The sequence below is a fragment of the Hemitrygon akajei genome, chromosome 8 (genome assembly GCF_048418815.1).
Source record: "Hemitrygon akajei chromosome 8, sHemAka1.3, whole genome shotgun sequence".
Taxonomy (NCBI): domain Eukaryota; kingdom Metazoa; phylum Chordata; class Chondrichthyes; order Myliobatiformes; family Dasyatidae; genus Hemitrygon; species Hemitrygon akajei.
Genome location: NC_133131.1, coordinates 63563745 through 63707923, shown reverse-complemented (window position 1 = coordinate 63707923; position 144179 = coordinate 63563745).

Below are 144179 nucleotides of genomic sequence, written 5' to 3'. Positions count from 1 at the left end.
CTCCCCTCAGCCTGACCCTCCTCATACTGACCACCTCCCCTCAGCACTCTCCTCCTCATACTGGCCACCTCCCGTCAGCCTCTCTCCTCCTCATACTGGCCATCTCCCCTCAGCCTGACCCTCCTCATACTGACCACCTCCCCTCAGCCTCTCTCCTCCTCATACTGGCCATCTCCCCTCAGCCCTCTCCTCCTCATACTGGCCATCGTCTCTCAGCCCTCTCCTCTTCATATTGGCCACATCCCCTCAGCCTGACCCTCGTCATACTGGCCACCTCCCCTCAGCCTCACTCCTCCTCATACTGGCCACCTCCCCTCAGCCTGACCCTCCTCATACTGGCCACATCCCCTCAGCCCTCTACTCCTCATACTGGCTACGTCCCCTCAGCCTGACCCTACTGATACTGGCCACCTCCCCTCAGCCCTCTCCTCCTCATACTGGCTTCCAACCCTCAGCCCTCTCCTCCTCATACTGGCCACATCCCCTCAGCCTGACCCTCCTCATACTGGCCACCTCCCCTCAGCCTCTCTCCTCCTCATACTGGCCACCTCCCCTCAGCCTGACCCTCCTCATACTGTCCTCCTCACCTCAGCCCTCTCCTCCTCATACTGGCCACATCCCCTCAGCCTGACCCTCCTCATACTGGCCACCTCCCCTCAGCCTCTCTTCTCCTCATACTGGCCACCTCCCCTCAGCCTGACCCTCCTCATACTGGCCACCTCCCCTCAGCCCTCTCCTCCTCATACTGGCCACCTCCCCTCAGCCTGACCCTCCTCATACTGGCCACCTCCCCTCAGCCCACTCCTCCTCATACTGGCCATCGTCTCTCAGCACTCTCCTCTTCATATTGGCCACATCCCCTCAGCCTGACCCTCCTCATACTGGCCACCTCCCCTCAGCCTCTCTTCTCCTCATACTGACCATCTCCCCTCAGCCTGACCCTCCTCATACTGACCACCTCCCCTCAGCCCTATCCACATACTGGCCACCTCCCCTCGGTCCTTTCCTCCTCATACTAGCCAACTCCCCTCAGCCCTCTCCTCCTCATACTGGCCACCTCCCCTCAGTCCTCTCCTCCTCATACTGGCCACCTCCCCTCAGTCCTTTCCTCTTCATACTAGCCACCTCCCCTCAGTCTGACACTCCTCATACTGGCCATCTCCCCTCAGTCTGACCCTCCGCAACTGGCCACCTCCCCTCGTTCCTTTCCTCCTCATACTAGCCACCTCCGCTCAGCCCTCTCCTCCTCATACTGGCCACCGCCCCTCAGCCCTCTCCTCCTTATACTGGCCACCTACCCCCAGCCTGACCCTCCTCATACTGGCCACCTCCCCCCAGCCTGACCCTCCTCATACTGGCCACCTCCCCTCAGCGCTCTCCTCCTCATACTGGCTTCCAGCCCTCAGCCCTCTCCTCCTCATACTGGCCACATCCCCTCAGCCTGACCCTCCTCATACTGGCCACCTCCCCTCAGCCTGTCTCCTCCTCATACTGGCCACCTCCCCTCAGCCTGACCCTCCTCATACTGTCCACCTCACCTCAGCCCTCTTCTCCTCATACTGGCCACATCCCCTCAGCCTGACCCTCCTCATACTGGCCACCACCCCTCAGCCTCTCTCCTCCTCATACTGGCCACCTCCCCTCAGCCTGACCCTCCTCATACTGGCCACCTCCCCTCAGCCCTCTCCTCCTCATACTGGCCACCTCCCCTCAGCCTAACCCTCCTCATACTGGCCACCTCCCCTCAGCCCTCTCCTCCTCATACTGGCCACCTCCCCTCAGCCCTCTCCTCCTCATACTGGCCATCTCCCCTCAGCCCTCTCCTCCTCATACTGGCCATCGTCTCTCAGCCCTCTCCTCTTCATATTGGCCACATCCCCTCAGCCTGACCCTCGTCATACTGGCCACCTCCCCTCAGCCTCACTCCTCCTCATACTGGCCACCTCCCCTCAGCCTGACCCTCCTCATACTGGCCACATCCCCTCAGCCCTCTACTCCTCATACTGGCTTCCAGCCCTCAGCCCTCTCCTCCTCATACTGGCCACATCCCCTCAGCCTGACCCTCCTCATACTGGCCACCTCCCCTCAGCCTCTCTCCTCCTCATACTGGCCACCACCCCTCAGCCTGACCCTCCTCATACTGTCCACCTCACCTCAGCCCTCTCCTCCTCATACTGGCCACATCCCCTCAGCCCTCTCCTCCTCATACTGGCCACATCCCCTCAGCCCTCTCCTCCTCATACTGGCCACATCCCCTCAGCCTGACCCTCCTCATACTGGCCACCTCCCCTCAGCCTCTCTCCTCCTCATACTGGCCACCACCCCTCAGCCTGACCCTCCTCATACTGGCCATCGTCTCTCAGCCCTCTCCTCTTCATATTGGCCACATCCCCACAGCCTGACCCTCGTCATACTGGCCACCTCCCCTCAGCCTCACTCCTCCTCATACTGGCCACGACCCTCAGCCTGACCCTCCTCATACTGGCCACCACCCCTCAGCCTCTCTCCTCCTCATACTGGCCACCTCCCCTCAGCCTGACCCTCCTCATACTGGCCACCTCCCCTCAGCCCTCTCCTCCTCATACTGGCCACCTCCCCTCAGCCTAACCCTCCTCATACTGGCCACCTCCCCTCAGCCCTCTCCTCCTCATACTGGCCACCTCCCCTCAGCCCTCTCCTCCTCATACTGGCCATCTCCCCTCAGCCCTCTCCTCCTCATACTGGCCATCGTCTCTCAGCCCTCTCCTCTTCATATTGGCCACATCCCCTCAGCCTGACCCTCGTCATACTGGCCACCTCCCCTCAGCCTCACTCCTCCTCATACTGGCCACCTCCCCTCAGCCTGACCCTCCTCATACTGGCCACATCCCCTCAGCCCTCTACTCCTCATACTGGCTTCCAGCCCTCAGCCCTCTCCTCCTCATACTGGCCACATCCCCTCAGCCTGACCCTCCTCATACTGGCCACCTCCCCTCAGCCTCTCTCCTCCTCATACTGGCCACCACCCCTCAGCCTGACCCTCCTCATACTGTCCACCTCACCTCAGCCCTCTCCTCCTCATACTGGCCACATCCCCTCAGCCTGACCCTCCTCATACTGGCCACCTCCCCTCAGCCTCTCTTCTCCTCATACTGGCCACCTCCCCTCAGCCTGACCCTCCTCATACTGGCCACCTCCCCTCAGCCCTCTCCTCCTCATACTGGCCACCTCCCCTCAGCCTGACCCTCCTCATACTGTCCACCTCACCTCAGCCCTCTCCTCCTCATACTGGCCATCTCCCCTCAGCCCTCTCCTCCTCATACTGGCCATCGTCTCTCAGCCCTCTCCTCTTCATATTGGCCACATCCCCACAGCCTGACCCTCGTCATACTGGCCACCTCCCCTCAGCCTCACTCCTCCTCATACTGGCCACGACCCTCAGCCTGACCCTACTGATACTGGCCACCTCCCCTCAGCCCTCTCCTCCTCATACTGGCTTCCAGCCCTCAGCCCTCTCCTCCTCATACTGGCCACATCCCCTCAGCCTGACCCTCCTCATACTGGCCACCTCCCCTCAGCCTCTCTCCTCCTCATACTGGCCACCACCCCTCAGCCTGACCCTCCTCATACTGTCCACCTCACCTCAGCCCTCTCCTCCTCATACTGGCCACATCCCCTCAGCCTGACCCTCCTCATACTGGCCACCTCCCCTCAGCCTCTCTTCTCCTCATACTGGCAACCTCCCCTCAGCCTGACCCTCCTCATACTGGCCACCTCCCCTCAGCCCTCTCCTCCTCATACTGGCCACCTCCCCTCAGCCTGACCCTCCTCATACTGGCCACCTCCCCTCAGCCCACTCCTCCTCATACTGGCCATCGTCTCTCAGCACTCTCCTCTTCATATTGGCCACATCCCCTCAGCCTGACCCTCGTCATACTGGCCACCTCCCCTCAGCCTCACTCCACCTCATACTGGCCACCTCCCCACAGCCTGACCCTCCTCATACTGGCCACATCCCCTCAGCCCTCTACTCCTCATACTGGCTACCTCCCCTCAGCTTGACCCTCCTCATACTGGCCACCTCCCCTCAGCCCTCTCCTCCTCATACTGGCCTCCTCCCCTCAGCCTGACCCTCCTCATACTGACCACCTCCCCTCAGCACTCTCCTCCTCATACTGGCCACCTCCCGTCAGCCTCTCTCCTCCTCATACTGGCCATCTCCCCTCAGCCTGACCCTCCTCATACTGACCACCTCCCCTCAGCCTCTCTCCTCCTCATACTGGCCATCTCCCCTCAGCCTGACCCTCCTCATATTGACACCTCCCCTCAGCCTCTCTCCTCCTCATACTGGCCACCTCCCCTCAGCCTCACTCCTCCACATACTGGCCACATCCCCTCAGCCTGACCCTCCTCATACTGGCCACCTCCCCTCAGCCTGACCCTCCTCATACTGTCCACCTCACCTCAGCCCTCTCCTCCTCATACTGGCCACCTCCACTCAACCTCATACTGGCCACCTCCCCTCAGCCTGAGCCTCCTCATACTGGCCACATCCCCTCAGCCTGACCCTCCTCATACTGTCCACCTCACCTCAGACCTCTCCTCCTCATACTGACCATCTCCCCTCAGCCTGACACTCCTCATACTGACCAACTCCCATCAGCTCTCTCCTCCTCCTGCTGGACACCTCACCTCAGCCCTCTCATCCTCATACTGTCCACCTCCCCTCAGCCTGACCGTCCTCATACTGTCTACCTCCCCTCAGTCTGACCCTCCTCCTACTGTCCACCTCCCCTCAGCCTGACCCTCCTCATACTGGCCACCTCCCCTCAACCTCATACTGGCCACATCCCCTCAGCCTGACCCACCTCATACTGTCCACCTCACCTCAGCCCTCTCCTCCTCATACTGACCATCTCCCCTCAGCCTGACCCTCCTCATACTGGCCACCTCCCCTCAGCCTGACCCTCCTCCTACTGGCCACCTCCCCTCAGCACTCTCCTCCACATACTGGCCACCTCTCCTCAGCCCTCTCCTCCTCATACTGGCCACATCCCCTCAGCCCTCTACTCCTCATACTGGCTACCTCCCCTCAGCTTGACCCTCCTCATACTGGCCACCTCCCCTCAGCCCTCTCCTCCTCATACTGGCCTCCTCCCCTCAGCCTGACCCTCCTGATACTGGCCACCTCCCCTCAGCCCTCTCCTCCTCATACTGGCCACCTCCCCTCAGCCTCTCTCCTCCTCATACTGGCCATCTCCCCTCAGCCTGACCCTCCTCATACTGACCAACTCCCCTCAGCCTCTCTCCTCCTCATACTGGCCATCTCCCCTCAGCCTGACCCTCCTCATATTGACACCTCCCCTCAGCCTCTCTCCTCCTCATACTCGCCACCTCCCCTCAGCCTCTCTCCTCCACATACTGGCCACATCCCCTCAGCCTGACCCTCCTCATACTGGCCACCTCCCCTCAGCCTGACCATCCTCATACTGTCCACCTCACCTCAGCCCTCTCCTCCTCATACTTTCCACCTCCCCTCAGCCTGACCGTCCTCATATTGACAACTCCCCTCAGCCTCTCTCCTCCTCATACTGGCCACCACCCCTCAGCCTCTCTCCTCCACATACTGGCCACATCCCCTCAGCCTGACCCTCCTCATACTGGCCACCTCCCCTCAGCCTGACCCTCCTCATACTGTCCACCTCACCTCAGCCCTCTCCTCCTCATACTTTCCACCTCCCCTCAGCCTGACCGTCCTCATATTGACAACTCCCCTCAGCCTCTCTCCTCCTCATACTGGCCACCTCCCCTCAGCCTCTCTCCTCCACATACTGGCCACATCCCCTCAGCCTGACCCTCCTCATACTGGCCACCTCCCCTCAGCCTGACCCTCCTCATACTGTCCACCTCACCTCAGCCCTCTCCTCCTCATACTGTCCACCTCCCCTCAGCCTGACCCTCCTCATACTGTCCACCTCACCTCAGCCCTCTCCTCCTCATACTTTCCACCTCCCCTCAGCCTGACCCTCCTCATACTGGCCACCTCCCCTCAGCCTCTCTCCTCCTCATACTGGCCACCACCCCTCAGCCTGACCCTCCTCATACTGTCCACCTCACCTCAGCCCTCTCCTCCTCATACTGGCCACATCCCCTCAGCCTGACCCTCCCCATACTGGCCACCTCCCCTCAGCCTCTCTTCTCCTCATACTGGCCACCTCCCCTCAGCCCTCTCCTCCTCATACTGGCCACCTCCCCTCAGCCTGACCCTCCTCATACTGGCCACCTCCCCTCAGCCCACTCCTCCTCATACTGGCCATCGTCTCTCAGCACTCTCCTCTTCATATTGGCCACATCCCCTCAGCCTGACCCTCCTCATACTGGCCACCTCCCCTCAGCCTCTCTTCTCCTCATACTGACCATCTCCCCTCAGCCTGACCCTCCTCATACTGACCACCTCCCCTCAGCCCTATCCACATACTGGCCACCTCCCCTCGGTCCTTTCCTCCTCATACTAGCCAACTCCCCTCAGCCCTCTCCTCCTCATACTGGCCACCTCCCCTCAGTCCTCTCCTCCTCATACTGGCCACCTCCCCTCAGTCCTTTCCTCTTCATACTAGCCACCTCCCCTCAGTCTGACACTCCTCATACTGGCCATCTCCCCTCAGTCTGACCCTCCGCAACTGGCCACCTCCCCTCGTTCCTTTCCTCCTCATACTAGCCACCTCCGCTCAGCCCTCTCCTCCTCATACTGGCCACCGCCCCTCAGCCCTCTCCTCCTTATACTGGCCACCTACCCCCAGCCTGACCCTCCTCATACTGGCCACCTCCCCCCAGCCTGACCCTCCTCATACTGGCCACCTCCCCTCAGCGCTCTCCTCCTCATACTGGCTTCCAGCCCTCAGCCCTCTCCTCCTCATACTGGCCACATCCCCTCAGCCTGACCCTCCTCATACTGGCCACCTCCCCTCAGCCTGTCTCCTCCTCATACTGGCCACCTCCCCTCAGCCTGACCCTCCTCATACTGTCCACCTCACCTCAGCCCTCTCCTCCTCATACTGGCCACATCCCCTCAGCCTGACCCTCCTCATAATGGCCACCACCCCTCAGCCTCTCTCCTCCTCATACTGGCCACCTCCCCTCAGCCTGACCCTCCTCATACTGGCCACCTCCCCTCAGCCCTCTCCTCCTCATACTGGCCACCTCCCCTCAGCCTAACCCTCCTCATACTGGCCACCTCCCCTCAGCCCTCTCCTCCTCATACTGGCCACCTCCCCTCAGCCCTCTCCTCCTCATACTGGCCATCTCCCCTCAGCCCTCTCCTCCTCATACTGGCCATCGTCTCTCAGCCCTCTCCTCTTCATATTGGCCACATCCCCTCAGCCTGACCCTCGTCATACTGGCCACCTCCCCTCAGCCTCACTCCTCCTCATACTGGCCACCTCCCCTCAGCCTGACCCTCCTCATACTGGCCACATCCCCTCAGCCCTCTACTCCTCATACTGGCTACGTCCCCTCAGCCTGACCCTACTGATACTGGCCACCTCCCCTCAGCCCTCTCCTCCTCATACTGGCTTCCAGCCCTCAGCCCTCTCCTCCTCATACTGGCCACATCCCCTCAGCCTGACCCTCCTCATACTGGCCACCTCCCCTCAGCCTCTCTCCTCCTCATACTGGCCACCACCCCTCAGCCTGACCCTCCTCATACTGTCCACCTCACCTCAGCCCTCTCCTCCTCATACTGGCCACATCCCCTCAGCCTGACCCTCCTCATACTGGCCACCTCCCCTCAGCCTCTCTTCTCCTCATACTGGCCACCTCCCCTCAGCCTGACCCTCCTCATACTGGCCACCTCCCCTCAGCCCTCTCCTCCTCATACTGGCCACCTCCCCTCAGCCTGACCCTCCTCATACTGGCCACCTCCCCTCAGCCCACTCCTCCTCATACTGGCCATCGTCTCTCAGCACTCTCCTCTTCATATTGGCCACATCCCCTCAGCCTGACCCTCGTCATACTGGCCACCTCCCCTCAGCCTCACTCCACCTCATACTGGCCACCTCCCCACAGCCTGACCCTCCTCATACTGGCCACATCCCCTCAGCCCTCTACTCCTCATACTGGCTACCTCCCCTCAGCTTGACCCTCCTCATACTGGCCACCTCCCCTCAGCCCTCTCCTCCTCATACTGGCCTCCTCCCCTCAGCCTGACCCTCCTCATACTGACCACCTCCCCTCAGCACTCTCCTCCTCATACTGGCCACCTCCCGTCAGCCTCTCTCCTCCTCATACTGGCCATCTCCCCTCAGCCTGACCCTCCTCATACTGACCACCTCCCCTCAGCCTCTCTCCTCCTCATACTGGCCATCTCCCCTCAGCCTGACCCTCCTCATATTGACACCTCCCCTCAGCCTCTCTCCTCCTCATACTGGCCACCTCCCCTCAGCCTCACTCCTCCACATACTGGCCACATCCCCTCAGCCTGACCCTCCTCATACTGGCCACCTCCCCTCAGCCTGACCCTCCTCATACTGTCCACCTCACCTCAGCCCTCTCCTCCTCATACTGGCCACCTCCACTCAACCTCATACTGGCCACCTCCCCTCAGCCTGAGCCTCCTCATACTGGCCACATCCCCTCAGCCTGACCCTCCTCATACTGTCCACTTCACCTCAGACCTCTCCTCCTCATACTGACCATCTCCCCTCAGCCTGACACTCCTCATACTGACCACCTCCCATCAGCTCTCTCCTCCTCCTGCTGGACACCTCACCTCAGCCTCTCTCCTCCTCATACTGGCCACCTCCCCTCAGCCTGACCCACCTCATACTGGCCACCTCCCCTCAGCCGTCTCCTCCTCATACTGGCCACCTCCCCTCAGCTTGACCCTCCTGATACTGGCCACCTCCCCTCAGCCTGACCCTCCTCATACTGGCCAGCTCACCTCAGCCTCTCTCCTCCTCATACTGGCCACCTCCCCTCAGCCTGACCCTCCTCATACTGGCCACTGCCCCTCAGCCCTCTCCTCCTCATACTGGCCACCTCCCCTCAGCCTGACCCTCCTCATACTGGCCACCTCCCCTCAGGTTGACCCTCCTCATACTGGCCACTTCCCCTCAGCCCTCTCCTCCTCATACTGGCCACCTCCCCTCGGTCCTTTCCTCCTCATACTGGCCCCCTCCCCTCAGCCTGACCTCATACTGGCCACCTCCCCTCGATCCTTTCCTCCTCATACTGGCCACCTCCCCTCAGCCTCATCCTCCTCATACTGGCCACATCCCCTCAGCCCTCTCCTCCACATACTGGCCACCTCCCCTCTGCCCTCTCCTCCACATACTTTCCATCTCCCCTCAGCCTGACTCTCCTCATACTGGCCACCGCCCCTCAGCCTGACCCTCCTCATACTGGCCACCTCCCCTCAGCCTCTCTCCTCCTCATACTGTCCACCTCCCCTCAGCCCTCTCCTGCTCATACTGACCATCTCCCCTCAGCCTGACCCTCCTCATACTGACCATCTCCCCTCAGCCTGACCCTCCTCATACTGTCCACATCCCCTCAGCCCTCTCCTCCTCATACTGTCCACCTCCCCTCGGTCCTTTCCTCCTCATACTAGCCACCTCCCCTCAGCCTGACCCTCCTAATACTGGCCACCTCCCCACAGCCCTCTCCTCCTCATACTGACCTTCTCCCCTCAGCCTGACCCTCCTCATACTGACCATCTCCCCTCAGCCTGACCCTCCTCATACTGGCCACCTCCCCTCAGCTCTCTCCTCCACATACTGGCCACCTCCCCTCAGCCTGACCCTCCTCATACTGGCCACCTCCCCTCAGCCCTCTCCTCCACATACTGTCCACATCCCCTCAGCCTGACCCTCCTAATACTGGCCACCTCCCTTCAGCCCTCTCCTCCTCCTACTGACCTTCTCCCCTCAGCCTGACCCTCCTCATACTGTCTACCTCCCCTCAGCCTGACCCTCCTCATACTGGCCACCTCCCCTCGGTCCATTCCTCCTCATTCTAGCCACCTCCCTTCAGCCCTCTCCTCCTCATACTGACCATCTCCCCTCGGTCCTTTCCTCCTCATACTGGCCACTTCCCCTCAGCCTGACCCTCCTCATACTGGCCACCTCCCCTCAGCCTCTCTCCTCCTCATACTGTCCACCTCCCCTCAGCCCTCTCCTCCTCATACTGACCATCTCCCCTCAGCCTGACCCTCCTCATACTGTCCACCTCCCCTCAACCTGACCCTCCTCATACTGGCCACCTCCCCTCGGTCTTTTCCTCCTCATACTAGCCACCTCCCCTCAGCCCTCTCCTCCTCATACTGGCCACCTCCCCTCGGTCCTTTGCTCCTCATTCTAGCCACCTCCCCTCAGCCCTCTCCTCCACATACTGGCCACCTCCCCTCAGCCTGACCCTCCTCATACTGACCATCTCCCCTCAGCCCTCTCCTCCACATACTGGCCACCTCCCCTCTGCCCTCTCCTCCACATACTTTCCATCTCCCCTCAGCCTGACTCTCCTCATACTGGCCACCGCCCCTCAGCCTGACCCTCCTCATACTGGCCACCTCCCCTCAGCCTCTCTCCTCCTCATACTGTCCACCTCCCCTCAGCCCTCTCCTGCTCATACTGACCATCTCCCCTCAGCCTGACCCTCCTCATACTGACCATCTCCCCTCAGCCTGACCCTCCTCATACTGTCCACATCCCCTCAGCCCTCTCCTCCTCATACTGTCCACCTCCCCTCGGTCCTTTCCTCCTCATACTAGCCACCTCCCCTCAGCCTGACCCTCCTAATACTGGCCACCTCCCCACAGCCCTCTCCTCCTCATACTGACCTTCTCCCCTCAGCCTGACCCTCCTCATACTGACCATCTCCCCTCAGCCTGACCCTCCTCATACTGGCCACCTCCCCTCAGCTCTCTCCTCCACATACTGGCCACCTCCCCTCAGCCTGACCCTCCTCATACTGGCCACCTCCCCTCAGCCCTCTCCTCCACATACTGTCCACATCCCCTCAGCCTGACCCTCCTAATACTGGCCACCTCCCTTCAGCCCTCTCCTCCTCCTACTGACCTTCTCCCCTCAGCCTGACCCTCCTCATACTGTCTACCTCCCCTCAGCCTGACCCTCCTCATACTGGCCACCTCCCCTCGGTCCATTCCTCCTCATTCTAGCCACCTCCCTTCAGCCCTCTCCTCCTCATACTGACCATCTCCCCTCGGTCCTTTCCTCCTCATACTGGCCACTTCCCCTCAGCCTGACCCTCCTCATACTGGCCACCTCCCCTCAGCCTCTCTCCTCCTCATACTGTCCACCTCCCCTCAGCCCTCTCCTCCTCATACTGACCATCTCCCCTCAGCCTGACCCTCCTCATACTGTCCACCTCCCCTCAACCTGACCCTCCTCATACTGGCCACCTCCCCTCGGTCTTTTCCTCCTCATACTAGCCACCTCCCCTCAGCCCTCTCCTCCTCATACTGGCCACCTCCCCTCGGTCCTTTGCTCCTCATTCTAGCCACCTCCCCTCAGCCCTCTCCTCCACATACTGGCCACCTCCCCTCAGCCTGACCCTCCTCATACTGACCATCTCCCCTCAGCCCTCTCCTCCTCATACTGGCCACCGCCCCTCAGCCTGACCCTCCTCATATTGACACCTCCCCTCAGCCCTCTACTCCTCATACTGGCTACCTCCCCTCAGCCTGACCCTCCTCATACTGACCATCTCCCCTCAGCCTGACCCTCCTCATACTGACCACCTCCCCTCAGTCCTCTCCTCCTCATACTGGCCACCGCCCCTCAGCCTGACCCTCCTCAGACTGGCCACCTCCCCTCAGCCTGACCCTCCTCATACTGGCCACCTCCCCTCAGCCTGACCCTCCTCATACTGGCCACATCCCCTCAGCCCTCTCTGTCGACTTGAATTGCTGCAGCAGAAAATGCTGTGTTTATTTACTTCTACAGCAGATGCCTGGCCAGTCGAGTTCTTCCAGTAGTTTGTTTGTGGCTGCGGACTTGTTTGTCACCCAATTTTCCCTTTTGGTGATTCTGGTAAACGGTAGGGTGGGTGGGGGGGGCGGTAACCCTCAGGCCTCAACTGCACGAGGCAGAACTTCCCCTTACTTCTGTGCTGAGTCAGCAGATTGACCAACTCCCAGGCTGGCAGACCAGTCAGCCCACAAACCCGTCCAGGGATTGCTGAGCACGCAGACCAGATGCAGCCTCAAACTAAGGCAATCCAGATCGAGTTCTCAGGGAACAGCATCAGTTGGATCCGGGACAGCCCCAAGCCAGCAGGGATTCCAGCACACCGGCCGTGCCTCTGATCTCTCCCACACCACCTCCTCCCACACCACCTCCTCCCACACCACCCCCTCCCACACCACCTCCTCCCACACCACCTCCTCCCACACCACCTCCTCCCACACCACCCCCTCCCACACCACCTCCTCCCACACCACCCTCTCCCACACCACCCTCTCCCACACCACCTCCTCCCACACCACCCTCTCCCACACCACCCTCTCCCACACCACCTCCTCCCACACCACCTCCTCCCACACCACCCTCTCCCACACCACCTCCTCCCACACCACCTCCTCCCACACCACCCCCTCCCACACCACCTCCTCCCACACCACCCTCTCCCACACCGCCTCCTCGCACACCACCCCCTCCCACACCACGTCCTCCCACACCACCTCCTCCCACACCACCCCCTCCCACACCACCTCCTCCCACACCACCCCCTCCCACACCACCTCCTCCCACACCACCCCCTCCCACACCGCCTCCTCCCACACCACCTCCTCCCACACCACCTCCTCCCACACCACCCCCTCCCACACCGCCTCCTCCCACACCACCTCCTCCCACACCACCTCCTCCCACACCACCCTCTCCCACACCACCTCCTCCCACACCACCTCCTCCCACACCACCCGCTCCCACACCGCCTCCTCCCACACCACCCCCTCCCACACCACCTCCTCCCACACCACCCCCTCCCACACCGCCTCCTCCCACACCACCCCCTCCCACACCACCTCCTCCCACACCACCCTCTCCCACACCACCTCCTCCCACACCACCTCCTCCCACACCACCCCCTCCCACACCACCTCCTCCCACACCACCTCCTCCCACACCACCTCCTCCCACACCACCCTCTCCCACACCACCTCCTCCCACACCACCTCCTCCCACACCACCCTCTCCCACACCACCTCCTCCCACACCACCTCCTCCCACACCACCCTCTCCCACACCACCCCCTCCCACACCACCTCCTCCCACACCACCTCCTCCCACACCACCCTCTCCCACACCACCCCCTCCCACACCACCTCCTCCCACACCACCCTCTCCCACACCACCTCCTCCCACACCACCCTCTCCCACACCACCCCCTCCCACACCACCTCCTCCCACACCACCCTCTCCCACACCACCCCCTCCCACACCACCCTCTCCCACACCACCTCCTCCCACACCACCTCCTCCCACACCACCTCCTCCCACACCACCCTCTCCCACACCACCCTCTCCCACACCACCTCCTCCCACACCACCTCCTCCCACACCACCTCCTCCCACACCACCCTCTCCCACACCACCTCCTCCCACACCACCTCCTCCCACACCACCCTCTCCCACACCGACTCCTCCCACACCACCCCCTCCCACACCACCTCCTCCCACACCACCCCTTCCCACACCACCTCCTCCCACACCACCCTCTCCCACACCACCTCCTCCCGCACCATCCTCTCCCACACCACCTCCTCCCACACCACCCTCTCCCACACCACCTCCTCCCACACCACCTCCTCCCACACCACCTCCTCCCACACCACCCTCTCCCACACCACCCCCTCCCACACCACCCTCTCCCACACCACCCTCTCCCACACCACCTCCTCCCACACCACCCTCTCCCACACCACCCTCTCCCACACCGACTCCTCCCACACCACCCTCTCCCACACCGCCTCCTCCCACACCGCCTCCTCCCACACCACCCTCTCCCACACCGACTCCTCCCACACCACCCCCTCCCACACCACCCTCTCCCACACCACCTCCTCCCACACCACCCTCTCCCACACCACCCTCTCCCACACCACCTCCTCCCACACCACCTCCTCCCACACCACCCTCTCCCACACCACCTCCTCCCACACCACCTCCTCCCACACCACCCTCTCCCACACCACCTCCTCCCACACCACGTCCTCCCACACCACCCCCTCCCACACCACCTCCTCCCACACCACCCTCTCCCACACCACCCTCTCCCACACCACCTCCTCCCACACCACCCTCTCCCACACCACCCTCTCCCACACAACCCTCTCCCACACCACCCTCTCCCACACCACCTCCTCCCACACCACGTCCTCCCACACCACCCCCTCCCACACCACCTCCTCCCACACCACCCTCTCCCACACCACCTCCTCCCACACCACCCCCTCCCACACCACCTCCTCCCACACCACCCTCTCCCACACCACCTCCTCCCACACCACCTCCTCCCACACCACCCCCTCCCCACACCACCCTCTCCCACACCACCTCCTCCCACACCACCCTCTCCCACACCACGTCCTCCCACACCACCCCCTCCCACACCACCTCCTCCCACACCACCCTCTCCCACACCACCTCCTCCCACACCACCCTCTCCCACACCACCCTCTCCCACACCACCTCCTCCCACACCACCTCCTCCCACACCACCTCCTCCCACACCACCCTCTCCCACACCACCTCCTCCCACACCACCCTCTCCCACACCACCTCCTCCCACACCACCTCCTCCCACACCACCTCCTCCCACACCACCCTCTCCCACACCGCCTCCTCGCACACCACCCCCCTCCCACACCACCTCCTCCCACACCACCCGCTCCACACACCACCTCCTCCCACACCACCCCCTCCCACACCACCTCCTCCCACACCACCCCACCCTCACACACCACCTCCTCCCACACCACCCGCTCCCACACCACCCTCTCCCACACCACCTCCTCCCACACCACCCCTCCCACACCACCCTCCTCCCACACCACCCTCTCCCACACCACCTCCTCCCACACCACCTCCTCCCACACCACCCTCTCCCACACCACCCTCTCCCACACCACCTCCTCCCACACCACCCTCTCCCACACCACCCTCTCCCACACCACCCCCTCCCACACCACCCTCTCCCACACCACCTCCTCCCACACCACCTCCTCCCACACCACCTCCTCCCACACCACCTCTCCCACACCACCCTCTCCCACACCACCTCCTCCCACACCACGTCCTCCCACACCACCCCCTCCCACACCACCTCCTCCCACACCACCCTCTCCCACACCACCTCCTCCCACACCACCCCCTCCCACACCACCTCCTCCCCTCACCACCCTCTCCCACACCACCTCCTCCCACACCACCTCCTCCCACACCACCCCCTCCCACACCACCCTCTCCCACACCACCTCCTCCCACACCACCCTCTCCCACACCACGTCCTCCCACACCACCCCCTCCCACACCACCTCCTCCCACACCACCCTCTCCCACACCACCCTCCTCCCACACCACCCTCTCCCACACCACCCTCTCCCACACCACCTCCTCCCACACCACCTCCTCCCACACCACCCCCTCCCACACCACCCTCTCCCACACCACCTCTCCCACACCACCCTCTCCCACACCACCCTCCTCCCACACCACCTCCTCCCACACCACCTCCTCCCACACCACCTCTCCCACACCACCTCCTCCCACACCACCTCCTCCCACACCACCTCCTCCCACACCACCTCCTCCCACCCACCCCACCCCTCCCACACCACCCTCTCCCACACCACCTCCTCCCACACCACCCTCTCCCACACCACCCTCTCCCACACCACCCCCTCCCACACCACCCTCTCCCACACCACCTCCTCCCACACCACCTCCTCCCACACCACCTCTCCCACACCACCCTCTCCCACCCCCTCTCCCACACCACCTCTCCCACACCACCCTCTCCCACACCACCCTCTCCCACACCACCCCCTCCCACACCACCTCCTCCCACACCACCCTCTCCACACCACCTCCTCCCACACCACCTCCTCCCACACACCCTCTCCCACACCACCTCCTCCCACACCACCCTCTCCCACACCACCTCCTCCCACACCACCTCCTCCCACACCACCCCCTCCCACACCACCTCCTCCCACACCACCCTCTCCCACACCACCCTCTCCCACACCACCTCCTCCCACACCACCTCCTCCCACACCACCCTCTCCCACACCACCCTCTCCCACACCACCCCCTCCCACACCACCTCCTCCCACACCACCCTCTCCCACACCACCCTCCTCCCACACCACCCTCTCCCACACCACCGCTCCCACACCACCTCCTCCCTCCTCCCACACCACCTCCTCCCACACCACCCCCTCCCACACCACCCTCTCCCACACCACCCTCTCCCACACCACCTCCTCCCACACCACCTCCTCCCACACCACCCTCTCCCACACCACCCTCTCCCACACCACCTCCTCCCACACCACCTCCTCCCACACCACCCTCTCCCACACCACCCCCTCCCACACCACCCTCTCCCACACACCACCACCTCCTCCACACCACCCTCTCCACACCACCTCCTCCCACACCACCTCCTCCCACACCGCCTCCTCCCACACCACCCTCTCCCACACCACCTCCTCCCACACCACCCTCTCCACACCACCTCCTCCCACACCACCCTCTCCCACACCACCTCCTCCCACACCACCTCCTCCCACACCGCCTCCTCCCACACCACCCTCTCCCACACCACCTCCTCCCACACCACCCTCTCCCACACCACCTCCTCCCACACCACCCTCTCCCACACCACCCCCTCCCACACCACCCTCTCCCACACCACCTCCTCCCACACCACCCTCTCCCACACCACCTCCTCCCCACACCACCTCCTCCCACACCGCCTCCTCCCACACCACCCTCTCCCACACCACCTCCTCCCACACCACCTCCTCCCACACCACCCTCTCCCACACCACCTCCTCCCACACCACCCTCCTCCCCACACCACCCCCTCCCACACCACCTCCTCCCACACCACCTCCTCCCACACCACCCTCTCCCACACCACCCTCTCCCACACCACCCTCCTCCCACACAACCCTCTCCCACACCGCCCTCTCCCACACCGCCCCCTCCCACACCACCTCCTCCCACACCACCCCCTCCCACACCACCCTCTCCCACACCACCTCCTCCCACACCACCTCCTCCCACACCACCCTCTCCCACACCACCCTCTCCCACACCACCTCCTCCCACACAACCCTCTCCCACACCGCCCTCTCCCACACCGCCCCCTCCCACACCACCTCCTCCCACACCACCCCCTCCCACACCACCCTCTCCCACACCGCCCTCTCCCACACCACCTCCTCCCACACCACCCTCTCCCACACCACCTCCTCACACACCACCCTCTCCCACACCACCCCCCTCCCACACCACCCTCTCCCACACCACCTCCTCCCACACCACCCTCTCCCACACCACCTCCTCCCACACCACCTCCTCCCACACCACCCTCTCCCACACCACCCTCTCCCACACCACCTCCTCCCACACAACCCTCTCCCACACCACCCTCTCCCACACCACCCTCTCCCACACCGCCCCCTCCCACACCACCTCCTCCCACACCACCCTCTCCCACACCACCCTCTCCCACACCACCCCCTCCCACACCACCCTCTCCCACACCACCTCCTCCCACACCACCTCCTCCCACACCACCTCCTCCCACACCACCCTCTCCCACACCACCTCCTCCCACACCACCCTCTCCCACACCACCTTCTCCCACACCACCTCCTCCCACACCACCCCCTCCCATATATGGCTGAAACATGCTTTGTGCCAGTGACTTTTGATGGCTCTTTCCTTCATTTCTTTTCTCCACAGGCTCCTCATTGCTGACAGCTCTGTCTCCCCTCCTCCTGGTTCGGACACTGAGGCTTTCAAAGATTTCACTCTGCTGTTTCAATGGAGCAAATCGTGTCTGAAACTGGTCATGAATATTCCCAGCAAGCCTGCTAAATGGTGACTGACAAGCACACAAGGGTCCTTAAAGATTTGGGCACCTATCATTAAGGACCACCATCACCCACCACATAACCCACTTCTCATGGCTACCATTAGGGAGGAGGTACAGGAGCCTGAAGACACACACTCAACATTTCAGGAAAAGCTTCTTCCCCTCACCCATCAGATTTCTGCCATGGATTCTCAATCGCTCGTCTTCCCCCACCCCCCCCCACCCCACCCCCAGCTCTCTTTCTGCCTCCGTGTTTTGTTAATTAGTTAGTTAGAGCTTTACTGTCATTGCAGAGGCCAACGAGATTCGCAGTGGCTACATCATTCAGTGCAAAAAGAGCATATCAGCAATTCAGTTACTCAAAACAGTGACTACATTGAAAATAAAGGCTGAATTATTTAGAGTCACATCTCAGTTACAACTGAATCCAAAATAAACCACTGTCAAATTAAAAGAAACAGTGACTTTCCATTCAAGTGTTGCATTTGCTATCTTCTAAAATACAACGATTAGGTATAAAATAGCCTCAAGAATTATGCCCAGGTAGAGGTTGTCCTTAGTGCCTGTGGACTATGGGTGGGTGGGAGGGTGGGGAGGGGTCATTGTTCAGTTGCCCGACAGCCCTGGGCAAGAAGCTCTTTCTCATTCTGGATGTCCGTGCAGGCTTCCTGCCGGATGGCTGGGGATTGTACAGGTGATAACCAGGGTGGGGCGAAGTCCATCACAACTTTGTGAGCCTGCCGTGGACAGTGTGAGCTGTGGGTGGTTTCCATATCTGCTCGTTGTGTCCCAGTGATGTTCTGTGCAGTCCTGATTACTCGCTGAAATGCTTCTCAGTTGATCCTGCCACAGGGGTGAGTGTAGTCATGTTACCGCTGACTGCTTTGGGTCTGGTATGATGGTTGCTGTTTTGAATCATGCAAGGCCCACAACAAGGGACAGACAGAGGTTATAGATTTCAGTAAAAACCTGCCATCTGGTTGGCATAGACCCTGAGGACCTACCAAGGTAGTCTGTCTGGTCCAGCTGCTCCACGTGTATTGATAGTGTGGGGAGTATGTCTCATTCCTTGTGTGCTCTGTGTCAGCGCTGTGTCCTCTCCAGGTGTCAAGGCCCTTCATCTCTGGATCGTTGTTGTCCCTGTGACACCCATAACAGGACAATGTTCACCCTGTGACACCAACGTCAGGGCGCTGTTCACCCTGTGAAATCGTGTGATGCCTATGGCAGGATAATGTTTATTGACTATAGCTCAGTGTTCAACACCATCATTCCTACAGTCCTAATTGATAAGCTACAGAACATGGGCCTCTGTACCTCCCTCTGCAACTGGATCCCTGACTTCCTAACTCTATGTCTGTGTCAGCCTGTGTATGTGTATGTGTGTGTCTATCTATGTCTCTGTGTGTGTTTTGTAGTCTAGTGTCGTTCTTTTTCTGTGTTGTTTTTTATGTAGTTCAGTCTAGTTTTTGTACTGCTTCATGTAACACTATGGTCCTGAAAAATGTCTCGTTTTTACTGTGTACTGTACGAGCAGTTATGGTCGAAATGACAATAAAAAGTGACTTGACTTGACATGATTTGTGTGTGTGTGTGTGTGTGTGTGTGTGTGTGTGTGTGTGTGTGTGTGTGTGTGTGTGTGTGTGTGTCTGTGTGCCTGTCTTTCTGTCAACCTGTGTGTGTGTATGTGTGTGTCTGTCTGTTTGTCAGCCTGTATGCATGTGTGTCTCTCTGTCTGTCTGTCAGCCTCTGTGTGTGTGGTGTGTGTGTGTGTGTGTGTGTGTGTGTGTGTGTCTGTCTGTCTGTCAGCCTGTATGTTTGTGTGTCTGTCTGTCTGTCTGTGAGCCTGTATGTGTGTCTCTGTGTGTGTGTCTGTCTGTCAGCTGTATGTGTGTGTGTACACATATGGAGGGTGTGTTTTACTATGTGTCTGGGCATACATTTAATTTTGCATGCACAGAGGTGGAAGGTGTTTGCTTAATGTTCACCATCCATTTATTTATGTCTGCTTGTGTTGTGTTTGCTCAAGTGCATATATTTTTCATTCTGTCACTGTGTCTGAGTCTACATGCGAGAACACTCTGTGGCTGCTGCTGTAGCCCATCCACATCAGGTTTAACCGGTTTGTTCATTCAGAGATGCTCTCTGCACACCACTGTTATCTGAGTTCCTGTCAACCTGAACTAATCTGGCCATCCTCCTCGAACCTTTCTCATTAACGAGGCATTTTCACCCTCAGCACTGCTGCTCGCTGGATTTTTCATTGTTTTTTCCATCATTATCTTAAACTCCTGAGACTGTTGTGTGTGTGAAGATCTCAGGAGATCTGCAATTTCTGAGATACTCAAACCACCCTGTCTGGAACCTACAACCATTCCATAGTCAAGAATACATTTCTTCCCCATTCTGATGTTTGATTGGAACAACAACTGAACCTCTCAACCACATCTGCATACTTTTATGCATTGAGTTGCTGCCACGTGATTGGCTGATCAGATATTTACATTAAGCAGCAGGTGTACAGGTGCAAAGTACATCTATTACACAGTACGTCCACCAGAAACAACCTAGAGTTACATCTTCTGGCAGGCAGCTTCTAAACAAAGAAACCCAATAAAATTCAAGAAAAAAAACCTGCAATTGAGAAACATCCAATGTGTGGGGAAAAGAACAGATTGTGCAAACAATAAAAATGTGAAAACAAAATAGAACATGAATGGCAGAGTCACCGAGAGGCCACGGTCACAGATCGGGTCAACACTACACCCAGTCCAGGGGCCGGACGGTCACAGTCACAGATCGGTCAACACTACGCCCAGGTCCAGGGGCCCGATGGTCACAGTCACAGATCGGTCAACACTGCACCCAGTCCAGGGGCCCGATGGTCACAGTCACAGACCGGTCAACACGACACCCAGTCCAGGGGGCCGGACGGTCACAGTCACAGATCGGTCAACACTACACCCAGTCCAGGGGCCGGACGGTCACAGTCACAGATCGGTCAACACTACGCCCAGTCCAGGGGCCCGATGGTCACAGTCACAGATCGGTCAACACTGCACCCAGTCCAGGGGCCCGATGGTCACAGTCACAGACCGGTCAACACGACACCCAGTCCAGGGGCCGGACGGTCACAGTCACAGATCGGTCAACACTACACCCAGTCCAGGGGCCGGACGGTCACAGTCACAGATCGGTCAACACTACGCCCAGTCCAGGGGCCCGATGGTCACAGTCACAGATCGGTCAACACGACACCCAGTCCAGGGGCCCGATGGTCACAGTCATAGATCGGTCAACACTGCACCCAGTCCAGGGACCCGATAGTCACAGATCGAGTCAACACGACACCCAGTCCAGGGGCACCAATGGTCACAGATCGGGGTCAACACGACACCCAGTGCAGGGCCCGATGGTCACAGTCACAGATCGGTCAACACTACACTCAGTCCAGGGGCCCGATGGTCACAGTCACAGATCGGTCAACACTACACCCAGTCCAGGGGCCCGATGGTCACAGTCACAGATCGGTCAACACTACACCCAGTCCAGGGGCCCCGATGGTCACAGTCGCAGACCGGGTCAACACTACACCCAGTCCAGGGGCCCGATGGTCACAGTCACAGATCGGTCAACACTACACCCAGTCCAGGGGCCGGATGGTCACAGTCACAGACTGGGTCAACACTACACGCAGTCCAGGGGCCTAATGGTCATAGTCACAGACCGGGGTCAACACTTCACCCAGTCCAGGGGCCCGATAGTCACAGATCGAGTCAACACTACACTCAGTCCAGGGGCCCGATGGTCACAGTCACAGATCGGTCAACACTACACCCAGTCCAGGGGCCCGATGGTCACAGTCGCAGACCGGGTCAACACTACACCCAGTCCAGGGGCCCGATGGTCACAGTCACAGATCGGTCAACACTACACCCAGTCCAGGGGCCGGATGGTCACAGTCACAGACTGGGTCAACACTACACGCAGTCCAGGGGCCTAATGGTCATAGTCACAGACCGGGTCAACACTACACGCAGTCCAGGGGCCCAATGGTCACAGTCCGGGTCAACACTACACCCAGTCCAGGGGCCCAACGGTCACAGACACTACACCCAGTCCAGGGGCCCGATGGTCACGGTCACAGACCCATCAACACTACACCCAGTCCAGGGGCCGGATGGTCAGTCTCAGATCCATCAACACTACACCCAGTCCAGGGGCCCGATGGTCACAGATCGGTCAACACTACACCCAGTCCAGGGGCCCGATGGTCACAGATCGGTCAACACTACACCCAGTCCAGGGGCCGGATGGTCACAGTCACAGATCGGTCAACACTACACCCAGTCCAGGGGCCCGATGGTCACAGTCACAGACCCATCAACACTACAGCCAGTCCAGGGGCCGGATGGTCACAGTCACAGATCCGTCAACACTTCACCCAGTCCAGGGGCCCAATGGTCACGGTCACAGACTGGGTCAACACTACAACCCAGTCCAGGGGCCGGATGGTCACAGTCACAGATCGGTCAACACTACACCCAGTCCAGGGGCCGGACGGTCACAGTCATAGATCGGTCAACACTACACCCAGTCCAGGGGCCGGACGGTCACAGTCACAGATCGGTCAACACTACACCCAGTCCAGGGGCCCGATGGTCACGGTCACAGACCCATCAACACTACAGCCAGTCCAGGGGCCGGATGGTCCACAGTCACAGATCCGTCAACACTTCACCCAGTCCAGGGGCCCCGATGATCACAGTCACAGACCGGTCAACACTACACCCAGTCAGGGGCCCGATGGTCACAGTCACAGATCCGTCAACACAACACCCAGTCCAGGGGTCCTACGGTCACGGTCACAGATCGGTCAACACTACACCCAGTCCAGGGGCCTGATGGTCACAGTCACAGACTGGGTCAACACTACACCCAGTCCAGGGGCCCGATGGTCACAGATTGGTCAACACTACACCCAGCCCAGGGCCCTCCCCATCTGGGAAATCCCGTGCAGGGGTGCAGGGGATTTCCCAGATGGGGAGGGGTGTAAGGGTGCAGGGGATTTCCCAGATGGGGAGGCGTGTAGGGGTGCAGGGGATTCCGCAGATGGGGAGGGGTGTAGGGGTGCAGGGGATTTCCCAGATGGGGAGGCGTGTAGGGGCTGGTGGTGATTTCCCAGATGGGGAGGGGTGTAGGGGCTGGTGGTGATTTCCCAGATGGGGAGGGGTGTAGGGGTGCAGGGGATTTGCCAGATGGGGAGGCGTGTAGGGGTGCAGGGGATTTGCCAGATGGGGAGGCGTGTAGGGGTGCAGGGTATTTTCCAGATGGGGTGGGGTGTAGGGGTGCAGGGGATTTCCCAGATGGGGAGGGGTGTAGGGGTGCAGGGGATTTCCCAGATGGGAGGGGTGTAGGGGTGCAGGGTATTTTCCAGATGGGGTGGAGTGTAGGGGTGCAGGGGATTTCCCAGATGGGGAGGGGTGTAGGGGCTGGTGCTGATTTCCCAGATGGGGAGGCGTGTAGGGGTGCAGGGGATTTCCCAGATGGGGAGGGGTGTAGGGGTGCAGGGGATTTCCCAGATGGGGAGGGGTGTTGGGTGCAGTGAATTCCCCAGATGGGGAGGGGTGTAGGGGTGCAGGGGATTTCCCAGATGGGGAGGCATGTAGGGGCTGGTGGTGATTTCCCAGATGGGGAGGGCTGTAGGGGCTGGTGGTGATTTCCCAGATGGGGAGGCGTGTAGGGGCTGGTGGTGATTTCCCAGATGGGGAGGGGTGTAGGGGCTGGTGGTGATTTCCCAGATGGGGAGGGGGTGTAGGGGTGCAGGGGATTTCCCAGATGGGGAAAGGTGTAGGGGCTGGTGGTGATTTCCCAGATGGGGAGGGGGTGTAGGGGTGCAGGGGATTTTCCAGATGGGAGGGGTGTAGGGGTGCAGGGGATTTCCCAGATGGGGAGGCATGTAGGGGTGCAGGGTATTTTCCAGATGGGGAGGGTTGTAGGGGTGCAGGTGAGTTCCCAGATGGGGAGGGGTGTAGGGGCTGGTGCTGATTTCCCAGATGGGGAGGCGTGTAGGGGCTGGTGGTGATTTCCCAGATGGGGCGGGGTGTAGGGGTGCAGGGGTTTTCCCAGATGGGGAGGCGTGTAGGGGCTGGTGGTGATTTCCCAGATGGGGAGGGCTGTAGGGGCTGGTGGGTGATTTCCCAGATGGGGAGGCGTGTAGGGGCTGGTGGTGATTTCCCAGATGGGGAGGGGTGTAGGGGCTGGTGGTGATTTCTCAGATGGGGAGGGGTGTAGGGGCTGGTGGTGATTCCCCAGATGGGGAGGGGTGTAGGGGTGCAGGGGTTTTCCCAGATGGGGAGGCGTGTAGGGGCTGGTGGTGATTTCCCAGATGGGGAGTGGTGTAGGGGCTGGTGGTGATTTCCCAGATGGGGTGGCGTGTAGGGGCTGGTGGTGATTTCCCAGATGGGGAGGCGTGTAGGGGCTGGTGGTGATTTCCCAGATGGGGAGGGGTGTAGGGGCTGGTGGTGATTTCCCAGATGGGGAGTGGTGTAGGGGCTGGTGGTGATTTCCCAGATGGGGGTGGCGTGTAGAGCTGGTGGTGATTTCCCAGATGGGGAGGGGTGTTGGGTGCAGTGAATTCCCCAGATGGGGAGGGGTGTAGGGGTGCAGGGGATTTCCCAGATGGGGAGGCATGTAGGGGCTGGTGGTGATTTCCCAGATGGGGAGGGCTGTAGGGGCTGGTGGTGATTTCCCAGATGGGGAGGCGTGTAGGGGCTGGTGGTGATTTCCCAGATGGGGAGGGGTGTAGGGGCTGGTGGTGATTTCTCAGATCGGGAGGGGTGTAGGGGCTGGTGGTGATTTCCCAGATGGGGAGGGGTGTAGGGGTGCAGGGGATTTCCCAGATGGGGAAAGGTGTAGGGGGCTGGTGGTGATTTCCCAGATGGGGAGGGGTGTTGGGGTGCAGGGGATTTCCCAGATGGGGAGGGGTATAGGGGTGCAGGGGATTTTCCAGATGGGAGGGGTGTAGGGGTGCAGGGGATTTTCCAGATGGGGAAGGGTATAGGGGTGCAGGGGATTTCCCAGATGGGGAGGGGTGTAGGGGTGCAGGGGATTTCCCAGATGGGGAGGTGTGTAGGGGCTGGTGATGATTTCCCACATGGGGAGGGGTGTAGGGGGTGCAGGGTATTTCCCAGATGGGGAGGGTGTAGGGGTGCAGGGGATTCCCCAGATGGGGAGGGGTGTAGGGTAGCAGGGGATTTCCCAGATGGGGAGGCGTGTAGGGGCTGGTGGTGATTTCCCAGATGGGGAGGGGTGTAGGGATGCAGCGTATTTCCCAGATGGGGAGGGGTGTAGGGGTGCAGGGGATTTCCCAGATGGGGAGGCGTGTAGGGGCTGGTGGTGATTTCCCAGATGGGGAGGCGTGTAGGGGCTGGGAGTGATTTCCCAGATGGGGAGGGGTGTAGGGGCTGGTGGTGATTTCTCAGATGGGGAGGGGTGTAGGCGCTGGTGGTGATTTCCCAGATGGGGAGGGGTGTAGGGGTGCAGGGGATTTCCCAGATGGGGAGGGGTGTAGGGGCTGCTGGTGATTTCCCAGATGGGGAGGGGTGTAGGGGTGCAGGGGATTCCCCAGATGGGGAGGGGTATAGGGGTGCAGGGGATTTCCCAGATGGGGAGGGGTGTAGGGGCTGATGGTGATTTCCCAGATGGGGAGGCGTGTAGGGGTGCAGGGGATTCCCCAGATGGGGAGGGGTGTAGGGGTGCAGGGGATTTCCCAGATGGGGAGGCGTGTAGGGGCTGGTGGTGATTTCCCAGATGGGGAGGGGTGTAGGGGCTGGTGGTGATTTCCCAGATGGGGAGGTGTGTAGGGGCTGGTGGTGATTTCCCAGATGGGGAGGGGTGTAGGGGCTGGTGGTGATTTCCCAGATGGGGAGGGGTGTAGGGACTGGTGGTGATTTCCCAGATGGGGAGAGGTTTAGGGGTGCAGGGGATTTCCCTGATGGGGAAGGGTGTAGGGGCTGGTGGTGATTTTCCAGATGGGGAGGTGTGTAGGGGCTGGTGGTGATTTCCCAGATGGGGAGGGGTGTAGGGGTGCAGGGGATTTCCCAGATGGGGAGGGGTATAGGGGTGCAGGGGATTTCCCAGATGGGGAGGGGTATAGGGGTGCAGGGGATTTTCCAGATGGGAGGGGTTTAGGGGCTGGTGGTGATTTCCCAGATGGGGAGTGGTGTAGGGGTGCAGGGGATTTCCCAGATGGGGAGGGCTGTGTGCTGCAAGGTGTTATAGGGAAACGAGAGATTACTGCAAGGGAGGGTTCTCAGAGAAAATGTGCTGTGTTTTTTGTTATAAAATGTTCTGAGTTAAAATGGGTTTGTATCTATTAATATTACTTAAGTGATTCAGCCTGTCAGTGAGCTGGGAATGCGATGATTTGGACATTAGGAGCTTGAGGTTGGGATCATATTGATAACGTTGTGATTGAACACTCTGTTGGATATTGGTAATGTAGAATACTGCAAGCATGCTGCCTGGTCTCCGGGGCCCTCATGCTGTTAGTTTGCCTGTTGCAGCCATCCAGAGAGGGAGATGCACTAACCGGTCTAGCACAGCATCTCTGCTGTACTGGAAACTGGCCCTTCCTCCCGGCGCTGCTCTCCAGTGTTTGCTCAGTGGAAGCCAAGCTGGATTGCGAGTGTGTGTGTTTCTGTTCATCTCTGCACAGCTGAGGAGTGTTTGGTCTTTCTGACCACACCCGTGCGCCATCGATTTACAGGACATGCCTTTCGGGGGCTTGGGCCAGATGTATATTGTTTATTGTGTGACTGCATGTTTACTGGAGGTACTCTCTGTTGCACGTTGGCCACAGTGGACTGCGGTTTCATTTGGCTGTATTTATGGTGTTCACGTGTGGTTGAATGAAAATTAATCTTGCACAATCTCAGAACTTGCTGCCTCAGTGGAAATTTCTTTCTGAGCTTGTCTCCAAAACTATTTACAGGAACAAAATGAGGAAGTTGTAACTTGTTCGTGTTTATTCTAAAAATAATTGGAACTAGCCACCGCAAGCAACAGAGACCTGGCCAGCAAAACAGCTCAGTTACAGCTGGGCCAGCGTCACGACCTGCACGTCTTACAGGCAGTCATGTTCCCATTAACAGGTCTATAGCAGAAAATCTCACATAAAACGCTGGGGCAACTCCGCATCTATGCAAATGAATACCACCGAGACACTTCATCAGGATTGGAAAGGAAGGGGGAAGAAGCCAGAATAGGAAAGAGGGGGGAGTGGAAGTAAGAGAAACTAGATGGGTTCAGGAGGTGGGAAGATGAAGTTAGAAGCTGGGAGGTGATAGGTTGAAAAGGTAAAGGGTTGGAGATGAAGGAATCTGATGACAGGAGAGGAGAGTGGACCGTGGGAGACAGGGGAAGAACGAGGGCCACCGGGAGAGAAGAAGAAGCTAAAGTGAGGAATTGGAGGAGAGGGAAGGAGAAGGGGGAAATAAATTTCCAGAATTTGGAGAAATCGATGTTCATGCCACCTGGACAGAATACAAGGTGTTACTCCTCAAACCTGAGAGTGGCAGAAGGGGAAGCCATGGATGGGAATGAGAATGGGAATGGTGATAAGAATTAAAATGCTTGGTCAACAGGTAATTCCACTTTCTGAGGATAGAGAATCTCACTTCTTCCCTTTACAGTTGAGATTGTTCAAAAAGTGTGGGAGAAGTTTTAGAAGAAAAGATGGAGGGCAGACACGGACAGCTTTCGGCACCTCATCAAAGGAAAGATGTGCTGTCTTTGGGAAGGGTCCAGAGGAGGGTCATGGGAATGATCCCGGCAATTGTATGAGGAGTGTTTGATGGCTCTATGCCTGTACTCACTGGAGTTTGGAAGAACAAAGAGGGATCTCATTGAAACCTATTGAATATTGAAAGATAGAGTGAATCCGGAGAGGATGTTTCCTATAGCAGGAGAGTCCAGGACTTGAGGGCACAGAACAGAAGGGCATAGATAGATAGATAGATAGATAGATAGATAGATAGATAGATAGATAGATAGATAGATACTCTGTTGATCCCGAAGGAAATTACAGTATCACAGCATCATTACAAGTGCACAGATGTACAAATATTACAAAAGAAAGAATAAAAAATAAGTTACCTGAAATAGTCTAACAGGAGGGGGTCATCAGTTCCCCGGCTGTAGGTTGACTCACAGAGCCTAATGGCTGAGGGTAAGAATGGCCTCATATAGCGCTCTCTGGAACAGTGCAGTTGTCTTAGTCTATTACCTCTGTTCAGCCAAGGTGAGAAACGTAGTTCAGAGTTGCCAGGATTTTCCACAGGGTCCATCTCCGCAGAACAGCGATGAGAAGGGATCTCGTTAGCCAGAGGGTGGTGAATCTGGAACTCATTGCCATGGACAGCTGTGGAGGCCAGGTCATTGGGTGTGTTTAAAGTTGGGGTTGGTGGGTTCTTGATCAGTCAGGGCGAAGTTTATGGTGAGGAGACAAGTGAATGGGATTGCGAGGGATCATATGATGGAATGGCTGAAGGGCATTCTGCTCCTGTGGTCATGGCCTGAATCATGCACAGAGGGACAAACAGATTGGGTGTGTTAAGCGGGTCACACTCAGCACTTGCTCAATCTGCAGCCTGCACACTGAACACCAAGCCCTGTACAATTATTGACAGGCGTCTTTGTTCTTGAATTCCAACCCACTGTAATGAAGGCGAATGTGACCTTTGACTTTTCCTATAGTCACATTGTCTGCCCTCAACCCTATGAACTGTCTCAAAATACAAATCTCTCTGCAAATAATAGGAAATAGAAGCAGCTCTTGGCCACTCTAGAACTGTAGTTCCTCATCAGTTTGGGGAAATGTTCTTTCTTCTGTGAATAATATTTTCTGTGTACTGTCATTCAAGTACAGAAATTGAAGCCTGATCAGAGTTTCAAGTAAATTTATTATCAAAGTACATATAAGTGGATTCTGGATAATTGGGACACATCACGAACTATATTAAGTGATTAAGATCCCAATTATGCAATTTCATGGAAATAATTTAAAAAGTATAACAAAGAACAAAGACCGAGGTAGATCATGTCTAACCAATCTTATAGAGCTTTTCAAGGAAGTTACCAGGAATGTGGGTGAAGGCAAGGCAGTGGATTGTGTCTACGTGGACTTCAGCAAGGCATTTGACAAGGTCCCAGATTCGAAGTTGGTGCAGCAGGTTCAGTGGCTCAGCATTCAAGATGAGGCAGTAAATTGGTTTTGACATTGGCTTTGTGGGAGACACCAGAGAGTGGTAGTAGATGATTACCTCTCTGACTGGAAGCCTGTGCCGTAGGGATCGGTGCCACGTCTATTGCTGGTTGTCATCTCTATCAACAATCTGGATGAAAATGTGGTTAACTGGATCAGCAAATTTGCAGATGACACCAAGATTGGGGTGTGGTGGATGGTGAGGAAGGCTATCATGGCTTGCAGAGGGATCTGTATCGGCTGGAAAAATGAACTGTAAAATGGCAGATGGAATTTGATGTAGACAAGTTCAAGGTGTTGCACTTTGGTAGAACAAACCAGGGTATGTTGTACACAGTGAACGGTGGGGCACTGAGGAGTGTGCGGGAACAAAGGGAGCTGGGAATACAGGTACATAATTCATTGAAGTGGTTTCATGCGTTGATAGGGTGGTAACGAAAGCTTTTGGCTTTTGAATATAGGAGATAGGAGTATTGTGTGCAGTTTTGGTCACCTACCTACAGGAAAGATATAAATAAGACTGAAAGAGTACAGAGAAAATTTACTAGGATGTTTCTGGGACAGGACAACCTGAGTTATAAGGAAAGATTGAACAGGTGAGGACTTTATTCCTTGAAGCATAGAAGATTAAGAGGAGATTTGATAGAGATATACAAAATTATGAGGGGTGTAGATGGGGTAAATACGAATAGGCTTTTTCCAGAGGTTGGGTGGGATTACAACCAGAGGTCATGGGTTAAGGGTGAAAGAGGAAAGTTTAAGGGAAAACTTCTTTGCTCAGAGTGTCATGAGAGTGTGGAAGGAGCTGCCAGCACAAGCGGTTTGGATAGGTACACGGATGGTAAGGGTATGGAGGGCTATGGTCCCAGTGCAGGTTGATGGGAGTAGTATGTTTAAATGGTAGATGGGCTGAAGGGCAAGTTTCTGTGTGGTACTTTTCTATGACTAAAGCCAAACTACCATTTAACTGAGTAACAAAATATGTATTTCAATGAAATACAGAACAACCTATAGCGCTACCAATAGTTCCACAGTACTATAAAACTGTGTATTATTTCCAAATATGTTATCAATGGAGGAATTCATCCATTGTAGGGTGCCATGTTCTTTTGATTTACTGTAAACCAATGTGGACTGCAAGTGCAGATAATGGACTGCCTTCATACAATCCTTTTGATGATTGCATTCTCCAAATCTTCATTTTCATTGTAACATTCAATATGATTGTTGATATCTTCGAGTTCTTTGTAGTCCCTAACTTGTTAGAGTAGTGAAATAATTTCATATTTGCTCCCGGCCATTGCTGGCATCTCCAAGCCTGACTGCTTGAAACTACAGTGAACAAAACAGTTGTGAATTGTCTTTCTGCTTATTTCTCATCACTGCTTTTCGAACACCAGCACACGCAACTGACTCTATTTAAAAACTGTTCACTCTAGGCGTGATGTAGAGTCTAACACTCACACAATGAGCACACAACTGACACTAGTTAGAAACCATTTGGCCACAGTCTGCTGTAACTAAACAGCGGTGTTCCAAATAAATAAAGGGAATCCCAGCTATTTTCTCAATTAGTTTCTGTTTTTCTCTGTCCCAAATAAGCAGCTCCCCGACTAACTAATAGCCCAATTAATTGGAATCTGCTGTATATGTCATCATCTACTACCCTGAGATTCATTTTTGAGGGCATTAACAGAAATGACAGAATCAATGAAAAATTACCCATGGCAAAGACAAACAACTAATGTGCAAAAGACAAATTCTGTAAATACAAAAATGAATGAAGTTATACCCTCTGGTTGAGAAAACTGATGGCTGAGGGTCATGACTATTCTTGGCTGCTGGTGTGGGACCTAAAGCTCCTGTATCTCATTCTCAATGGCAGCACTGAGAGACAGCATGGCCTGAGTGGTTACAATGAGTTGGAATTCAACAACAAACTTGCCTGATAGCCAAATCCTGGAGGCTGGAAGCTTGTCCTGGAGCTGGAGTCTGACTGGACAGTCTGCTCTGTTGATATTGGGCCAAAGGTAGTCAGAAGGCCGAAATCAGCAATTCCGCATGTCCAAGGGAGGTTGGACGCCCGGGAGAGACCTGTTCTAGGTTTGAAGGGACTGCTGTGCGAGTGGGTAGGTGGGTGGATGGGAAGGAGGAACCGTGGAAAACATTCTGACGGTGCATCAGCATCTGGCGTGAGGGGCCACTGCACAGGATCGGAAAAAGCTGCTGAAAGTTGTAAGCTCATCATGGGCAGTGGTCTCCTCAGAATCCAGAGCATCTTCAAAAGGCAATGCTTCAAAACGGCAGCATCTGTCATTAAGGACCCCACCATCCAGGGCATGCCCACTTCTCATTGCTACCATCAGGAAAGAGGTACAGGAGCCTGAAGACACACACTGAATGTTTCAGGAACAGCTTCTTCCTCTCTGCCATCAGATTTCTGAATGGACTTTGAAACCATGAACACTACCTCACTGCTTTTCCCCTCTTTTTTGCACAGCTGTTTCTCCTTATGGGTAGTGTGTATGTGTATCTCTCCCTCAGTCTCGAGTCCTCTGCCTGGCAGTTTGAGGATTTGGATCAGCATCTTTGCTGTTCCTAGTAGTGTGCTCTTCAGAAACGAGACCTCAGATGTTGCTCCTGGATTATGTTGGAGTCTCTCTCCCAGTCCAGGTGTCACAGCTTCAAATGCTGCTATCACCATCGGGATTCCCCCGGCTTAATCTTCCACATCCTTTCTATCTGCTCTGTCAAGCCCCGGTGTTTCTCCAGCTCCTCATACTCTTTCTCCCTGATGTTGCTGCCTTTCGGATTTACCACATCTATTACTGTTGCTTTCTTCTGTTCCTCGTCCAGTGTCACTACGTCTGATCAGTTGGCCAGTATCTGTGCATCAGTCTGTCTTTGGAACTCCCACAGGATCTTCTCTCTGCCATTTTCAAATATATATTTATAATAATGTATAGTTTTGATTATTCTTTGTCACCTTGTAGTGCTGCCAGCAGGGAACACGTTTCTTGACAGCTGACGGGTTGGGAAAGGGGGCCTGTCTTACTGCTGTTGTTGTGAACACGTGGAATTGCAATGTCGAAGCTAGACAGAGCAATAAGTGCTTCTGGGCTGCCCTCAGCATGGCCTGAGGTGAACACAGAAGAGACATTGTGATCAATAAGCTAACCCGATTGTCTCAATCTGCTTCAGTGTGCTCCCTGCCTTTTGTTTGTTCACCTGCACAAGAGTTTCTTTGTAGCTTTAACACAATATTTCACATTCAGAGGATCTGATTAAGGACTTGTCCTGAAACATCCATAATTATTCTCTTCCATGGATGCTCCCCGACATGCACTGTTCCATTAGCGATTTGTGTGAAAACTCTGGGTTCCCAACTTTGTCACAATCCCGATCGTGAGGATGGGGCAGAGTGTCTGTCAGGGAACACTGAGTGAGTGTGGAGGGTGAGTGATTGAGTGAGTGTGGAGGATCAGTGATTGAGGAGAGTGTGCAGGGTGAGTGATTGGGGAGAGTGTGGAGGGTCAGTGATTGAGTGAGTGTAGAGGGAGAGTGATTGAGTGAGTGTGGAGGGTGTATGGTTGAGTGAGTGTGGTGAGTGATTGAGTGTTAAGGGTGTGTGGTTGAGTGAGTGTGGAGGGTCAGTGATTGAGTGAGTGTGGAGGGTCAGTGATTGAGTGAGTGTGGAGGGTGAGTGAGTGAGTGTGGAGGGTGAGTGAGTGTAGAGGGCGAGTGATTGAGTGAGTGTGGAGGGTGAATGATTGGGAAGAGTGTAGAGGGTCAGTGATTCAGTGAGTGTGGAGGGTGTGTGGTTGAGTGAGTATGGCGGGTGAGTGATTGAGTGAGTGTAGAGGGTGAGTCTTAGAGTGGGTGTGGAGGGTGAGTGATAGAGTGAGCGTGGAGGGTGAGTGGTAGAGTGAGTGTGAAGGGTGAGTGATTGAGTGGGTCTGGAGGGTGAGTGAGTGTAGAGGGTGAGTGATTGAGTGAGTATGGAGGGTGAATGATTGGGAAGAGTGTAGAGGGTCAGTGATTGAGTGAGTGTGAAGGGTGAGTGATTGAGTGGGTCTGGAGAGTGAGTGAGTGTAGAGGGTGAGTGATTGAGTGAGTATGGAGGGTGAATGATTGGGAAGAGTGTAGAGGGTCAGTGATTGAGTGAGTGTGGAGGGTGTGTGGTTGAGTGAGTATGGAGGGTGAGTGATTGAGTGAGTGTAGAGGGTGAGTGATAGAGTGGCTGTGGAGGGTGAGTGATAGAGTGAGCATGAAGGGTGAGTGATTGGAGAGAGTGTGAAGGGTGAGTGATTGAGTGGGTGTGGAGTGTGAGTGAGTGTAGAGGGTGAGTGATTGAGTGAGTATGGAGGGTGAATGATTGGGAAGATTGTAGAGGGTCAGTGATTGAGTGAGTGTGGAGGGTGGGTGATAGAGTGAGTATGGAGGGTGAATGATTGGGAAGAGTGTAGAGGGTGAGGGATAGAGTGAGCATGGAGGGTGAGTGATTGAGTGTTAAGGGTGTGTGGTTGAGTGAGTGTAGAGGGTCAGTGATTGAGTGAGTGTGGAGGGTGGGTGGTTGAGTGAGTATGGACGGTGAATGATTGAGTGAGTGTAGAGGGTGAGTGATAGAGTGAGCGTGATTGAGTGAGTATGGAGGGTGAATGATTGGGAAGAGTGTAGAGGGTCAGTGATTGAGTGAGTGTGGAGGGTGAGTGCTAGAGTGAGCGTGGAGGGTGAGTGATTGGAGAGAGTGTGAAGGGTGAGTGATTGAGTGGGTGTGGAGGGTGAGTGATTGAGTGAGTGTGGAGGGTGAGTGATTGAGTGTTAAGGGTGTGTGGTTGAGTGAGTGTGGAGGGTCAGTGATTGAGTGAGTGTAGAGGGTCAGTGATTGAGTGAGTGTGGAGGGTGGGTGGTTGAGTGAGTATGGACGGTGAATGATTGAGTGAGTGTAGAGGGTGAGTGATAGAGTGAGCGTGATTGAGTGAGTATGGAGGGTGAATGATTGGGAAGAGTGTAGAGGGTCAGTGATTGAGTGAGTGTGGAGGGTGAGTGCTAGAGTGAGCGTGGAGGGTGAGTGATTGGAGAGAGTGTGAAGGGTGAGTGATTGAGTGGGTGTGGAGGGTGAGTGATTGAGTGAGTGTGGAGGGTGAGTGATTGAGTGTTAAGGGTGTGTGGTTGAGTGAGTGTGGAGGGTCAGTGATTGAGTGAGTGTAGAGGGTCAGTGATTGAGTGAGTGTGGAGGGTGGGTGGTTGAGTGAGTATGGACGGTGAATGATTGAGTGAGTGTAGAGGGTGAGTGATAGAGTGAGCGTGATTGAGTGAGTATGAAGGGTGAATGATTGGGAAGAGTGTAGAGGGTCAGTGATTGAGTGAGTGTGGAGGGTGAGTGCTAGAGTGAGCGTGGAGGGTGAGTGATTGGAGAGAGTGTGAAGGGTGAGTGATTGAGTGGGTGTGGAGGGTGAGTGATTGAGTGAGTGTGGAGGGTGAGTGATTGAGTGTTAAGGGTGTGTGGTTGAGTGAGTGTGGAGGGTGAGTGTTTGAGTGAGTGTGGAGGGTGAGTGAGTGTAGAGGGCGAGTGATTGAGTGAGTGTGGAGGGTGAATGATTTGGAAGAGTGTAGAGGGTCAGTGATTGAGTGAGTGTGGAGTGTGAGTGATTGGAGAGAGTGTGAAGGGTGAGTGATTGAGTGGGTGTGAAGGGTGAGTGAGTGTAGAGGGTCAGTGATTGAGTGAGTGTAGAGGGTGAGTGATAGAGTGAGCGTGGAGGGTGAGTGATTGGAGAGAGTGTGAAGGGTGAGTGATTGAGTGGGTGTGGAGGGTGAGTGATTGAGTGAGTGTGGAGGGTGAGTGATTGAGTGTTAAGGGTGTGTGGTTGAGTGAGTGTGGAGGGTCAGTGATTGAGTGAGTGTGGAGGGTCAGTGATTGAGTGAGTGTGGAGGGTGAGTGAGTGAGTGTGGAGGGTGAGTGAGTGTAGAGGGCGAGTGATTGAGTGAGTGTGGAGGGTGAATGATTGGGAAGTGTAGAGGGTCAGTGATTCAGTGAGTATGGCGGGTGAGTGATTGAGTGAGTGTAGAGGGTGAGTCTTAGAGTGGGTGTGGAGGGTGAGTGGTAGAGTGAGTGTGAAGGGTGAGTGATTGAGTGGGTCTGGAGGGTGAGTGAGTGTAGAGGGTGAGTGATTGAGTGAGTATGGAGGGTGAATGATTGGGAAGAGTGTAGAGGGTCAGTGATTGAGTGAGTGTGAAGGGTGAGTGATTGAGTGGGTCTGGAGAGTGAGTGAGTGTAGAGGGTGAGTGATTGAGTGAGTATGGAGGGTGAATGATTGGGAAGAGTGTAGAGGGTCAGTGATTGAGTGAGTGTGGAGGGTGTGTGGTTGAGTGAGTATGGAGGGTGAGTGATTGAGTGAGTGTAGAGGGTGAGTGATAGAGTGGCTGTGGAGGGTGAGTGATAGAGTGAGCATGAAGGGTGAGTGATTGGAGAGAGTGTGAAGGGTGAGTGATTGAGTGGGTGTGGAGTGTGAGTGAGTGTAGAGGGTGAGTGATTGAGTGAGTATGGAGGGTGAATGATTGGGAAGATTGTAGAGGGTCAGTGATTGAGTGAGTGTGGAGGGTGGGTGATAGAGTGAGTATGGAGGGTGAATGATTGGGAAGAGTGTAGAGGGTGAGGGATAGAGTGAGCATGGAGGGTGAGTGATTGAGTGTTAAGGGTGTGTGGTTGAGTGAGTGTAGAGGGTCAGTGATTGAGTGAGTGTGGAGGGTGGGTGGTTGAGTGAGTATGGACGGTGAATGATTGAGTGAGTGTAGAGGGTGAGTGATAGAGTGAGCGTGATTGAGTGAGTATGGAGGGTGAATGATTGGGAAGAGTGTAGAGGGTCAGTGATTGAGTGAGTGTGGAGGGTGAGTGCTAGAGTGAGCGTGGAGGGTGAGTGATTGGAGAGAGTGTGAAGGGTGAGTGATTGAGTGGGTGTGGAGGGTGAGTGATTGAGTGTTAAGGGTGTGTGGTTGAGTGAGTGTAGAGGGTCAGTGATTGAGTGAGTGTGGAGGGTGGGTGGTTGAGTGAGTATGGACGGTGAATGATTGAGTGAGTGTAGAGGGTGAGTGATAGAGTGAGCGTGATTGAGTGAGTATGGAGGGTGAATGATTGGGAAGAGTGTAGAGGGTCAGTGATTGAGTGAGTGTGGAGGGTGAGTGCTAGAGTGAGCGTGGAGGGTGAGTGATTGGAGAGAGTGTGAAGGGTGAGTGATTGAGTGGGTGTGGAGGGTGAGTGATTGAGTGTTAAGGGTGTGTGGTTGAGTGAGTGTGGAGGGTCAGTGATTGAGTGAGTGTAGAGGGTCAGTGATTGAGTGAGTGTGGAGGGTGGGTGGTTGAGTGAGTATGGACGGTGAATGATTGAGTGAGTGTAGAGGGTGAGTGATAGAGTGAGCGTGATTGAGTGAGTATGGAGGGTGAATGATTGGGAAGAGTGTAGAGGGTCAGTGATTGAGTGAGTGTGGAGGGTGAGTGCTAGAGTGAGCGTGGAGGGTGTGTGATTGGAGAGAGTGTGAAGGGTGAGTGATTGAGTGTTAAGGGTGTGTGGTTGAGTGAGTGTGGAGGGTCAGTGATTGAGTGAGTGTGGAGGGTGAGTGTTTGAGTGAGTGTGGAGGGTGAGTGAGTGTAGAGGGCGAGTGATTGAGTGAGTGTGGAGGGTGAATGATTTGGAAGAGTGTAGAGGGTCAGTGATTGAGTGAGTGTGGAGTGTGAGTGATTGGAGAGAGTGTGAAGGGTGAGTGATTGAGTGGGTGTGAAGGGTGAGTGAGTGTAGAGGGTCAGTGATTGAGTGAGTGTGGAGGGTGGGTGGTTGAGTGAGTATGGAGGGTGAGTGATTGAGTGAGTGTAGAGGGTGAGTGATAGAGTGAGCGTGGAGGGTGAGTGATTGGAGAGAGTGTGAAGGGTGAGTGATTGAGTGGGTGTGGAGGGTGAGTGATTGAGTGAGTGTGGAGGGTGAGTGATTGAGTGTTAAGGGTGTGTGGTTGAGTGAGTGTGGAGGGTCAGTGATTGAGTGAGTGTGGAGGGTCAGTGATTGAGTGAGTGTAGAGGGTCAGTGATTGAGTGAGTGTGGAGGGTGGGTGGTTGAGTGAGTATGGAGGGTGAGTGATTGAGTGAGTGTAGAGGGTGAGTGATAGAGTGAGCGTGGAGGGTGAGTGATTGGAGAGAGTGTGAAGGGTGAGTGATTGAGTGGGTGTGGAGGGTGAGTGATTGAGTGAGTGTGGAGGGTGAGTGATTGAGTGTTAAGGGTGTGTGGTTGAGTGAGTGTGGAGGGTCAGTGATTGAGTGAGTGTAGAGGGTCAGTGATTGAGTGAGTGTGGAAGGTGAGTGTTTGAGTGAGTGTGGAGGGTGAGTGAGTGTAGAGGGCGAGTGATTGAGTGAGTGTGGAGGGTGAATGATTGGGAAGAGTGTAGAGGGTCAGTGATTGAGTGAGTGTGGAGGGTGTGTGGTTGAGTGAGTATGGAGGGTGAGTGATTGAGTGAGTGTAGAGGGTGTGATAGAGTGAGCGTGGAGGGTGAGTGATTGGAGAGAGTGTGAAGGGTGAGTGATTAAGTGGGTGTGGAGGGTGAGTGATTGAGTGAGTTTGGAGGGTGAACGATTGAGTGAGTATGGATGGTCAATGATTGAGGAGAATGTCCTTTGGGCTGAATCCCCTCTCAAATTGGTAATGAGATTGAGTTTCTCTGGAGTGTTGCCAATGTTGTTGTGTTACTCTCGGTTTACTTACTGAAGTATCACATTTTCAAAAGCTAGCATTTGCTTGCAGAAGGGCTGAGGAGAGGGTTTCTTCGAATAGCCTGACGTGACAACTTTCTGGGAAAGGGTTGCGATGTTTCTGAGAGAGTTGGCTGGGCTGTGATCTCTGGCAGGAAGTATGATGCACTTGCAGACCTCGAGAGTGTCTCAGAGATGCACAGTGCAGCTGTGGTAAGGCAGAGGTTAACCATGCAGGTCGAGGATCACGAGGTGCTGAGGGACGAGGCTGGCTGGGCAGAGTCAGAATTGGATTCGAATCTGAATAATATCACTGGTATATGCTTGAAAGCTGTTATTCTGCTGCCGCGGTGCCTTGCACTTCATAAAAAACACTCTAAAGTACAATAAGGAGTAAATACATCACTATCGGAGGGATGATGAGGCTTTGGAGAGCGTGAGAAGATGTTTACCAGAATGCTACCTGATTTACAAGGCATGTGCTATCACAAGAGGCTGGATAACCATGGGTTGTTTTCTCTGGAATGGGGCAGACTGATAGAGGTTTATAAGATTATGAGAGGCACAGATAGAGTGCCCACATAGTGGGTCATCTGTTTCCCAGGGTTGAAATGTCTAATACCAGAGGGCATGCATTGAAGGTGAGAAGGGGTGGGCTCAAAGGGAATGTGAGGGGTGAGATTTTTTTCTCACAGAGTGGTAGGTGCCTCGTATGGTGTTAGAGGCAAATATATTAGAGGCTTTTAAGAGATGTTTGGATAGGCACATAGTTGTGAGGAAGATGGAGGGATATGGATTTGGTGTAGGTAGGAGGGATTGGTGTTTGGAAGTTTCTGATTTACTTTCAGCCAGTTCAGCACAACAAGGTGGGCTGAAGGACATGTTTCTGTGCTGTATTGCTCTACTTCCTGTGTATTTTTAATTAAATTAAATAAGTCGTACAAAAAGACAGCAAAAAAATTAGTAAGGTAGAGTTCACGGGTTCATTGTTCACTCAGAAATCCGATGGTGGAGGGGAAGAAGCTTTTCCTGGAACATTGAGTGTGGGGCCTCGGGCTCCTGTACCTCCTCCCTGATGGTAGCCATGAGAAGAGGGAGGTCCTCGGTGATGGTGGTCCTTAATAATGGATGCTGCCTTTTTGAGCCATCGCACTTTAAAGATGTCCTCCATGCTGGGGGAGGCAAGTGCCCATGATGGCTGTATGTTTTAGGCAGCAGGGCAGGCTGATGTGGACTTCAAAAACACAAGCATGGAAATTTAGTAGTAACTTTAGCACAGAATTGATTTGCAAGGAGAGGTTAATGTGTGTTAGACCACAGTTTAGCATTGTAAACTACCCTGTCACTACAATGCAACTTCACTTCACCAAGGCTTCAGTATTACCCCCTCCCCCAGATGCTGGGCAGAATTCCATGACAAAGCCTGCCAACTGGCATAGGACCATCACCACCCCCAAAACACACACACACACACACACACACACACACACACACACACACACACACACACACACACACACACACACACACACACACACACACACACACACACACACACACACACACACACACACACACACACACACACACACACACACACACACACACACACACACCGGGCCAGGCTCTCAGACGGGACAGCATTGATTCAGTGAGAGGCCCCTGAGAACAGCCCCATCTTCCAGAGCAAGACCCCTTACATTCACAATTCAGGATTGTTTAGGTCATTTTCAGTACACAAGTGTAAAGAAGAATGAAATAATTGAATGGATCCCATGGAGCACAACAAAACACAAGATAAAGAAGACAATAATAAAAACAGGATAAATATAAATACATAGGGCAGCTGATATAGAGAGAATGACTGTATGTTCAGACTAGCCGCAGGAGTATCTGTACATAAGGGGACTCTGACAGGAAATGATACAGTAGTTGGGGGTGTGGAGGGGTGGGTTAGTGGGTGGAGGTGTTGATCAGCCTTACTAATTGAGAAAAGTAGCTGTTTTTGAGTCTGATGGTCCTGGCGTGGATGTTACGTGTCCTCCTCACTAAAGGGAGCTGGACAAACAGTCCATGAGTGGATCCTTCATGATGTCACTGGCCCTTTCCCAGCACTTCTCTGTATATATGGCCTTGATAGTTGGTAGGCTGGTGCTGGTGATGTGATGGGTAGTTTTGTCTCCCTGTTGTACAGTCTTCCTGTCCACCACAGTGAGGTTTCCACACCGAGCAGTGATGCAGTTTGTCAGGATGCTCTCTGCTGTGCATCTGTAGAACGACGTGAGTATGGATGTGTAAAGTCCAGCTCTCCGCAGCCTCCTCAGAAAGTTGAGATGTTGGTGAACAGCCCCTCCATCTGGAGGGAGGTCCCTCAGGACAGGGGAGATTACCCTTAAAACAACGCGTCAGAGCAAGAACAGAGTTGGGGTAGAGTGTATAAAGATGAGGAGGGTTGCAGGGGGTGGATGGTAGGTAATAGAGGGGGGAGGAGAGTGAAGGTGGTGGTTAGAGAGAAAGGGAGTGGGTGTAGACTCTGGAAGAGATTACAGAGATAGGGAGGAATTGGGCTGTTGCCAAACAGCATCTTTGACGAATTATTGCTGGTTACAGTTTATCTCTTGTGGAAGGAACTTTCACCTGACAGATTTGTTGTCAGTGTAGATTCATGGTTTGGACTTCCCTGCAGCATCTCCTGACAGTCACCGATTCATTGAGTGGTTTTGGCCAAGGCAGAGTTCATCCAGCACATTGGAATCTCCAATATGGGGAAATCCTACCCACAGTGTGGTGCGTCCTCAGCACGCTCCTCTCACGAGACATGATTGAGGAGGAATAGAACATTGTAAGTGTTACTCCACTCTCCAAGAAGGGAGGGAGGCAACAGAAAGGAAATTATAGGCCAGTTAGCCTGACCTCAGTGATGTTGGAGTCAATTGTAAAGAATGAGGCCTCAGGGAGGCACATGATAACATAGGCCGTAGTCAGCATGGTTTCCTCAAAGGAAACAGAGCCTGACAAATCTGTTAGAATTCTTTGAGGAAATAACAAGCAGGATAGACAAAGGAGAATTGGTGGATGTTCAGATTTTGATGGTGGATTGGTGGATGTTTGGATTTTCAGAAAGCCTTTGACAAGGTGTCATCACACATGAGGCTGCTTGACAAGATAAGAGCCTGTATTAGAGGAAAGATACTAGCATGGATAGAGAATTGGTTGATTGGCAGGAGGCAGCGACTGGGAATAAAGAGAGCCTTTTCTGGTTGGCCTCCAGTGATTAGGATGCTTTGCAGGGGTCACTTCTTTTCGCATTATATGTCAATGACCTGGATAACCATATAACCATATAACCATATAACAATCACAGCACGGAAACAGGCCATTCTGGCCCTCCTAGTCCGTGCCGAACTCTTAATCTCACCTAGTCCCACCTACCCGCACTCAGCCCATAACCCTCCAATCCTTTCCTGTCCATATACCTATCCAATTTTACCTTAAATGACACAACTGAACTGGCCTCTACTACTTCTACAGGAAGCTCATTCCACACAGCTATCACTCTCTGAGTAAAGAAATACCTCCTCGTGTTTCCCTTAAACTTTTGCCCCCAACTCTCAAATCATGTCCTCTCGTTTGAATCTCCCCTACTCTCAATGGAAACAGCCTATTCACGTCAACTCTATCTATCCCTCTCAACATTTTAAATACCTCGATCAAATCCCCCCTCAACCTTCTACGCTCCAATGAATAGAGACCTAACTTGTTCAACCTTTCTCTGTAACTTAAGTGCTGAAACCCAGGTAACATCCTAGTAAATCGTCTCTGCACTCTCTCTAATTTATTGATATCTTTCCTATAATTCGGTGACCAGAACTGTACACAATATTCCAAATTTGGCCTTACCAATGCCTTGTACAATTTTAACATTACATCCCAACTTCTGTACTCAATGCTCTGATTTATAAAGGCCAGCGTTCCAAAAGCCTTCTTCACCACCCTATCTACATGAGACTCCACCTTCAGGGAACTATGCACTGTTATTCCTAGATCTCTCTGTTCCACTGCATTCCTCAATGCCCTACCATTTACCCTGTATGTTCTATTTGGATTATTCCTGCCAAAATGTAGAACCTCACACTTCTCAGCATTAAACTCCATCTGCCAACGTTCAGCCCATTCTTCTAACTGGCATAAATCTCCCTGCAAGCTTTGAAAACCCACCTCATTATCCACAACATCTCCTACCTTAGTATCATCAGCATACTTACTAATCCAATTTACCACCCCATCATCCAGATCATTTATGTATATTACAAACAACATTGGGCCCAAAACAGATCCCTGAGGCACCCCGCTAGTCACCGGCCTCCATCCCGATAAACAATTATCCACCACTACTCTCTGGCATCTCCCATCTAGCCACTGTTGAATCCATTTTATTACTCCAGCATTAATACCTAACGACTGAACCTTCTTAACTAACCTTCCATGTGGAACTTTGTCAAAGGCCTTGCTGAAGTCCAAATAGACTACATCCACTGCCTTACCCTCGTCAACATTCCTCGTAACTACTTCAAAAAATTCAATAAGGTTTATCAAACATGACCTTCCACGCACAAATCCATGCTGGCTACTCCTAATCAGATCCTGTCTATCCAGATAATTATAAATACTATCTCTAAGAATACTTTCCATTAATTTACCCACCACTGATGTCAAACTGACAGGTCTATAATTGCCAGGCTTACTTCTAGAACCCTTTTTAAACAATGGAACCACATGAGCAATACGCCAATCCTCCGGCACAATCCCCGTTTCTAATGACATCTGAAAGATCTCCGTCAGAGCTCCTGCTATCTCTACACAAACTTCCCTCAAGGTCCTGGGGAATATCCGGTCAGGACCCGGAGATTTATCCACTTTTAAATTTCTTAAAAGCGCCAGTACTTCCACCTCTTTAATTGTCATAGGTTCCATAACTTCCTTACTTGTTTCTCACACCTTACACCATTCAATATCCTTCTCCTTAGTGAATACCGAAGAGAAGAAATCATTCAAAATCTCTCCCATCTCCCTCGGCTCCATACATAGCTGACCACCCTGATTCTCTAAGGGACCAATTTTATCCCTCACTATCCTCTTGCTTTTAATATAACTGTAGAAGCCTTTCGGATTTACTTCCACCTTATTTGCCAAACCAAACTCGTAACTTCTTTTAGCTTTTCTAATCTCTTTCTTAAGTTTCCTTTTACATTCTTTATATTCCTCGAGCAATTCCTTTACTCCATGCTGCCTATATCTATTGTAGACATCCCTCTTTTTTCGAACCAAGTTTCTAATAATTGATGGCTTTTTGGCAAAGTTTTTAGACGATACAGAGATAGGTGGAGGGCCAAGTATTGTTGAGGAAGCAGAGAGTCTGCAGAAAGACCTGGACAGATTGAGAGAATGGGCAAAGTAGTGGCAGATGGAATATAGTGTCAGGAAGTGTATGGTCATGCACTTTGGCAGAAGGAACAAAATGTATTTTCTAAATGGGCAAAAAATTCAAAACTCAGAGGTGCAAAGGGATTTGGGAGTCATCATGCAGGACATCGGAGAGGGTTTTAGAGGAGGTTCATAAGAATGGTGGCGTGAATGAAAAGCTGATTCTAGGTGATTAATGGCTCTACTTGCTGGAATTTAAAAGAATGATTCGGGAACTCATCGTGGATGTGGAGAGGCTGTTTCATATTGAGGGGGTCTAGGACAACCAAGTGCAGCTTCAGAATAGATGGATGGTCATTTAGAATGGAGATGAGAAGGAATTTCTCTCACTAGAGGATAGTAAACATATGAAATTCATTCATGCAGGCAGCAGTGGAAGCCAGGTCATTGGCTGTACTTAATGCAGAGGTCTATGCACTCCTGATTGGACATGGCATCAAAGGTGACAGGGAAAAGACAGGAGACTGGGATTGTGAGGGATAATGGATCAGAAATGTTGGAATGGCAGAACACACTTGATGCACTAAATGGCCTAATTTTACTCCTATCTCTTATGGTCTTATCACAATGCTCCTTCAAAACGATTCCTCCCCCAGCACAATGATCACTCAATACCATTCCTCCCCCAGCACAATGATCCCACAATACCATTCCTCCCCCAGCACAGTGATCCCACAATACCAACCCTCCCCCAGCACAGTGATCCCCCAATAGCACCTCTCCCCCAGCACAATGATCCCCCAATACCAACTCTCCCCCAGCACAGTGATCACTCAATACCAACTCTCCCCCAGCACAGTGATCCCACAATACGAACCCTCCCCCAGCACAATGATCCCTCAATACCAACCCTCCCCCAGCACAATGATCCCACAATACCAACCCTGCCCCAGCACAGTGATCCCACAATACCAACCCTCCCCCAGCACAATGATCCCACAATACCAACCCTGCCCCAGCACAGTGATCCCACAATACCATTCCTCCCCCAGCACAATGATCCCTCAATACCAACCCTCCCCCAGCACAGTGATCACTCAATACCAACTCTCCCCCAGCACAGTGATCCCACAATACCAACCCTCCCCCAGCACAATGATACCACAATACCATTCCTCCCCCAGCACAATGATCCCACAATACCAACCCTCCCCCAGCACAGTGATCCCACAATACCAACCCTGCCCCAGCACAATGATCCCACAATACCAACCCTCCCCCAGCACAGTGAACCCCCAATACCAACCCTCCCCCAGCACAATGATCCCACAATACCAACCCTCCCCCAGCACAATGATCCCCCAATACCAACCCTCCCCCAGCACAATGATCCCACAATACCAACCCCCCCCAGCACAGTGATCCCCCAATACCATCTCTCCCCCAGCACAATGATCACTCAATACCAACCCTCCCCCAGCACAATGATCCCACAATACCAACCCTCCCCCTGCACAATGATCCCACAATACCAACCCTCCCCCAGCACAATGATCCCACAATACCATTCCTCCCCCAGCACAATGATCCCACAATACCAACCCTCCCCCAGCACAATGATCCCACAATACCAACCCTCCCCCAGCACAGTGATCCCTCAAAACCATCTCTCCCCCAGTACAGTGATCGCACAATACCATTCCTCCCCCAACACAGTGACCCCTCAATACCATCTCTCCCCCAGCACAGTGATCCCACAATACCATTCCTCCACCAGCACAGTGACCCCTCAATACCATCCCTACCCCAGCACAGTGATCCCACAATACCATCTCTCCCCCAGCACAGTGATCCCACAATACCAACCCTCCCCCAGCACAGTGATCCCACAATACCAACCCTGCCCCAGCACAATGATCCCACAATACCAACCCTCCCCCAGCACAGTGAACCCCCAATACCAACCCTAGCCCAGCACAATGATCCCCCAATACCAACCCTCCCCCAGCACAATGATCCCACAATACCAACCCTCCCCCAGCACAGTGATCCCCCAATACCAACCCTCCCCCAGCACAATGATCCCACAATACCAACCCTCCCCCAGCACAATGATCCCCCAATACCAACCCTCCCCCAGCACAATGATCCCTCAATACCAACCCTCCCCCAGCACAATGATCCCCCAATACCAACCCTCCCCCAGCACAATGATCACTCAATACCAACCCTCCCCCAGCACAATGATCCCACAATACCAACCCTCCCCCTGCACAATGATCCCACAATACCAACCCTCCCCCAGCACAGTGATCCCTCAAAACCATCTCTCCCCCAGTACAGTGATCGCACAATACCATTCCTCCCCCAACACAGTGACCCCTCAATACCATCTCTCCCCCAGCACAGTGATCCCACAATACCATTCCTCCCCCAGCACAGTGATCCCACAATACCATCTCTCCCCCAGCACAGTGATCCCACAATACCAACCCTCCCCCAGCACAATGATCCCACAATACCAACCCTCCCCCTGCACAATGATCCCACAATACCAACCCTCCCCCAACACAGTGATCCCTCAAAACCATCTCTCCCCCAGTACAGTGATCGCACAATACCATTCCTCCCCCAACACAGTGACCCCTCAATACCATCCCTCACCCAGCACAGTGATCCCACAATACCAACCCTCCCCCAGCACAGTGATCCCTCAAAACCATCTCTCCCCCAGCACAGTGATCCCGCAATACCATTCCTCCCCCAACACAGTGACCCCTCAATACCATCCCTCCCCCAGCACAGTGATCCCACAATACCAACCCTCCCCCAGCACAGTGATCCCTCAAAACCATCTCTCCCCCAGCACAGTGATCCCACAATACCATTCCTCCACCAGCACAGTGATCCCACAATACCATCTCTCCCCCAGCACAGTGATCCCACAATACCATCTCTCCCCCAGCACAGTGATCCCACAATACCATCTCTACCCCAGCACAATGATCACTCAATACCAACCCTCCCCCAGCACAATGATCCCACAATACCAACCCTCCCCCAGCACAATGATCCCACAATACCAACCCTCCCCCAGCACAGTGATCCCACAATATCAACCCTCCCCCAGCACAGTGATCCCACAATACCAACCCTCCCCCAGCACAGTGATCCCACAATACCATCCCTCCCCCAGCACAGTGATCCCACAATACCATCCCTCCCCCAGCACAGTGATCCCACAATACCATCCCTCCCCCAGCACAGTGATCCCACAATATCAACCCTCCCCCAGCACAGTGATCCCACAATACCAACCCTCCCCCAGCACAGTGATCCCACAATATCAACCCTCCCCCAGCACAGTGATCCCACAATACCAACCCTCCCCCAGCACAGTGATCCCACAATACCATCCCTCCCCCAGCACAGTGATCCCACAATACCATCCCTCCCCCAGCACAGTGATCCCACAATATCAACCCTCCCCCAGCACAGTGATCCCACAATACCAACCCTCCCCCAGCACAGTGATCCCACAATACCATCCCTCCCCCAGCACAGTGATCCCACAATATCAACCCTCCCCCAGCACAGTGATCCCACAATACCAACCCTCCCCCAGCACAGTGATCCCACAATACCAACCCTCCCCCAGCACAGTGATCCCACAATACCATCCCTCCCCCAGCACAGTGATCCCACAATATCAACCCTCCCCCAGCACAGTGATCCCACAATACCAACCCTCCCCCAGCACAATGATCCCACAATATCAACCCTCCCCCAGCACAGTGATCCCACAATACCATCTCTACCCCAGCACAGTGATCCCACAATACCATCCCTCCCCCAGCACAGTGATCCCACAATACCAACCCTCCCCCAGCACAGTGATCCCACAATACCATTCCTCCCCAGCACAGTGATCCCACAATACCAACCCTCCCCCAGCACAATGATCCCACAATACCATTCCTCCCCCTGCACAATGATCCCACAATACCAACCCTCCCCCAGCACAGTGATCCCACAATACCAACCCTCCCCCAGCACAGTGATCCCACAATACCAACCCTCCCCCAGCACAATGATCCCACAATACCAACCCTCCCCCAGCACAATGATCCCACAATACCAACCCTCCCCCAGCACAATGATCCCACAATACCAACCCTCCCCCAGCACAATGATCCCACAATACCATTCCTCCCCCTGCACAATGATCCCACAATACCAACCCTCCCCCAGCACAATGATCCCACAATACCAACCCTCCCCCAGCACAATGATCCCACAATACCATTCCTCCCCCTGCACAATGATCCCACAATACCAACCCTCCCCCAGCACAGTGATCCCACAATACCATTCCTCCCCCTGCACAGTGATCCCACAATACAAACCCTCCCCCAGCACAATGATCCCACAATACCATTCCTCCCCCTGCACAATGATCCCACAATACCAACCCTCCCCCAGCACAATGATCCCACAATACCATTCCTCCCCCAGCACAATGATCCCTCAATACCATTCGTCCCCAGCTCAGTGATCCTTCAATACAATCCCTCACCAAGCAAACTGATCCCTCAATACTATCCCTCCCTCAGCACACTGATGCCTCAAAATGATCCCTCCTTCAGCAGATTGATCCCTCAATACCATCACTCGCCCATCACAGAGATCCCTCAGTCCTGTACCTCTCCCAGCACAGTGATACCTCAATACCATCCCTACCCAACACAGTGATCCCTCAATGCCATCCCTCCCCCGACACAGTGATCCCTCAATACCATTCCAACCCAACACAGTGATCCCTCAATACCATCCTTCCCTCAGCACAGTGATTCCTCAATACCATCCCTCCACAGCACATTGATCCCCCAATACCACCTCTCCCCCAGCACAGTGATCCCTCAATACCAGCTCTCCCCCAGCACAGGGATCCCTCAATACCAACTCTCCCTCAACACAGTGATCACTCAATACCATCCTCCCCCAACACAGTGATCCCACAATACCACCTCTCCCCCAGCACAGTGATCCCTCAATACCAGCTCTCCCCCAGCACAGGGATCCCTCAATACCATTCCACCCCAACACAGTGATCGCTCAATACCATCCCTCCCCCAACACAGTGATCCCTCAATACCATCCCTCCCCCAACACAGTGATCCCTCAAATCCATCTCTCCCTCAACACAGTGATCACTCAATACCATCCTCCCCCAACACTGTGATCCCTCAATACCATCCCTCCCCCAACACAGTGATCCCTCAATACCATCTCTCCCTCAACACAGTGATCACTCAATACCATCCCTCCCCCAACACAGTGATCCCTCAATACCATCCCTCCCCCAACACTGTGATCCCTCAATACCACCTCTCCCCCAACACGGTGATCCCTCAATACCATCCTTCCCTCACCACAGTGATCCCTCAATACCATCCCTCCCCCAGCACAGTGATCCCTCAATACCATTCCTCTACAACCACAGTGATTCCTCAATCCTTTCCCTCCCCAGCATAGTGATCCCTCAACACCACCTCTCCCCCAACACAGTGATCCCACAATGCCATCCCTCCCTCGACACAGTGATCCCTCAATAACATCCGTCCCCCAGCACAGTGATCCCTCAATACCATCCTTCCCTAAGCACAGTGATTCCTCAATACCATCCCTCCACAGCACATTGATCCCTCAATACCACCTCTCCCCCAACACAGTGATCCCCCAATACCACCTCTCCCCCAGCACAGTGATCCCTCAATACCACCTCTCCCCCAGCACAGTGATCCCTCAATACCACCTCTCCCCCAACACAGTGATCCCCCAATACCACCTCTCCCCCAGCACAGTGATCCCTCAATACCACCTCTCCCCCAGCACAGTGACCCCCCAATACCACCTCTCCCCAGCACAGTAATCCCTCAATACCAACTCTCCACCAACACATTGATCCCTCAATACCATTCCTCCCCAACACAGTGATCGCTCAATAACATCCCTCCCCCAACACAGTGATCGATCAATACCATTCAACCCCAACACAGTGATCCCTCAAAACCATCCCTCCCCAAGTAAAGTGATCCCTCAATACCATCTCTCCCTCAACACTGTGATCCCTCAATACCATTCCTCCCCAACACAGTGATCCCTCAAAACCATCCCTCCCCAAGCAAAGTGATCCCTCAATACCATCTCTCCCTCAACACAGTAATCCCTCAATACCATCCCTCACCCAGCACAGTGATCCCTCAGTACCATCCCTCCCCTAGCACAGTGATCCCTCAATAACACCTCTCCCCCAGCAGAGTGATCCCTCAATACCACCTCTCCCCCAACACGGTGATCCCTCAATACCATCCTTCCCTCAGCAGTGTTATCCCTCAATGCCATCCCTCCCCAAATACCATCCCAAAGTGAGGTTATCCACTTTGGGAGTAAGAACAGGAAGGCAGATTATTATCTGAACGGTGTAAAATTAGCTAAGGGAGAAATACAAAGAAATCTACGAGTCCTTGTTCATCAGTCACTGAAGGTGAATGAGCAAGTGCAGCAGGCAGTCAAGAAGGCTAATGGAATGTTGGCCTTTATTACAAAGGGAATTGAGTACAAGAGCAAGGAAATCCTCTTGCATTTTTACAGGGCCCTGGTGAGACAACACCTGGAGTATTGTGTACAGTTTTGGTCTCCAGGGTTAAGGAAGGACATCCTAACTGTAGAGGAAGTGCAGCGTAGATTCACAAGGTAAATTCCTGGGATGTCAGGACTGTCTTACGCAGAGAGGTTAGAGAGACTGGGCTTGTACACGCTGGAATTAAGGAGATTGAGAGGGGATCTGATTGCAACATATAAGATTATTAAGGGATTAGACAAGATAGAGGCAGGAAATATGTCCCAGATGCTGGGAGAGTCCAGTACCAGAGGGCATGGTTTGAGAATAAGGGGTAGGTCATTTAGGACAGAGTTAAGGAAAAACTTCTTCTCCCAGAGAGTTGTGGGGGTCTGGAATGCACTGCCTCGGAAGGTAGTGGAGGCCAATATTCTGGATGCTTTCAAGAAGGAGCTAGATAGGTATATTATGGATAGGGGAATCAAGGGATATGGGGACAAGGCAGAACCGGGTATTGATAGTAGATGATCAGCCATGATCCCAAAATGGCGGTGCAGGTTCGAAGGGCTGAATGGTCTATTTCTGCACCTATTGTCTATTGTCTATTGTCTATACCATCCCTCCCCCAGCACAGTGAACCCTCAATACCATCCCTCCACCAGCTAAGTGATTCCTCAACACAATCCCTCCCCCATCACAGTGATCCCTGAATACCACCTCTCCCCCAACACAGTGATCCCTCAATACCATCCTTCCCTCACCACAGTGATCCCTCAATACCACCTCTCCCCCAGCACAGTGATCCCTCATTACCACCTCTCCCCCAGCACAGTGATCCCTCATTACCATCCCTCCCCCAGCACAGTGATCCCTCAATACCATCCCTCTACAACCACAGTGATTCCTCAATCCTTTCCCTCCCCAGCATAGTGATCCCTCAACACCACCTCTCCCCCAGCATAGTGATCCCTCAATACCACCTCTCCCCCAGCATAGTGATCCCTCAACACCACCTCTCCCCCAGCACAGTGACCCCTTAATCCTATACCTCGCCCAGTACAGAAATCACCCAATACCATACCTCCCCCAGCACAGTGTTCCCTCAATACCATCCCTCCCTCAACACAATGATCCCTCTATAACATCACTCACGCATCACAGTGTTCCCTCAATATCATCCCTCCTTCAGCACATTGATCCCTCAATACTATCCCGCCTCCAGCACAGTGTTCCCTCAATACCTTCCCTCCCCAAGCAAAGTGATCCCTCAATACCATCTCTCCCTCAACACAGTGATCCCACAATACCATCCCTCACCCAGCACAGTGATCACTCAATACCATCTCTCCCTCAACACAGTGATCCCTCAATACCATCCCTCCCCCAGCAGAGTGATTCCTCAATACCATCCCTCCCCCAGCTCAGTGATCCCTCAATACCATCCCTCCCTCAACACAATGATCCCTCTATAACATCACTCACGCATCACAGTGTTCCCTCAATATCATCCCTCCTTCAGCACATTGATCCCTCAATTCTATCCCTCCTCCAGCACAGTGATCCCTCAATACCTTCCCTTCCCCAGCACAGTGATCCCTCAATACCATCCCTCTACAACCACAGTGATTCCTCAATCCTTTCCCTCCCCAGCATAGTGTTCACTCAACACGACCTCTCCACCAGCACAGTGATCATTCAATACCACCTCTCCCGCAAAACAGTGATCCCTCATTACCAACCTTCCCCCAGCACAGTGATTCCTCAATACCATCCCTCCCCCAACACAGTGATACCTCAATACCATCCCCCCCAACTGTGATCCCTCAATATGATTCCTCCCCAACACAGTGATCACTCAATACCATCCCTCCCCCAACACAGTGATACCTCAATACCATCCCCCCCAACACAGTGATACCTCAATACCATCCCCCCCAACTGTGATCCCTCAATATGATTCCTCCCCAACACAGTGATCCCTCAAAACCATCCCTCCCCAAGCAGTGATCACTCAATACCATCCCTCACCCAGCACAGTGAACCCTCAATACCATCTCTCCCTCAACACAGTCATCCCTCAATACCATCCCTCACCCAACACAGTGATCACACAATACCATCCCTCCCTCAACACAGTGAATACTCAATACCATCCCTCCCCTAGCACAGTGATCCCTCAATACCAGCTCTCCCCCAGCAGAGTGATTCCTCAATACCATCCCTCCCCCAGCACAGTGACCCCTTAATCCTATATCTCGCCCAGTACAGAAAACACCCAATACCATACCTACCCCAGCACAGTGTTCCCTCAATATCATCCCTCCTTCAGCACATTGATCCCTCAATCCTATCCCGCCTCCAGCACAGTGATCCCTCAATACCATCCCTTCCCCAGCACAGTGTCCCCTAAATACCTTCCCTCCCCAAGCAAAGTGATCCCTCAATACCATCTCTCCCTCAACACAGTGATCCCTCAATACCATCCCTCACCCAGCACAGTGATCCCTCAATACCATCCCTTCCCCAGCACAGTGTCCCCTAAATACCTTCCCTCCCCAAGCAAAGTGATCCCTCAATACCATCTCTCCCTCAACACAGTCATCCCTCAATACCATCCCTGCTTCAGCAAGGTGATCCCTCAATACCATCCCGCCATGGTACAGAGATTGCTCAATACAATCCCTCCCCCATCACAATCATCTCTCCGTCCTGCACTTCCCCTAGCACTGTGATCCCTCAATACCAGCTCTCCCCAGGCAGAGGGATCCCTCAATACCATCCCTCTACAACCACAGTGATTCCTCAATTCTTTCCCTCCCCAGCATAGTGTTCCCTCAACACCACCTCTCCCCCAGCACAGTGATCACTCAATACCATCCCTCCCCCAGCAGTGATCCCTCAAAACCATCCCTGCCATGCAAAGTGATCGCTCAATACAATTTCTCCCCCAGCAGAGTGATCCATCAAAACAATCCCTCCTTCAGCACATTGATCCCTCAATGCCATCCCTCCCCCAATACAGTGATCCCTCAATACCATCCCTCCCCATCACAGTGATCCCTCAAAACCATCCCTCCCCAGTACAGTGATCCCTCAATACCACTTCTCCTGCAACACATTGATCTCTCAATACCATCTTTCCCTCAGCACAGTGATCCCTCAATACCATCCCTCCGCCAACACAGTGATCCCTCAACTCCATCCCTCCACAAGCAAAGTGATCCCTCAATAACATCTCTCCCTCAACACAGTGATCCCTCAATACCATCCCTCACCCAGCACAGTGATCACTCAATACCATCACTCCCCCAGCACACTGATCCCTCAATACCACCTCTCCCCCAACACAGTGATCCCTCAATACCATCCTTCCCTCACCACAGTGATCCCTCCCCAGCACAGTGATCCCTCAATACCAGCCCTCTACAACCACAGTGTTTCCTCAATCCATTCCCTCCCCAGCATAGTGATCCCTCAGTCCTGTATCTGCCCCAGCACAGTGATCCCTCAATTCCATCCTTCCCTCAGCACAGTGATTCCTCAATTCCATTCTTCCCCCAGCAGAGTGATCCCTCAAAACCATCCCTCCTTCAGCACATTGATCCCTCAATACCATCCCTCCCTCAGCACAGTGATCCCGGTCCTGTACCGCCCCCAGCACAGTGATCACTCAATACCACCCTCCACCATTACAGTGATCCCTCAATATCATCCCTCCTTCAGCACATTGATCCCTCAATCCTATCCCTCCTCCAGCACAGTGATCCCTCAATACCATCCCTTCCACAGCACAGTGATCCCTCAATACCATCCCTCCCCAGCACAGTGTTCCCTCAATATCATCCCTCCTTCAGCACATTGATCCCTCAATCCTTTTCCTCCCCAGCATAGTGATTCCTCAACACCACCTCTCCCCCAGAACAGTGATCCCTCAGAGCTGTATCTGCCCCAGCACAGAGATTCCTCAATTCCATCCTTCACCCAGCACAGTGATCACTCAATACCATCCCTCCCCCAGCAGTGATCCCTCAAAACCATCCCTGCCATGCAAAGTGATCGCTCAATACAATTTCTCCCCCAGCAGAGTGATCCATCAAAACAATCCCTCCTTCAGCACATTGATCCCTCAATGCCATCCCTCCCCCAATACAGTGATCCCTCAATACCATCCCTCCCCATCACAGTGATCCCTCAAAACCATCCCTCCCCAGTACAGTGATCCCTCAATACCACTTCTCCTGCAACACATTGATCTCTCAATACCATCTTTCCCTCAGCACAGTGATCCCTCAATACCATCCCTCCGCCAACACAGTGATCCCTCAACTCCATCCCTCCACAAGCAAAGTGATCCCTCAATACCATCTCTCCCTCAACACAGTGATCCCTCAATACCATCCCTCACCCAGCACAGTGATCACTCAATACCATCACTCCCCCAGCACACTGATCCCTCAATACCACCTCTCCCCCAACACAGTGATCCCTCAATACCATCCTTCCCTCACCACAGTGATCCCTCAATACCATCCCTCCCCAGCACAGTGATCCCTCAATACCAGCCCTCTACAACCACAGTGTTTCCTCAATCCATTCCCTCCCCAGCATAGTGATCCCTCAGTCCTGTATCTGCCCCAGCACAGTGATCCCTCAATTCCATCCTTCCCTCAGCACAGTGATTCCTCAATTCCATTCTTCCCCCAGCACAGTGATCACTCAATACCATCCTTCCCTCACCACAGTGATCCCTCAATACCATCCCTCCCTCAGCACAGTGATCCCTGTCCTGTACCGCCCCCAGCACAGGGATCACTCAATACCACCCTCCACCATTACAGTGATCCCTCAATATCATCCCTCCTTCAGCACATTGATCCCTCAATCCTATCCCTCCCCAGCACATTGATCCCTCAATACCATCCCTCCATCACAGTGACCACTCAATAACATCCCTCCCCAGGCACTGTGATCCCTCAATACCATCCCTCTACAACCACAGTGTTTCCTCAATCCTTTCCCTCCCCAGCATAGTGATCCCTCAACACCACCTCTCCCCCAGCACAGTGATCCCTCAATACCAACCTTCCCTCAGCACAGTGATTCCTCAATACCACCTCTCCCCATCACAGTGATCCCTCAGTCCTGCATCTGACCCAGCACTGTGATCCCTCAATACCATCCCTCCCCCAGGCACAGTGATCACTCAATACCATCCCTCCCCCAGCACATTGATCCCTCTATACCATCCGTCCCCATCACAGTCTTCCCTCAAAAACATCCCTCCCCAGCATATTGTTCCCTCAATACCATCACTCCCCCATCAGTTTTCCCTCAATGCCATCTGTCCTTTCAGCTCATTGATCCCTCAATACTATCACTCCCCCAGCAGAGTGAATCCTCAATACCATCCCTCCCCCAGCACAGTGACCCCTTAATCCTATAGCTCGCCCAGTATAGAAATCACTCAATACCTTACTTCCCCCAGCACAGTGTTCCCTCAATACCATCCCTCCCTCAACACAATGATCCCTCTATAACATCACTCACGCATCACAGTGTTCCCTCAATATCATCCCTCCTTCAGCACATTGATCCCTCAAACCTATCCCTCCTCCAGCACAGTGATCCCTCAATACCATCCCTTCCCCAGCACAGTGATCCCTCAATACCATCCCTCCCCATCACAGTGATCCCTCAATACCACCTCTCCCCCAACACAGTGATCCCTCAATACCATCCTTCCCTCACCGCAGTGATCCCTCAATACCATCCCTCCCCCAGCACAGTGATCCCTCAATACCATCCCTCTACAAGCACAGCGATTCCTCAATACCATCCCTCCCCATCACAGTGATCCCTGAGTCCTGTATCTGCCCCAGCACAGTGATCACTCAATACCATCTCTCCCCAGCACACTGATCCCTCAAAACAATCCCTCCCCATGCAAAGTGATCCCTCAAAACAATTTCTTCCCCAGCACTGTGATCCGTCAAAACAATCCCTCCTTCAGCACATTGATCCCTCAATACCATCCCTCCCTCAGCACAGTGACCCCTTAATCCTATACCTCACCCAGTACAGAAATCACTCAATACCATACCTCCCCCAGCACAGTGTTCCCTCAATACCATCCCTCCCTCAACACAATGATCCCGCTGTAACATCTCTCAAGCACCACAGTGTTCCCTCAATATCATCCCTCCTTCAGCACTTTGATCCCTCAATCCTATCCCTCCTCCAGCACAGTGATCGTTCAATACCATCTCTTCCCCAGCACAGTGTTCCCTCAATACCTTCCCTCCTCCAGCACAGTGATCCCTCAATATCATCTCTCCCCCAGCACTGTGATCCCTCAATACCATCCCTCTCGCAGTACATTGATCCCTCAACACTATCCCTCCCTAGCACAGTTATCCCTCAATATCATCCCTCCACCAGCCCAATGTTCCCTCAATACAATCCCTCCCCATCACAGAGTTCCCTTAAATCCATCTCTCCCCCAGCACATTGATCCCTCAATACCACCTCTCCCCCAACACGGTGATCCCTCAATACCATCCTTCCCTCAGCAGAGTTATCCCTCAATACCATCCCTCCCCAAATACCATCCCAAAGTGAGGTTATCCACTTTGGGAGTAAGAACAGGAAGGCAGATTATTATCTGAATGGTGTAAAATTAGCTAAGGGAGAAATACAAAGAAATCTATGAGTCCTTGTTCATCAGTCACTGAAGGTGAATGAGCAAATGCAGCAGGCGGTGAGGAAGGCTAATGGAATGTTGGCCTTTATTACAAAGGGAATTGAGTACAAGAGCAAGGAAATCCTCTTGCATTTTTCCAGGGCCCTGGTGAGACCACACCTGGAGTATTGTGTACAGTTTTGTTCTCCAGGGTTAAGGAAGGACATCCTAACTGTAGAGGAAGTGCAGTGTAGATTCACAAGGTAAATTCCTGGGATGTCAGGACTGTCTTACGCAGAGAGGTTTGAGAGACTGGTCTTGTACACGCAGGAATTAAGGAGATTGAGAGGGGATCTGATTGCAACATATTAGATTATTAAGGGATTAGATAAGATAGAGGCAGGAAATATGTTCCAGATGCTGGGAGAGTCCAGTACCAGAGGGCATGGTTTGAGAATAAGGGGTAGGTCATTTAGGACAGAGTTAAGGAAAAACTTCTTCTCCCAGACAGTTGTGGGGGTCTGGAATGCACTGCCTCGGAAGGCAGTGGAGGCCAATATTCTGGATGCTTTCAAGAAGGAGCTAGATAGGTATATTATGGATAGGGGAATCAAGGGATATGGGGACAAAGCAGCAACCGGGTGCTGATTGTAGATGATCAGCCATGATCTCAAAATGGCGGTGCAGGTTCGAAGGGCCGAATGGTCTATTTCTGCACATATTGTCTATTGTCTATTGTCTATACCTTCCCTCCCCCAGCACAGTGAACCCTCAATACCATCCCGCCCCATCACCGTGATCCCTCAATACCACCTCTCCCCAACACAGTTATCCCTCAATACCATCCTTCCCTCACCACAGTGATCCCTCAATACCATCCCTCCCCCAGCACAGTGATCCCTCAATACCATCCCTCTACAAGCACAGCGATTCCTCAATACCATCCCTCCCCATCACAGTGATCCCTCAGTCCTGTATGTGCCCCAGCACAGTGATCACTCAATACCATCTCTACCCCAGCACAGTGATCCCTCAAAACAATCCCTCCCCATGCAAAGTGATCCCTCAATACAATTTCTCCCCCAGCACTGTGATCCCTCAAAACAATCCCTCCCTCAGCACAGTGATCCCTCAATACCACCCTCCACTATTACAGTGATCCCTCAATATCATCCCTCCTTCAGCACATTGATCCCTCAATACCATCCCTCCCCATCATAGTGTTCCCTCAATAACATCCCTCCCTCAGCATATTTTTCCCTCAATACCATCCCTCCCCATCACAGTGTTCCCTCAATAACATCCCTCCCCAGCATATTGTTCCCTCAATACCATCACTCCCCAGCATATTGTTCCCTCAATACCATCCGTCCCCATCACAGTCTTCCCTCAAAAACATCCCTCCCCAGCACAGTGTTCCCTCAGTACCATCCCACTACAACCACAGTGATTCCTCAATCCTTTCCCTCCCCAGCATAGTGATCCCTCAACACCACCTCTTCCCCAGCACAGTGATCCCTCAATACCACCTCTCCCCCATCTCAGTGATCCCTCAATACCATCCGTCCCCATCACAGTCTTCCCTCAAAAACATCCCTCCCCAGCATATTGTTCCCTCAATACCATCACTCACCCATCACAGTTTTCCCTCAATGCCATCCGTCCTTCAGCTCATTGATCCCTCAATCCTATACCTCACCCAGTACAGAAATCACTCAATACCATACCTCCCCCAGCACAGTACCCTCAATACCATCCCTCCCTCAACACAATGATCCTGCTGTAACATCACTCACGCACCACAGTGTTCCCTCAATATCATCCCTCTACAACCACAGTGATTCCTCAATCCTTTCCTTCCCCAGCATAGTGATCCCTCAACACCACCTCTCCACCAGCACAGTGATCCCTCATTACCAACCTTCCCTCAGCACAGTGATTCCTCAATACCATCCCTCCCCATCACAGTGATCCCTCAGTCCTGTATCTGCCCCAGCACAGTGTTCCCTCAATTCCATCCTTCCCCCAGCACAGTGATCACTCAATACCATCCCTCCCCCAGCACAGTGATCCCTCAAAACCATCCCTCCCCATGCAAATTGATCCCTCAATACAATTTCTCCCCCAGCACAGTGATCCCTCAAAACAATCCCTCCTTCAGCACATTGATCCCTCAATACCATCCCTCCCTCAGCACAGTGATCCCTGTCCTGTACCTCCCCTAGCACAGTGATTACTCAATAACACCCTCCACCATTACAGTGATCCCTCAATATCATCCCTCCTTCAGCACATTGATCCCTCAATCCTATCCCTCCTCCAGCATAGTGATCCCTCAATACCATCCGTCCCCAGCACAGGGATCCCTCAACAACATCCCTCCCCAGCACATTGATCCCTCAATACCATCCCTCCATCACAGTGATCCCTCAATACCATCCCTCTACAACCACAGTGTTTCCTCAATCCTTTCCCTCCCCAGCATAGTGATCCTTCAACACCACCTCTCCCCCAGCACAGCGATCCCTCAATACTACCTCTCCCGCAAAACAGTGATCCCTCATTACCAACCTTCCCTCAGCACAGTGATTCCTCAATACCAACCTTCCCTCAGCACAGTGATTCCTCAATACCATCCCTCCCCATCACAGTGATCCCTCAATATCATCCCTCCTTCAGCACATCGATCCCTCAAACCTATCCCTCCTCCAGCACAGATCCCTCAATACCATCCCTTCCACGGCACAGTGTTCCCTCAATACCTTCCCTCCTCCAGCACAGTGATCCCTCAATATCATCTCTCCCCCAGCACTGATCCCTCAATACCATCCCTCTCCCAGTACATTGATCCCTCAATACTATCCCTCCCCAGCACAGTTATCCCTCAATATCATCCCTCCACCAGCCCAATGTTCCCTCAATACAATCCCTCCCCATCACAGTGTTCCTTTAAATCCATCCCTCCCCCAGTACAGTGATCCCTCAATACCACCTCTCCCGCAACACATTGATCTCTCAATACCATCTTTCCCTCAGCACAGTGATCCCTCAATACCATCCCTCCCTCAGCACAGTGATCCCTCAATACCATCCCTCCCCAACACAGTGATCCCTCAATAACATCCCTCACTCAGCACAGTGATCCCTCAATACCATCCCTCCCTCAGCAGAGATCCCTCAATACCATCCCTCCCTCAGCACAGTGATCCCTCAATACCATCCCTCCCCCAGCACAGTGATCCCTCAATACCATCCCTCCCTCAACAGAATGATCCCTCTATAACATCCCCCCAACACAGTGATCCCTCAATAACATCCCTCACTCAGCACAGTGATCCCTCAATACCATCCCTCCCTCAGCACAGTGATCCCTCAATACCATCCCTCCCTCAGCACAGTGATCCCTCAATACCATCCCTCCCTCAGCACAGAGATCCCTCAATACCATCCCTCCCTCAGCACAGTGATCCCTCAATACCATCCCTCCCTCAGCACAGAGATCCCTCAATACCATCCCTCCCTCAGCACAGTGATCCCTCAATACCATCCCTCCCCAACACAGTGATCCCTCAATAACATCCCTCACTCAGCACAGTGATCCCTCAATACCATCCCTCCCTCAGCAGAGATCCCTCAATACCATCCCTCCCCCAGCACAGTGATCCCTCAATACCATCCCTCCCTCAGCAGAGATCCCTCAATACCATCCCTCCCCCAGGCACAGTGATCACTCAATAACATCCCTCCCCATCACAGTGTTCCTTCAATAACATCCCTCCCTCAGCATATTGTTCCCTCAATACCATCACTCCCCCATCACAGTGTTCCCTCAATGCCATCCGTCCTTCAGCACATTGATCCCTCAATACTATCCCTCACCCAACAGAGTGATTCCTCAATACCATCCCTCCTCCAGCCGAGTGATTCCTCAATACTAGCCCTCACCCAGCACAGTGATCGTTCAATACCATCCCTCTCCCAGCACAGACCCCTTAATCATATACCTCGCCCAGTACAGAAATCACTCAATACCATACCTCCCCCAGCACAGTGTTCCCTCAATACCATCCCTCCCTCAACACAATGATCCCTCTATAACATCACTCACGCATCACAGTGTTCCCTCAATATCATCCCTCCTTCAGCACATTGATCCCTCAATCCTATCCCTCCTCCAGCACAGTGATCCCTCAATACCATCCCTTCCCCAGCACAATGTTCCCTCAATATCATCTCTCCCCGAGCACTGTGATCCCTCAATACCATCCCTCTCCCAGTACATTGATCCCTCAACACTATCCCTCCCCAGCACAGTAATCTCTCAATATCATCCCTCCCCCAGCATATTGATCCCTCTAATCCATCACTCACCCATCACAGTTATCCCTCAATACCATCCCTCCCCCATCACAATGATCCCTCAATACCATCCCTCCCCCAGCATATTGATCCCTCAATGCCATCACTCACCCATCACAGTGATCCCTCAATACCATCCCTCCCCCAGCACAGTGACCCCTCAATACCATCCCTTCCCCAGCACAGTGTTCCCTCAATATCATCTCTCCCCGAGCACTGTGATCCCTCAATACCATCCTTCTCCCAGTACATTGATCCCTCAACACTATCCCTCCCCAGCACAGTTATCCCTCAATACCATCCCTCCCCCAGCATATTGATCCCTCTATACCATCACTCACCCATCTCAGTGATCCCTCAATACCATCCCTCCCCCAGCACAGTGACCCATCAATCCTGTTCCTCGCCCAGTACAGTGATCACTCAATACCATCCCTCCCTCTGCACAGTGATCCCTGAGTTCTGTACCTCCCGCAGTGTGGAGCTCCCTCAGTACTGGCTTTCCTTTTTTTTCCACAAACGTACAAAACTTTATTCATATATAATGCACATACAAATGTCGGGGTTACCATAGAATGAATGAATTCAAATTAACGACCGCTAGTACCATCTACAACGCACTCAATACCCCGGAAATCCCCCACTGAACGTTCGTTCCTCTCCAGGGACACTTGGTGTGAATGTAGCCCCGGAAGAGGGGCAGAAGCCTTGTCAGCCTGTAGCCGCAGATGGCCATCTTGTCCTGGCCCTGGAGCAATCCTACCAGGACATCCTCTGAGAGACTCGCACCCTCCCCCCAAACCTTACTGGGTGCCCACAAACCAGCGGCGTGGGGCAGGTGCAGCTGGAACGTGAAGAGCAGCCCCCTCAGATACTCAAACAGGGGCTGCAACCTCACACACTCCATATGGCCACGTTACACCATCTCCTCCCGTCCACAGGACAGACAGGTAGCCGGAGTACTAGTACACAGTCTCCTCCCATCCACAGAACGGACAGGTGGCCGGGGTACCAGTGAACCTGCTCTGGAATCTATTGAACGCTACTGCCCCCACCCCAGGTACCCACTCTATACTGTACGTGAAAACCCCCTGCATAGAGAGACTTCCACTGCGGCCCGCCGTCATCGCCTGATGGTAAAAAGGGCCGCCAGCGCAGTCCGGACGGCAGGCGTGGGGTTGAAGTGCGAGAGCAACCAGCGCACGAACCGCCCCGGCGCGTCGCCGAACTGTCCGGAAGGTTTCTATCTCATCCGGGCGGTAACCGGCTCCCGAAGGAGTCCTCGGGCTTTGGGTCTCACGGGTACCTCCGGCCGAGAAGGGGTTGACTCGGCCGGAGCCACCCTGCACCCACCGTGACGGCACGGAAATTACCTCTTCCACGACCTGGGTTCCAGTCTATCACAGACCCACAGCAGATCCCGTTAAAAACCCAGCAGCTCTCGCCGTCGGGAGCCGCATACCCTCCCGAAGGCCCTGTCCCCGGCGACGCTTGCCACCTCGGGGCAGGGGGTCGGGGTGGAGGGGGGGTGATCGCCATATTGGTGTCCTGCAATTGGAAGGCTCAGGACCCGAACAGAGATCAAATTCCACTGTTGCCCCACAACACGTCCACCAAATTCGCCCGGCTCTTGGCGACAGACACAGTGGGTGGGACTAAAATGACCACCGGAACTATGGAGACTACCATCTGGGTAATGACCACTGCCTTGCCCTCGGTATGAGATTGCGCGGAGTAGACCCGACAACCGTCCGAGCCGGGCAGAGATTTTCGTCTCCAAGTTCCACCAGGTTTCCGCAGTGGAGGTTAGGTAAGCCCATAAAGAGGAGGTGCGTGATACTTACTCCACGCAAATGGTCTTCAGGAAGTGTCCCCCCCCCCCCCCACCCATTAAAAGACCAGAGCACTTTCCCCGGTTGTGCCTGCAGGCAGTCGCTGAGAAGTTCCGCTGACAGTCTCGCATCCTCTGTAGGCCACCAGGGTCGGTGATCATAACGAGGACATCGTCGGCATTAGCCGAGAGAACGGCCTTCATCTCCAGCTCGAGCGGAACCAGGCCTGTCAACCGCTTCCGAAGAAGGCACAGGAGAGGCTCTACCCAGAATACAGTTGCCCCGACCACAGGCAATGCTGGCACATCCCGACAGGGCGCCGCAAAGGAATTCTTGACCTCTATAGGCAGCAGTATATAATAGACGGACGCGGGTGCCCGATCCCGAAAGCGCGCAGAGTCCCGAGGAGGCAGCCATATCAAAGGCCTTCTCCTGATCGAGAGAGAGAGAGGAAGCCTCGCGGGACAGATAGGTCCTGGACGAGGTGGGTATTGTCCTGAATGGATCGGCCCGGGACCACGTAGGACTGATCTGGGTGGAACATTTGGGGCAGCACGGAACCCAGGTGACTGACTTTGCCCGGGCAAAGATACTGCACAGAAAAGGCACCGTGCGTCAGTCCCTCAGCAGCAGGAACACAACTGCCTAACGCCAAGAGAGGGGCATCTCATCTGTCGCCAGGATCCTGGTGTAGTCCGCACCCAGTACCTCCGTGAAAGCCCAGAGGAATTCCACAGTCAGTCCATCTTGCCTCTCCGTAGATGGGCAGTTTGTACAGCGGGGAAGAGACCTCCTGCTGGACAGCCTCAGGGCCGACCTTTGGCAGGTCCTCCCACAACACTCGGTCCAGCGAGGACAGGGTCGCATAAACTGAACGGACGCTTCTCGCCGGATAAGAGCCATCCTCTACAGGCTGTTCTCCAGCTGCAGGTCCCTCGGCGCTTCCTTCTTCCCCTGGTACTGGGTCCTCCGAGGTTTGGGGTCAGCTGAGCTTCCAAGTCAAGCCGCTCTTTCTGGAGCCGCTCGATCTGCCACACGCATTTCGCGGTCGCCCCCGCGCACAGGAAGCTTTGCCGCATCCCACCAGAGTCTCAGGGAAGGAGAACTCCTCGGTTCCTCCCTCCAGGCCTCCAAGAATAGACAGAACGAGACCCGGAAAGGGTCGCCCTCCAGCAACCGGTTGTTGAAGGGCCAGTACGCGGACCCCGCCCGCATAGGTTAAACTATGCACACAGCAGGTGGTGATTCAAGAACACCCGCGGGAGGCGTGGGTCCTCTTCTCCTCCCGCCATCCTGGTAAAGGCATGGGAGTCCGGATGGGAACCCAAATCAAAACGCTCAACCAGCTCCCTCAACGCTGCATTGAAGCTCGGCTACTCTGATCTCTCTCCTGGAGCGTATAGTTGAAAGCACCTCCGGGGACAACACACTCGCCTCTGCAAGGAGCCCAACAGCAGAGCTTTCTCACAAAACAAGGGCGCCTGCAAGGGGCCGGACTGGCGGGCGTACAGGTTAACGAAGTGTAACTGCACACCATCCAAACGCACGGCGAGATTGGACAGGCGGCCTGGCTCAAACACGTTTACATCTCCGGCTGGAAGTTTGAGGCCAACAATGTAGCTACCCCGCTCGAGGTGACTCACGTAGACCCTCCCTGGCTGGGTAGATTCGGCTCCCGGAACGGTGTGCGTTTCCTGCAGGATGCTCGCCGCACACCTCCGTTCCCTGAGGACCGAGAGATGACGGACCCTGCCGCTAGAGATACTGAGACCCGTGAGCGTATGGCTTGCCATAAAGCATGGGGCTTCTCGGTGTCTCCAGCACCTGTATTTGTGCTTGACAGGAGTCGCTAGGCCCGTTAGTTGTGACTGGCACGGGTTTTCCGCGTTCTGTGATTATTTAACAGGGCGCCCGGTGTAGCACTGACCGCGGGGTCTGAATGATCTGTCTCCTGGTGCCGCTCGTCATGTCACCGATGCTCTGTTGAGATTCCCGGGTGTAGCCTTTTGTTTCCGTCTCTACATGGGAGTCCGCTGTGCCTGGGCTGAGTCGTGTCAGCGTGCACCGTCATGATTATATGCTGCATCTCCTTGCCAACACCCCAGCCAGTGGGAGCAATCCTTCCGACCCTGTGACTTCGCAGGGCTTTCAGGAGCTCACTCAAATGGTGTTGTTCCCACCCCAACCACCTCCAAATCCCTGCCCTTTCTATAAAGGGTCCTGTGGACAGATCAAGTACCCCCAGGCAGGTCTGTCCATCTGTCTGTGGTGAGAAGGCTAGGAACACCCAAATTTCCTCCACAGTAACGGTTCAAGATTCAAAAGACTCCTCGTCCCCGTCACTGTCGTCCTCACCCCACTCTCTGTTTCCACATCAAGTCAAGTCGTAATTTTTATTGTCATTTCGACCATAACTGCTGGTACAGTGCATAGTAAAAATGAGACAACGTTTTTCAAGACCATAGTGTTACATGACACAGTACAAAAACTAGACTGAACTACGTAAAAAACAACACGGAGGGAAAAAAAAAACAACTACACTAGACTACAGACCTACCCAGGACTGCATAAACTGCATAAAACAGTGCAGGCATTACAATAAATAATAAACAGGACAATAGCGCAGTAAGGTGTCAGACCAGGCTCTGGGTGTTGAGCAGTCTGATAGCTTGGGGGAAGAAATTGTTACATAGTCTGGTCATGAGAGCCCGAATGCTTCGGTGCCTTTTCCCAGATGGCAGGGGGGGCGAAGAGTTTGTATGAGGGGTGCATGGGGTCCTTCAAAATGCTGTTTGCTTTGCGGATGCAGCGTGTAGTGTAAATGTCCGTGATGGCAGGAAGAGAGACCCCGATGATCTTCTCATTTGGCCTCACTATCCGCTGCAGGGTCTTGCAATCCGAGATGGTGCAATTTCCGAAAGAGGCAATGATGCAGCTGCCCACTCCAATACCGGAATCGGCCTCGCCAAGTGGCGCCACCACAGACGTGCCACCGCCCTCAGGCCCAGTGCTAGGCTGAGACCACGATCTCCCTGGATCAAAAATACCACCCACAGCCTGGCACGGCTGCCACCCCACTCGCCAAAACTGTTCTCTGCCATGACTTTCTTTTCCCGGTTAGGGCATCCCATCAAAGTCCAAAAAAAGGGCTTGAGTCACCATGACCTCGCCTGCTCCACATCCCTGTCGCCTCGGTTGCCCACTCCTGGGGTAGCGCGTGGAGAGTCATGGCATTGCCACTTGTCAGGACAGTGGATTCTGCTCCTTCAGAGAGGATGGTGACCCAGGGGTATTCCAGATTCCATCATGCCCTGAGACATGACGATCTCCAAAAGATACAATGTTCCTATGGAGGCTGCAGACTGATAGTCTGCCCCATAGGCGACGTCTACCCCGCCACAGGTAACGCACTTTCAACAGCGTCAATCCCCTCCCTGCCGGACAAACGTTCCGAGCAACAGTGCTATCCGAGGTCGAACCTGAAGGAGTTCCCATCAAACCCGTGGCTACAAGCTGAGGAGATGCAGCCCCGACACATAGTCTGTGTGCTGCGGCTATCTGTCTGCTCCAGGGAGTGTGCCCGAGCATGCAGCCTTTTTGCGGGATAAATCATCTCCCTTAATCGGTTCACTATACATGGATTCAAAGGACAAGCACCTCCTCCTATTTGTTCCTCTAATGTGCGGAGGTCCCGTGACCTCCATTTTGGAGGACATTTCCGTCCTCTGCACCACATTCGCCCTCTCAGCTTCTCCAGGTCCTTGCTGAGACACAGAGATACCTGTGCCACCAGGTCCTTGCAGAACTACAGAGGTACCTGTGCCACCAAATCCTTGCTGAGACACAGAGATACCTGTGCCACCAGGTCCTTGCTGAGGCACAGAGATACCTGTGCCACCAGGTCCTTGCTGAAGCACAGAGATACCTGTGCCACCAAATCCTTGCTGAGACACAGAGATACCTGTGCCACCAGGTCCTTGCTAAACTACAGAGCTACCTGTGCCACCAGATCCTTGCTGAGGCACAGAGATACCTGTGCCACCAAATCCTTGCTGAGACACAGAGATACCTGTGCCACCAGGTCCTTGCTGAGGCACAGAGATACCTGTGCCACCAAATCCTTGCTGAGACACAGAGATACCTGTGCCACCAGGTCCTTGCTGAACTACAGAGGTACCTGTGCCACCATGTCCTTACTGAACTACAGAGGTACCTGTGCCACCAAATCCTTGCTGAGACACAGAGGTACCTTTGCCACCAGGTCCTTCCTGAGACACAGAGGTACCTGTGCCGCCAGGTCCTTGCTGAACTACCGAGATACCTGTGCCACCAGGTCGTTGCTGAGGCACAGAGATACCTGTGCCACCAGGTCGTTGCTGAGACACAGAGATACCTGTGCCACCAGGTCCTTGCTGAGACACAGAGATACCTGTGCCACCAGGTCCTTGCTGAGACACAGAGGTACCTGTGCCGCCAGGTCCTTGCTGAACTACCGAGATACCTGTGCCACCAGGTCCATGCTGGACTACAGAGATACCTGTGCCACCAGGTCGTTGCTGAGACACAGAGATACCTGTGCCACCAGTTCCTTGCTGAGACACAGAGATACCTGTGCCACCAGGTCCTTGCTGAGACACAGAGATACCTGTGCCACCAGGTCCTTGCTGAGACACAGAGGTACCTGTGCCGCCAGGTCCTTGCTGAACTACCGAGATACCTGTGCCACCAGGTCCATGCTGAACTACAGAGATACCTGTGCCAGCAGGTCCTTGCTGAGACACAGAGGTACCTGTGCCACCAGGTCCTTGCTGAGACACAGAGATACCTGTGCCACCTGGTCCTTGCTGAGACACAGAGGTACCTGTGCCACCAGGTCCTTGCTGAAATACAGAGATACCTGTGCCACCAGGTCATTGCTGAGATACAGAGATACCTGTGCCACCAGGTCCTTGCTAAGACACTGAGGTACCTGTGCCACCAGGTCCTTGCTGAACTACAGAGATACCTGTGCCACCAGGTCCTTGCTGAGACACAGTGATACCTGTGCCACCAGGTCGTTGCTGAGACACAGAGATACCTATGCCACCAGGTCCTTGCTAAGACACAGAGGTACCTGTGCCACCAGGTCCTTGCTGAACTACAGAGATACCTGTGCCACCAGGTCCTTGCTGAGACACAGTGATACCTGTGCCACCAGGTCCTTGCTGAACTACAGAGATACCTGTGCCACCAGGTCCTTGCTGAGACACAGAGGTAACTGTGCCACCAGGTCCTTGCTGAGACACAGAGGTACCTGTGCCACCAGGTCCTTGCTGAACTACAGAGATACCTGTGCCACCAGGTCCTTGCTGAGACACAGAGGTACCTGTGCCAGCAGGTCCTTGCTGAACTACAGAGATACCTGTGCCAGCAGGTCCTTGCTGAACTACAGAGTTACCTGTGCCACCAGGTCCTTGCTGAACTAGAGAGATACCTGTGCCACCAGGTCCTTGCTGAACTACAGAGTTACCTGTGCCACCAGGTCCTTGCTGAACTAGAGAGATACCTGTGCCACCAGGTCCTTGCTGAACTACAGAGGTACCTGTGCCACCAGGTCCTTGCTGAACTACAGAGATACCTGTGCCACCAGGTCCTTGCTGAGACACAGAGGTACCTGTGCCAGCAGGTCCTTGCTGAACTACAGAGATACCTCTGCCAGCAGGTCCTTGCTGAACTACAGAGTTACCTGTGCCACCAGGTCCTTGCTGAACTAGAGAGATACATGTGCCACCAGGTCCTTGCTGAACTACAGAGGTACCTGTGCCACCAGGTCCTTGCTGAACTAGAGAGATACCTGTGCCACCAGGTCCTTGCTGAGACACAGAGATACCTGTGCCACCAGGTACCTGCTGAACTACAGAGGTACCTGTGCCACCAGGTCCTTGCTGAACTATAGAGGTTCCTGTGCCACCAAGTCCTTGCTGAACTACAGACGTACCTGTGCCACCAGGTCCTTGCTCAGACACAGACATACCTGTGCCATCAGGTCCTTGCTGAGACACAGACGTACCTGTGCCCTCCAGCTGTAAACCAGGTTCCTTCTCCTGTGGCGGAGAGGCCTGGAGATGGTTCCTCTTCCTTTTTGTCTTCCTGCTCTTTACCTCAACTCACCCCTCCTCGCCAACCGTGCGCCGTTCATCTCCGGCACACCATTAGGATGAACAATGGGGTTGTTGGGGGTGGTGGCTGCAGTGCCCTCCTATGCCGCCACAGTGGAGTTCACAGTCTGGCATTTTGGGCAACTCTTATGAGTATGTCGGAACTCCCTAGAGGCATGGCACTGTGGTGCCCCCTACCCCAGCAGATCGAGTAATACTCCCTTCCGTGTCACATCTGAAAGTACCCTAGAGCATCCGCTCCATGAATACCTTGCGGTGGCTGGCAAACACTCGCCCAAAAATGACCTCCATCTGGCGGGTGACCAGCGACCTCACCTCACCCAAAAACGCAGGTGAGGGAGGAAGTCTACTTCATGTCGGTAAAGGTGTATGTTATGGAGGGTCTCCTTCTGTACAGAGCCCGTCACCGGCTCTGCTGGCACAAAGATCCCAGCCACTTTTACTCCCCTTCTCAGTACAGGGACACCTCTCTCCTGGACTGGAGGCAGAAAAGGGTACTTTGGTGCGTCTTGTTGATCCCACTAACGCCCTCATCCCCACAGCCAGACGCAGGCATAATAGGCAACTTCTCCCGTTGCACTCACGGGACCAGTGTCTGAACGCTGACGGCTCTGCAGGACTTCCACCCGAAGCCACGGTTCCCGCATAGAAACTACGTCTCGCCATTTTGAAGCAGCAGCCACCATGTTTAAGCGCCATGCAGTCAGCCATCAAAACGCTGGAATATAAACTCAGTCACAACACTTATCAGTCTCTCGAAGAGCCGTGTGGGTCTGGATCTCCTCCAGACACACACATGGAAGTCTGTGATGAATTCCCAGCGCTGATCCTCGCTGTGGGTAGCTCGACTGCTCCGATGTTCCTCCGTCTTAGCGACAGTCCAAGCAGTTGCCGCAAAACCCTTCACCCGGCCGTCCTGAGCCGAGTACACCAGGTGGGAAGGGGTTCCGGAGAACTCCGTTCCAGCTCCCACTGAGGGTTGCGGACACAGCTGCAGCGTGTCAAGCCGCCAGCCGCCAGCCACTGGCGCAGCCTGAGCAAAGACTCGGCCAAACAGCCTTACTTACAGAAGAAAATTGCTGCAGTCCACCGCCAAAGATGAGACATCTCTCTTGTACACCTTCCCCCGTCTTCCTCACTGTTCTTCAGGGGTATTTCCCCGGCAGCTCACACGCCACCTCCCTTACAAAACTATAACAGTTTAATTACACAATAAATACACAAAATACAAACACGCAGCCTTTACAAGAGAGTGAGTAAACTCTATTAAAATATGTTCACTACTGTCCATAAATCAGTCAATCTGAGGGGTCACCGCTCTCGGAAATCCACGTCTGTACCCATTGTGACCACACGCTCCCTCTCCAAGGACAGCCGGGCACGAAGAGGGGCAGACAGTCGGCCCTGGCAGAGCTCCTGACTATCCGCCCCCTAGATCGGTGAATGGCCATCTTGCCCGGACCTAGAAGCAAGCCCACAGTAGATCCTCCTTACAACCCGCCCCCTTCCGTACTGGGGGCCCGTATATGAAAAGCGCGGGGCTGAGGTCTAACCAGAATCTGAGCAGCAGCCCCGTCAGATACTCAAACCTCTCGCACTCCATATAAACTGACTCCTCCCGGGCGCAAAATGGACAGCTGGACGGGCTGTCACTGTTCCTGCTTAAAGACCTGTTGTACGCTACTGCCCGATGCAACACCCAATGTCGAGCTCAGGTAGACCTCCAAGTAGAGGAGGTACGTGGTGCTTCACGCAAATGCTCTCAACCCCTCCGGTAGGGAGTGCATCTGCCCAATGTACAGGGGAAGCACCCCTGCGTAAAGGGTCTCCTCCGCCGCCAGATGGTGAAACTGCCCACCTAGGTGAGGCCGGTCGGCAGACGAAGGCAGAGAAGTGGAAAGTGTGCAAGGAGCAGCCCGCACAAGAAACGCTTTGGGGCGTCACGGAGCAGCTCAGTGGTCATCCCGGCGAGACGGCACACGTTATGTGGCACCACTCCCACATTGCATCCCGAGGCCTGGGTCCGACAGGGAATTCCGGCCCATCAGGTGGTGGTGCCGCCGGAGCCGCTCCACTTCCCCAAGCCCCCTTGACACCCTCCCTGATAGGATGGGGAACAGCTCCCTTCTCAGCTAGAGGACTGTCCTCCACCGGCTCACGAGTACCCCGTCTGGATGAGACTAGATCCCATACCCTCAACAGCTCTCGGTAAAACGAGGGAGCGCCGCTGGGAGCCCCGTACCCTTCTGCATGCAGTGTCCCCGGCGGAGAAAGTGTGTGGCCAGCGCATGCCATCTCGGAGGGTGACACAGTGCAGGGTCCCGACGCGGACAGCCGCCAGCTGGGTGCACGCACACACCAATGAATGACCGCTCTCCGCCATCGGAAGGCTAAGGACTGCAGCAGAGACCCAATGCCTCCTGTTGCCCCAGAAGAATCCCACCAGCCTCTTCTGGGCCCTGGAGACAAAAACAGTGGGCGGGACTAAAGTAATCAGTCGGTACCATATCATATAGGCGACCAGCTAACCTATAACCAACGCCCTTCCCCGGTATGAGATCGCCCGAAGGAGCCCCGACCAGCGCCTCAGCTGGGCAGAGATCTTTGTCTCCAAATCCCACCCGTTCGCCGGCCAGTCCCCCTCCGTCGAGCTCAGGTAGACCTCCAAGTAGAGGAGGTACGTGGTGCTTCACGCAAATGCTCTCAACCCCTCCGGTAGGGAGTCCATCTGCCATTGACCCACCAAGAGGCCTACACACTTCTCCCAGCTGACCCGGCCGAGGAGCTCTGCTGGCAGTCTCGCATCCACTGCAAGCCAACCTGGTCGGTGACCTTGAAGAGGGTGTCATCGGCGTAAGCTGAAAGGACGACCTCCATGTCTGGTTGGCGTAGAACAAGCCCGTTAACCTCTTGGGCAGAAGGCACGGGAATGGCTCCATGCAAACGAGTACAGCTGTCCCAACATGGGGCACCCCTGACCCACCCCCTCCCAAAGCACAAGGGCGCTCTTAAGGACACGTTCGCTCCGCTGCGGCGTGCGACAGTCGGACACGGGCTGCAAAATGTGGCCTGAGCCGCTGCGCTCACAGAGTCCCAAAAAGGTACCCGTGGTCCATCCTGTCACAGCCTTCTCTTGGTCACCCTATCTCACTCCCTAACAGGAGATCCTGTCACACCCTTCTCTTGGTCACCCTATCTCACTCCCTAACAGGGGATCCTGTCACACCCTTCTCTTGGTCAACCTATCTCACTCCCTAACAGGGGATCCTGTCACACCCTTCTCTTGGTCACCCTATCTCACTCCCTAACAGGGGATCCTGTCACACCCTTCTCTTGGTCACCCTATCTCACTCCCTAACAGGGGATCCTGTCACACCCTTCTCTTGGTCACCCTATCTCACTCCCTAACAGGAGATCCTGTCACACCCTTCTCTTGGTCACCCTATCTCACTCCCTAACAGGGGATCCTGTCACACCCTTCTCTTGGTCACCCTATCTCACTCCCTAACAGGAGATCCTGTCACACCCTTCTCTTGGTCACCCTATCTCACTCCCTAACAGGAGATCCTGTCACACCCTTCTCTTGGTCACCCTATCTCACTCCCTAACAGGAGATCCTGTCACACCCTTCTTTTGGTCACCCTATATAACTCCCTAACAGGAGATCCTGTCACACCCTTCTAGAAACATAGAAACAAGGAGCAGGAGTAGGCCATTCGGCCCTTCGAGCCTGCACCGCCATTCAGTATGATCATCCAACTCAGAACCCTGTACCTGCTTTCTCTCCATACCCCCTGATCCCTTTAGCCACAAGGGCCATATCTAACTTCCTCTTAAATATAGCCAATGAACCAGCCTCAACTGTTTCCTGTGGCAGAGAATTCCACAGATTCACCACTCTCTGTGTGAAGAAGTTTTTCCTCATCTCGGTCCTAAAAGGTTTCCCCTTTATCCTTAAACTGTGACCCCTCGTTCTGGAGTTCCCCAACATCAGAAACAATCTTCCTGCATCTAGCCTGTCCAATCCCTTTAGAATTTTATACGTTTCAATAAGATCCCCCCCTCAATCTTCTAGATTCCAGTGAGTATAAGCCTAGTCGATCCAGTCTTTCTTCATATGAAAGTCCTTCCATCCCAGGAATCAATCTGGTGAACCTTCTCTGTACTCCCTCTATGGCAAAAATGTCTTTCCTCAGATTAGGGGACCAAAACTGCACACAATATTCTAGGTGCGGTCTCACCAAGGCCTTGTACAGCTGCAGTAGAACCTCCCTGCTCCTGTACTCAAATCCTTTTGCTATGAATGCCAACATACCATTTGCCTTTTTCACCACCTGCTGTACCTGCATGCCCACCTTCAATGACTGGTGTACAATGACACCCAGGTCTCGTTGCACCTCCCCTTTTCCTAATCAGCCACCGTTCAGATAATAATCTGTTTTCCTCTTCTTGCAACCAAAGTGGATAACCTCACATTTATCCACATTAAATTGCATCTGCCATGAATTTGCCCACTCACCTAACCTATCCAAGTCACCCTGCATCCTCTTAGCATCCTCCTCACAGGTAACACCGCCACCCAGCTTTGTGTCATCTGCAAACTTGGAAATGCTGCATTTAATTCCCTCATCTAAATCATTAATATATATTGTAAACAACTGGGGTCCCAGCACTGAGCCTTGCAGTACCCCACTAGTCACTGCCTGCCATTCTGAAAAGGTCCCGTTTACTCCCACTCTTTGCTTCCTGTCTGCCAACCAATTCTCTATCCACATCAATACCATACCCCCAATACTGTGTGCTTTAAGTTTGCACACTAATCTCCTGTGTGGGACCTTGTCAAAAGCCTTTTGAAAATCTAAATATAACACATCCACTGGCTCTCCCCTATCCACTCTACTAGTTACATCCTCAAAAAATTCTATAAGATTCGTCAGACGTGATTTTCCTTTCACAAATCCATGCTGACTTTGTCCGATGATTTCACCTCTTTCCAAATGTGTTGTTATCACATCTTTGATAACCGACTCTAGCATTTTCCCCACCACCGATGTCAGACTCACCGGTCTATAATTCCCCGGTTTTTCTCTCCCTCCTTTTTTAAAAAGTGGGGTTACATTAGCCACCCTCCAATCCTCAGGAACTAATCCAGAATCTAAGGAGTTTTGAAAAATTATCACTAATACATCCACTATTTCTTGGGCTACTTCCTTAAGCCCTCTGGGATGCAGACCATCTGGCCCTGGGGATTTATCTGCCTTTAACCCCTTCAATTTACCTAACATCACTTCCCTACTAACATGTATTTCCCTCAGTTCCTCCATCTCACTAGACCCTCGGTCCCTCCTCTGCTGGTCTCTGAATTTTTCCCAGTCCTCAGGTGAGCCGCTTTTTTTTTTTTTTGCTAATTTATATGTTTCTTCTTTGAACTTGATCCAAAGAAGAAACATATAAAATAGCAAAAAAATTACTCTTGGTCAAGGGAGAGAAAGGCAACCGACAGGCCAATTTCTGGGCACAGGTAAATCAGATCCCGAACAAGGAACCGTGTAGGACTGGTCAGGGTAGACCACTTGCGTCAGCACTGAGTCCCGACGATTGGCCATCGCCCGGGCAAAGATCTTGTACTCCGCGCTGAAAGGGATACTGGGCGCCAATTCCGCAGGCAGCGGGGCCATATCTGCGCCGGGGTGGGGGGGGGGGGGCATCTCACCCATCCACATGCTCTCCTCCAGTACCCCTGTATAATGAACCTCCAGGATGTCCCAGAAGGCCCGGAGAAATTCAACCGTCAACCCATCTAGCCCCGGGAACTTTCCTCTCCGTAGCTGGTTGAGGGCACTGGTCAGCTCCTCCAAAGAGAGCCGGATGTTAAGCCCCAGGGCTAACACTTGGCAAGTCCTCCCACAGAGCCCTGCGTGCATCCTCACTGCACGGGTCCGGCGAGAAGAGAGCCTCACAAAAGGTATGAACTTTCACCACAATTCTCGGCGCATCCGTGGTGGAGGAGCCATCTCCTGCCAGTAGCTCCATGGGCTGCCTGCGGACACCCCTTCCCTTCCCGACAGAACAGAAGGGCGAAGCGTAGTCCAGATCCTGCAGCATCTGGCCCCGCCACCACACATAGGCGCCTCAAGACCGCTCACGCTGCAGGTGCCTCGGCGCCTCCTTCGTCCGCTGGTGCTGATCCCAGAGGTCCGGTCCCCATCGGTCGGCCCCAGCCGGGACTCCGGGTCAATCCGCTCCTTCTCGAGCCGATCCATCCTGGACATCCGCCGCCTGGTCGACCCGTGAACATACTCCTGGCAGAATTGTCGGATGTGAGCCTTACCCTCATCTCACCAGAGCCACAGGGAGGGGAAACTCCCCCGTCCCTCCTGCCAGGACTTACAAAACTGACGGAACGAATCCCGGAAACGGCCATCCTCCAGCAGCCGGTTGTTGAAATGCCAGTACGCGGACCCCACCCGTGCGGGTGGTCCGAGCTTGGAGGCGGCCGACACCCGGGACACGTGCGTGAAGGCTTCTTACCGATGCTCGGCTACTCTGGGGACCAGTGTGATCCCTCTCCTCAAGGGTGCATTTGAAATCACCCCAGGATAACGCTCTTGCTACGATCTATGGACCCCAGCAATGCAGACACCCCTCGGAACAGGCGCCACTGCATCGGGCGGGGCTCAGGGGCGTGCACTTTCACAAAGTGCTTTGGCACGCCGCGAGGTTAAAGAGACAGCTGGCACGAGTTCCTGAACCTTCTCTATTTGTGGCTGAGGAAAGGGGGCAAACAAGATGGCCACCCCGCTGAAAGTGGTGCTGAGGTGGCAAATGTGGATCCCAAACCCCCGCCATTCCAGGAGCCAGCTCACTCCATATCTTTCATCCCGGAGGATAGGGCGATGATGGAATCTGCGGAGAGCCCCCCCCACAACCACCACTGACATTAAGGATTGCTGCATTTTGCTTCATGATGCATCTTATTGAACCCCTCACAGAGTCTCTGGGAGAAGGAGCAGAGCTCTCCTCTGAGCCCCCTCCCATCTTCGCCCTACAACCCTCATCGGGAGCCTCTTAAACTGACGCCGCTCCTTGCGGGTCTACTCAGTTCCCCTCCCCTTCTTTTGGAGGATCGTGAGGATCGACTGGACGACCCCTCCCAGACCTTGAAATGTTTCCACCAGTAGTCCCCCATGAACTGCCGGATCGCCTGCGGAGATTCGGCCTGTGACTGGGTACCATCTCGGCCTCAAAAGGGTCTCCCTCTTCCCCTTCACCGTGTCCAACGCTCTCGTCACCCTCCAAGAAGTCGTCATCTGCACCTGATGTGACCACCTCACTCCTCACCATAGCCCTAACGCGAGACCTGAACTACCCCATTCCCAGGACCAGTGACCCTCCACCTCTGGATCCAGAATCCCTCCCATATGCAGGATACGAGCTTGGTGAGTCTTACCCATCTCCAGACCCTCCTCGCCTTCCCTCGATACAACCTCAACCTCCTCTCCCCTTGGAACACACTCCCTCTGACTAGCTGTGTGGGATGGCGATCCCCTCGTGGACTACACGCTCTTCAGCAGGGCACGGCCTCAATTGAGGCAACAATCAGGGAAACCAATCCCGCTGATGACCCACAGGAGACACCCATTCTACAGGGCTTTGCCCCTAACCAGGGAATATGCTCTCTGAGTGCGCAGTCTCCGACGAAGGCAAGTCTGCCTCCCGACACGGCCCCTCACTAGTCCGAAGGACGCAGGTTCAGGAGATGGCTCCCTAGCAGAGGGCCTCTGTACGACAGGGCTATCCTCCAGTTCGGAGGGAACAATCGACCTTTACCGGGGGTAAATCTTCCTCCTCCTGAGGTTCCTGACCCCCACTCTCAGGGGATACTTCCCTCCACCGTTTCAGGCCGCAGATATGCTGAGGCGTCCTCAGCCTCCGGAACTACCTCTCCCCCCGCGACCTCCCCAGGCTGTTGCTGGGTTTCAGGAGCCACAAGACCCTCCGGGCCCAGATAAACAGCAACAATCAGATCCTTCCCTGGGGGAGAAGCCTTCAGATGCTTCTTCCTCTTCGCCCTCCTGCCCGCCACCTGAACCCATCCCTCACCGTCACCCTTCCTGTGTCCAGCCACGGCTTCCACAGCCGTGGCACGGGGGTGGGGGGGGCGATGGGGGAAGGGGCAGAAGGGGGGGGGTCAGTGGGGTAAAGCCCGGCGGTATCTCCCTGTGCCTCCGAGGTAGAGTTGTCGCCTGACGGTTCAGAATATGCCCAAACTCCTTACAGGCATGGCGACCCGTAGACCAGGGGATGGTACAATATTGCCCCTCAAAACAAACCTGAAACTGCCCCTCAGCATCCCCACCCAGCTCCAGCTGCTAAGCAGACAGCACTGAAATGAGAATGGGTGCTCATAACCCCGCGGAGCTGCCCGGGGTTGTTTTCAATCACACCTCGCCTATGGAGCGCAGAGAGGGAAAGAGGGCCTTGTCGGGGATATGGCGGTGGACGTCAGAGAGGATTACCATTTGCACAAAACCCTCCCCACCTTTAACCCCTGACACGGGGCCACTCGCTGGCTTCAAATAGAAAATAGTCTTGCGGTTCAGTACTGCTGATGCAACAAAGCCTCGTAGCCTCCAACACCCTGTGCTGTGGCCTGCATGGCGGCATTCCTACCGACTGAAGTAGGCACAGTACACTGTCCAGCGTTCTTTCAAGTCGGTAATGTGAATGGGTGGTGCTGGTTCGCAGACAATTCCGGCACAGTCAGCTTAGAGCTGCACCCCGCCATGATGCAGTTGAAACACCACCGCTAGGATTCCACAGCCAGGGGAACAGCAGCAAACAGGCAAAAAGAAACAGTTCAGACATAAGACAAGACAAGAAGGGATGGGAGGGGGAAAGGGAGAGGATAGGTAGGGAAATCCGAGAGGGCAATGAAAGCTTTTCCCGGGCCGGTCCAGGGTCCTCTTCACCCAGTCACCCTGGGTAGGCCCTCGGAATGGGAGGGGGTTTCCACTGTTACAAGCGGAAAAAAATCCCTCCCCGCATTTGGCAAAGTCAGACTCTTGACAACCCGCCAGCCACAGACATGGACCGAAAACTAGTTCACCGAACAGAATCCTTCCAGGCAAGTTCCAGTTCGCTGCCGAGGTGACATTCCTCACACCCAGCCTCCTCGGCCCACTCCAAAGTCATGATTTGGCAACTTTGCCGCAAATTCCAACTTCAAGTGAGAGAGCATTGACAGAGTAAGCTTCTCAGTACAACCCCTCCCTCAATGTGACTCTCCCTACCACCCTCGCTCAGTGTGACTCTCCCTCAGTACCACCCCTCCCTCAATGTAACTCTGCCTCAATACCACCCCTCCCTCAATGTGAGTCTCCCTCAGTACCACCCCACACTCAGTGTGAGTCTCCCTCAATACCACCCCACACTCAGTGTGACTCTCCCTCAGTACCACCTCACACTCAGTGTGACTCTCCCTCAGTACAACCCCACACTCAGTGTGACTCTCCCTCAGTACCTCCCCACACTCAGTGTGAGTCTCCCTCAGTACAACCCCACACTCAGTGTGAGTCTCCCTCAGTACCACCCCACACTCAGTGTGACTCTCCCTCAGTACCTCCCCACACTCAGTGTGAGTCTCCCTCAGTACCACCCCAACTTCAGTGTGAGTCTCCCTCAGTACCACCCCACACTCAGTGTGACTCTCCCTCAGTACAACCCCACACTCAGTGTGACTCTCCCTCAGTACCTCCCCACACTCAGTGTGAGTCTCCCTCAGTACAACCCCACACTCAGTGTGAGTCTCCCTCAGTACCACCCCACACTCAGTGTGACTCTCCCTCAGTACCTCCCCACACTCAGTGTGACTCTCCCTCAGTACCACCTCACACTCAGTGTGTCTCCCTCAGTACCACCCCACACTCAGTGTGAGTCTCCCTCAGTACCACCTCACACTCAGTGTGACTCTCCCTCAGTACCACCTCACACTCAGTGTGAGTCTCCCTCAGTACCACCCCACCTTCAGTGTGACTCTCCCTCAGTACCACCCCAACTTCAGTGTGAATCTCCCTCAGTACCACCCCACATTCAGTGTGACTCTCCCTCAGTACCACCTCACACTCAGTGTGAGTCTCCCTCAGTACCACCCCACCCTCAGTGTGACTCTCCCTCAGTACAACCTCACACTCAGTGTGTCTCCCTCAGTACCACCCCACACTCAGTGTGAGTCTCCCTCAGTACCACCTCACACTCAGTGTGACTCTCCCTCAGTACCACCTCACACTCAGTGTGAGTCTCCCTCAGTACCACCCCACCTTCAGTGTGACTCTCCCTCAGTACCACCCCAACTTCAGTGTGAATCTCCCTCAGTACCACCCCACACTCAGTGTGAGTCTCCCTCAGTACCACTCCACACTCAGTGTGAGTCTCCCTCAGTACCACCCCACACTCAGTGAGAATCTCCCACAGTACCACCCCACACTCAGTGTGAGTCTCCCTCAGTACCACCCCAACTTCAGTGTGAATCTCCCTCAGTACCACCCCACACTCAGTGTGAGTCTCCCTCAGTACCACCCCACACTCAGTGTGAGTCTCCCTCAGTACCACCCCACACTCAGTGTGACTCTCCCTCAGTACCACCCCACACTCAGTGTGAGCCTCCCTCAGTACCACCCCACCCTCAGTGTGACTCTCCCTCAGTACCACCTCACACTAGGTGTGTCTCCCTCAGTACCACCCCACACTCAGTGTGAGTCTCCCTCAGTATCACCTCACACTCAGTGTGACTCTCCCTCAGTACCACCCCACACTCAGTGTGAGTCTCCCTCAGTACCACCTCACACTCAGTGTGACTCTCCCTCAGTACCACCTCACACTCAGTGTGACTCTCCCTCAGTACCACTCCACACTCAGTGTGAGTCTCCCTCAGTACCACCCCACACTCAGTGTGAATCTCCCTCAGTACCACCCCACACTCAGTGTGAGTCTCCCTCAGTACCACTCCACACTCAGTGTGAGTCTCCCTCAGTACCACCCCACACTCAGTGTGACTCTCCCTCAGTACCACCTCACACTCAGTGTGACTCTCCCTCAGTACCACTCCACACTCAGTGTGAGTCTCCCTCAGTACCACCCCACACTCAGTGTGAATCTCCCTCAGTACCACCCCACACTCAGTGTGAGTCTCCCACAGTACCACCCCACACTCAGTGTGACTCTCCCTCAGTACCACCCGACACTCAGTGTGAGTCTCCCTCAGTACCACCCCACACTCAGTGTGAGTCTCCCTCAGTACCACCCCACACTCAGTGTGACTCTCCCTCAGTACCACCCCACACTCAGTGTGAGTCTCCCTCAGTACCACCCCACACTCAGTGTGACGCTCCCTAAGTACCACCTCACACTCAGTGTGAGTCTCCCTCAGTACCACCCCCACACTCAGTGTGAGTCTCCCTCAGTACCACCGCACCTTCAGTGTGAGTCTCCCTCAGTACCTCCCCACACTCAGTGTGAGTCTCCCTCAGTACCACCCCACACTCAGTGTGAGTCTCCCTCAGTACCACCCCACACTCAGTGTGAGTCTCCCTCAGTACCACCCCACACTCAGTGTGAATCTCCCTCAGTACCACCTCACACTCAGTGTGAGTCTCCCTCAGTCCCACCCCAACTTCAGTGTGAGTCTCCCTCAGTACCACCCCAACTTCAGTGTGACTCTCCCTCAGTACCACCCCACACTCAGTGTGAGTCTCCCTCAGTCCCACCCCAACTTCACTGTGAGTCTCCCTCAGTACCACCCCAACTTCAGTGTGAATCTCCCTCAGTACCACCTCACACTCAGTGTGAGTCTCCCTCAGTCCCACCCCAACTTCAGTGTGAGTCTCCCTCAGTACCACCCCAACTTCGGTGTGACTCTCCCTCAGTACCACCCCACACTCAGTGTGAGTCTCCCTCAGTACCACCCCACACTCAGTGTGAGTCTCCCTCAGTACCTCCCCACATTCAGTGTGACTCTCCCTCAGTACCATTCCACACTCAGTGTGAGTCTCCCTCAGTACCACCCCACACACAGTGTGAGTCTCCCTCAGTACCACCCCTCCCTCAATGTAACTCTGCCTCAATACCACCCCTCCCTCAATGTGAGTCTCCCTCAGTACCACCCCACACTCAGTGTGAGTCTCCCTCAATACCACCCCACACTCAGTGTGACTCTCCCTCAGTACCACCCCACATTCAGGGTGACTCTCCCTCAGTACAACCCCACACTCAGTGTGACTCTCCCTCAGTACATCCCCACACTCAGTGTGAGTCTCCCTCAGTACCACCCCACACTCAGTGTGAGTCTCCCTCAGTACCACCACACACTCAGTGTGACTCTCCCTCAGTACCACCTCACACTCAGTGTGAGTCTCCCTCAGTACCACCTCACACTCAGTGTGAGTCTCCCTCAGTACCACCCCACACTCAGTGTGACTCTCCCACAGTACCAGCTCACACTCAGTGTGAGTCTCCCTCAGTACCTCCCCACACTCAGTGTGAGTCTCCCTCAGTACCACCCCACCTTCAGTGTGAGTCTCCCTCAGTCCCACCACACACCCAGTGTGAGTCTCCCTCAGTACCACCCCACACTCAGTGTGAATCTCCCTCAGTACCTCCCCACACTCAGTGTGACTCTCCCTCAGTACCACCCCACACTCAGTGTGACTCTCCCTCAGTACCACCCCACACTCAGTGTGAGTCTCCCTCAGTACCACCCACACTCAGTGTGAGTCTCCCTCAGTACCACCTCACACTCAGTGTGAGTCTCCCTCAGTACCACCCCACACTCAGTGTGAGTCTCCCTCAGTACCACCCCACCTTCAGTGTGAGTCTCCCTCAGTACCACCCCACACTCAGTGTGAGTCTCCCTCAGTACCACCCACACTCAGTGTGAGTCTCCCTCAGTACCACCCCACTTTCAGTGTGAGTCTCCCTCAGTACCACCCCACACTCAGTGTGAGTCTCCCTCAGTACCAAACCACACTCAGTGTGACTCACCCTCAGTACCACCCCACACTCAGTGTGAGTCTCCCTCAGTACCACCCCACACTCAGTGTGAGTCTCCCTCAGTACCACCCCACACTCAGTGTGAGTCTCCCTCCGTACCACCCCACACTCAGTGTGACTCTCCCTAAGTACCACCTCACACTCAGTGTGAGTCTCCCTCAGTACCACCCCACACTCAGTGTGAGTCTCCCTCAGTACCACCCCACACTCAGTGTGAGTCTCCCTCAGTACCACCCCACACTCAGTGTGAGTCTCCCTCCGTACCACCCCACACTCAGTGTGACTCTCCCTAAGTACCACCTCACACTCAGTGTGAGTCTCCCTCAGTACCACCCCACACTCAGTGTGAGTCTCCCTCAGTACCACCCCACACTCAGTGTGAGTCTCCCTCAGTACCACTCCACACTCAGTGTGAGTCTCCCTCAGTACCACCCCACACTCAGTGTGAGTCTCCCTCAGTACCACCCCACACTCAGTGTGAGTCTCCCTCAGTACCACCCCACACTCAGTGTGAGTCTCCCTCCGTACCACCCCACACTCAGTGTGACTCTCCCTAAGTACCACCTCACACTCAGTGTGAGTCTCCCTCAGTACCACCCCACACTCAGTGTGAGTCTCCCTCAGTACCACCCCACACTCAGTGTGAGTCTCCCTCAGTACCACTCCACACTCAGTGTGAGTCTCCCTCAGTACCACCCCACACTCAGTGTGAGTCTCCCTCAGTACCACCCCACACTCAGTGTGAGTCTCCCTCAGTACCACCCCACACTCAGTGTGAGTCTCCCTCCGTACCACCCCACACTCAGTGTGACTCTCCCTAAGTACCACCCCACACTCAGTGTGAGTCTCCCTCCGTACCACCCCACACTCAGTGTGAGTCTCCCTCCGTACCACCCCACACTCAGTGTGACTCTCCCTAAGTACCACCCCACACTCAGTGTGAGTCTCCCTCAGTACCACCCCACATTCAGGGTGACTCTCCCTCAGTACAACCCCACACTCAGTGTGACTCTCCCTCAGTACATCCCCACACTCAGTGTGAGTCTCCCTCAGTACCACCCCACACTCAGTGTGAGTCTCCCTCAGTACCACCACACACTCAGTGTGACTCTCCCTCAGTACCACCTCACACTCAGTGTGAGTCTCCCTCAGTACCACCTCACACTCAGTGTGAGTCTCCCTCAGTACCACCCCACACTCAGTGTGACTCTCCCACAGTACCAGCTCACACTCAGTGTGAGTCTCCCTCAGTACCTCCCCACACTCAGTGTGAGTCTCCCTCAGTACCCACCCCACCTTCAGTGTGAGTCTCCCTCAGTCCCACCACACACCCAGTGTGAGTCTCCCTCAGTACCACCCCACACTCAGTGTGAATCTCCCTCAGTACCTCCCCACACTCAGTGTGACTCTCCCTCAGTACCACCCCACACTCAGTGTGACTCTCCCTCAGTACCACCCCACACTCAGTGTGAGTCTCCCTCAGTACCACCCACACTCAGTGTGAGTCTCCCTCAGTACCACCTCACACTCAGTGTGAGTCTCCCTCAGTACCACCCCACACTCAGTGTGAGTCTCCCTCAGTACCACCCCACCTTCAGTGTGAGTCTCCCTCAGTACCACCCCACACTCAGTGTGAGTCTCCCTCAGTACCACCCACACTCAGTGTGAGTCTCCCTCAGTACCACCCCACTTTCAGTGTGAGTCTCCCTCAGTACCACCCCACACTCAGTGTGAGTCTCCCTCAGTACCACACCACACTCAGTGTGACTCACCCTCAGTACCACCCCACACTCAGTGTGAGTCTCCCTCAGTACCACCCCACACTCAGTGTGAGTCTCCCTCAGTACCACCCCACACTCAGTGTGAGTCTCCCTCCGTACCACCCCACACTCAGTGTGACTCTCCCTAAGTACCACCTCACACTCAGTGTGAGTCTCCCTCAGTACCACCCCACACTCAGTGTGAGTCTCCCTCAGTACCACCCCACACTCAGTTTGAGTCTCCCTCCGTACCACCCCACACTCAGTGTGACTCTCCCTAAGTACCACCTCACACTCAGTGTGAGTCTCCCTCAGTACCACCCCACACTCAGTGTGAGTCTCCCTCAGTACCACCCCACACTCAGTGTGAGTCTCCCTCAGTACCACTCCACACTCAGTGTGAGTCTCCCTCAGTACCACCCCACACTCAGTGTGAGTCTCCCTCAGTACCACCCCACACTCAGTGTGAGTCTCCCTCAGTACCACCCCACACTCAGTGTGAGTCTCCCTCCGTACCACCCCACACTCAGTGTGACTCTCCCTAAGTACCACCTCACACTCAGTGTGAGTCTCCCTCAGTACCACCCCACACTCAGTGTGAGTCTCCCTCAGTACCACCCCACACTCAGTGTGAGTCTTCCTCAGTACCACTCCACACTCAGTGTGAGTCTCCCTCAGTACCACCCCACACTCAGTGTGAGTCTCCCTCAGTACCACCCCACACTCAGTGTGAGTCTCCCTCAGTACCACCCCACACTCAGTGTGAGTCTCCCTCCGTACCACCCCACACTCAGTGTGACTCTCCCTAAGTACCACCCCACACTCAGTGTGAGTCTCCCTCCGTACCACCCCACACTCAGTGTGAGTCTCCCTCCGTACCACCCCACACTCAGTGTGACTCTCCCTAAGTACCACCCCACACTCAGTGTGAGTCTCCCTCAGTACCACCCCACACTCAGTGTGAGTCTCCCTCCGTACCACCCCACACTCAGTGTGACTCACCCTCAGTACCACCCCACACTCAGTGTGACTCTCCCTCAGTACCACCCGACACTCAGTGTGAGTCTCCCTCAGTACCACCCCACACTCAGTGTGAGTCTCCCTCAGTACCACCCGACACTCAGTGTGTGTCTCCCTCAGTACCACCCCCACCCTCAGTGTGACTCTCCCTCAGTACCACGCCACCTTCAGTGTGAGTCTCCGTCAGTACCACTCCACACTCAGTGTGACTCTCCCTCAGTACCACCCCACACTCAGTGTGAGTCTCCCTCAGTACCACCCCACCCTCAGTGTGACTCTCCCTCAGTACCACCTCACACTCAGTGTGTCTCCCTCAGTACCACCCCACACTCAGTGTGAGTCTCCCTCAGTACCACCTCACACTCAGTGTGAGTCTCCCTCAGTACCACTCCACACTCAGTGTGACTCTCCCTCAGTACCACTCCACACTCAGTGTGAGTCTCCCTCAGTACCACCCCACTTTCAGTGTGACTCTCCCTCAGTACCACCCCACACTCAGTGTGACTCTCCCTCAGTACCACCTCACCTTCAGTGTGAGTCTCCCTCAGTACCACCTCACATTCAGTGTGAGTCTCCCTCAGTACCACCCCAACTTCAGTGTGACTCTCCCTCAGTACCACCCCAACTTCAGTGTGAATCTCCCTCAGTACCACCCCACACTCAGTGTGACTCTCCCTCAGTACCACCTCACACTCAGTGTGAATCTCCCTCAGTACCACCCCACCTTCAGTGTGAGTCTCCCTCAGTACCACCCCACAATCAGTGTGAGTCTCCCTCAGTACCACCCCACACTCAGTGTGACTCTCCCTCAGTCCCACCCCACACTCAGTGTGACTCTCCCTCAGTACCACCCCACCTTCAGTGTGACTCTCCCTCAGTACCACCCCACAATCAGTGTGAGTCTCCCTCAGTACCACTCCACACTCAGTGTGAGTCTCCCTCAGTACCACCCCCAACTTCAGTGTGAATCTCCCTAAGTACCACCTCACACTCAGTGTGAGTCTCCCTCAGTCCCACCCCAACTTCAGTGTGAGTCTCCCTCAGTACCTCCCCACACTCAGTGTGTCTCCCTCAGTACCACCCCACACTCAGTGAGAGTCTCCCTCAGTACCACCCCACCTTCAGTGTGACTCTCCCACAGTACCACCCCACACTCAGTGTGAGTCTCCCTCAGTACCACCTCACACTCAGTGTGACTCTCCCTCAGTACCACCCCACACTCAGTGTGAGTCTCCCTCAGTACCACCCCACACTCAGTGTGAGTCTCCCTCAGTACCACCTCACGCTCAGTGTGACTCTCCCTCAGTACCACCCCACCTTCAGTGTGAGTCTCCCTCAGTACCACCCCACACTCAGTGTGATTCTCCCTCAGTACCACCCCACACTCAGTGTGAGTCTCCCTCAGTACCACCCCACCCTCAGTGTGACTCTCCCTCAGTACCACCTCACACTCAGTGTGACTCTCCCTCAGTACCACCCCACACTCAGTGTGACTCTCCCTCAGTACCACCTCACACTCAGTGTGACTCTCCCTCAGTACCACCCCACCTTCAGTGTGACTCTCCCTCAGTACCACCCCACACTCAGTGTGAGTCTCCCTCAGTACCACCCCACACTCAGTGTGACTCTCCCTCAGTACCACCCCACACTCAGTGTGACTCTCCCTCAGTACCACCCCACACTCAGTGTGAGTCTCCCTCAGTCCCACCCCACCTTCAGTGTGACTCTCCCTCAGTACCACCCCACACTCAGTGTGATTCTCCCTCAGTACCACCCCACACTCAGTGTGACTCTCCCTCAGTACCACCTCACACTCAGTGTGAATCTCCCTCAGTACCACCCCACCTTCAGTGTGAGTCTCCCTCAGTACCACTCCACCTTCAGTGTGAGTCTCCCTCAGTACCACCCCACACTCAGTGTGACTCTCCCTCAGTACCACCTCACACTCAGTGTGACTCTCCCTCAGTACCACCCCACCTTCAGTGTGAGTCTCCCTCAGTACCACCTCACACTCAGTGTGAGTCTCCCTCAGTACCACCCCACACTCAGTGTGATTCTCCCTCAGTACCACCCCACACTCAGTGTGAGTCTCCCTCAGTACCACTCCACACTCAGTGTGACTCTCCCTCAGTACCACCCCACCTTCAGTGTGAATCTCCCTCAGTACCACCCCACACTCAGTGTGAGTCTCCCTCAGTACCACCCCACACTCAGTGTGAGTCTCCCTCAGTACCACCCCACACTCAGTGTGACTCACCCTCAGTACCACCCCACACTCAGTGTGAGTCTCCCTCAGTACCACCCCACACTCAGTGTGAGTCTCCCTCAGTACCACCACACACTCAGTGTGAGTCTCCCTCCGTACCACCCCACCTTCAGTGTGACTCTCCCTCAGTACCACCCCACCCTCAGTGTGACTCTCCCTCAGTACCACCCCACACTCAGTGTGACTCTCCCTCAGTACCACCCCACACTCAGTGTGAGTCTCCCTCAGGACCACTCCACACTCAGTGTGAGTCTCCCTCAGTACCACCCCACACTCAGTGTGAGTCTCCCTCAGTACCACCCGACATTCAGTGTGACTCTCCCTCAGTACCACTCCACACTCAGTGTGACTCTCCCTCAGTACCACCCCACACTCAGTGTGACTCTCCCTCAGTACCACCCCACGCTCAGTGTGAGTCTCCCTCAGTACCACCCCACCTTCAGTGTGACTCTCCCTCAGTACCACCCCACCCTCAGTGTGACTCTCCCTCAGTACCACCCCACACTCAGTGTGACTCTCCCTCAGTACCACCCCCACACTCAGTGTGAGTCTCCCTCAGTACCACTCCACACTCAGTGTGAGACTCCCTCAGTACCACCCCACATTCAGTGTGACTCTCCCTCAGTACCACCCCACACTCAGTGTGAGTCTCCCTCAGTACCACCCACACTCAGTGTGAGTCTCCCTCAGTACCACCTCACACTCAGTGTGAGTCTCCCTCAGTACCACCTCACACTCAGTGTGAGTCTCCCTCAGTACCACCCCACACTCAGTGTGACTCACCCACAGTACCACCCCACACTCAGTGTGAGTCTCCCTCAGTACCACCCCACACTCAGTGTGACTCTCCCTCAGTACCACCTCACACTCAGTGTGAGTCTCCCTCAGTACCACCCCACACTCAGTGTGACTCTCCCTCAGTACCACCTCACACTCAGTGTGAGTCTCCCTCAGTACCACCTCACACTCAGTGTGAGTCTCCCTCAGTACCACCCCACACTCAGTGTGACTCACCCACAGTACCACCCCACACTCAGTGTGAGTCTCCCTCAGTACCACCCCACACTCAGTGTGACTCTCCCTCAGTACCACCTCACACTCAGTGTGAGTCTCCCTCAGTACCACCCCACACTCAGTGTGACTCTCCCTCAGTACCACCTCACACTCAGTGTGAGTCTCCCTCAGTACCACCCCACACTCAGTGTGAGTCTCCCTCAGTACCTCCCCACCTTCAGTGTGAGTCTCCCTCAGTACCTCTCCACACTCAGAGTGAGTCTCCCTCAGTACCACCCCACACTCAGTGTGAGTCTCCCTCAGTACCACCCAACACTCAGTGTGACTCTCCCTCAGTACCACCCCACCTTCAGTGTGAGTCTCCCTCAGTACCTCTCCACACTCAGAGTGAGTCTCCCTCAGTACCACCCCACACTCAGAGTGAGTCTCCCTCAGTACCACCCCACACTCAGTGTGAGTCTCCCTCAGTACCACCCAACACTCAGTGTGACTCTCCCTCAGTACCACCCCACACTCAGTGTGAGTCTCCCTCAGTACCACCCCACCTTCAGTGTGAATCTCCCTCAGTACCACTCCACACTCAGTGTGAGTCTCCCTCAGTACCTCCCCACCTTCAGTGTGACTCTCCCTCAGTACCATTCCACACTCAGTGTGAGTCTCCCTCAGTACCACCCCACACACAGTGTGAGTCTCCCTCAGTACCAATCCACCTTCAGTGTGAGTCTCCCTCAGTACCACCCCACAATCAGTGTGAGTCTCCCTCAGTACCACCCCACACTCAGTGTGAGTCTCCCTCAGTACCACCCCACACTCAGTGTCAGTATTCCTCAGTACCACCCCACCTTCAGTGTGACTCTCCCTCAGTACCACCCACACTCAGTGTGAGTCTCCCTCAGTACCACCCCACACTCAGTGTGACTCTCCCTCAGTACTACCCCACACTCAGTGTGAGTCTCCCTCAGTACCACCCGACAATCAGTGTGAGTCTCCCTCAGTACCACCCCACACTCAGTGTGAGTCTCCCTCAGTACTACCCCACACTCAGTGTGAGTCTCCCTCAGTACCACCCCACAATCAGTGTGAGTCTCCCTCAGTACCACCCCACACTCAGTGTGACTCTCCCTCAGTACCACCCCACACTCAGTGTGACTCTCCCTCAGTACCACCTCACCTTCAGTGTGACTCTCCCTCAGTACCACCCCACACTCAGTGTGACTCTCCCTCAGTACCTCCCCACACTCAGTGTGAGTCTCCCTCAGTACCAATCCACGCTCAGTGTGAGTCTCCCTCAGTACCACCCCACACTCAGTGTGACTCTCCCTCAGTACCACCCCACACTCAGTGTGAGTCTCCCTCAGTACTACCCCACACTCAGTGTGAGTCTCCCTCAGTACCACCCCACAATCAGTGTGAGTCTCCCTCAGTACCACCCCACACTCAGTGTGACTCTCCCTCAGTACCACCCCACACTCAGTGTGACTCTCCCTCAGTACCACCTCACATTCAGTGTGACTCTCCCTCAGTACCACCCCACACTCAGTGTGACTCTCCCTCAGTACCTCCCCACACTCAGTGTGAGTCTCCCTCAGTACCAATCCACGCTCAGTGTGAGTCTCCCTCAGTAGCACCCCACACTCAGTGTGACTCTCCCTCAGTACCTCCCCACACTCAGTGTGAGTCTCCCTCAGTACCACCCCACACTCAGTGTGAGTCTCCCTCAGTACCACTCCACACTCAGTGTGAGTCTCCCTCAGTATCACCCCACACTCAGTGTGAGTCTCCCTCAGTACCACCCCACACTCAGTGTGAGTCTCCCTCAGTACCACCCCACACTCAGTGTGAGTCTCCCTCCGTACCACCCCACACTCAGTGTGACTCTCCCTAAGTACCACCCCACACTCAGTGTGAGTCTCCCTCCGTACCACCCCACACTCAGTGTGAGTCTCCCTCCGTACCACCCCACACTCAGTGTGACTCTCCCTAAGTACCACCCCACACTCAGTGTGAGTCTCCCTCAGTACCACCCCACACTCAGTGTGAGTCTCCCTCCGTACCACCCCACACTCAGTGTGACTCACCCTCAGTACCACCCCACACTCAGTGTGACTCTCCCTCAGTACCACCCGGCACTCAGTGTGAGTCTCCCTCAGTACCACCCCACACTCAGTGTGAGTCTCCCTCAGTACCACCCGACACTCAGTGTGTGTCTCCCTCAGTACCACCCCACCCTCAGTGTGACTCTCCCTCAGTACCACGCCACCTTCAGTGTGAGTCTCCGTCAGTACCACTCCACACTCAGTGTGACTCTCCCTCAGTACCACCCCACACTCAGTGTGAGTCTCCCTCAGTACCACCCCACCCTCAGTGTGACTCTCCCTCAGTACCACCTCACACTCAGTGTGTCTCCCTCAGTACCACCCCACACTCAGTGTGAGTCTCCCTCAGTACCACCTCACACTCAGTGTGAGTCTCCCTCAGTACCACTCCACACTCAGTGTGACTCTCCCTCAGTACCACTCCACACTCAGTGTGAGTCTCCCTCAGTACCACCCCACTTTCAGTGTGACTCTCCCTCAGTACCACCCCACACTCAGTGTGACTCTCCCTCAGTACCACCTCACCTTCAGTGTGAGTCTCCCTCAGTACCACCTCACATTCAGTGTGAGTCTCCCTCAGTACCACCCCAACTTCAGTGTGACTCTCCCTCAGTACCACCCCAACTTCAGTGTGAATCTCCCTCAGTACCACCCCACACTCAGTGTGACTCTCCCTCAGTACCACCTCACACTCAGTGTGAATCTCCCTCAGTACCACCCCACCTTCAGTGTGAGTCTCCCTCAGTACCACCCCACAATCAGTGTGAGTCTCCCTCAGTACCACCCCACACTCAGTGTGACTCTCCCTCAGTCCCACCCCACACTCAGTGTGACTCTCCCTCAGTACCACCCCACCTTCAGTGTGACTCTCCCTCAGTACCACCCCACAATCAGTGTGAGTCTCCCTCAGTACCACTCCACACTCAGTGTGAGTCTCCCTCAGTACCACCCCAACTTCAGTGTGAATCTCCCTAAGTACCACCTCACACTCAGTGTGAGTCTCCCTCAGTCCCACCCCAACTTCAGTGTGAGTCTCCCTCAGTACCTCCCCACACTCAGTGTGTCTCCCTCAGTACCACCCCACACTCAGTGAGAGTCTCCCTCAGTACCACCCCACCTTCAGTGTGACTCTCCCACAGTACCACCCCACACTCAGTGTGAGTCTCCCTCAGTACCACCTCACACTCAGTGTGACTCTCCCTCAGTACCACCCCACACTCAGTGTGAGTCTCCCTGAGTACCACCCCACACTCAGTGTGAGTCTCCCTCAGTACCACCTCACGCTCAGTGTGACTCTCCCTCAGTACCACCCCACCTTCAGTGTGAGTCTCCCTCAGTACCACCCCACACTCAGTGTGATTCTCCCTCAGTACCACCCCACACTCAGTGTGAGTCTCCCTCAGTACCACCCCACCCTCAGTGTGACTCTCCCTCAGTACCACCTCACACTCAGTGTGACTCTCCCTCAGTACCACCCCACACTCAGTGTGACTCTCCCTCAGTACCACCTCACACTCAGTGTGACTCTCCCTCAGTACCACCCCACCTTCAGTGTGACTCTCCCTCAGTACCACCCCACACTCAGTGTGAGTCTCCCTCAGTACCACCCCACACTCAGTGTGACTCTCCCTCAGTACCACCCCACACTCAGTGTGACTCTCCCTCAGTACCACCCCACACTCAGTGTGAGTCTCCCTCAGTCTCACCCCACCTTCAGTGTGACTCTCCCTCAGTACCACCCCACACTCAGTGTGATTCTCCCTCAGTACCACCCCACACTCAGTGTGACTCTCCCTCAGTACCACCTCACACTCAGTGTGAATCTCCCTCAGTACCACCCCACCTTCAGTGTGAGTCTCCCTCAGTACCACTCCACCTTCAGTGTGAGTCTCCCTCAGTACCACCCCACACTCAGTGTGACTCTCCCTCAGTACCACCTCACACTCAGTGTGACTCTCCCTCAGTACCACCCCACCTTCAGTGTGAGTCTCCCTCAGTACCACCTCACACTCAGTGTGAGTCTCCCTCAGTACCACCCCACACTCAGTGTGATTCTCCCTCAGTACCACCCCACACTCAGTGTGAGTCTCCCTCAGTACCACTCCACACTCAGTGTGACTCTCCCTCAGTACCACCCCACCTTCAGTGTGAATCTCCCTCAGTACCACCCCACACTCAGTGTGAGTCTCCCTCAGTACCACCCCACACTCAGTGTGACTCACCCTCAGTACCACCCCACACTCAGTGTGAGTCTCCCTCAGTACCACCCCACACTCAGTGTGAGTCTCCCTCAGTACCACCACACACTCAGTGTGAGTCTCCCTCCGTACCACCCCACCTTCAGTGTGACTCTCCCTCAGTACCACCCCACCCTCAGTGTGACTCTCCCTCAGTACCACCCCACACTCAGTGTGACTCTCCCTCAGTACCACCCCACACTCAGTGTGAGTCTCCCTCAGTACCACCCCACACTCAGTGTGAGTCTCCCTCAGTACCACCCGACATTCAGTGTGACTCTCCCTCAGTACCACTCCACACTCAGTGTGACTCTCCCTCAGTACCACCCCACACTCAGTGTGACTCTCCCTCAGTACCACCCCACGCTCAGTGTGAGTCTCCCTCAGTACCACCCCACCTTCAGTGTGACTCTCCCTCAGTACCACCCCACCCTCAGTGTGACTCTCCCTCAGTACCACCCCACACTCAGTGTGACTCTCCCTCAGTACCACCCCACACTCAGTGTGAGTCTCCCTCAGTACCACTCCACACTCAGTGTGAGACTCCCTCAGTACCACCCCACATTCAGTGTGACTCTCCCTCAGTACCACCCCACACTCAGTGTGAGTCTCCCTCAGTACCACCCACACTCAGTGTGAGTCTCCCTCAGTACCACCTCACACTCAGTGTGAGTCTCCCTCAGTACCACCTCACACTCAGTGTGAGTCTCCCTCAGTACCACCCCACACTCAGTGTGACTCACCCACAGTACCACCCCACACTCAGTGTGAGTCTCCCTCAGTACCACCCCACACTCAGTGTGACTCTCCCTCAGTACCACCTCACACTCAGTGTGAGTCTCCCTCAGTACCACCCCACACTCAGTGTGACTCTCCCTCAGTACCACCTCACACTCAGTGTGAGTCTCCCTCAGTACCACCTCACACTCAGTGTGAGTCTCCCTCAGTACCACCCCACACTCAGTGTGACTCACCCACAGTACCACCCCACACTCAGTGTGAGTCTCCCTCAGTACCACCCCACACTCAGTGTGACTCTCCCTCAGTACCACCTCACACTCAGTGTGAGTCTCCCTCAGTACCACCCCACACTCAGTGTGACTCTCCCTCAGTACCACCTCACACTCAGTGTGAGTCTCCCTCAGTACCACCCCACACTCAGTGTGAGTCTCCCTCAGTACCTCCCCACCTTCAGTGTGAGTCTCCCTCAGTACCTCTCCACACTCAGAGTGAGTCTCCCTCAGTACCACCCCACACTCAGTGTGAGTCTCCCTCAGTACCACCCAACACTCAGTGTGACTCTCCCTCAGTACCACCCCACCTTCAGTGTGAGTCTCCCTCAGTACCTCTCCACACTCAGAGTGAGTCTCCCTCAGTACCACCCCACACTCAGAGTGAGTCTCCCTCAGTACCACCCCACACTCAGTGTGAGTCTCCCTCAGTACCACCCAACACTCAGTGTGACTCTCCCTCAGTACCACCCCACACTCAGTGTGAGTCTCCCTCAGTACCACCCCACCTTCAGTGTGAATCTCCCTCAGTACCACTCCACACTCAGTGTGAGTCTCCCTCAGTACCTCCCCACCTTCAGTGTGACTCTCCCTCAGTACCATTCCACACTCAGTGTGAGTCTCCCTCAGTACCACCCCACACACAGTGTGAGTCTCCCTCAGTACCAATCCACCTTCAGTGTGAGTCTCCCTCAGTACCACACCACAATCAGTGTGAGTCTCCCTCAGTACCACCCCACACTCAGTGTGAGTCTCCCTCAGTACCACCCCACACTCAGTGTCAGTATTCCTCAGTACCACCCCACCTTCAGTGTGACTCTCCCTCAGTACCACCCACACTCAGTGTGAGTCTCCCTCAGTACCACCCCACACTCAGTGTGACTCTCCCTCAGTACTACCCCACACTCAGTGTGAGTCTCCCTCAGTACCACCCCACAATCAGTGTGAGTCTCCCTCAGTACCACCCCACACTCAGTGTGAGTCTCCCTCAGTACTACCCCACACTCAGTGTGAGTCTCCCTCAGTACCACCCCACAATCAGTGTGAGTCTCCCTCAGTACCACCCCACACTCAGTGTGACTCTCCCTCAGTACCACCCCACACTCAGTGTGACTCTCCCTCAGTACCACCTCACCTTCAGTGTGACTCTCCCTCAGTACCACCCCACACTCAGTGTGACTCTCCCTCAGTACCTCCCCACACTCAGTGTGAGTCTCCCTCAGTACCAATCCACGCTCAGTGTGAGTCTCCCTCAGTACCACCCCACACTCAGTGTGACTCTCCCTCAGTACCACCTCACCTTCAGTGTGAGTCTCCCTCAGTACCACCTCACACTCAGTGTGACTCTCCCTCAGTACCACCCGACACTCAGTGTGACTCTCCCTCAGTACCACCCCACACTCAGTGTGAGTCTCCCTCAGTACCACCCCACAATCAGTGTGAGTCTCCCTCAGTACCACCCCACACTCAGTGTGAGTCTCCCTCAGTACCACCCCACCTTCAGTGTGAGTCTCCCTCAGTACCACCCCACACTCAGTGTGAGTCTCCCTCAGTACCACCCACACTCAGTGTGAGTCTCCCTCAGTACCACTCCACACTCAGTATGAGTCTCCCTCAGTACCACCCCACCTTCAGTGTGAATCTCCCTCAGTACCACCCCACCTTCAGTGTGAGTCTCCCTCAGTACCACCCGACACTCAGTGTGAGTCTCCCTCAGTACCACCCCACACTCAGTGTGAGTCTCCCTCAGTACCACCCGACACTCAGTGTGAGTCTCCCTCAGTACCACCCCACACTCAGTGTGAGTCTCCCTCAGTACCACCCAACACTCCGTGTGAGTCTCCCTCAGTACCACCCCATACTCAGTGTGAATCTCCCTCAGTACCTCCCCACACTCAGTGTGACTCTCCCTCAGTACCACCCCACACTCAGTGTGAATCTCCCTCAGTACCTCCCCACACTCAGTGTGACTCTCCCTCAGTACCACCCCACACTCAGTGTGAATCTCCCTCAGTACCTCCCCACAATCAGTGTGAGTCTCCCTCAGTACCACCCCACACTCAGTGTGACTCTCCCTCAGTACCACCCCACACTCAGTGTGACTCTCCCTCAGTACCACCTCACCTTCAGTGTGACTCTCCCTCAGTACCACCCCACACTCAGTGTGACTCTCCCTCAGTACCTCCCCACACTCAGTGTGAGTCTCCCTCAGTACCAATCCACGCTCAGTGTGAGTCTCCCTCAGTACCACCCCACACTCAGTGTGAGTCTCCCTCAGTACCACCTCACCTTCAGTGTGAGTCTCCCTCAGTACCACCTCACACTCAGTGTGACTCTCCCTCAGTACCACCCGACACTCAGTGTGACTCTCCCTCAGTACCACCCCACACTCAGTGTGAGTCTCCCTCAGTACCACCCCACAATCAGTGTGAGTCTCCCTCAGTACCACCCCACACTCAGTGTGAGTCTCCCTCAGTACCACCCCACCTTCAGTGTGAGTCTCCCTCAGTACCACCCCACACTCAGTGTGAGTCTCCCTCAGTACCACCCACACTCAGTGTGAGTCTCCCTCAGTACCACTCCACACTCAGTATGAGTCTCCCTCAGTACCACCCCACCTTCAGTGTGAATCTCCCTCAGTACCACCCCACCTTCAGTGTGAGTCTCCCTCAGTACCACCCGACACTCAGTGTGAGTCTCCCTCAGTACCACCCCACACTCAGTGTGAGTCTCCCTCAGTACCACCCGACACTCAGTGTGAGTCTCCCTCAGTACCACCCCACACTCAGTGTGAGTCTCCCTCAGTACCACCCAACACTCCGTGTGAGTCTCCCTCAGTACCACCCCATACTCAGTGTGAATCTCCCTCAGTACCTCCCCACACTCAGTGTGACTCTCCCTCAGTACCACCCCACACTCAGTGTGAATCTCCCTCAGTACCTCCCCACACTCAGTGTGACTCTCCCTCAGTACCACCCCACACTCAGTGTGAATCTCCCTCAGTACCTCCCCACACTCAGTGTGACTCTCCCTCAGTACCACCTCACACTCAGTGTGACTCTCCCTCAGTACCACCTCACACTCAGTGTGAGTCTCCCTCAGTACCACCTCACACTCAGTGTGACTCTCCCTCAGTACCTCCCCACACTCAGTGTGACTCTCCCTCAGTACCACTCCACACTCAGTGTGAGTCTCCCTCAGTACCACCTCACCTTCAGTGTGAGTCTCCCTCAGTACCACCTCACACTCAGTGTGACTCTCCCTCAGTACCACCTCACACTCAGTGTGACTCTCCCTCAGTACCACCTCACCTTCAGTGTGACTCTCCCTCAGTACCACCCCACTCTCAGTGTGACTCTCCCTCAGTACCACCCCACAATCAGTGTGTGTCTCCCTCAGTACCACCCCACACTCAGTGTGAGTCTCCCTCAGTACCACCCCACCTTCAGTGTGAGTCTCCCTCAGTACCACCCCACACTCAGTGTGACTCTCCCTCAGTACCACCCCACCTTCAGTGTGAGTCTCCCTCAGTGCCAACCCACACTCAGTGTGAGTCTCCCTCAGTGCCAACCCACACTCAGTGTGAATCTCCCTCAGTACCTCCCCACACTCAGTGTGACTCTCCCTCAGTACCACCCCACACTCAGTGTGAATCTCCCTCCTACCTCCCCACACTCAGTGTGACTCTCCCTCAGTACCACCCACACTCAGTGAACTCCCTCAGTACCACCCCACACTCAGTGTGAGTCTCCCTCAGTACCACCTGACACTCAGTGTGACTCTCCCTCAGTACCACCTCACACTCAGTGTGAGTCTCCCTCAGTACCTCCCCACCTTCAGTGTGAATCTCCCTCAGTACCACCCCACACTCAGTGTGAGTCTCCCTCAGTACCACCCCACACTCAGTGTGACTCTCCCTCAGTACCACCCCACACTCAGTGTGAGTCTCCCTCAGTACCACCCCACACTCAGTGTGAGTCTCCCTCAGTACCACTCCACACTCAGTGTGAGTCTCCCTCAGTACCACCCCACATTCAGTGTGAGTCTCCCTCCGTACCACCCGACACTCAGTGTGACTCTCCCTCAGTACCACCCCACACTCAGTGTGAGTCTCCCTCAGTACCACCCACCTCACACTCAGTGTGACTCTCCCTCAGTACCACCCCACACTCAGTGTGACTCTCCCTCAGTACCACCTCACACTCAGTGTGAGTCTCCCTCAGTACCACTCCACACTCAGTGTGACTCTCCCTCAGTACTACCCCACACTCAGTGTGAGTCTCCCTCAGTACCACCCCACACTCAGTGTGAGTCTCCCTCAGTACCACCCCACCTTCAGTGTGAGTCTCCCTCAGTACCACCTCACACTCAGTGTGACTCTCCCTCAGTACCACCCCACACTCAGTGTGACTCTCCCTCAGTACCACCTCACACTCAGTGTGAGTCTCCCTCAGTACCACTCCACACTCAGTGTGACTCTCCCTCAGTACCACCTCACACTCAGTGTGACTCTCCCTCAGTACCACCTCACACTCAGTGTGACTCTCCCTCAGTACCACCCCACTCTCAGTGTGACTCTCCCTCAGTACCACCCCACACTCAGTGTGAGTCTCCCTCAGTACCACCCCACAATCAGTGTGAGTCTCCCTCAGTACCACCCCACACTCAGTGTGAGTCTCCCTCAGTACCACCCCACCTTCAGTGTGAGTCTCCCTCAGTACCACTCCACACTCAGTATGAGTCTCCCTCAGTACCACCCCACCTTCAGTGTGAGTCTCCCTCAGTACCACCCCATACTCAGTGTGAATCTCCCTCAGTACCTCCCCACACTCAGTGTGACTCTCCCTCAGTACCACCCCACACTCAGTGTGAATCTCCCTCAGTACCACCCCACACTCAGTGTGAGTCTCCCTCAGTACCACCCCACACTCAGTGTGACTCTCCCTCAGTACCACCCCACACTCAGTTTGACTCTCCCTCAGTACCTCCCCACACTCAGTGTGACTCTCCCTCAGTACCACCCCACACTCAGTGTGAATCTCCCTCAGTACCTCCCCACACTCAGTGTGACTCTCCCTCAGTACCACCTCACACTCAGTGTGACTCTCCCTCAGTACCACCTCACACTCAGTGTGAGTCTCCCTCAGTACCACCCCACACTCAGTGTGAGTCTCCCTCAGTACCACCTCACCTTCAGTGTGAGTCTCCCTCAGTACCACCTCACACTCAGTGTGACTCTCCCTCAGTACCACCTCACACTCAGTGTGACTCTCCCTCAGTACCACCTCACCTTCAGTGTGACTCTCCCTCAGTACCACCCCACTCTCAGTGTGACTCTCCCTCAGTACCACCCCACACTCAGTGTGAGTCTCCCTCAGTACCACCCCACAATCAGTGTGAGTCTCCCTCAGTACCACCCCAAACTCAGTGTGAGTCTCCCTCAGTACCACCCCACCTTCAGTGTGAGTCTCCCTCAGTACCACCCCACACTCAGTGTGACTCTCCCTCAGTACCACCCCACACTCAGTGTGAGTCTCCCTCAGTACCACCCCACACTCAGTGTGAATCTCCCTCAGTACCTCCCCACACTCAGTGTGACTCTCCCTCAGTACCACCCCACACTCAGTGTGAATCTCCCTCAGTACCTCCCCACACTCAGTGTGACTCTCCCTCAGTACCACCCCACACTCAGTGTGAATCTCCCTCAGTACCTCCCCACACTCAGTGTGAGTCTCCCTCAGTACCACCCCACACTCAGTGTGACTCTCCCTCAGTACCACCTCACACTCAGTGTGAGTCTCCCTCAGTACCTCCCCACCTTCAGTGTGAATCTCCCTCAGTACCACCCCACACTCAGTGTGAGTCTCCGTCAGTACCACCCCACCCTCAGTGTGACTCTCCCTCAGTACCTCCCCACACTCAGTGTGAGTCTCCCTCAGTACCACCCCACACTCAGTGTGACTCTCCCTCAGTACCACCCCACACTCAGTGTGAGTCTCCCTCAGTACCACCCCACACTCAGTGTGACTCTCCCTCAGTACCACCCCACACTCAGTGTGAGTCTCCCTCAGTACCACCCCACACTCAGTGTGACTCTCCCTCAGTACCACTCCACACTCAGTGTGAGTCTCCCTCAGTCCCACCCCACACTCAGTGTGAGTCTCCCTCAGTACCACCCCACCTTCAGTGTGACTCTCCCTCAGTACCACCCCACACTCAGTGTGAGTCTCCCTCAGTACCACCCGACACTCAGTGTGAGTCTCCCTCAGTACCACTCCACACTCAGTGTGAGTCTCCCTCAGTACCACCCCACATTCAGTGTGAGTCTCCCTCCGTACCACCCGACACTCAGTGTGAGTCTCCCTCAGTACCACCCGACACTCAGTGTGAGTCTCCCTCAGTACCACTCCACACTCAGTGTGAGTCTCCCTCAGTACCACCCCACATTCAGTGTGACTCTCCCTCAGTACCACTCCACACTCAGCGTGAGTCTCCCTCAGTACCACCCCAACTTCAGTGTGAGTCTCCCTCCGTACCACCCGACACTCAGTGTGAGTCTCCCTCAGTACCACCCGACACTCAGTGTGACTCTCCCTCAGTACCACCTCACACTCAGTGTGAGTCTCCCTCAGTACCACCACACACTCAGTGTGAGTCTCCCTCCGTACCACCCCACCTTCAGTGTGACTCTCCCTCAGTACCACCCCACCCTCAGTGTGACTCTCCCTCAGTACCACCCCACACTCAGTGTGACTCTCCCTCAGTACCACCCCACACTCAGTGTGACTCTCCCTCAGTACCACTCCACACTCAGTGTGAGTCTCCCTCAGTCCCACCCCAACTTCAGTGTGAGTCTCCCTCAGTACCTCCCCACACTCAGTGTGTCTCCCTCAGTACCACCCCACACTCAGTGAGAGTCTCCCTCAGTACCACCCCACCTTCAGTGTGACTCTCCCACAGTACCACCCCACACTCAGTGTGAGTCTCCCTCAGTACCACCTCACACTCAGTGTGACTCTCCCTCAGTACCACCCCACACTCAGTGTGAGTCTCCCTCAGTACCACCCCACACTCAGTGTGAGTCTCCCTCAGTACCCGCCTCACGCTCAGTGTGACTCTCCCTCAGTACCACCCCACCTTCAGTGTGAGTCTCCCTCAGTACCACCCCACACTCAGTGTGATTCTCCCTCAGTACCACCCCACACTCAGTGTGAGTCTCCCTCAGTACCACCCCACCCTCAGTGTGACTCTCCCTCAGTACCACCTCACACTCAGTGTGACTCTCCCTCAGTACCACCCCACACTCAGTGTGACTCTCCCTCAGTACCACCTCACACTCAGTGTGACTCTCCCTCAGTACCACCCCACCTTCAGTGTGACTCTCCCTCAGTACCCACCCCACACTCAGTGTGAGTCTCCCTCAGTACCACCCCACACTCAGTGTGACTCTCCCTCAGTACCACCCCACACTCAGTGTGAGTCTCCCTCAGTCCCACCCCACCTTCAGTGTGACTCTCCCTCAGTACCACCCCACACTCAGTGTGATTCTCCCTCAGTACCACCCCACACTCAGTGTGACTCTCCCTCAGTACCACCTCACACTCAGTGTGAATCTCCCTCAGTACCACCCCACCTTCAGTGTGAGTCTCCCTCAGTACCACTCCACCTTCAGTGTGAGTCTCCCTCAGTACCACCCCACACTCAGTGTGACTCTCCCTCAGTACCACCTCACACTCAGTGTGACTCTCCCTCAGTACCACCCCACCTTCAGTGTGAGTCTCCCTCAGTACCACCTCACACTCAGTGTGAGTCTCCCTCAGTACCACCCCACACTCAGTGTGATTCTCCCTCAGTACCACCCCACACTCAGTGTGAGTCTCCCTCAGTACCACTCCACACTCAGTGTGACTCTCCCTCAGTACCACCCCACCTTCAGTGTGAATCTCCCTCAGTACCACCCCACACTCAGTGTGAGTCTCCCTCAGTACCACCCCACACTCAGTGTGAGTCTCCCTCAGTACCACCCCACACTCAGTGTGACTCACCCTCAGTACCACCCCACACTCAGTGTGAGTCTCCCTCAGTACCACCCCACACTCAGTGTGAGTCTCCCTCAGTACCACCACACACTCAGTGTGAGTCTCCCTCCGTACCACCCCACCTTCAGTGTGACTCTCCCTCAGTACCACCCCACCCTCAGTGTGACTCTCCCTCAGTACCACCCCACACTCAGTGTGACTCTCCCTCAGTACCACCCCACACTCAGTGTGAGTCTCCCTCAGTACCACTCCACACTCAGTGTGAGTCTCCCTCAGTACCACCCCACACTCAGTGTGAGTCTCCCTCAGTACCACCCGACATTCAGTGTGACTCTCCCTCAGTACCACTCCACACTCAGTGTGACTCTCCCTCAGTACCACCCCACACTCAGTGTGACTCTCCCTCAGTACCACCCCACGCTCAGTGTGAGTCTCCCTCAGTAACACCCCACCTTCAGTGTGACTCTCCCTCAGTACCACCCCACCCTCAGTGTGACTCTCCCTCAGTACCACCCCACACTCAGTGTGACTCTCCCTCAGTACCACCCCACACTCAGTGTGAGTCTCCCTCAGTACCACTCCACACTCAGTGTGAGACTCCCTCAGTACCACCCCACATTCAGTGTGACTCTCCCTCAGTACCACCCCACACTCAGTGTGAGTCTCCCTCAGTACCACCCACACTCAGTGTGAGTCTCCCTCAGTACCACCTCACACTCAGTGTGAGTCTCCCTCAGTACCACCTCACACTCAGTGTGAGTCTCCCTCAGTACCACCCCACACTCAGTGTGATTCACCCACAGTACCACCCCACACTCAGTGTGAGTCTCCCTCAGTACCACCCCACACTCAGTGTGACTCTCCCTCAGTACCACCTCACACTCAGTGTGAGTCTCCCTCAGTACCACCCCACACTCAGTGTGACTCTCCCTCAGTACCACCTCACACTCAGTGTGAGTCTCCCTCAGTACCACCTCACACTCAGTGTGAGTCTCCCTCAGTACCACCCCACACTCAGTGTGACTCACCCACAGTACCACCCCACACTCAGTGTGAGTCTCCCTCAGTACCACCCCACACTCAGTGTGACTCTCCCTCAGTACCACCTCACACTCAGTGTGAGTCTCCCTCAGTACCACCCCACACTCAGTGTGACTCTCCCTCAGTACCACCTCACACTCAGTGTGACTCTCCCTCAGTACCACCCCACACTCAGTGTGAGTCTCCCTCAGTACCTCCCCACCTTCAGTGTGAGTCTCCCTCAGTACCTCTCCACACTCAGAGTGAGTCTCCCTCAGTACCACCCCACACTCAGTGTGAGTCTCCCTCAGTACCACCCAACACTCAGTGTGACTCTCCCTCAGTACCACCCCACCTTCAGTGTGAGTCTCCCTCAGTACCTCTCCACACTCAGAGTGAGTCTCCCTCAGTACCACCCCACACTCAGAGTGAGTCTCCCTCAGTACCACCCCACACTCAGTGTGAGTCTCCCTCAGTACCACCCAACACTCAGTGTGACTCTCCCTCAGTACCACCCCACACTCAGTGTGAGTCTCCCTCAGTACCACCCCACCTTCAGTGTGAATCTCCCTCAGTACCACTCCACACTCAGTGTGAGTCTCCCTCAGTACCTCCCCACCTTCAGTGTGACTCTCCCTCAGTACCATTCCACACTCAGTGTGAGTCTCCCTCAGTACCACCCCACACACAGTGTGAGTCTCCCTCAGTACCAATCCACCTTCAGTGTGAGTCTCCCTCAGTACCACCCCACAATCAGTGTGAGTCTCCCTCAGTACCACCCCACACTCAGTGTGAGTCTCCCTCAGTACCACCCCACACTCAGTGTCAGTATTCCTCAGTACCACCCCACCTTCAGTGTGACTCTCCCTCAGTACCACCCACACTCAGTGTGAGTCTCCCTCAGTACCACCCCACACTCAGTGTGACTCTCCCTCAGTACTACCCCACACTCAGTGTGAGTCTCCCTCAGTACCACCCCACAATCAGTGTGAGTCTCCCTCAGTACCACCCCACACTCAGTGTGAGTCTCCCTCAGTACTACCCCACACTCAGTGTGAGTCTCCCTCAGTACCACCCCACAATCAGTGTGAGTCTCCCTCAGTACCACCCCACACTCAGTGTGACTCTCCCTCAGTACCACCCCACACTCAGTGTGACTCTCCCTCAGTACCACCTCACCTTCAGTGTGACTCTCCCTCAGTACCACCCCACACTCAGTGTGACTCTCCCTCAGTACCTCCCCACACTCAGTGTGAGTCTCCCTCAGTACCAATCCACGCTCAGTGTGAGTCTCCCTCAGTACCACCCCACACTCAGTGTGACTCTCCCTCAGTACCACCTCACCTTCAGTGTGAGTCTCCCTCAGTACCACCTCACACTCAGTGTGACTCTCCCTCAGTACCACCCGACACTCAGTGTGACTCTCCCTCAGTACCACCCCACACTCAGTGTGAGTCTCCCTCAGTACCACCCCACAATCAGTGTGAGTCTCCCTCAGTACCACCCCACACTCAGTGTGAGTCTCCCTCAGTACCACCCCACCTTCAGTGTGAGTCTCCCTCAGTACCACCCCACACTCAGTGTGAGTCTCCCTCAGTACCACCCACACTCAGTGTGAGTCTCCCTCAGTACCACTCCACACTCAGTATGAGTCTCCCTCAGTACCACCCCACCTTCAGTGTGAATCTCCCTCAGTACCACCCCACCTTCAGTGTGAGTCTCCCTCAGTACCACCCGACACTCAGTGTGAGTCTCCCTCAGTACCACCCCACACTCAGTGTGAGTCTCCCTCAGTACCACCCGACACTCAGTGTGAGTCTCCCTCAGTACCACCCCACACTCAGTGTGAGTCTCCCTCAGTACCACCCAACACTCCGTGTGAGTCTCCCTCAGTACCACCCCATACTCAGTGTGAATCTCCCTCAGTACCTCCCCACACTCAGTGTGACTCTCCCTCAGTACCACCCCACACTCAGTGTGAATCTCCCTCAGTACCTCCCCACACTCAGTGTGACTCTCCCTCAGTACCACCCCACACTCAGTGTGAATCTCCCTCAGTACCTCCCCACACTCAGTGTGACTCTCCCTCAGTACCACCTCACACTCAGTGTGACTCTCCCTCAGTACCACCTCACACTCAGTGTGAGTCTCCCTCAGTACCACCTCACACTCAGTGTGACTCTCCCTCAGTACCTCCCCACACTCAGTGTGACTCTCCCTCAGTACCACTCCACACTCAGTGTGAGTCTCCCTCAGTACCACCTCACCTTCAGTGTGAGTCTCCCTCAGTACCACCTCACACTCAGTGTGACTCTCCCTCAGTACCACCTCACACTCAGTGTGACTCTCCCTCAGTACCACCTCACCTTCAGTGTGACTCTCCCTCAGTACCACCCCACTCTCAGTGTGACTCTCCCTCAGTACCACCCCACACTCAGTGTGTCTCCCTCAGTACCACCCCACAATCAGTGTGAGTCTCCCTCAGTACCACCCCACACTCAGTGTGAGTCTCCCTCAGTACCACCCCACCTTCAGTGTGAGTCTCCCTCAGTACCACCCCACACTCAGTGTGACTCTCCCTCAGTACCACCCCACCTTCAGTGTGAGTCTCCCTCAGTGCCAACCCACACTCAGTGTGAATCTCCCTCAGTACCTCCCCACACTCAGTGTGACTCTCCCTCAGTACCACCCCACACTCAGTGTGAATCTCCCTCACTACCTCCCCACACTCAGTGTGACTCTCCCTCAGTACCACCCCACACTCAGTGTGAATCTCCCTCAGTACCTCCCCACACTCAGTGTGAGTCTCCCTCAGTACCACCTGACACTCAGTGTGACTCTCCCTCAGTACCACCTCACACTCAGTGTGAGTCTCCCTCAGTACCTCCCCACCTTCAGTGTGAATCTCCCTCAGTACCACCCCACACTCAGTGTGAGTCTCCCTCAGTACCACCCCACACTCAGTGTGACTCTCCCTCAGTACCACCCCACACTCAGTGTGAGTCTCCCTCAGTACCACCCCACACTCAGTGTGAGTCTCCCTCAGTACCACTCCACACTCAGTGTGAGTCTCCCTCAGTACCACCCCACATTCAGTGTGAGTCTCCCTCCGTACCACCCGACACTCAGTGTGACTCTCCCTCAGTACCACCCCACACTCAGTGTGAGTCTCCCTCAGTACCACCCACCTTCAGTGTGAGTCTCCCTCAGTACCACCTCACACTCAGTGTGACTCTCCCTCAGTACCACCCCACACTCAGTGTGACTCTCCCTCAGTACCACCTCACACTCAGTGTGAGTCTCCCTCAGTACCACTCCACACTCAGTGTGACTCTCCCTCAGTACTACCCCACACTCAGTGTGAGTCTCCCTCAGTACCACCCCACACTCAGTGTGAGTCTCCCTCAGTACCACCCCACCTTCAGTGTGAGTCTCCCTCAGTACCACCTCACACTCAGTGTGACTCTCCCTCAGTACCACCCCACACTCAGTGTGACTCTCCCTCAGTACCACCTCACACTCAGTGTGAGTCTCCCTCAGTACCACTCCACACTCAGTGTGACTCTCCCTCAGTACCACCTCACACTCAGTGTGACTCTCCCTCAGTACCACCTCACACTCAGTGTGACTCTCCCTCAGTACCACCCCACTCTCAGTGTGACTCTCCCTCAGTACCACCCCACACTCAGTGTGAGTCTCCCTCAGTACCACCCCACAATCAGTGTGAGTCTCCCTCAGTACCACCCCACACTCAGTGTGAGTCTCCCTCAGTACCACCCCACCTTCAGTGTGAGTCTCCCTCAGTACCACTCCACACTCAGTATGAGTCTCCCTCAGTACCACCCCACCTTCAGTGTGAGTCTCCCTCAGTACCACCCCATACTCAGTGTGAATCTCCCTCAGTACCTCCCCACACTCAGTGTGACTCTCCCTCAGTACCACCCCACACTCAGTGTGAATCTCCCTCAGTACCACCCCACACTCAGTGTGAGTCTCCCTCAGTACCACCCCACACTCAGTGTGACTCTCCCTCAGTACCACCCCACACTCAGTTTGACTCTCCCTCAGTACCTCCCCACACTCAGTGTGACTCTCCCTCAGTACCACCCCACACTCAGTGTGAATCTCCCTCAGTACCTCCCCACACTCAGTGTGACTCTCCCTCAGTACCACCTCACACTCAGTGTGACTCTCCCTCAGTACCACCTCACACTCAGTGTGAGTCTCCCTCAGTACCACCCCACACTCAGTGTGAGTCTCCCTCAGTACCACCTCACCTTCAGTGTGAGTCTCCCTCAGTACCACCTCACACTCAGTGTGACTCTCCCTCAGTACCACCTCACACTCAGTGTGACTCTCCCTCAGTACCACCTCACCTTCAGTGTGACTCTCCCTCAGTACCACCCCACTCTCAGTGTGACTCTCCCTCAGTACCACCCCACACTCAGTGTGAGTCTCCCTCAGTACCACCCCACAATCAGTGTGAGTCTCCCTCAGTACCACCCCACACTCAGTGTGAGTCTCCCTCAGTACCACCCCACCTTCAGTGTGAGTCTCCCTCAGTACCACCCCACACTCAGTGTGACTCTCCCTCAGTACCACCCCACACTCAGTGTGAGTCTCCCTCAGTACCACCCCACACTCAGTGTGAATCTCCCTCAGTACCTCCCCACACTCAGTGTGACTCTCCCTCAGTACCACCCCACACTCAGTGTGAATCTCCCTCAGTACCTCCCCACACTCAGTGTGACTCTCCCTCAGTACCACCCCACACTCAGTGTGAATCTCCCTCAGTACCTCCCCACACTCAGTGTGAGTCTCCCTCAGTACCACCCCACACTCAGTGTGACTCTCCCTCAGTACCACCTCACACTCAGTGTGAGTCTCCCTCAGTACCTCCCCACCTTCAGTGTGAATCTCCCTCAGTACCACCCCACACTCAGTGTGAGTCTCCGTCAGTACCACCCCACCCTCAGTGTGACTCTCCCTCAGTACCTCCCCACACTCAGTGTGAGTCTCCCTCAGTACCACCCCACACTCAGTGTGACTCTCCCTCAGTACCACCCCACACTCAGTGTGAGTCTCCCTCAGTACCACCCCACACTCAGTGTGAGTCTCCCTCAGTACCACCCCACACTCAGTGTGACTCTCCCTCAGTACCACCCCACACTCAGTGTGAGTCTCCCTCAGTACCACCCCACACTCAGTGTGACTCTCCCTCAGTACCACTCCACACTCAGTGTGAGTCTCCCTCAGTACCACCCCACACTCAGTGTGAGTCTCCCTCAGTACCACCCCACATTCAGTGTGACTCTCCCTCAGTACCACTCCACACTCAGCGTGAGTCTCCCTCAGTACCACCCCAACTTCAGTGTGAGTCTCCCTCCGTACCACCCGACACTCAGTGTGAGTCTCCCTCAGTACCACCCGACACTCAGTGTGACTCTCCCTCAGTACCACCTCACACTCAGTGTGAGTCTCCCTCAGTACCACCACACACTCAGTGTGAGTCTCCCTCCGTACCACCCCACCTTCAGTGTGACTCTCCCTCAGTACCACCCCACCCTCAGTGTGACTCTCCCTCAGTACCACCCCACACTCAGTGTGACTCTCCCTCAGTACCACCCCACACTCAGTGTGACTCTCCCTCAGTACCACTCCACACTCAGTGTGAGTCTCCCTCAGTACCACCCCACACTCAGTGTGAGTCTCCCTCAGTACCACCCCACACTCAGTGTGAGTCTCCCTCAGTACCACCACACACTCAGTGTGAGTCTCCCTCCGTACCACCCCACACTCAGTGTGAGTCTCCCTCAGTCCCACCACACACCCAGTGTGAGTCTCCCTCAGTACCACCCAACACTCAGTATGACTCTCCCTCAGTACCACCCCACACTCAGTGTGAGTCTCCCTCAGTACCACCCCACACTCAGTGTGACTCTCCCTCAGTACCTCCCCACACTCAGTGTGACTCTCCCTCAGTACCACCCGACATTCAGTGTGACTCTCCCTCAGTACCACCCCACACTCAGTGTGACTCTCCCTCAGTACCACCCCACACTCAGTGTGACTCTCCCTCAGTACCACCCCACACTCAGTGTGAGTCTCCCTCAGTACCACCCCACCTTCAGTGTGACTCTCCCTCAGTACCACACCACCCTCAGTGTGACTCTCCCTCAGTACCACCCCACACTCAGTGTGACTCTCCCTCAGTACCACCCCACACTCAGTGTGAGTCTCCCTCAGTACCACTCCACACTCAGTGTGAGTCTCCCTCAGTACCACCCCACATTCAGTGTGACTCTCCCTCAGTACCACCCCACACTCAGTGTGAGTCTCCCTCAGTACCACCCACACTCAGTGTGAGTCTCCCTCAGTACCACCTCACACTCAGTGATTCTCCCTCATTACCACCTCACACTCAGTGTGAGTCTCCCTCAGTACCACCCCACACTCAGTGTGACTCACCCACAGTACCACCCCACACTCAGTGTGAGTCTCCCTCAGTACCACCCCACACTCAGTGTGTGTCTCCCTCAGTACCACCCCACACTCAGTGTGAGTCTCCCTCAGTACCACCTCACACTCAGTGTGAGTCTCCCTCAGTACCACCCCACACTCAGTGTGACTCTCCCTCAGTACCACCTCACACTCAGTGTGAGTCTCCCTCAGTACCACCCCACACTCAGTGTGAGTCTCCCTCAGTACCTCCCCACCTTCAGTGTGAGTCTCCCTCAGTACCTCTCCACACTCAGAGTGAGTCTCCCTCAGTACCACCCCACACTCAGTGTGAGTCTCCCTCAGTACCACCCAACACTCAGTGTGACTCTCCCTCAGTACCACCCCACCTTCAGTGTGAGTCTCCCTCAGTACCTCTCCACACTCAGAGTGAGTCTCCCTCAGTACCACCCCACACTCAGAGTGAGTCTCCCTCAGTACCACCCCACACTCAGTGTGAGTCTCCCTCAGTACCACCCAACACTCAGTGTGACTCTCCCTCAGTACCACCCCACACTCAGTGTGAGTCTCCCTCAGTACCACCCCACCTTCAGTGTGAATCTCCCTCAGTACCACTCCACACTCAGTGTGAGTCTCCCTCAGTACCTCCCCACCTTCAGTGTGACTCTCCCTCAGTACCATTCCACACTCAGTGTGAGTCTCCCTCAGTACCACCCCACACACAGTGTGAGTCTCCCTCAGTACCAATCCACCTTCAGTGTGAGTCTCCCTCAGTACCACCCCACAATCAGTGTGAGTCTCCCTCAGTACCACCCCACACTCAGTGTGAGTCTCCCTCAGTACCACCCCACACTCAGTGTCAGTATTCCTCAGTACCACCCCACCTTCAGTGTGACTCTCCCTCAGTACCACCCACACTCAGTGTGAGTCTCCCTCAGTACCACCCCACACTCAGTGTGACTCTCCCACAGTACTACCCCACACTCAGTGTGAGTCTCCCTCAGTACCACCCCACAATCAGTGTGAGTCTCCCTCAGTACCACCCCACACTCAGTGTGAGTCTCCCTCAGTACTACCCCACACTCAGTGTGAGTCTCCCTCAGTACCACCCCACAATCAGTGTGAGTCTCCCTCAGTACCACCCCACACTCAGTGTGACTCTCCCTCAGTACCACCCCACACTCAGTGTGACTCTCCCTCAGTACCACCTCACCTTCAGTGTGACTCTCCCTCAGTACCACCCCACACTCAGTGTGACTCTCCCTCAGTACCACCCCACACTCAGTGTGAGTCTCCCTCAGTACCAATCCACGCTCAGTGTGAGTCTCCCTCAGTACCACCCCACACTCAGTGTGACTCTCCCTCAGTACCACCTCACCTTCAGTGTGAGTCTCCCTCAGTACCACCTCACACTCAGTGTGACTCTCCCTCAGTACCACCCGACACTCAGTGTGACTCTCCCTCAGTACCACCCCACACTCAGTGTGAGTCTCCCTCAGTACCACCCCACAATCAGTGTGAGTCTCCCTCAGTACCACCCCACACTCAGTGTGAGTCTCCCTCAGTACCACCCCACCTTCAGTGTGAGTCTCCCTCAGTACCACCCCACACTCAGTGTGAGTCTCCCTCAGTACCACCCACACTCAGTGTGAGTCTCCCTCAGTACCACTCCACACTCAGTATGAGTCTCCCTCAGTACCACCCCACCTTCAGTGTGAATCTCCCTCAGTACCACCCCACCTTCAGTGTGAGTCTCCCTCAGTACCACCCGACACTCAGTGTGAGTCTCCCTCAGTACCACCCCACACTCAGTGTGAGTCTCCCTCAGTACCACCCGACACTCAGTGTGAGTCTCCCTCAGTACCACCCCACACTCAGTGTGAGTCTCCCTCAGTACCACCCAACACTCCGTGTGAGTCTCCCTCAGTACCACCCCATACTCAGTGTGAATCTCCCTCAGTACCTCCCCACACTCAGTGTGACTCTCCCTCAGTACCACCCCACACTCAGTGTGAATCTCCCTCAGTACCTCCCCACACTCAGTGTGACTCTCCCTCAGTACCACCCCACACTCAGTGTGAATCTCCCTCAGTACCTCCCCACACTCAGTGTGACTCTCCCTCAGTACCACCTCACACTCAGTGTGACTCTCCCTCAGTACCACCTCACACTCAGTGTGAGTCTCCCTCAGTACCACCTCACACTCAGTGTGACTCTCCCTCAGTACCACCCCACTCTCAGTGTGACTCTCCCTCAGTACCACCCCACACTCAGTGTGTCTCCCTCAGTACCACCCCACAATCAGTGTGAGTCTCCCTCAGTACCACCCCACACTCAGTGTGAGTCTCCCTCAGTACCACCCCACCTTCAGTGTGAGTCTCCCTCAGTACCACCCCACACTCAGTGTAACTCTCCCTCAGTACCACCCCACCTTCAGTGTGAGTCTCCCTCAGTGCCACCCCACACTCAGTGTGAATCTCCCTCAGTACCTCCCCACACTCAGTGTGACTCTCCCTCAGTACCACCCCACACTCAGTGTGAATCTCCCTCAGTACCTCCCCACACTCAGTGTGACTCTCCCTCAGTACCACCCCACACTCAGTGTGAATCTCCCTCAGTACCTCCCCACACTCAGTGTGAGTCTCCCTCAGTACCACCTGACACTCAGTGTGACTCTCCCTCAGTACCACCTCACACTCAGTGTGAGTCTCCCTCAGTACCTCCCCACCTTCAGTGTGAATCTCCCTCAGTACCACCCCACACTCAGTGTGAGTCTCCCTCAGTACCACCCCACACTCAGTGTGACTCTCCCTCAGTACCACCCCACACTCAGTGTGAGTCTCCCTCAGTACCACCCCACACTCAGTGTGAGTCTCCCTCAGTACCTCCCCACCTTCAGTGTGAGTCTCCCTCAGTACCACCTCACACTCAGTGTGAGTCTCCCTCAGTACCACCCCACACTCAGTGTGATTCACCCACAGTACCACCCCACACTCAGTGTGAGTCTCCCTCAGTACCACCCCACACTCAGTGTGACTCTCCCTCAGTACCACCTCACACTCAGTGTGAGTCTCCCTCAGTACCACCCCACACTCAGTGTGACTCTCCCTCAGTACCACCTCACACTCAGTGTGAGTCTCCCTCAGTACCACCTCACACTCAGTGTGAGTCTCCCTCAGTACCACCCCACACTCAGTGTGACTCACCCACAGTACCACCCCACACTCAGTGTGAGTCTCCCTCAGTACCACCCCACACTCAGTGTGACTCTCCCTCAGTACCACCTCACACTCAGTGTGAGTCTCCCTCAGTACCACCCCACACTCAGTGTGACTCTCCCTCAGTACCACCTCACACTCAGTGTGAGTCTCCCTCAGTACCACCCCACACTCAGTGTGAGTCTCCCTCAGTACCTCCCCACCTTCAGTGTGAGTCTCCCTCAGTACCTCTCCACACTCAGAGTGAGTCTCCCTCAGTACCACCCCACACTCAGTGTGAGTCTCCCTCAGTACCACCCAACACTCAGTGTGACTCTCCCTCAGTACCACCCCACCTTCAGTGTGAGTCTCCCTCAGTACCTCTCCACACTCAGAGTGAGTCTCCCTCAGTACCACCCCACACTCAGAGTGAGTCTCCCTCAGTACCACCCCACACTCAGTGTGAGTCTCCCTCAGTACCACCCAACACTCAGTGTGACTCTCCCTCAGTACCACCCCACACTCAGTGTGAGTCTCCCTCAGTACCACCCCACCTTCAGTGTGAATCTCCCTCAGTACCACTCCACACTCAGTGTGAGTCTCCCTCAGTACCTCCCCACCTTCAGTGTGACTCTCCCTCAGTACCATTCCACACTCAGTGTGAGTCTCCCTCAGTACCACCCCCACACACAGTGTGAGTCTCCCTCAGTACCAATCCACCTTCAGTGTGAGTCTCCCTCAGTACCACCCCACAATCAGTGTGAGTCTCCCTCAGTACCACCCCACACTCAGTGTGAGTCTCCCTCAGTACCACCCCACACTCAGTGTCAGTATTCCTCAGTACCACCCCACCTTCAGTGTGACTCTCCCTCAGTACCACCCACACTCAGTGTGAGTCTCCCTCAGTACCACCCCACACTCAGTGTGACTCTCCCTCAGTACTACCCCACACTCAGTGTGAGTCTCCCTCAGTACCACCCCACAATCAGTGTGAGTCTCCCTCAGTACCACCCCACACTCAGTGTGAGTCTCCCTCAGTACTACCCCACACTCAGTGTGAGTCTCCCTCAGTACCACCCCACAATCAGTGTGAGTCTCCCTCAGTACCACCCCACACTCAGTGTGACTCTCCCTCAGTACCACCCCACACTCAGTGTGACTCTCCCTCAGTACCACCTCACCTTCAGTGTGACTCTCCCTCAGTACCACCCCACACTCAGTGTGACTCTCCCTCAGTACCTCCCCACACTCAGTGTGAGTCTCCCTCAGTACCAATCCACGCTCAGTGTGAGTCTCCCTCAGTACCACCCCACACTCAGTGTGACTCTCCCTCAGTACCACCTCACCTTCAGTGTGAGTCTCCCTCAGTACCACCTCACACTCAGTGTGACTCTCCCTCAGTACCACCCGACACTCAGTGTGACTCTCCCTCAGTACCACCCCACACTCAGTGTGAGTCTCCCTCAGTACCACCCCACAATCAGTGTGAGTCTCCCTCAGTACCACCCCACACTCAGTGTGAGTCTCCCTCAGTACCACCCCACCTTCAGTGTGAGTCTCCCTCAGTACCACCCCACACTCAGTGTGAGTCTCCCTCAGTACCACCCACACTCAGTGTGAGTCTCCCTCAGTACCACTCCACACTCAGTATGAGTCTCCCTCAGTACCACCCCACCTTCAGTGTGAATCTCCCTCAGTACCACCCCACCTTCAGTGTGAGTCTCCCTCAGTACCACCCGACACTCAGTGTGAGTCTCCCTCAGTACCACCCCACACTCAGTGTGAGTCTCCCTCAGTACCACCCGACACTCAGTGTGAGTCTCCCTCAGTACCACCCCACACTCAGTGTGAGTCTCCCTCAGTACCACCCAACACTCCGTGTGAGTCTCCCTCAGTACCACCCCATACTCAGTGTGAATCTCCCTCAGTACCTCCCCACACTCAGTGTGACTCTCCCTCAGTACCACCCCACACTCAGTGTGAATCTCCCTCAGTACCTCCCCACACTCAGTGTGACTCTCCCTCAGTACCACCCCACACTCAGTGTGAATCTCCCTCAGTACCTCCCCACACTCAGTGTGACTCTCCCTCAGTACCACCTCACACTCAGTGTGACTCTCCCTCAGTACCACCTCACACTCAGTGTGAGTCTCCCTCAGTACCACCTCACACTCAGTGTGACTCTCCCTCAGTACCTCCCCACACTCAGTGTGACTCTCCCTCAGTACCACTCCACACTCAGTGTGAGTCTCCCTCAGTACCACCTCACCTTCAGTGTGAGTCTCCCTCAGTACCACCTCACACTCAGTGTGACTCTCCCTCAGTACCACCTCACACTCAGTGTGACTCTCCCTCAGTACCACCTCACCTTCAGTGTGACTCTCCCTCAGTACCACCCCACTCTCAGTGTGACTCTCCCTCAGTACCACCCCACACTCAGTGTGTCTCCCTCAGTACCACCCCACAATCAGTGTGAGTCTCCCTCAGTACCACCCCACACTCAGTGTGAGTCTCCCTCAGTACCACCCCACCTTCAGTGTGAGTCTCCCTCAGTACCACCCCACACTCAGTGTGACTCTCCCTCAGTACCACCCCACCTTCAGTGTGAGTCTCCCTCAGTGCCAACCCACACTCAGTGTGAATCTCCCTCAGTACCTCCCCACACTCAGTGTGACTCTCCCTCAGTACCACCCCACACTCAGTGTGAATCTCCCTCACTACCTCCCCACACTCAGTGTGACTCTCCCTCAGTACCACCCCACACTCAGTGTGAATCTCCCTCAGTACCTCCCCACACTCAGTGTGAGTCTCCCTCAGTACCACCTGACACTCAGTGTGACTCTCCCTCAGTACCACCTCACACTCAGTGTGAGTCTCCCTCAGTACCTCCCCACCTTCAGTGTGAATCTCCCTCAGTACCACCCCACACTCAGTGTGAGTCTCCCTCAGTACCACCCCACACTCAGTGTGACTCTCCCTCAGTACCACCCCACACTCAGTGTGAGTCTCCCTCAGTACCACCCCACACTCAGTGTGAGTCTCCCTCAGTACCACTCCACACTCAGTGTGAGTCTCCCTCAGTACCACCCCACATTCAGTGTGAGTCTCCCTCCGTACCACCCGACACTCAGTGTGACTCTCCCTCAGTACCACCCCACACTCAGTGTGAGTCTCCCTCAGTACCACCCACCTTCAGTGTGAGTCTCCCTCAGTACCACCTCACACTCAGTGTGACTCTCCCTCAGTACCACCCCACACTCAGTGTGACTCTCCCTCAGTACCACCTCACACTCAGTGTGAGTCTCCCTCAGTACCACTCCACACTCAGTGTGACTCTCCCTCAGTACTACCCCACACTCAGTGTGAGTCTCCCTCAGTACCACCCCACACTCAGTGTGAGTCTCCCTCAGTACCACCCCACCTTCAGTGTGAGTCTCCCTCAGTACCACCTCACACTCAGTGTGACTCTCCCTCAGTACCACCCCACACTCAGTGTGACTCTCCCTCAGTACCACCTCACACTCAGTGTGAGTCTCCCTCAGTACCACTCCACACTCAGTGTGACTCTCCCTCAGTACCACCTCACACTCAGTGTGACTCTCCCTCAGTACCACCTCACACTCAGTGTGACTCTCCCTCAGTACCACCCCACTCTCAGTGTGACTCTCCCTCAGTACCACCCCACACTCAGTGTGAGTCTCCCTCAGTACCACCCCACAATCAGTGTGAGTCTCCCTCAGTACCACCCCACACTCAGTGTGAGTCTCCCTCAGTACCACCCCACCTTCAGTGTGAGTCTCCCTCAGTACCACTCCACACTCAGTATGAGTCTCCCTCAGTACCACCCCACCTTCAGTGTGAGTCTCCCTCAGTACCACCCCATACTCAGTGTGAATCTCCCTCAGTACCTCCCCACACTCAGTGTGACTCTCCCTCAGTACCACCCCACACTCAGTGTGAATCTCCCTCAGTACCACCCCACACTCAGTGTGAGTCTCCCTCAGTACCACCCCACACTCAGTGTGACTCTCCCTCAGTACCACCCCACACTCAGTTTGACTCTCCCTCAGTACCTCCCCACACTCAGTGTGACTCTCCCTCAGTACCACCCCACACTCAGTGTGAATCTCCCTCAGTACCTCCCCACACTCAGTGTGACTCTCCCTCAGTACCACCTCACACTCAGTGTGACTCTCCCTCAGTACCACCTCACACTCAGTGTGAGTCTCCCTCAGTACCACCCCACACTCAGTGTGAGTCTCCCTCAGTACCACCTCACCTTCAGTGTGAGTCTCCCTCAGTACCACCTCACACTCAGTGTGACTCTCCCTCAGTACCACCTCACACTCAGTGTGACTCTCCCTCAGTACCACCTCACCTTCAGTGTGACTCTCCCTCAGTACCACCCCACTCTCAGTGTGACTCTCCCTCAGTACCACCCCACACTCAGTGTGAGTCTCCCTCAGTACCACCCTACAATCAGTGTGAGTCTCCCTCAGTACCACCCCACACTCAGTGTGAGTCTCCCTCAGTACCACCCCACCTTCAGTGTGAGTCTCCCTCAGTACCACCCCACACTCAGTGTGACTCTCCCTCAGTACCACCCCACACTCAGTGTGAGTCTCCCTCAGTACCACCCCACACTCAGTGTGAATCTCCCTCAGTACCTCCCCACACTCAGTGTGACTCTCCCTCAGTACCACCCCACACTCAGTGTGAATCTCCCTCAGTACCTCCCCACACTCAGTGTGACTCTCCCTCAGTACCACCCCACACTCAGTGTGAATCTCCCTCAGTACCTCCCCACACTCAGTGTGAGTCTCCCTCAGTACCACCCCACACTCAGTGTGACTCTCCCTCAGTACCACCTCACACTCAGTGTGAGTCTCCCTCAGTACCTCCCCACCTTCAGTGTGAATCTCCCTCAGTACCACCCCACACTCAGTGTGAGTCTCCGTCAGTACCACCCCACCCTCAGTGTGACTCTCCCTCAGTACCTCCCCACACTCAGTGTGAGTCTCCCTCAGTACCACCCCACACTCAGTGTGACTCTCCCTCAGTACCACCCCACACTCAGTGTGAGTCTCCCTCAGTACCACCCCACACTCAGTGTGAGTCTCCCTCAGTACCACCCCACACTCAGTGTGACTCTCCCTCAGTACCACCCCACACTCAGTGTGAGTCTCCCTCAGTACCACCCCACACTCAGTGTGACTCTCCCTCAGTACCACTCCACACTCAGTGTGAGTCTCCCTCAGTACCACCCCACACTCAGTGTGAGTCTCCCTCAGTACCACCCCACATTCAGTGTGACTCTCCCTCAGTACCACTCCACACTCAGCGTGAGTCTCCCTCAGTACCACCCCAACTTCAGTGTGAGTCTCCCTCCGTACCACCCGACACTCAGTGTGAGTCTCCCTCAGTACCACCCGACACTCAGTGTGACTCTCCCTCAGTACCACCTCACACTCAGTGTGAGTCTCCCTCAGTACCACCACACACTCAGTGTGAGTCTCCCTCCGTACCACCCCACCTTCAGTGTGACTCTCCCTCAGTACCACCCCACCCTCAGTGTGACTCTCCCTCAGTACCACCCCACACTCAGTGTGACTCTCCCTCAGTACCACCCCACACTCAGTGTGACTCTCCCTCAGTACCACTCCACACTCAGTGTGAGTCTCCCTCAGTACCACCCCACACTCAGTGTGAGTCTCCCTCAGTACCACCCCACACTCAGTGTGAGTCTCCCTCAGTACCACCACACACTCAGTGTGAGTCTCCCTCCGTACCACCCCACACTCAGTGTGAGTCTCCCTCAGTCCCACCACACACCCAGTGTGAGTCTCCCTCAGTACCACCCAACACTCAGTGTGACTCTCCCTCAGTACCACCCCACACTCAGTGTGAGTCTCCCTCAGTACCACCCCACACTCAGTGTGACTCTCCCTCAGTACCTCCCCACACTCAGTGTGACTCTCCCTCAGTACCACCCGACATTCAGTGTGACTCTCCCTCAGTACCACCCCACACTCAGTGTGACTCTCCCTCAGTACCACCCCACACTCAGTGTGACTCTCCCTCAGTACCACCCCACACTCAGTGTGAGTCTCCCTCAGTACCACCCCACCTTCAGTGTGACTCTCCCTCAGTACCACACCACCCTCAGTGTGACTCTCCCTCAGTACCACCCCACACTCAGTGTGACTCTCCCTCAGTACCACCCCACACTCAGTGTGAGTCTCCCTCAGTACCACTCCACACTCAGTGTGAGTCTCCCTCAGTACCACCCCACATTCAGTGTGACTCTCCCTCAGTACCACCCCACACTCAGTGTGAGTCTCCCTCAGTACCACCCACACTCAGTGTGAGTCTCCCTCAGTACCACCTCACACTCAGTGATTCTCCCTCATTACCACCTCACACTCAGTGTGAGTCTCCCTCAGTACCACCCCACACTCAGTGTGACTCACCCACAGTACCACCCCACACTCAGTGTGAGTCTCCCTCAGTACCACCCCACACTCAGTGTGTGTCTCCCTCAGTACCACCCCACACTCAGTGTGACTCTCCCTCAGTACCACCTCACACTCAGTGTGAGTCTCCCTCAGTACCACCCCACACTCAGTGTGACTCTCCCTCAGTACCACCTCACACTCAGTGTGAGTCTCCCTCAGTACCACCCCACACTCAGTGTGAGTCTCCCTCAGTACCTCCCCACCTTCAGTGTGAGTCTCCCTCAGTACCTCTCCACACTCAGAGTGAGTCTCCCTCAGTACCACCCCACACTCAGTGTGAGTCTCCCTCAGTACCACCCAACACTCAGTGTGACTCTCCCTCAGTACCACCCCACCTTCAGTGTGAGTCTCCCTCAGTACCTCTCCACACTCAGAGTGAGTCTCCCTCAGTACCACCCCACACTCAGAGTGAGTCTCCCTCAGTACCACCCCACACTCAGTGTGAGTCTCCCTCAGTACCACCCAACACTCAGTGTGACTCTCCCTCAGTACCACCCCACACTCAGTGTGAGTCTCCCTCAGTACCACCCCACCTTCAGTGTGAATCTCCCTCAGTACCACTCCACACTCAGTGTGAGTCTCCCTCAGTACCTCCCCACCTTCAGTGTGACTCTCCCTCAGTACCATTCCACACTCAGTGTGAGTCTCCCTCAGTACCACCCCACACACAGTGTGAGTCTCCCTCAGTACCAATCCACCTTCAGTGTGAGTCTCCCTCAGTACCACCCCACAATCAGTGTGAGTCTCCCTCAGTACCACCCCACACTCAGTGTGAGTCTCCCTCAGTACCACCCCACACTCAGTGTCAGTATTCCTCAGTACCACCCCCACCTTCAGTGTGACTCTCCCTCAGTACCACCCACACTCAGTGTGAGTCTCCCTCAGTACCACCCCACACTCAGTGTGACTCTCCCACAGTACTACCCCACACTCAGTGTGAGTCTCCCTCAGTACCACCCCACAATCAGTGTGAGTCTCCCTCAGTACCACCCCACACTCAGTGTGAGTCTCCCTCAGTACTACCCCACACTCAGTGTGAGTCTCCCTCAGTACCACCCCACAATCAGTGTGAGTCTCCCTCAGTACCACCCCACACTCAGTGTGACTCTCCCTCAGTACCACCCCACACTCAGTGTGACTCTCCCTCAGTACCACCTCACCTTCAGTGTGACTCTCCCTCAGTACCACCCCACACTCAGTGTGACTCTCCCTCAGTACCACCCCACACTCAGTGTGAGTCTCCCTCAGTACCAATCCACGCTCAGTGTGAGTCTCCCTCAGTACCACCCCCACACTCAGTGTGACTCTCCCTCAGTACCACCTCACCTTCAGTGTGAGTCTCCCTCAGTACCACCTCACACTCAGTGTGACTCTCCCTCAGTACCACCCGACACTCAGTGTGACTCTCCCTCAGTACCACCCCACACTCAGTGTGAGTCTCCCTCAGTACCACCCCACAATCAGTGTGAGTCTCCCTCAGTACCACCCCACACTCAGTGTGAGTCTCCCTCAGTACCACCCCACCTTCAGTGTGAGTCTCCCTCAGTACCACCCCACACTCAGTGTGAGTCTCCCTCAGTACCACCCACACTCAGTGTGAGTCTCCCTCAGTACCACTCCACACTCAGTATGAGTCTCCCTCAGTACCACCCCACCTTCAGTGTGAATCTCCCTCAGTACCACCCCACCTTCAGTGTGAGTCTCCCTCAGTACCACCCGACACTCAGTGTGAGTCTCCCTCAGTACCACCCCACACTCAGTGTGAGTCTCCCTCAGTACCACCCGACACTCAGTGTGAGTCTCCCTCAGTACCACCCCACACTCAGTGTGAGTCTCCCTCAGTACCACCCAACACTCCGTGTGAGTCTCCCTCAGTACCACCCCATACTCAGTGTGAATCTCCCTCAGTACCTCCCCACACTCAGTGTGACTCTCCCTCAGTACCACCCCACACTCAGTGTGAATCTCCCTCAGTACCTCCCCACACTCAGTGTGACTCTCCCTCAGTACCACCCCACACTCAGTGTGAATCTCCCTCAGTACCTCCCCACACTCAGTGTGACTCTCCCTCAGTACCACCTCACACTCAGTGTGACTCTCCCTCAGTACCACCTCACACTCAGTGTGAGTCTCCCTCAGTACCACCTCACACTCAGTGTGACTCTCCCTCAGTACCACCCCACTCTCAGTGTGACTCTCCCTCAGTACCACCCCACACTCAGTGTGTCTCCCTCAGTACCACCCCACAATCAGTGTGAGTCTCCCTCAGTACCACCCCACACTCAGTGTGAGTCTCCCTCAGTACCACCCCACCTTCAGTGTGAGTCTCCCTCAGTACCACCCCACACTCAGTGTAACTCTCCCTCAGTACCACCCCACCTTCAGTGTGAGTCTCCCTCAGTGCCACCCCACACTCAGTGTGAATCTCCCTCAGTACCTCCCCACACTCAGTGTGACTCTCCCTCAGTACCACCCCACACTCAGTGTGAATCTCCCTCAGTACCTCCCCACACTCAGTGTGACTCTCCCTCAGTACCACCCCACACTCAGTGTGAATCTCCCTCAGTACCTCCCCACACTCAGTGTGAGTCTCCCTCAGTACCACCTGACACTCAGTGTGACTCTCCCTCAGTACCACCTCACACTCAGTGTGAGTCTCCCTCAGTACCTCCCCACCTTCAGTGTGAATCTCCCTCAGTACCACCCCACACTCAGTGTGAGTCTCCCTCAGTACCACCCCACACTCAGTGTGACTCTCCCTCAGTACCACCCCACACTCAGTGTGAGTCTCCCTCAGTACCACCCCACACTCAGTGTGAGTCTCCCTCAGTACCACTCCACACTCAGTGTGAGTCTCCCTCAGTACCACCCCACATTCAGTGTGAGTCTCCCTCCGTACCACCCGACACTCAGTGTGAGTCTCCCTCAGTACCACCCGACACTCAGTGTGACTCTCCCTCAGTACCACCCCACACTCAGTGTGAGTCTCCCTCAGTACCACCCACCTTCAGTGTGAGTCTCCCTCAGTACCACCTCACACTCAGTGTGACTCTCCCTCAGTACCACCCCACACTCAGTGTGACTCTCCCTCAGTACCACCTCACACTCAGTGTGAGTCTCCCTCAGTACCACTCCACACTCAGTGTGACTCTCCCTCAGTACTACCCCACACTCAGTGTGAGTCTCCCTCAGTACCACCCCACACTCAGTGTGAGTCTCCCTCAGTACCACCCCACCTTCAGTGTCAGTCTCCCTCAGTACCACCTCACACTCAGTGTGACTCTCCCTCAGTACCACCCCACACTCAGTGTGACTCTCCCTCAGTACCACCTCACACTCAGTGTGAGTCTCCCTCAGTACCACTCCACACTCAGTGTGACTCTCCCTCAGTACCACCTCACACTCAGTGTGACTCTCCCTCAGTACCACCCCACTCTCAGTGTGACTCTCCCTCAGTACCACCCCACACTCAGTGTGAGTCTCCCTCAGTACCACCCCACAATCAGTGTGAGTCTCCCTCAGTACCACCCCACACTCAGTGTGAGTCTCCCTCAGTACCACCCCACCTTCAGTGTGAGTCTCCCTCAGTACCACTCCACACTCAGTATGAGTCTCCCTCAGTACCACCCCACCTTCAGTGTGAGTCTCCCTCAGTACCACCCCATACTCAGTGTGAATCTCCCTTAGTACCTCCCCACACTCAGTGTGAATCTCCCTCAGTACCACCCCACACTCAGTGTGAGTCTCCCTCAGTACCACCCCACACTCAGTGTGACTCTCCCTCAGTACCACCCCACACTCAGTGTGACTCTCCCTCAGTACCTCCCCACACTCAGTGTGACTCTCCCTCAGTACCACCCCACACTCAGTGTGAATCTCCCTCAGTACCTCCCCACACTCAGTGTGACTCTCCCTCAGTACCACCTCACACTCAGTGTGACTCTCCCTCAGTACCACCTCACACTCAGTGTGAGTCTCCCTCAGTACCACCCCACACTCAGTGTGAGTCTCCCTCAGTACCACCTCACCTTCAGTGTGAGTCTCCCTCAGTACCACCTCACACTCAGTGTGACTCTCCCTCAGTACCACCTCACACTCAGTGTGACTCTCCCTCAGTACCACCTCACCTTCAGTGTGACTCTCCCTCAGTACCACCCCACTCTCAGTGTGACTCTCCCTCAGTACCACCCCACACTCAGTGTGAGTCTCCCTCAGTACCACCCCACAATCAGTGTGAGTCTCCCTCAGTACCACCCCACACTCAGTGTGAGTCTCCCTCAGTACCACCCCACCTTCAGTGTGAGTCTCCCTCAGTACCCACCCCACACTCAGTGTGACTCTCCCTCAGTACCACCCCACACTCAGTGTGAGTCTCCCTCAGTACCACCCCACACTCAGTGTGAATCTCCCTCAGTACCTCCCCACACTCAGTGTGACTCTCCCTCAGTACCACCCCACACTCAGTGTGAATCTCCCTCAGTACCATCCCCACACTCAGTGTGACTCTCCCTCAGTACCACCCCACACTCAGTGTGACTCTCCCTCAGTACCACCTCACCTTCAGTGTGACTCTCCCTCAGTACCACCCCACACTCAGTGTGACTCTCCCTCAGTACCACCCCACACTCAGTGTGAGTCTCCCTCAGTACCAATCCACGCTCAGTGTGAGTCTCCCTCAGTACCACCCCACACTCAGTGTGACTCTCCCTCAGTACCACCTCACCTTCAGTGTGAGTCTCCCTCAGTACCACCTCACACTCAGTGTGACTCTCCCTCAGTACCACCCCACACTCAGTGTGAGTCTCCCTCAGTACCACCCCACACTCAGTGTGACTCTCCCTCAGTACCACTCCACACTCAGTGTGAGTCTCCCTCAGTACCACCCCACACTCAGTGTGAGTCTCCCTCAGTACCACTCCACACTCAGTGTGAGTCTCCGTCAGTACCACCCCACACTCAGTGTGAATCTCCCTCAGTACCACCCACACTCAGTGTGAGTCTCCCTCAGTACCACTCCACACTCAGTGTGAGTCTCCGTCAGTACCACCCCACACTCAGTGTGAGTCTCCCTCAGTACCACCCCACACTCAGTGTGAGTCTCCCTCAGTACCACCCCACACTCAGTGTGACTCTCCCTCAGTACCACCCCACACTCAGTGTGACTCTCCCTCAGTACCACCCCACACTCAGTGTGACTCTCCCTCAGTACCACTCCACACTCAGTGTGAGTCTCCCTCAGTACCACCCCACACTCAGTGTGAGTCTCCCTCAGTACCACCCCACCTTCAGTTTGACTCTCCCTCAGTACCACCCCACACTCAGTGTGAGTCTCCCTCAGTACCACCCGACACTCAGTGTGAGTCTCCCTCAGTACCACTCCACACTCAGTGTGAGTCTCCCTCAGTACCACCCCACATTCAGTGTGAGTCTCCCTCCGTACCACCCGACACTCAGTGTGAGTCTCCCTCAGTACCACCCGACACTCAGTGTGAGTCTCCCTCAGTACCACTCCACACTCAGTGTGAGTCTCCCTCAGTACCACCCCACATTCAGTGTGACTCTCCCTCAGTACCACTCCACACTCAGCGTGAGTCTCCCTCAGTACCACCCCAACTTCAGTGTGAGTCTCCCTCCGTACCACCCGACACTCAGTGTGAGTCTTCCTCAGTACCACCCGACACTCAGTGTGAGTCTCCCTCAGTACCACTCCACACTCAGTGTGAGTCTCCCTCAGTACCACCCCACATTCAGTGTGACTCTCCCTCAGTACCACTCCACACTCAGCGTGAGTCTCCCTCAGTACCACTCCACACTCAGTGTGACTCTCCCTCAGTACCACCTCACACTCAGTGTGACTCTCCCTCAGTACCACCCCACCTTCAGTGTGAGTCTCCCTCAGTACCACCCCACACTCAGTGTGAGTCTCCCACAGTACCACTCCACACTCAGTGTGAGTCTCCCACAGTACCACTCCACACTCAGTGTGACTCTCCCTCAGTACCACCCCACACTCAGTGTGACTCTCCCTCAGTACCACCCCACACTCAGTGTGACTCTCCCTCAGTACCACCTCACACTCAGTGTGAGTCTCCCTCAGTACCACCCCACATTCAGTGTGACTCTCCCTCAGTACTACCCCACACTCAGTGTGAGTCTCCCTCAGTACCACCCCACGCTCAGTGTGACTCTCCCTCAGTACCACCTCACACTCAGTGTGAGTCTCCCTCAGTACCACCCCACATTCAGTGTGACTCTCCCTCAGTACTACCCCACACTCAGTGTGAGTCTCCCTCAGTACCACCTCACACTCAGTGTGAATCTCCCTCAGTACCACCTCACACTCAGTGTGACTCTCCCTCAGTACCACCCCACACTCAGTGTGACTCTCCCTCAGTACCACCCCACCTTCAGTGTGAGTCTCCCTCAGTACCACCCCACACTCAGTGTGAGTCTCCCTCAGTACCTCCCCACACTCAGTGTGAGTCTCCCTCAGTACCACCCCACACTCAGTGTGACTCTCCCTCAGTACCACCCCACACTCAGTGTGACTCTCCCTCAGTACCACCCCACCTTCAGTGTGAGTCTCCCTCAGTACCACCCCACACTCAGTGTGAGTCTCCCTCAGTACCACCCCACACTCAGTGTGACTCTCCCTCAGTACCACCCCACCTTCAGTGTGAGTCTCCCTCAGTACCACCCCACACTCAGTGTGAGTCTCCCTCAGTACCTCCCCACACACAGTGTGAGTCTCCCTCAGTACCTCCCCACACTCAGTGTGAGTCTCCCTCAGTACCACCCCACATTCAGTGTGACTCTCCCTCAGTACCTCCCCACACTCAGTGTGACTCTCCCTCAGTACCACCCCACACTCAGTGTGAATCTCCCTCAGTACCTCCCCACACTCAGTGTGACTCTCCCTCAGTACCACCCCACACTCAGTGTGACTCTCCCTCAGTACCACCTCACACTCAGTGTGAGTCTCCCTCAGTACCACCCCACATTCAGTGTGACTCTCCCTCAGTACCACCCCACACTCAGTGTGAATCTCCCTCAGTACCACCCCACACTCAGTGTGAGTCTCCCTCAGTACCACCCCACACTCAGTGTGACTCTCCCTCACTACCACCCCACACTCAGTGTGACTCTCCCTCAGTACCTCCCCACACTCAGTGTGACTCTCCCTCAGTACCACCCCACACTCAGTGTGAATCTCCCTCAGTACCTCCCCACACTCAGTGTGACTCTCCCTCAGTACCACCTCACACTCAGTGTGACTCTCCCTCAGTACCACCTCACACTCAGTGTGAGTCTCCCTCAGTACCACCCCACACTCAGTGTGAGTCTCCCTCAGTACCACCTCACCTTCAGTGTGAGTCTCCCTCAGTACCACCTCACACTCAGTGTGACTCTCCCTCAGTACCACCTCACACTCAGTGTGACTCTCCCTCAGTACCACCTCACCTTCAGTGTGACTCTCCCTCAGTACCACCCCACTCTCAGTGTGACTCTCCCTCAGTACCACCCCACACTCAGTGTGAGTCTCCCTCAGTACCACCCCACAATCAGTGTGAGTCTCCCTCAGTACCACCCCACACTCAGTGTGAGTCTCCCTCAGTACCACCCCACCTTCAGTGTGAGTCTCCCTCAGTACCACCCCACACTCAGTGTGACTCTCCCTCAGTACCACCCCACACTCAGTGTGAGTCTCCCTCAGTACCACCCCACACTCAGTGTGAATCTCCCTCAGTACCTCCCCACACTCAGTGTGACTCTCCCTCAGTACCACCCCACACTCAGTGTGAATCTCCCTCAGTACCTCCCCACACTCAGTGTGACTCTCCCTCAGTACCACCCCACACTCAGTGTGAATCTCCCTCAGTACCTCCCCACACTCAGTGTGAGTCTCCCTCAGTACCACCCCACACTCAGTGTGACTCTCCCTCAGTACCACCTCACACTCAGTGTGAGTCTCCCTCAGTACCTCCCCACCTTCAGTGTGAATCTCCCTCAGTACCACCCCACACTCAGTGTGAGTCTCCGTCAGTACCACCCCACCCTCAGTGTGACTCTCCCTCAGTACCACCCCACACTCAGTGTGAGTCTCCCTCAGTACCACCCCACACTCAGTGTGACTCTCCCTCAGTACCACCCCACACTCAGTGTGAGTCTCCCTCAGTACCACCCCACACTCAGTGTGACTCTCCCTCAGTACCACTCCACACTCAGTGTGAGTCTCCCTCAGTACCACCCCACACTCAGTGTGAGTCTCCCTCAGTACCACTCCACACTCAGTGTGAGTCTCCGTCAGTACCACCCCACACTCAGTGTGAATCTCCCTCAGTACCACCCACACTCAGTGTGAGTCTCCCTCAGTACCACTCCACACTCAGTGTGAGTCTCCGTCAGTACCACCCCACACTCAGTGTGAGTCTCCCTCAGTACCACCCCACACTCAGTGTGAGTCTCCCTCAGTACCACCCCACACTCAGTGTGACTCTCCCTCAGTACCACCCCACACTCAGTGTGACTCTCCCTCAGTACCACTCCACACTCAGTGTGAGTCTCCCTCAGTACCACCCCACACTCAGTGTGAGTCTCCCTCAGTACCACCCCACCTTCAGTGTGACTCTCCCTCAGTACCACCCCACACTCAGTGTGAGTCTCCCTCAGTACCACCCGACACTCAGTGTGAGTCTCTCCCTCAGTACCACTCCACACTCAGTGTGAGTCTCCCTCAGTACCACCCCACATTCAGTGTGAGTCTCCCTCCGTACCACCCGACACTCAGTGTGAGTCTCCCTCAGTACCACCCGACACTCAGTGTGAGTCTCCCTCAGTACCACTCCACACTCAGTGTGAGTCTCCCTCAGTACCACCCCCACATTCAGTGTGACTCTCCCTCAGTACCACTCCACACTCAGCGTGAGTCTCCCTCAGTACCACCCCAACTTCAGTGTGAGTCTCCCTCCGTACCACCCGACACTCAGTGTGAGTCTTCCTCAGTACCACCCGACACTCAGTGTGAGTCTCCCTCAGTACCACTCCACACTCAGTGTGAGTCTCCCTCAGTACCACCCCACATTCAGTGTGACTCTCCCTCAGTACCACTCCACACTCAGCGTGAGTCTCCCTCAGTACCACTCCACACTCAGTGTGACTCTCCCTCAGTACCACCTCACACTCAGTGTGACTCTCCCTCAGTACCACCCCACCTTCAGTGTGAGTCTCCCTCAGTACCACCCCACACTCAGTGTGAGTCTCCCACAGTACCACTCCACACTCAGTGTGACTCTCCCTCAGTACCACCCCACACTCACTGTGACTCTCCCTCAGTACCACCCCACACTCAGTGTGACTCTCCCTCAGTACCACCTCACACTCAGTGTGAGTCTCCCTCAGTACCACCCCACATTCAGTGTGACTCTCCCTCAGTACTACCCCACACTCAGTGTGAGTCTCCCTCAGTACCACCCCCACACTCAGTGTGACTCTCCCTCAGTACCACCTCACACTCAGTGTGAGTCTCCCTCAGTACCACCCCACATTCAGTGTGACTCTCCCTCAGTACTACCCCCACACTCAGTGTGAGTCTCCCTCAGTACCACCTCACACTCAGTGTGAATCTCCCTCAGTACCACCTCAAACTCAGTGTGACTCTCCCTCAGTACCACCCCACACTCAGTGTGACTCTCCCTCAGTACCACCCCACCTTCAGTGTGAGTCTCCCTCAGTACCACCCCACACTCAGTGTGAGTCTCCCTCAGTACCCTCCCCACACTCAGTGTGAGTCTCCCTCAGTACCCACCCCACACTCAGTGTGACTCTCCTCAGTACCACCCCACACTCAGTGTGACTCTCCCTCAGTACCACCCCACCTTCAGTGTGAGTCTCCCTCAGTACCACCCCACACTCAGTGTGAGTCTCCCTCAGTACCACCCCACACTCAGTGTGACTCTCCCTCAGTACCACCCCACACTCAGTGTGACTCTCCCTCAGTACCACCCCACCTTCAGTGTGAGTCTCCCTCAGTACCACCCCACACTCAGTGTGAGTCTCCCTCAGTACCTCCCCACACTCAGTGTGAGTCTCCCTCAGTACCTCCCCACACTCAGTGTGAGTCTCCCTCAGTACCACCCCACATTCAGTGTGACTCTCCCTCAGTACCTCCCCACACTCAGTGTGACTCTCCCTCAGTACCACCCCACACTCAGTGTGATCTCCCTCAGTACCTCCCCACACTCAGTGTGACTCTCCCTCAGTACCACCCCACACTCAGTGTGAATCTCCCTCAGTATCTCCCCACACTCAGTGTGAGTCTCCCTCAGTACCACCCCACACTCAGTGTGACTCTCCCTCAGTACCACCTCACACTCAGTGTGAGTCTCCCTCACTACCACCCCACACTCAGTGTGACTCTCCCTCAGTAGCACCTCACACTCAGTGTGACTCTCACTCAGTACCACCCCACACTCAGTGTGAGTCTCCCTCAGTACCACCCCACACTCAGTGTGACTCTCCCTCAGTACCACCCCACACTCAGTGTGAGTCTCCCTCAGTACCACCCCACCTTCAGTGTGACTCTCCCTCAGTACCTCCCCACACTCAGTGTGATTCTCCCTCAGTACCACCCGACACTCAGTGTGAGTCTCCCTCAGTACCACCCGACACTCAGTGTGAGTCTCCCTCCGTACCACCCGACACTCAGTGTGAGTCTCCCTCAGTACCACCCGACACTCAGTGTGAGTCTCCCTCAGTACCACTCCACACTCAGCGTGAGTCTCCCTCAGTACCACCCCACACTCAGTGTGACTCTCCCTCAGTACCACCCCACCTTCAGTGTGAGTCTCCCTCCGTACCACCCGACACTCAGTGTGAGTCTTCCTCAGTACCACCCGACACTCAGTGTGAGTCTCCCTCAGTACCACTCCACACTCAGTGTGAGTCTCCCTCAGTACCACCCCACATTCAGTGTGACTCTCCCTCAGTACCACTCCACACTCAGCGTGAGTCTCCCTCAGTACCACTCCACACTCAGTGTGACTCTCCCTCAGTACCACCTCACACTCAGTGTGACTCTCCCTCAGTACCACCCCACCTTCAGTGTGAGTCTCCCTCAGTACCACCCCAACTTCAGTGTGAGTCTCCCTCAGTACCACCCCACACTCAGTGTGAGTCTCCCTCCGTACCACCCCACACTCAGTGTGACTCTCCCACAGTACCACCCCACCTTCAGTGTGAGTCTCCCTCAGTACCACCCCACACTCAGTGTGAGTCTCCCTCAGTACCACATCACCTTCAGTGTGAGTCTCCCTCAGTACCACCACACACTCAGTGTGAGTCTCCCTCCGTACCACCCCAACTTCAGTGTGACTCTCCCTCAGTACCACCCCACACTCAGTGTGAGTCTCCCTCAGTACCACCCAAACTCAGTGTGAGTCTCCCTCAGTACCACCCAACACTCAGTGTGACTCTCCCTCAGTACCACCCCACACTCAGTGTGACTCTCCCTCAGTACCACGCACACTCAGTGTGAGTCTCCCTCAGTACCACCCAACACTCAGTGTGACTCTCCCTCAGTAACACCCCACACTCAGTGTGAGTCTCCCTCAGTACCACCCCAACTTCAGTGTGAATCTCCCTCAGTACCACCCCACACTCAGTGTGAGTCTCCCACAGTACCACCCCACACTCAGTGTGACTCTCCCTCAGTACCACCCCACACTCAGTGTGACTCTCCCTCAGTACCACCTCACACTCAGTGTGAGTCTCCCTCAGTACCACCCCACACTCAGTGTGAGTCTCCCTCAGTACCACCCCACACTCAGTGTGAGTCTCCCACAGTACCACCCCACACTCAGTGTGACTCTCCCTCAGTACCACCCCACACTCAGAATGACTCTCCCTCAGTACCACCCCACACTCAGTGTGACTCTCCCTCAGTACTACCCCACACTCAGTGTGAGTCTCCCTCAGTACCACCCCACACTCAGTGTGACTCTCCCTCAGTACCACCTCACACTCAGTGTGAGTCTCCCTCAGTACCACCCCACATTCAGTGTGACTCTCCCTCAGTACTACCCCACACTCAGTGTGAGTCTCCCTCAGTACCACCTCACACTCAGTGTGAATCTCCCTCAGTACCACCTCACACTCAGTGTGACTCTCCCTCAGTACCACCCCACACTCAGTGTGACTCTCCCTCAGTACCACCCCACCTTCAGTGTGAGTCTCCCTCAGTACCACCCCACACTCAGTGTGAGTCTCCCTCAGTACCTCCCCACACTCAGTGTGAGTCTCCCTCAGTACCACCCCACACTCAGTGTGACTCTCCCTCAGTACCACCCCACCTTCAGTGTGAGTCTCCCTCAGTACCACCCCACACTCAGTGTGAGTCTCCCTCAGTACCACCCCACACTCAGTGTGACTCTCCCTCAGTACCACCACACACTCAGTGTGACTCTCCCTCAGTACCACCCCACCTTCAGTGTGAGTCTCCCTCAGTACCACCCCACACTCAGTGTGACTCTCCCTCAGTACCTCCCCACACTCAGTGTGAGTCTCCCTCAGTACCTCCCCACACTCAGTGTGAGTCTCCCTCAGTACCACCCCACATTCAGTGTGACTCTCCCTCAGTACCTCCCCACACTCAGTGTGACTCTCCCTCAGTACCACCCCACACTCAGTGTGAATCTCCCTCAGTACCTCCCCACACTCAGTGTGACTCTCCCTCAGTACCACCCCACACTCAGTGTGAATCTCCCTCAGTATCTCCCCACACTCAGTGTGAGTCTCCCTCAGTACCACCCCACACTCAGTGTGACTCTCCCTCAGTACCACCTCACACTCAGTGTGAGTCTCCCTCACTACCACCCCACACTCAGTGTGACTCTCCCTCAGTAGCACCTCACACTCAGTGTGACTCTCACTCAGTACCACCCAACACTCAGTGTGAGTCTCCCTCAGTACCACCCCACACTCAGTGTGACTCTCCCTCAGTACCACCCCACACTCAGTGTGAGTCTCCCTCAGTACCACCCCACCTTCAGTGTGACTCTCCCTCAGTACCTCCCCACACTCAGTGTGATTCTCCCTCAGTACCACCCGACACTCAGTGTGAGTCTCCCTCAGTACCACCCGACACTCAGTGTGAGTCTCCCTCCGTACCACCCGACACTCAGTGTGAGTCTCCCTCAGTACCACCCGACACTCAGTGTGAGTCTCCCTCAGTACCACTCCACACTCAGCGTGAGTCTCCCTCAGTACCACCCCACACTCAGTGTGACTCTCCCTCAGTACCACCCCACCTTCAGTGTGAGTCTCCCTCCGTACCACCCGACACTCAGTGTGAGTCTTCCTCAGTACCACCCGACACTCAGTGTGAGTCTCCCTCAGTACCACTCCACACTCAGTGTGAGTCTCCCTCAGTACCACTCCACACTCAGTGTGAGTCTCCCTCAGTACCACCCCACATTCAGTGTGACTCTCCCTCAGTACCACTCCACACTCAGCGTGAGTCTCCCTCAGTACCACTCCACACTCAGTGTGACTCTCCCTCAGTACCACCTCACACTCAGTGTGACTCTCCCTCAGTACCACCCCACCTTCAGTGTGAGTCTCCCTCAGTACCACCCCACACTCAGTGTGAGTCTCCCACAGTACCACTCCACACTCAGTGTGAGTCTCCCACAGTACCACTCCACGCTCAGTGTGACTCTCCCTCAGTACCACCCCACACTCAGTGTGACTCTCCCTCAGTACCACCCCACACTCAGTGTGACTCTCCCTCAGTACCACCTCACACTCAGTGTGAGTCTCCCTCAGTACCACCCCACATTCAGTGTGACTCTCCCTCAGTACTACCCCACACTCAGTGTGAGTCTCCCTCAGTACCACCCCACACTCAGTGTGACTCTCCCTCAGTACCACCTCACACTCAGTGTGAGTCTCCCTCAGTACCACCCCACATTCAGTGTGACTCTCCCTCAGTACTACCCCACACTCAGTGTGAGTCTCCCTCAGTACCACCTCACACTCAGTGTGAATCTCCCTCAGTACCACCTCAAACTCAGTGTGACTCTCCCTCAGTACCACCCCACACTCAGTGTGACTCTCCCTCAGTACCACCCCACCTTCAGTGTGAGTCTCCCTCAGTACCACCCCACACTCAGTGTGAGTCTCCCTCAGTACCTCCCCACACTCAGTGTGAGTCTCCCTCAGTACCACCCCACACTCAGTTTGACTCTCCCTCAGTACCACCGCACACTCAGTGTGAGTCTCCCTCAGTACCACCCCACCTTCAGTGTGAGTCTCCCTCAGTACCACCCCACACTCAGTGTGAGTCTCCCTCAGTACCACCCCACACTCAGTGTGACTCTCCCTCAGTACCACCCCACCTTCAGTGTGAGTCTCCCTCAGTACCACCCCACACTCAGTGTGAGTCTCCCTCAGTACCTCCCCACACTCAGTGTGAGTCTCCCTCAGTACCTCCCCACACTCAGTGTGAGTCTCCCTCAGTACCACCCCACATTCAGTGTGACTCTCCCTCAGTACCTCCCCACACTCAGTGTGACTCTCCCTCAGTACCACCCCACACTCAGTGTGAATCTCCCTCAGTACCTCCCCACACTCAGTGTGACTCTCCCTCAGTACCACCCCACACTCAGTGTGAATCTCCCTCAGTATCTCCCCACACTCAGTGTGAGTCTCCCTCAGTACCACCCCACACTCAGTGTGACTCTCCCTCAGTACCACCTCACACTCAGTGTGAGTCTCCCTCACTACCACCCCACACTCAGTGTGACTCTCCCTCAGTAGCACCTCACACTCAGTGTGACTCTCACTCAGTACCACCCCACACTCAGTGTGAGTCTCCCTCAGTACCACCCCACACTCAGTGTGACTCTCCCTCAGTACCACCCCACACTCAGTGTGAGTCTCCCTCAGTACCACCCCACCTTCAGTGTGACTCTCCCTCAGTACCTCCCCACACTCAGTGTGATTCTCCCTCAGTACCACCCGACACTCAGTGTGAGTCTCCCTCAGTACCACCCGACACTCAGTGTGAGTCTCCCTCCGTACCACCCGACACTCAGTGTGAGTCTCCCTCAGTACCACCCGACACTCAGTGTGAGTCTCCCTCAGTACCACTCCACACTCAGCGTGAGTCTCCCTCAGTACCACCCCACACTCAGTGTGACTCTCCCTCAGTACCACCCCACCTTCAGTGTGAGTCTCCCTCCGTACCACCCGACACTCAGTGTGAGTCTTCCTCAGTACCACCCGACACTCAGTGTGAGTCTCCCTCAGTACCACTCCACACTCAGTGTGAGTCTCCCTCAGTACCACCCCACATTCAGTGTGACTCTCCCTCAGTACCACTCCACACTCAGCGTGAGTCTCCCTCAGTACCACTCCACACTCAGTGTGACTCTCCCTCAGTACCACCTCACACTCAGTGTGACTCTCCCTCAGTACCACCCCACCTTCAGTGTGAGTCTCCCTCAGTACCACCCCAACTTCAGTGTGAGTCTCCCTCAGTACCACCCCACACTCAGTGTGAGTCTCCCTCCGTACCACCCCACACTCAGTGTGACTCTCCCACAGTACCACCCCACCTTCAGTGTGAGTCTCCCTCAGTACCACCCCACACTCAGTGTGAGTCTCCCTCAGTACCACATCACCTTCAGTGTGAGTCTCCCTCAGTACCACCACACACTCAGTGTGAGTCTCCCTCCGTACCACCCCACCTTCAGTGTGACTCTCCCTCAGTACCACCCCACACTCAGTGTGAGTCTCCCTCAGTACCACCCACACTCAGTGTGAGTCTCCCTCAGTACCACCCAACACTCAGTGTGACTCTCCCTCAGTACCACCCCACACTCAGTGTGACTCTCCCTCAGTACCACCCACACTCAGTGTGAGTCTCCCTCAGTACCACCCAACACTCAGTGTGACTCTCCCTCAGTAACACCCCACACTCAGTGTGAGTCTCCCTCAGTACCACCCCAACTTCAGTGTGAATCTCCCTCAGTACCACCCCACACTCAGTGTGAGTCTCCCACAGTACCACCCCACACTCAGTGTGACTCTCCCTCATTACCACCCCACACTCAGTGTGACTCTCCCTCAGTACCACCTCACACTCAGTGTGAGTCTCCCTCAGTACCACCCCCACACTCAGTGTGAGTCTCCCTCAGTACCACCCCACACTCAGTGTGAGTCTCCCACAGTACCACCCCACACTCAGTGTGACTCTCCCTCAGTACCACCCCACACTCAGAATGACTCTCCCTCAGTACCACCCCACACTCAGTGTGACTCTCCCTCAGTACTACCCCACACTCAGTGTGAGTCTCCCTCAGTACCACCCCACACTCAGTGTGACTCTCCCTCAGTACCACCTCACACTCAGTGTGAGTCTCCCTCAGTACCACCCCACATTCAGTGTGACTCTCCCTCAGTACTACCCCACACTCAGTGTGAGTCTCCCTCAGTACCACCTCACACTCAGTGTGAATCTCCCTCAGTACCACCTCACACTCAGTGTGACTCTCCCTCAGTACCACCCCACACTCAGTGTGACTCTCCCTCAGTACCACCCCACCTTCAGTGTGAGTCTCCCTCAGTACCACCCCACACTCAGTGTGAGTCTCCCTCAGTACCTCCCCACACTCAGTGTGAGTCTCCCTCAGTACCACCCCACACTCAGTGTGACTCTCCCTCAGTACCACCCCACACTCAGTGTGACTCTCCCTCAGTACCACCCCACCTTCAGTGTGAGTCTCCCTCAGTACCACCCCACACTCAGTGTGAGTCTCCCTCAGTACCACCCCACACTCAGTGTGACTCTCCCTCAGTACCACCACACACTAAGTGTGACTCTCCCTCAGTACCACCCCACCTTCAGTGTGAGTCTCCCTCAGTACCACCCCACACTCAGTGTGAGTCTCCCTCAGTACCTCCCCACACTCAGTGTGAGTCTCCCTCAGTACCTCCCCACACTCAGTGTGAGTCTCCCTCAGTACCACCCCACATTCAGTGTGACTCTCCCTCAGTACCTCCCCACACTCAGTGTGACTCTCCCTCAGTACCACCCCACACTCAGTGTGAATCTCCCTCAGTACCTCCCCACACTCAGTGTGACTCTCCCTCAGTACCACCCCACACTCAGTGTGAATCTCCCTCAGTATCTCCCCACACTCAGTGTGAGTCTCCCTCAGTACCACCCCACACTCAGTGTGACTCTCCCTCAGTACCACCTCACACTCAGTGTGAGTCTCCCTCACTACCACCCCACACTCAGTGTGACTCTCCCTCAGTAGCACCTCACACTCAGTGTGACTCTCACTCAGTACCACCCCTCACTCAGTGTGAGTCTCCCTCAGTACCACCCCACCTTCAGTGTGACTCTCCCTCAGTACCTCCCCACACTCAGTGTGATTCTCCCTCAGTACCACCCGACACTCAGTGTGAGTCTCCCTCAGTACCACCCGACACTCAGTGTGAGTCTCCCTCCGTACCACCCGACACTCAGTGTGAGTCTCCCTCAGTACCACCCGACACTCAGTGTGAGTCTCCCTCAGTACCACTCCACACTCAGCGTGAGTCTCCCTCAGTACCACCCCACACTCAGTGTGACTCTCCCTCAGTACCACCCCACCTTCAGTGTGAGTCTCCCTCCGTACCACCCGACACTCAGTGTGAGTCTTCCTCAGTACCACCCGACACTCAGTGTGAGTCTCCCTCAGTACCACTCCACACTCAGTGTGAGTCTCCCTCAGTACCACCCCACATTCAGTGTGACTCTCCCTCAGTACCACTCCACACTCAGCGTGAGTCTCCCTCAGTACCACTCCACACTCAGTGTGACTCTCCCTCAGTACCACCTCACACTCAGTGTGACTCTCCCTCAGTACCACCCCACCTTCAGTGTGAGTCTCCCTCAGTACCACCCCAACTTCAGTGTGAGTCTCCCTCAGTACCACCCCACACTCAGTGTGAGTCTCCCTCCGTACCACCCCACACTCAATGTGACTCTCCCACAGTACCACCCCACCTTCAGTGTGAGTCTCCCTCAGTACCACCCCACACTCAGTGTGAGTCTCCCTCAGTACCACCCCACATTCAGTGTGAGTCTCCCTCCGTACCACCCCACACTCAGTGTGACTCTCCCACAGTACCACCCCACCTTCAGTGTGAGTCTCCCTCAGTACCACTCCACACTCAGTGTGAGTCTCCCTCAGTACCACCCCACATTCAGTGTGAGTCTCCCTCCGTACCACCCGACACTCAGTGTGAGTCTCCCTCAGTACCACCCGACACTCAGTGTGAGTCTCCCTCAGTACCACCCCACCTTCAGTGTGAGTCTCCCTCCGTACCACCCGACACTCAGTGTGAGTCTTCCTCAGTATCACCCGACACTCAGTGTGAGTCTCCCTCAGTACCACTCCACACTCAGTGTGAGTCTCCCTCAGTACCACCCCACATTCAGTGTGACTCTCCCTCAGTACCACTCCACACTCAGCGTGAGTCTCCCTCAGTACCACTCCACACTCAGTGTGACTCTCCCTCAGTACCACCTCACACTCAGTGTGACTCTCCCTCAGTACCACCCCACCTTCAGTGTGAGTCTCCCTCAGTACCACCCCAACTTCAGTGTGAGTCTCCCTCAGTACCACCCCACACTCAGTGTGAGTCTCCCTCCGTACCACCCCACACTCAGTGTGACTCTCCCACAGTACCACCCCACCTTCAGTGTGAGTCTCCCTCAGTACCACCCCACACTCAGTGTGAGTCTCCCTCAGTACCACATCACCTTCAGTGTGAGTCTCCCTCAGTACCACCCCACACTCAGTGTGAGTCTCCCTCCGTACCACCCCACACTCAGTGTGACTCTCCCACAGTACCACCCCACCTTCAGTGTGAGTCTCCCTCAGTACCACCCCACACTCAGTGTGAGTCTCCCTCAGTACCACATCACCTTCAGTGTGAGTCTCCCTCAGTACCACCACACACTCAGTGTGAGTCTCCCTCCGTACCACCCCACACTCAGTGTGAGTCTCCCTCAGTACCACTCCACACTCAGTGTGAGTCTCCCTCCGTACCACCCCACACTCAGTGTGACTCTCCCTCAGTACCACCCCACCCTCAGTGTGACTCTCCCAGAGTACCACCCCACCCTCAGTGTGACTCTCCCTCAGTACCACCCACACTCAGTGTGACTCTCCCTCAGTACCACCCCACACTCAGTGTGAGTCTCCCTCAGTACCACCCCAACTTCAGTGTGAGTCTCCCTCAGTACCACCCCACACTCAGTGTGAGTCTCCCACAGTACCACCCCACACTCAGTGTGACTCTCCCTCAGTACCACCCCACACTCAGTGTGACTCTCCCTCAGTACCACCTCACACTCAGTGTGAGTCTCCCTCAGTACCACCCCACACTCAGTGTGAGTCTCCCTCAGTACCACCCCACACTCAGTGTGAGTCTCCCACAGTACCACCCCACACTCAGTGTGACTCTCCCTCAGTACCACCCCACACTCAGTGTGACTCTCCCTCAGTACCACCTCACACTCAGTGTGAGTCTCCCTCAGTACCACCTCACACTCAGTGTGAGTCTCCCTCAGTACCACCCCACACTCAGTGTGAGTCTCCCACAGTACCACCCCACACTCAGTGTGACTCTCCCTCAGTACCACCCACACTCAGCGTGAGTCTCCCTCAGTACCACCCCACACTCAGTGTGACTCTCCCTCAGTACCACCCCACACTCAGTGTGAGTCTCCCTCAGTACCACCCCAACTTCAGTGTGAGTCTCCCTCAGTACCACCCCACACTCAGTGTGAGTCTCCCACAGTACCACCCCACACTCAGTGTGACTCTCCCTCAGTACCACCCCACACTCAGTGTGACTCTCCCACAGTACCACCCCACACTCAGTGTGACTCTCCCTCAGTACCACCCCACATTCAGTGTGACTCTCCCTCAGTACCACCCCACACTCAGTGTGAGTCTCCCTCAGTACCACCCCACACTCAGTGTGAGTCTCCCTCAGTACCACCACACACTCAGTGTGAGTCTCCCTCAGTACCACCCCACACTCAGTGTGACTCTCCCTCGGTACCACCCCACACTCAGTGTGACTCTCCCTCAGTACCACCCCACATTCAGTGTGACTCTCCCTCAGTACCACCCCACACTCAGTGTGAGTCTCCCTCAGTACCACCCCACATTCAGTGTGACTCTCCCTCAATACCACCCCACACTCAGTGTGAGTCTCCCTCAGTACCACCCCACACTCAGTGTGACTCTCCCTCAGTACCACCCCACATTCAGTGTGACTCTCCCTCAGTACCACCCCACACTCAGTGTGAGTCTCCCTCAGTACCACCCCACATTCAGTGTGACTCTCCCTCAGTACCACCCCACACTCAGTGTGAGTCTCCCTCAGTACCACCCCACACTCAGTGTGAGTCTCCCTCAGTACCACCCCACACTCAGTGTGACTCTCCCTCAGTACCACCCCACACTCAGTGTGACTCTCCCTCAGTACCACCCCACCTTCAGTGTGAGTCTCCCTCAGTACCACCCCATCCCTCAATGTGACCCTCAGTACCACCCCACACTCAGTGTGAGTCTCCCTCAGTACCACCCCACCTTCAGTGTGACTCTCCCTCAGTACCACCCCACCTTCAGTGTGAGTCTCCCTCAGTACCACCCCATCCCTCAATGTGACCCTCAGTACCACCCCACACTCAGTGTGAGTCTCCCTCAGTACCACCCCACCTTCAGTGTGACTCCCTCAGTACCACCCCACACTCAGTGTGAGTCTCCCTCAGTACCTCCCCACACTCAGTGTGACTCTCCCTCAGTACCACCCCACCTTCAGTGTGAGTCTCCCTCAGTACCACCCCATCCCTCAATGTGACCCTCAGTACCACCCCACACTCAGTGTGAGTCTCCCTCAGTACCACCCCACCTTCAGTGTGTCTCCCTCAGTACCACCCCACACTCAGTGTGAGTCTCCCTCAGTACCACCCCACACTCAGTGTGACTCTCCCTCAGTACCACCCCACACTCAGTGTGATTCTCCCTCAGTACCACCCCACCTTCAGTGTGAGTCTCCCTCAGTACCACCCCATCCCTCAATGTGACCCTCAGTACCACCCCTCCCTGAATGTGTACTGTGAGGGTGAGGGTATACTCCCTCAGTACACCCAGTCTATATGCCACTTCATGGCTCCCTACACCCAGTCTATATACCCCTCCAGGTCTCCCTACACCCAGTCTATATGCCCCTTCAGGCCTCCCTACACCCAGTCTATATACCACTTCAGGTCTCCTTACACCCAGTCTATATGCCCCTTCAGGCCTCCCTACACCCAGTCTATATACCCCTGCAGGCATCCCTACACCCAGTCTATATACCCCTTCAGGCATCCCTACACCCAGGCTATATACCCCTGCAGGCATCCCTACACCCAGTCTATATACCACTTCATGGCTCCCTACACCCAGTCTATATACCCCTCCAGGTCTCCCTACACCCAGTCTATATGCCCCTTCAGGCCTCCCTACACCCAGTCTATATACCCCTGCAGGCATCCCTACACCCAGTCTATATACCCCTTCAGGCATCCCTACACCCAGTCTATATACCCCTGCAGGCATCCCTACACCCAGTCTATATACCACTTCATGGCTTCCTACACCCAGTCTATATACCCCTCCAGGTCTCCCTACACCCAGTCTATATGCCCCTTCAGGCCTCCCTACACCCAGTCTATATACCACTTCAGGTCTCCTTACACCCAGTCTATATGCCCCTTCAGGCCTCCCTACACCCAGTCTATATACCACTTCAGGTCTCCTTACACCCAGTCTATATACCCCTTCAGGCATCCCTACACCCAGTCTATATGCCCCTTCAGGCCTCCCTACACCCAGTCTATATACCCCTTCAGGCCTCCCTACACCCAGTCTATATACCCCTTCAGGCATCCCTACACCCAGTCTATATACCCCTTCAGGCATCCCTACACCCAGTCTATATACCCCTTCAGGCATCCCTACACCCAGTCTATATACCCCTTCAGGCATCCCTACACCCAGTCTATATACCCCTTCAGGCCTCCCTACACCCAGTCTATATGCCCCTTCAGGCCTCCCTACACCCAGTCTATATACCACTTCAGGTCTCCTTACACCCAGTCTATATACCCCTTCAGGCCTCCCTACACCCAGTCTATATACCCCTTCAGGCATCCCTACACCCAGTCTATATACCCCTTCAGGCATCCCTACACCCAGTCTATATACCCCTTCAGGCATCCCTACACCCAGTCTATATACCCCTTCAGGCCTCCCTACACCCAGTCTATATACCCCTTCAGGCATCCCTACACCCAGTCTATATACCCCTTCAGGCATCCCTACACCCAGTCTATATACCCCTTCAGGCCTCCCTACACCCAGTCTATATACCCCTTCAGGCCTCCCTACACCCAGTCTATATACCCCTTCAGGCATCCCTACACCCAGTCTATATACCCCTTCAGGCATCCCTACATCCAGTCTATATGCCCCTTCAGGCCTCCCTACACCCAGTCTATATACCTCTCCAGGTCTCCCTACACCCAGTCTATATACCCCTTCAGGGCTCCCTACACCCAGTCTATATACCCCTTCAGGCATCCCTACACCCAGTCTATATACCCCTTCAGGGCTTCCTACACCCAGTCTATATACCCCTGCAGGCATCCCTACACCCAGTCTATATACCCCTTCAGGCATCCCTACACCCAGTCTATATACCCCTGCAGGCATCCCTACACCCCTCCCTGAATGTGTACTGTGAGGGTGAGGGTATACTCCCTCAGTACACCCAGTCTATATGCCACTTCATGGCTCCCTACACCCAGTCTATATACCCCTCCAGGTCTCCCTACACCCAGTCTATATGCCCCTTCAGGCCTCCCTACACCCAGTCTATATACCACTTCAGGTCTCCTTACACCCAGTCTATATGCCCCTTCAGGCCTCCCTACACCCAGTCTATATACCCCTGCAGGCATCCCTACACCCAGTCTATATACCCCTTCAGAAATCCCTACACCCAGTCTATATACCCCTGCAGGCATCCCTACACGCAGTCTATATACCAATTCATGGCTCCCTACACCCAGTCTATATACCCCTTCAGGCCTCCCTACACCCAGTCTATATACCCCTTCAGGCCTCCCTACACTCAGTCTATATACCCCTTCACCCGACACTCAGTGTGAGTCTCCCTCAGTACCACCCCACCTTCAGTGTGAGTCTCCCTCCGTACCACCCGACACTCAGTGTGAGTCTTCCTCAGTATCACCCGACACTCAGTGTGAGTCTCCCTCAGTACCACTCCACACTCAGTGTGAGTCTCCCTCAGTACCACCCCACATTCAGTGTGACTCTCCCTCAGTACCACTCCACACTCAGCGTGAGTCTCCCTCAGTACCACTCCACACTCAGTGTGACTCTCCCTCAGTACCACCTCACACTCAGTGTGACTCTCCCTCAGTACCACCCCACCTTCAGTGTGAGTCTCCCTCAGTACCACCCCAACTTCAGTGTGAGTCTCCCTCAGTACCACCCCACACTCAGTGTGAGTCTCCCTCCGTACCACCCCACACTCAGTGTGACTCTCCCACAGTACCACCCCACCTTCAGTGTGAGTCTCCCTCAGTACCACCCCACACTCAGTGTGAGTCTCCCTCAGTACCACATCACCTTCAGTGTGAGTCTCCCTCAGTACCACCCCACACTCAGTGTGAGTCTCCCTCCGTACCACCCCACACTCAGTGTGACTCTCCCACAGTACCACCCCACCTTCAGTGTGAGTCTCCCTCAGTACCACCCCACACTCAGTGTGAGTCTCCCTCAGTACCACATCACCTTCAGTGTGAGTCTCCCTCAGTACCACCACACACTCAGTGTGAGTCTCCCTCCGTACCACCCCACACTCAGTGTGAGTCTCCCTCAGTACCACCCCACACTCAGTGTGACTCTCCCTCAGTACCACCTCACACTCAGTGTGAGTCTCCCTCAGTACCACCCCACACTCAGTGTGACTCTCCCTCAGTACCACCTCACACTCAGTGTGAGTCTCCCTCAGTACCACCTCACACTCAGTGTGAGTCTCCCTCAGTACCACCCCACACTCAGTGTGACTCACCCACAGTACCACCCCACACTCAGTGTGAGTCTCCCTCAGTACCACCCCACACTCAGTGTGACTCTCCCTCAGTACCACCTCACACTCAGTGTGAGTCTCCCTCAGTACCACCCCACACTCAGTGTGACTCTCCCTCAGTACCACCTCACACTCAGTGTGAGTCTCCCTCAGTACCACCCCACACTCAGTGTGAGTCTCCCTCAGTACCTCCCCACCTTCAGTGTGAGTCTCCCTCAGTACCTCTCCACACTCAGAGTGAGTCTCCCTCAGTACCACCCCACACTCAGTGTGAGTCTCCCTCAGTACCACCCAACACTCAGTGTGACTCTCCCTCAGTACCACCCCACCTTCAGTGTGAGTCTCCCTCAGTACCTCTCCACACTCAGAGTGAGTCTCCCTCAGTACCACCCCACACTCAGAGTGAGTCTCCCTCAGTACCACCCCACACTCAGTGTGAGTCTCCCTCAGTACCACCCAACACTCAGTGTGACTCTCCCTCAGTACCACCCCACACTCAGTGTGAGTCTCCCTCAGTACCACCCCACCTTCAGTGTGAATCTCCCTCAGTACCACTCCACACTCAGTGTGAGTCTCCCTCAGTACCTCCCCACCTTCAGTGTGACTCTCCCTCAGTACCATTCCACACTCAGTGTGAGTCTCCCTCAGTACCACCCCACACACAGTGTGAGTCTCCCTCAGTACCAATCCACCTTCAGTGTGAGTCTCCCTCAGTACCACCCCACAATCAGTGTGAGTCTCCCTCAGTACCACCCCACACTCAGTGTGAGTCTCCCTCAGTACCACCCCACACTCAGTGTCAGTATTCCTCAGTACCACCCCACCTTCAGTGTGACTCTCCCTCAGTACCACCCACACTCAGTGTGAGTCTCCCTCAGTACCACCCCACACTCAGTGTGACTCTCCCTCAGTACTACCCCACACTCAGTGTGAGTCTCCCTCAGTACCACCCGACAATCAGTGTGAGTCTCCCTCAGTACCACCCCACACTCAGTGTGAGTCTCCCTCAGTACTACCCCACACTCAGTGTGAGTCTCCCTCAGTACCACCCCACAATCAGTGTGAGTCTCCCTCAGTACCACCCCACACT